This window comes from Rutidosis leptorrhynchoides, chromosome 3 (assembly GCF_046630445.1).
Source record: "Rutidosis leptorrhynchoides isolate AG116_Rl617_1_P2 chromosome 3, CSIRO_AGI_Rlap_v1, whole genome shotgun sequence".
In the NCBI taxonomy this organism is placed as follows: domain Eukaryota; kingdom Viridiplantae; phylum Streptophyta; class Magnoliopsida; order Asterales; family Asteraceae; genus Rutidosis; species Rutidosis leptorrhynchoides.
This window is the reverse complement of record NC_092335.1, coordinates 84,290,203-84,434,381: the sequence shown is the minus strand read 5'-3', so window position 1 is coordinate 84,434,381 and position 144,179 is coordinate 84,290,203. Positions and strand designations below refer to the sequence as shown.

Here is a 144,179-nt window from a genome sequence, read left to right as displayed (position 1 = left end):
TGAGTACCCCGATCACTTATTAAAGCTTTCGGTGTTCCAAACCTTGCAAAAAGACGTTTTAAAAAGTTGACTACAACTCGTGCATCGTTAGTTGGGAGAGCTTGTGCTTCCGCCCATTTAGATACATAATCAATGGCTACGAGTATATATAGATTATTATGAGATTTTGGAAATGGACCCATAAAGTCAATACCCCAAATGTCAAATACTTCACATACTTGGATGACATTTTGTGGCATTTCATCACGTTGACTTATTTTTCTGGCCCTTTGACAAGCATTACAGGATTTGCAAAGAAGGTGTGCATCTTTGTAAATTGTAGGCCAATAGAATCCAGCATCATAAACTTTTCTTGCTGTTAGTTGAGGCCCATAATGCCCTCCTGTTGGTCCTGTGTGACAATGGTTTAATATTTTACTAGCTTCATCTCCAAATACACATCGGCGTATTATTCCATCGGGACAACTTTTAAACAGATGTGGATCTTCCCAAAAATAGTGTTTTATATCACTGAAGAATTTCTTTCGTCTTTGGTACGATAATCCTTTTTCAAGGAATCCACATACTAAATAGTTTGCATAGTCTGCAAACCATGGTATTTCTTTATAATCTATCTTCAATAGATATTCTTCAGGAAAGTTGTCTTGTATGGCCGATTCATTTAGAACTTCTAATTCGGGATTTTCAAGACGAGAAAGATGATCAGCGGCGAGATTTTCTGCTCCTCTTTTATCTCGGATTTCAATATCAAACTCTTGTAAGAGTAAGATCCAACGAATTAATCTTGGTTTAGCATCTTGTTTTGAAAATAGGTATCTAAGAGCAGAATGGTCGGTATAGACCACCGTTTTTGCTAGAACGAGATATGATCGAAATTTGTCAAAAGCAAAGACAATAGCAAGGAGTTCTTTTTCAGTAGTTGTATAGTTCGTTTGTGCTCCTTGTAACGTCTTACTAGCATAATATATAGGTTGAAATCGTTTTTCAATCCTTTGTCCTAAAACGGCTCCCATTGCAAAATCACTTGCATCGCACATTAGTTCAAATGGTAGATTCCAATTTGGTGTTATCATGATCGGCGCATTAGTGAGTTTTTCTTTAAGAATATTAAAAGATTTGATACACTCATCTGAAAAGATGAATGGAGCATCCTTTTCTAGGAGTTTATTCATAGGAGTAGCAATTTTTGAAAAATCTTTTATGAAACGTCGGTAAAAACCGGCATGCCCTAGAAAACTCCTAATTCCTCTAACATTGGTGGGATGTGGAAGTTTAGCAATTACATCTACTTTAGCTCTATCCACTTCAATTCCTTCTTTTGAAATTTTATGTCCAAGAACGATGCCTTCTTTAACCATGAAATGGCATTTCTCCCAATTAAGTACTAGATTTGATTGTTCGCATCTAATTAGCATTCGTTCAAGATTAACTAAACATGATTCAAATGTATCACCGAAGACTGAAAAGTCATCCATGAAAACTTCCATGCATTCTTCTATCATGTCGTGAAAAATCGCCATCATACACCTTTGAAAGGTTGCAGGGGCGTTGCAAAGTCCAAATGGCATGCATTTGTAAGCAAAAGTACCATAAGGGCACGTGAATGTGGTTTTCTCTTGATCTTCGGGTGCTATTGGAATTTAAAAATATCCGGAAAATCCATCTAGAAAACAATAGTAACTATTTCCGGCTAATCTTTCCAACATTTGATCTATGAAAGGTAAGGGAAAGTGATCTTTTCTGGTGGCGTCATTTAATTTTCTATAATCAATACATACACGCCATCCTGTTACGGTCCTAGTAGGAATAAGCTCATTTTTCTCATTTGTAATGACAGTCATGCCACCCTTCTTAGGTACGCATTGAACTGGGCTTACCCATGGACTATCAGAGATTGGATAAATTAGACCTGCATCTAGCAGTTTAATAATCTCTTTCTTAACTACATCTTGCATATTAGGATTTAGTCTTCGTTGGCATTGCACATACGTTTTATGACCTTCTTCCATAAGGATTTTATGTGTGCAATACGAAGGACTTATTCCTTTAATATCATGAATCTTCCATGCAATGGCTGATTTATGGGCTTTCAACACAGAAATGAGTTGTGATTTCTCATTTTTAGTAAGAGAAGACGATATTATTACAGGTAATTCAGATTCACCATGTAAATAAGCGTATTCCAAATGGTTTGGAAGTGGCTTTAATTCTAATTTCGGAGGTTCTTCTATCGATGATTTATATCGATATATGTCTTCTTCTTTTAGCATTTGAATTTCTTCTGTTGTTGGTTCATATCCATTAGCTATTAGTGTAGCTAACATTTCAGCTTCATCAATTGGTTCATTACCTTCTCCTAAAGAGCATTCTCCTGTTCCTTGTAATTCTGGAAATTCTTCTAATAATTCTGCATGTGCATCTATAGTTTGAATATAATAACATGTATCATCTGCAGATTCTGGTTGTTGCATTACTCTATCAACTGAAAAGGTAACACTCTCATCCTCTATACTTAGGGTCAGTTTCTTACCGAACACGTCTATCATTGCTTTAGCCGTGTTTAAGAATGGTCTTCCTAATATGAGAGGAACTTGAGAATCTTCTTCCATGTCCAGAACAACAAAATCTACTGGAAATACTAAATTACCAACTTTAACTAGCATGTTCTCCATTATCCCTCTAGGATATTTTATTGATCTATCGGCTAGTTGTATGCTTATAGTGAATACGGCATGTTCTCCAAGGTCTAATTTAGCGTATAGTGAATACGGCATTAGATTTATACTAGCACCTAAGTCTGCCAATGCTTCTATTGAACTAAGACTACCCAGAAAACATGGAATTGTGAAACTTCCTGGATCAGATAGTTTTTCTGGTATCTTATTCAACAGCACTGCTGAACAATTAGCATTCATAGTAACAGCCGAGAGTTCTTCCATTTTCTTTCTATTTGAGATTAGATCTTTCAAGAATTTAGCATATCTAGGCATTCCTAAAATTACATCAATGAAAGGAAGATTTACATTTATCTGTTTAAACATATCCAAGAATTTGGATTGCTTGGCTTCAAGTTTTTCTTTCTTCATTTTACTCGGGTAAGGAAGTGGTGGTTGGTATGGTTTAACATAAGGTTTATCCTTAACTGTGTTATCTTCATTAACCTTTTCAACTACCGGTTCTTTTTCCTTATCTTGATCAGGTTGTGGTTCTTGTGGAGTAGGAATAGCTTCATCAGAAGTTACAGGTATTTCAGGTGGTTTAAGTGTTGTACCACTTCTTGTGGTAATGGCTTTAGCTGTTTCATTCCGGGGGTTAGCATTTGTATTACTAGGTAGACTTCCCGGTTTTCTTTCACCTATTAACCTTGCTAGGTTACTTACTTCTTGTTCCAGATTTTGAATAGAAGCTTGTTGATTTCTAAATGCTTGAGCATTTTGTTCATTAGTTTGTTTCTGAGATGTGAAAAACTGCGTTTGAGTTTCAACTAGCTTCGTCATCATATCTTCTAAATTCGGCTTTTTATCATCGGTTTGTTGTGGTGGTTTGTTTTGAAAATTAGGTCTTTGCTGATTGTAATTGTTATTAGATACTTGTTGATTGGTAGGACCTTGTTGGTTGTTGTATGGAATATTTCGGTTATAATTCTGGTTTTGATTGTAAATCGGTCTTGGCAGTTGATAATTATTCTGATAATTATTTCCAGGCCTTTAGTTTATGTATGAAATATTCTCTCTTTGTTCCATTGTTAATTCAATACTGAGACAATCTTTTGTCAAATGTGGTCCTCCACACTGCTCACAACTAATTCGTATTGAGTGAATATCTTTAGTCATCTTTTCCATTCGTCTCTCCACAGCATCTATCTTTGCGGAAATGGAATCTAAGTCATGGCTAGAATCGGCTCTAGCTGCTTTAGATGATCTAACGATATCTTTTTCTTGGTGCCACTCATGTGAGTGGGAAGCAGTGTTATCAATAATTTTGTAAGCATCAGTTTCGGTTTTCTTCATAATAGAACCACCAGCTGCTATATCTATGTCTTTCCTTGTAGTGATGTCGCATCCTTGGTAGAATATTTGTACTATTTGACAGGTGTCTAAACCATGTTGCGGACATCCTCTTAACAACTTTCCATATCTTGTCCATGCCTCATATAGAGTTTCATTTGGCTTCTGTGTAAACGTAACAATTTCTGCTTGAAGTCTTACGGCTTTAGATGCAGGAAAGAATTGTTTAAGAAATTTGTCAATTAAAACATCTCATGTATCGATCGCCCCTTCAGGTAACGATTCCAACCAATCTTTGGCTTCTCCCTTTAAAGTCCAGGGAAATAACATGAGATATATCTGTTCATCCTCCACTTCTCGGATTTTAAATATTGTGCAAATCCTATTAAAGGTACGTAGATGTTCATTTGGATCTTCCTTCGGCGCACCACTAAATTGGCATTGATTAGTCACCATGTGTAGAATTTGTCCTTTGATTTCATAATCTGGCGCATTAATGTCTGGATGAGTAATTGCGTGACCTTGGCCAGTGCGTTTAGCTCTCATTCGGTCTTCCATACTTAAAGGTTCCAGATTCTCCATAATTGAATTTGTTGAATCGGAATCACTAGAGGATTCTGATTTAATGGTTCGTTCCTCAACAATCTCTGTTTGAATGATTGGTGGTTCCGGAGGAAAGTTTAGTGGTTCAGGATCTACGAACCGTTCCTGAATATTCTCCGGATTCTCAATTGTGAGGTCGGGTTCAAAAAATGGATTATCGGAAATTTGAACTGAAGTACTTGGTTGACTGGATGACGATTCTGAAGAAAAATCAACGGCGGTTATATTTGCTAAATGTCTTGATCTAGTTACAGGTGGTGAACGTACAAAAGGTGGTGAACGTCTTGCTCGGTGCATTCACTGAATATCCTATTAGTTTTTAAAAGGAAAGAAAAATTATAATAAGTTATCCAATCAATAGACTTTTCTGATTTTGCCCACGTTTCGAATAGCCAAAAGTTGCAGCAGAGGGGCAGGATTCATTTGGTCTCAATATAATTGAGGACTGTTTGGCTCCAATAACCCGGTCCACGTACAAATCCAACTATTACTACGAACCAGAAAATTTTGATGTCTATCAATTTAACCACTTAAAATAAATTTTCGTAATTTTAAGAAAATTTAGATAAGAAGTAGAATAAAAATCTATGTCCTAAAAACTAGAATAGCGAGAAATAAGAAAGAAAAAGAGTTCGTCGAAAAAAGGTTGAAAAAGAAAAATGGTTGAAAAGTAAAAGGTGACGGAAAAATTAAAGAAACTTATAAAACTTAAAAGTACTTGACTAACCTATCCTTATTACTACAACTAACTTAAAATTATAATCGCAAATTGAGATTACTAATTGGAATGATAATTGATACATAGGTAAAAGGTGTCTAAAAATATTAAAGCTTATAGGAAAACTAAATCTCAAATGGAAATAACTTAAAAAAAAACTAAAACTTAAAAAGGCGTCGCAAAATTCTAAAGCACCTAAATCTTAGTCTAAAGAAAAAGCACTTAAGGAATTTTACGGCAAAGCCTAAAAATCTAGAAGTAAAAATAACTATGGCAAAAACTAAGTTTAAAACTAAATATGAGCTAAAAATACAAAAGTTACGCTAAAACGATTAAAAAGGGACAAAATATAAAAATATACAAAAAGTTGTAAAAAGTATAATTTTAATAAAAATATTATTTTTATATTATTTATTTATTAAAACTACTAATTTTACAATTTAATTAAACTAATTAAACTAAATAAAAAAAATTAAATAAAAAGAAATTTTAAAATAAAACTTAATTATAATAATAATAGATAATTAGGGTTTATAATAATAATAATTAATATATACTCCGTAATTAATGCAGAGTTAGGATTCTGTCGGTGGCGTCAGAGAAACTCCGCGAGTCGCGGTATTTAAAACAGTAAACCCCGCGAGTCGCGGGGTTCAGAATTTCAACTCTGAAACAGTTTAAAATTTACGCGTTTTTCTTTATTTATTTTTTTTTTTCTATTTTCTGTTTTTATATAAATAAAAGATATTTAAATAAAACTTATATTTTTATAAACTAAAATAAAAATAAAGAAACTTATAAAACTTAAATATTTAACAAAATCTTAAAAATACTTATATTTTTGTTTTTCTTTTTATATTTTTGAATAATTAAAACGTATTTTTACAAAAACGAATTTTAATAAGAGTTAACTAAAAAAAAAAAAATTTTTTCTATTAGCGTTGCGCTTCCGGCGTTTAAGAAGTTCCCCGGCAGCGGCGCCAAAAATACTTGATGTGCAGCGGGGTAGTATATAAAATAGCTTATATTTTTACAGAAAATACTATTAAATACGATACAATTTTACACAAGATATTTATTTATTTATAGAATGGATATACTTAAACCTTGCTATAACACTTATAGGCAGTGTACCTAATCGTACAGTAGTGTAGTTTTTAGTAAGTCCGGTTCGTTCCACAGGGAATCTTTTTAAACAAAGCTTAACGCTATATTAGTTTACTTTTATAAAAATACAAATATATATATATATAAGTAATATTATTATTATAAAGGGGGTTTTTTACCGTTTAATGACCGGTTTGTCGATTTTAAAACTTTAGTCGCAGTTAAAACCAAATGTAAAATATTAAAAATAAATACAAGACTTAAATTAAAGCATAAAGTAAATAACGATAATGAAATTGCGAATAATAAAAGTGCGATAAAATAAACTTGCGATAATTAAAAAGTACGATAATTAAAAGTGCAATACAATAACAATAAAAATGCGATAATTAGAAGTGCAATTAAATATAAAATAAAGGAAATTAAATATGAAATAAAATAATTATGCTTATTTAAACTTCCGTAATCATGATGTTTGACGTGTTGATTTTAGTTTTATGCCCATGGGTTAATTGTCCTTTGTCCTGGATTATTTAATATGTCCGTCTGGTTTTTGTCCATAACAGTCCATCAGTCATAAATATAAAGAGCGAAAGCCTTCGTCAAATTATTCTTATTCCCGAAGTCAAATATTCCAACTAATTGGGGATTCGAATTGTAACAAGGTTTTAATACTTTGTTTAATGAATACACCAGGTTATCGACTGCGTGTAAACCAAGGTTTTACTACTTTGTTAACAATTACACCAATTACCCTTGAATGTAATTCACCCATGTTTCAACAAGTTTATTAACTATTAATCCATTTCCGTATCCGGTAAAATGAATAATTATCGGTATTTATAGATATCCCGCCCACCGTACCCAGTCAAGCGTATGTGGTTATATATAAATACGTTGAATTATAAGTTTGTATATTAAATTAACAAGGTATTGTTTAGTTAATATAAAACCCATTAATAGCCCATAGTCTAATTTCCACAAGTGTCGTTCTTTTATCCAAACCCCAATTATGGTACAAAGCCTAATTACCCAATTTTAGTAATTAGCCCAACATCATGATTACTTCAGATTAAATAAGCATAATAATAACTTAGCTACGAGACATTAATGTAAAAAGGTTGAACATAACTTACAATGATTAAAAATAGCGTAGCGTTACACGGACAGAATTTCGACTTACACCCTTACAACATTCGCTAACATACCCTTATTATTAGGATTAAAATTAAAATTAAAATTAAAATATAAATTATAAATATAAATATTACGATAGATAGAGAGATGGATGGATATTTTGGTGATTTTTGCGATCAGAATTCGTTTGCTTTTATAGGGATTTTCGACTTTTGGGGCTCCGCGACTCGCGGCATATTTTGCCTTCAAACTCCGCGAGTCGCGGAGTTTGAAATTCCAGCTCACACCAGTTTGGAGTCTTTCTTGCCGACGGTTTTTATTATTTATTATAATATATAAATAATTATAAGAATTATTTAAATATTATATTATATTTATGTGCATAGTTGACTTGTAATTTTTAGTCCGTTGCGTCGAGCGTTGAGAGTTGACTCTGGTCCCGGTTCCAGATTTTCGAACGTCCTTGCGTACAATTTAATATCTTGTACTTTGTGTTTTGAATCTTGTACTCTTGTAATTTCGAGACGTTTCTTATCAATAATTGGAACCTCTTTGATTGTCTTTTGTACTTTTGAGCTTTTTGGTCGTTTGCGTCTTCCATTCGTCGAATCTGTCTTTTGTCTTCACCTTTTATTATTTAAACGAATATCACTTGTAAATAGAACAATTGCAACTAAAAGCTTATATTTCTTGAGGAATAATGCTATGAAATATATGTTCATTTTTAGCATTATCACCCTTGGTCGTAAAGAAAGGTTTACTCTAAGTGAAAAGAATCTCAAAACGATTCCTTGTACCTCAACCTACTAATTCATAGAGATGATTTTTACGAGGATGTTGCGATTAGCCGTGAAATATTGAGAATAGAAACCCACCTAGTGCCCTTCCTACAATGGAGTAACCATTGAGTGTACCTCAGAAAACTGATTTATCGGCCCGCGATTTTGCCATGTTTAACCTTAAAAGGAACATTTTTCAAGTACAAAGACTTCCTAACAAATTTTTTTTTATAAATCTGCCACCCAAAGTGGCTCAAGCGTTTTTAACAAGGATTTTAATAGTAAGCTTCATCCCTAACGGAGGGAGAGAAGAAGTGTGATCCCTACATGGTGTAGTCTAATACGGAAACCTTTAATAAAATCAACCGAGGAAGTTTTGAAAAACCTTTAAACGTTTGATGCGACAACATAAATGGAACGAAGTTCTTGGTAAATTTAGAAGTATGTATAACGAGTACCATTTGCACAAAATTATTTGACTTAAAACAACTCAATAAAGGAGCGATTTTTAATCATCTTGAAGGTATAACTTAGTATGTACTAACCCAAAATAAGTAAGGGTAAATTTATACATATATGATTTTATAAATCGCGTAAGTGATAGAAAAGTTTTTAGTACTTTCATTTGTCCATAAATCTCGTGAGGACCGCACAAATAAGCAACGTGTAAATCAACGTGTAAAATTTTTGATAAACATAGTTTTTCGTATTTCAGAGGTTACGAGTTGAAAAAGGTCGAGTGAAAAATCTTTGAATCATCGGTTGACATGTTACTAGGTAATGAAAACTAATGAATTAAATGTAGTTTTGATGATTATCCGAACTTAAGTCTTTGGCCCAAAAATGTTTACGTCCGAAGCCGTTGCTAAAAAGTGAGGTATGAAGGATAGAGCATGAGGATGAGAAGTTAATCGCTTCTTGACTTTGCAGAATGCCATACAGGTTATGGCTAATATTAAAGTCGGAATACTAATGATGTTAATATCGCTAGATGAGAATTTCCTTGGAATAGGTCAGGACTTTGAGTTATGTAAGATAGAGCATCGCTCCGACAGATGTGAAGAATAAGATCCCTGGGGTAACGCAGTAATTTTGAATGGTTTAAGTGTTTGTGGATGCCCGAAGGCTCTGCATGACGTGGTAGTAAGTGCCTTCATCACATACACACACATGAATCTCTTAGTTTTGACAGTTGTCTGTCTTCATGATGACTTGGATACGAATAAGCAACGAAAAATTTTATATTGACAAGCAACGAAAATTTTATAGAATTCATTTAAGGTGACGATGTAAGAAAAGAAATTAAGTTCTTAGCAAACTAGGGTTATGTACAACACGTACCATTCAAGGTAAAATATCCTTTGAATAAAAGATTTGATTTGTAAAAGTGAAAGTAAAATTTCATATGTATTTGTCAAAAAGAAGTAATTATTTACTTTATTTTATATAACGTATATGATTTCAAAAATTTGCACGAATGGCAAATAAAATAAATTTATTTTTATTAAGTTTTGAGAGGATCGCACAGTAAAATAGTGTAAGTAAAATTTTGGCAAACAAAATTTTCATATTTCGGAGGTTACAAGTTGAAAAAAAGATTGATGAGAATCGAGTAAAAGACTTTTGAAAATCTCGGGTGATATTTGAGCAAAAATGTTACGAGGTAATGAAAACTGTTGAATTTTAATGTGGTTGATGACTATTAGTAGGGCATAAGTCCTTCGACCAAAAATGCTTAAGTATAAAGTTGTTGCTTATAAGTGAGAAACGAAAGGGAGAGTATGAGGACGGGGATTAACTACCCATTGATTTTGGAAATTCCGAACTGGTATGACTAATATCGAAGTAAGAAGGGTGATGGTGTGATTATCATTGATTAAGAATTCTCTCAGAATAAGTTAGGATTCAGTGTCGCATAAGAATGAGTATCAAATACGATTCTTGGGTAGTATAGTACTTGAATTGCTGAAGTGACGGGATACAATTTCCTTTATGTATCGTTGTCCATTGTATCGGTTTCTTTCATGGCTAGAAAGTGAGCAGATTTGGTGAGGTGATCAACGATAACCCCGATAGTGTCATAACTGCCGACTGTTTTCGGTAGTTTCAGAATGAAATCCATCGTCATCCCTTCCCATTTCCATTGTGGGATCTCGGGTTGTTGAAGTAATCCGGATGGCTTTTGGCTCACCATTCTCGCGAGGTATAAGAATAATTTTCTTACTATAAATAACTTTCGCTTTCGTCCTTGAAAGTCAGTCCGTTCCAACTATTTCCTCAAAGCTTTCTAACTCGATGAGTATTAGGTTAATTTTAAGGTCCATTCCAACCAAATATTATTATACTGCCGTGAAAATTTTTATCAACCTTCTCAAATAACATCTGCTTGTGCGCAGGTAACTAATCCTTTCCAACTACTACTATAAAACTTCCAAGTTTTGTTGGCATGAGGTCATCTCCAAATGACCCACCTGTTAATTTTTAAGGTACTATCTTAAATTACTCCTCTATCTCTGCCAACTTACCATTAGCTTGTCCTATAGAATACTTAACTCTCATGATTGTTAATGGCTTATTAGTCATCACACTAGGATTCTTAGATATAAGGTTTCTATCACTCTAGTATTAAACAATTTCGAGACGATAAATCGTTGTGAAGAAACGTACCCTAACTAAAATCAGGATCCATGCGAGTCTCCATAGCTGAGATAACGATTGCTCTATCATATGTGAGTCCAAAGTTTTTTTTTTCCTATTTGAGAACTTTTTCCTTAAGTATCGAGGGTGTCTATATCTATAACAAATTTTCGGGTTATCAATTCTGCAGTCCAGGCCCTTCTCGTATAGTATCTAGACTAAGTGGTTATTCCTGCCTTTATCAGAACATAATGCGTATACTCAAGTGGTTCCTACCAAAATTTCCTTTGAATCGCTTCATATTCCTTATGTAGTAACATTGGGACTTCTGCATAATTCACTTCAATATAATTACGCTGTCCTGGCGTCATTATATTGTACTAAATCGTACGTTCATTCCAATATCACTCCATATGGTCAATGTAACGTGATCACTTTCAGTTCTACTCAATTTCATCCAACGGTGCTTTATCAATGCTATCTCAAAACAAAATCTACATAATTAATCTCACGGTTTCTCGGTGTGGGTGCGTAAGTTCCGTAGGTCATGCACCAATGCCTAAATGTCCTGAAATTTCTTCAAAATGTTCAGGTTCAGGTAACATCGTTAGGTTCCTTTCTAGAAATTCAATCTGGGTCTCGCGTCGAGTTGTATGTGTAGCAAGTAGTAGTACGATATGTCTTGAGGCGACTCCCAAGTCTTTGGGTATGGTTGAGCATCAGTAGAAGGCACTCTGACCTTGTGAAAGGAGATGTCCTCCCGACTTCCCCAATGCCTAAGAGTGTTAGGGTACTAAATCCAGAAATGTCGTCAGATCGTCGAGCAGTGGTGAAGAACGAAAGAGATAAGTAACGGTCATGAAAGCGTACGAGATACGAGCCATCTTGCAGGAACTGAACAACCTTCGAATGTTCACACGTCGTACGTGGCTATTTAGAGTGAGCTCGGGGTGCGGTTACACCGACAAATCCTCCAATATCTCCTCCTCCGAGGATCGACTTTAGTGGGCGTGTAATCCGAGGGGTACTCCTCCTAGATTGCGTGAAGAATCGTTTCGATCCCTGGAACGGTGGAACAGTAGTAACAGGTGGATTACAATACTAATCCTTAGGGTTAAACGTGTGGGAAATGGGTTTAGAAGAACATCTGAACTAGGAAAGGTAAGTTTTTCCAAGTCGGTGCAGCGAATAGCAGGCATGAAGCAAGCACGTAATCAGGCACTACAGCAACCTAGCTCGTTTACAACAGTATATAGCATGGCAATATTAACAGTACTAACTAGAAGTAACATGCAATCGAAAGCAGATAGTAGCATGCAGTAGCTAGAATAAGCAAAAGCATGCAGCGAGTTTACATAGCAGTAAAAGGAAACGGTAGCATGCAGCAAGTTCCGCAGAAACAAGTAAACTAGCAAGTTGTAGATTAGTCCTATTAGTGAATCCTACTTGGGTCGGTCCTAGACTCACTAATGCAACCTAATTCCCTACAACCAATGCTCTGATACCAACTGTGACGCCCCGTACAAAATCATCGTGTACGGTAAATCAACAACAGGATCATTACAAGGTCAAACACTATATGCTATTTGAAAACCAGTTTTGCATTCATGAACAGATAACGTTTTACAAAAGATGAATAGGAAATATTAACATGAGTACATGATACTATGGTCATTACAAAGCTATTGTTTTGAAAATAACATAAGTTGGGAATGCAAAGTAAAAGTTTCATGCTTGAGACATCTCTAAGTAATGCAGCGGAAGTCTAACACAGCAAGTATGTAACAGCAAGTCTATACACCGAGACTAGAACAGCAAGGCTAACAGCAGAAGCAACAACGTCTAAACACCTGAGAAATACATGCTTAAAAAGTCAACACGAATGTTGGTGAGCTATAGTTTGTTTGTATTCAGTAATGTAATGTAGGCCACGAGATTTCAGTGCTTCAAACAAGCGTTTCAAATCAGTAATTCAAATCAGTATGATAAAGTATATGTATAACCGTGGGCACTTGGTAACTAACTTAACGTTTATACCCCCTGAAAGTACACTTGGCAAGTGCGTATGTCTACGAAGTATTAAACACTCGTTAAATGCTAGCGCGACTAGCCCGAGTGGGGATGTCAAACCCTATGGATCCATATCTAAGATTCGCGTTCACCGGTTCAAAAACCAATGACTAAACGTTACCGTGCTAAAGGGAATGTTTATGCTGTTATATAACCCACACACATATAAAGTTTAAGTACTCGTGCCTAACATGTAAAATGTAAAAAAAACGCATGTATTCTCAGTCCCAAAATAGTTAAAGTAAAAAGGGATGCTATAACTCACAGTGATAAAAGCGGTAAAGTCGGTAATGAAAGTACGCAAGTAGTAAGTCGGTCCGAAAGGTCGACAACCTAAATCAAGGGTTACTAGGTCAGTAGGTTGCTTTTATAAATTCTAATAGTGCATAAAATAAGTTTAAGTGTCATCATCATCATTCATCATCATAAAAGCTAGGTAAGTTCGACAAGAATAGAGATCGAAACAATAGGCTGACTTCAGTCAGCTGCTGCGACCTCTACGTAAATCGAAAAGATGCATAGTCAGTGGCTATGGCTCCGTATGTGAGTCCCCTAACCGCTGACCAATATTCAGAACCTAACTCGTCTTCTTTTGACCGTGGCGACTGTTTAAGTGCGAGTAGGTCAGAAATTTCAGCACAACGTTAATAGGGTGTAGTGACTCTCGGAGGGCCATAAATCCTAAACCGTAACTCGGATTAAGAAAAGGCCTAAACGGAAAATCATCTAATCGAACCGAAATAACTGAAAATTAACTTTCCAGTAGCCCAGGTGGTCTGATCAGATATGAAAATCAGTGGACAAGTGCTCCGGTGTGGTTCTTGGTGCTTGATGCTCATCACGGTTCTCATCCTTGATGCTTGTAGCTTCAAGTGTACAACTCGTTGATGGTTTAGCATCACTTTTGACCAAGATTCTACCATAAATACACAATATGTTAAGACCAAGTGGTAACACTGTGACGACCCGGAAATTTCCGACTAAATTTAAACTTTATCTTTATATTATTTTGACACGATAAGCAATGTTTGTTAAGTTAAATCTCAAGGATTTTAAACTATGTTTATACATTCATTTAAACCTCGACCAAATTCCAATGATTCACGAACCATTAAATGAACATATATGAATATGTATGTATATGTGTATATGTTATAAATTGAAAATGTCAACAAAGTATTTAAAAGTATAATGCTTTATATGAATGTATTTGTTTCAATATGATTATCGACGAAATTAAAAAATATATATATATATATATATATATATATTAAATGATTGAATTATCAGAAACATTGAATTATGATTACAAGTCTCTGTTGAGAGGTCCACTATGATTTGAGAAATCTATTCCTCTTAACGATATTCGGAATAATTTGTAAAGCTATTTATAAATAAAAATAAAAAGTGTCATTTACGAAAGTTAGACAAAAGCTATTGGAGAATTGGTTTCCATAATATTCTATTAATCTATTTTCAAACGTACAAAAACGTTTTCAGTTTAAAAAGAACTTTATTATTAAAACGTATATAACTTTTATAAATATCTAGAATCACTTTTGACAACTCATTACTTAACCAGTATAATAAATATAACGATATTTATATTTTATTTCATTGAATATATATATAACGATTTAAATTAATATTATATATATTTATACACGTATTATACATACATAGTTTTTATATTTTTACTATACTTTAACTTTACCTTTACTTTACTTTTACTTTACTTTAACTTTAATAATTCATACTTTAATAATTCACTTTAATAATTTATACTTTAATAATTCACTTTAATAATTCATACTTTAATAATTCACTTTAATAATTCATACTTTAATAATTCACTTTAATAATTTATACTTTAATAATTCACTTTAATAATTCATACTTTAATAATTCACTTTAATAATTCATACTTTAATAATTCACTTTAATAATTCATACTTTAATAATTCACTTTAATAATTCATACTTTAATAATTCACTTTAATAATTCAAAAATCTATTATAAATAGAATTCAATAGGTTTCATTATTTCATAGAAACTTGAAAATATATTTCTCTAAACTCTCTCAATCGATTTACATATATATATATATATATATATATATATATATATATATATATATATATATATATATATATATATATATATATATATATATATATATATATATATATATATATATATATATTTGCTCTATATTATTTCAAGATATTATTAGTATACATAAAATATTACGACGGAGTGATGTCCGAGTGATTTCAAAATAGTTTTTTTTTAGATACATATGCTACTGAGATAGGGTATATGATATGCATGTCATTTGAAAGCTAGCGAAAAATTAAGAACTTTTCATTTAGATATCGAATGGTTTCGATGAACAGATTTGAAGTTAAAGTCAACTGAATTTTAGTATTATTGTTAAAATGATTATTATTACTATCGTCGTTATTATTTTAATAGAAATATCATTGTTATTATAAAATATCATTATTACTATTATGTTAGTATTATCATTTTATCATAATAACATTTTTAGTAAATATAAATATTGTTATTTTTTTTATAGAATAATAATAATTATTATTACAAAATAATACAACTTTTACTTATTATTATTATGATCAATATTATTTTATCAAATAAATAGGGGATACAAAGATATTTTTCACCACGAGTAATATAATTACATTAATAATACTTACCACTATAGTTTTACGATATTAAGTGAACTTTATAAATTTTACTACTTAAGATATATAAAAGTATATTTTATCATATATAAACGTTAATATAAATTTTTATTAATAAATGACTTTTATTATTATAAAATATAATAAATATATTTAAATATATAAAACGACTATAGCTAAGTTATATAATAAACACGTATAAATTTTAGAAGTCATTTTGGGTCAAGTTGACTTTTGTTGACTTTTGCATATTAGTCTCGAGCATCAGGATTGTGGTACACTATGACTTGACCAAAAATTGTTAGACAAATATTGACCAACATATAAATATATATAATTAATATAGGTTCGTGAATCCGAGGCCAACCTTGCACTTGTTAAATGACGTTATATGTATTTTTACTACGAAATACAGTATGGTGAGTTTCATTTGCTCCCTTTTATATATATTTTTGGGACTGAGAATACATGCGCTGTTTTTATAAATGTTTTACGAAATAGGCACAAGTACTAAAACTAATTCTACGTGGGTTTAAACCAGAAATATACCCTTAGCTTGGTAACATTAAACTACGTGTCTATGTACGGTAGGCGCGAATCCTAAAGATAGATCTATTGGGCCTGACAAACCCCATCCTGACTATGGGATGCTTTAGTACTTCGAGGTTATTTTAAACACACCTGATCTGGTGTACTTCAGAGGGTAAAACATGAACGTTAAGGCTTGTTACCGGGTGCCTACAACTTATAGAATACTTTTATACACTTGCGAGTGTACATATATTTATAAACGGAAATCTTGTGGTCTATTAATATATTGAAATGATTATTTTGATAAACCTATGAACTCACCAACCTTTTGGTTGACACTTTAAAGCATGTTTATTCTCAGGTATTAAAGAAATCTTCCGCTGTGCATTAGCTCATTTTAAGGATATTACTTGGAGTCATTCATGGCATATTTTGAAAGACGTTGCATTTTAGTCATTGAGTTCATCAAGATTATTATTATGTCAATTATAGTTGGATGTATTATGAAATGGTGTGCATTCCGTCAACTTTCGTTGTAAAGAAAGTTTGTCTTTTAAAAACGAATGCAATGTTTGTAAAATGTATCATATAGAGGTCAAAATACCTCGCGATGTAATCAACTATTGTGAATCGTTTATAATGTATATGAACGGGTCCTTTCAGTTGGTATCAGAGCGGTGGTCTTAGCGAACCAGGTCTGCATTAGTGTGTCTGACTGATAGTCGTTAGGATGCATTAATGAGCCTGGACTTCGACCGTGTCTGCATGTCAAAAGTTTTGCTTATCATTTTTGTCAGAAATTGCCTGCTTATCATTCTTAGTCTAGACACGTCTTACTGCATTGATTGCATGAATAGTGTATAGACAAAATTCATATCTTAGCGTATCTACTAATCCATATCATAGCGTATCTGTTACTGTAAACTTTGCCTGACATATCCCGTAATTTCCTCCGTAATCTACGAAATCTTTTGCGCTATATATATAGATATTCTATGTAATTAGAATACCACCCGATAGCCGAAAAATCATTTCATATCGAAAAATTCTTTATTCAATCGAACGAAGTGGAATTCGTCATTAGTTCAAGTCCCTCGAATTCCGATATGGAATCCCACTCAAGCTCCGAAAGCAGTGTGACCGGAATGGATCAAACAATTAGCCATCATCTATTATGAATGAATTGGGGATAGGTTCGTAGCCTCCTCAATAATTTGAGACAAGAAGAAGGTGATCCCTTCCATCCACCACATTGCCCTCTTGGCGATGAACCTGAAGCACTTACCGGCGAACCGGTCCGAAACACCATTTTCTCTCTCATTTTCAGAGTATCTCGTCACGATTATATACTACATCAAATTCTAGATTTTATTTATCCGCTCGTCCGAACCGACAATCACCCCGATGTAATAGAAGAAGTCAACGAGCTTCGCGCTCGAGTAGTGGCTTTAGAGAATATGGTGCAAGGGTTACAAACACCAACAAATAACGAAGTATTAATTCATAATTTCAATTTTATTGAATAAATACTCCGTAAAAGTTATGTAATTTCTAAAGTCTTTAGGGATTATTCAGTTCTAGTTTCAACCGTAAATCAAATGAGTTTAATTTAATATTAACTCATTAAATCTATATTACATCTGAAGTAAATATGCACATATATATTTTCATAAAGACTGTAATAAAATTCTGTTGTACAAAATATTAATTGTGAAAATTTTTTTTTAACGGGTAGGTAATACCCGAGAGATATATAAATTCACAATTAATATATTACATTTTTCGAATCTGATTAAGCAAATCATCAACTATACTCCCAAAATCTCACAACAATATACATTCTTGTATAGAAATCAAAACAACCATTCTCACCCAAATTTGATTACGCATTCTGATTTTGACAAATCAAAATCCAAGTCATGATTTAACAGAAGACATCACTCTTAGATTCCTACATCTTTCAAAGCTATACTTTGACTTCAAAACCGTGTTAGAACATCATATGTATATTAACGATTACAAACTGTGTTCAAACTCTCCGAAGTTTTCGAAGACACTTCAAACAATGAACAATCGAGATGATGATCCAACCACATATTACCCACATTTATGTACCTAAAAAGCTCTCGAAGCCAAAGTCATAGTTCGATGCGTATCCGTGTCAGACCCTTTGGCATTTATTAGCTAAAATGACTTTTCAATTCCTTTTCAAAGTAGACAGTTTTGTCACAGCTCCAGCAAGTCAACTTCGACTTTTCAGTCGGACTAGTCTTATTATAATCTCGATAGATACGTTGCCCTTTCATCATCGTTACTGGGGACCTTTCATATCTCGCCACCTTAGTAATAAACTTACCAACAACTTCAATTATCTTTGACTTTTCGAAAAATCATTATATTTATTGAAATCACATCATTTACTCATTCGCATCTTGTAACGAGAATTGTCATACGAATCATCGAAAAACAGTAACCAGTATTTTGAAATCTCGCAGCATGTCTACGCCAACAGTTATATGTGTACGTAAAACGTCTATCTCCTGGACTTACATACTTTGAATGTGAAGTTCTGAAAAATATTCTGAACTGCAAACTAGTTCTTGAAATGCTGACGAAGCATCAAAAACTGTAAACGATCTTAACAGTAAAAAGTTTGATGACAAAGAATAGTAAGGTGGTAAAGCTGAGAAAAAGAGAAGGTTTGGAACTGGAAAACGGATTGAACAGACTATGAAGGAGGCTGTGGACAAATCACAAAGACTAAATCTGCCTTCAAAGAATCCAAATGATTCAGTGCCTGCTAAAGTCATTAACGAATACCTTACTCTTTATTATAAACCTTTACAGACAAATCTTCATCATCATCCATCAATATTAGAAATTCTAAGATATTATCATATCTTTCATTATAAATATCCGCGATATTTCTGAAGATATTTTCACAACTAATCTTATCTGAAGTCATTTATCTCTTTGCGCTATCAGTGTTACATCATATAAGAAACTATTAGTTTCTATATTCTATAAACTTTCGAGTTTAAATTATGATTGTTTTGAAGTAGTGTTGGGAACTGAAGCATGAGTTAGTATAATATAATGACACTTGATCAACGTGATTATATTACAGTAAGTCATGCTGAGTTTCTAATGGGACATGACGATTCACAGACCATGCCGTCATCATGTTCCATGTTACACGACTCTTGTATTCTATTTAATCTCTAAAAATATCAAGAATATATTTTCTTGATGATTCGGTCTTTTCAGGGTATTCTGGTAAATTAACAAATCAAGATCGTGCCATTACCATTTCCTTCTTAGAACATTAACTATGTTCATTCTGAAATTCATATATGCGAATACTGGACCATTACAAACATTGCTTAATCGCAAGAAGAAGAAACGAAAGGACAAACTCCAAAATAGAAATTGGAGTATAAATCGCAGCAAATAGAAGGGAGCATTAACTTGGATGTCAATGATTATAGAAGACAAAAGCAGGGGCTTTGAAATATAAGGGAAGATAAAAAAAAAAAACCAACAACCACCCAAAAATTATAAACCGTATATATCGATGCATATAGCAATATAAAGACACGGAAGAACTAAAAACACTATAAAACCGAGAGTATAGTAGTAATAAATAGATTCTTCCGGAGGCAGATGAAAAAGAAGAACGACAGATATGAAAGTGAGGAGTATATCGAGAATCAGTATTGGATGAAGCATATTGATAAATACTTTAAAATATGAGTTGAGGGAGAAAGAATAGAAGGTGTGAGTTGTAAGGAAACGAAGGAGGTGGATTTATAGTGAAATACCCGACAGAGAAATCAAGATGGATTATCGTATTAATTCGAAGAGAATCATAATCTCCTTAATCACCGAAGCATCAAATCCAACATAGATTACAAAGATTTTCTTTAAATTCGGAGATCAATTGTGATGACGTCAAAAGATATGACGAATCACTATAATCTTATTTCCTTCATTTACGATAACTTCCCTCATACGCTTTGAGTAATCGAATTATTTTATCCATACTTCTTAGACATGATAAAACTTCATAATCGTCATAATAACATTCTCATTGTTAGCCATAACGACCTCTATCAAATTTCGGGGACGAAATTTCTTTAACGGGTAGGTACTGTGACGACCCGGAAATTTCCGACTAAATTTAAACTTTATCTTTATATTATTCTGACACGATAAGCAATGTTTATTAAGTTAAATCTCAAGGATTTTAAACTATGTTTATACATTCATTTAAACCTCAACCAAATTCCAATGATTCACGAACCATTAAATGAACATATATGAATATGTATGTATATGTGTATATGTTATAAATTGAAAATGTCAACAAAGTATTTAAAAGTATAATGCTTTATATGAATGTATTTGTTTCAATATGATTATCGACGAAATTAAAAAAAAAAAATATATATATATATATATATATATATATATATATATATATATATATATATATATATATATATATATATATATATATATATATATTAAATGATTGAATTATCAGAAACATTGAATTATGATTACAAGTCTCTGTTGAGAGGTCCACTATGATTTGAGAAATCTATTCCTCTTAACGATATTCGGAATAATTTGTAAAGCTATTTATAAATAAAAATAAAAAGTGTCATTTACGAAAGTTAGACAAAAGCTATTGGAGAATTGGTTTCCATAATATTCTATTAATCTATTTTCAAACGTACAAAAACGTTTTCAGTTTAAAAAGAACTTTATTATTAAAACGTATATAACTTTTATAAATATCTAGAATCACTTTTGACAACTCATTACTTAACCAGTATAATAAATATAACGATATTTATATTTTATTTCATTAAATATATATATAACGATTTAAATTAATATATATATATATATATATTTATACACGTATTATACATACATAGTTTTTATATTTTTACTATACTTTAACTTTACCTTTACTTTACTTTTACTTTACTTTAACTTTAACAATTCATACTTTAATAATTCACTTTAATAATTCATACTTTAATAATTCACTTTAATAATTCATACTTTAATAATTCACTTTAATAATTCATACTTTAATAATTCACTTTAATAATTCATACTTTAATAATTCACTTTAATAATTCATACTTTAATAATTCACTTTAATAATTCATACTTTAATAATTCACTTTAATAATTCAAAAATCTATTATAAATAGAATTCAATAGGTTTCATTATTTTATAGAAACTTGAAAATATATTTCTCTAAACTCTCTCAATCGATTTACATATATATATATATATATTTGCTCTATATTATTTCAAGATATTATTAGTATACATAAAATATTACGACGGAGTGATGTCCGAGTGATTTCAAAATAATTTTTTTTTAGATACATATGCTACTGAGATAGGGTATATGATATACATGTCATTGGAAAGCTAGCGAAAAATTAAGAACTTTTCATTTAGATATCGAATGGTTTCGATGAACGGATTTGAAGTTAAAGTCAACTGAATTTTAGTATTATTGTTAAAATGATTATTATTACTATTGTCATTATTATTTTAATAGAAATATCATTGTTATTATAAAATATCATTATTACTATTATGTTAATATTATCATTTTATCATAATAACATTTTTAGTAAATATAAATATTGTTATTTTTTTTTATAGAATAATAATAATTATTATTACAAAATAATACAACTTTTACTTATTATTATTATGATCAATATTATTTTATCAAATAAATAGGGGATACAAAGATATTTTTCACCACGAGTAATATAATTACATTAATAATACTTACCACTATAGTTTTACGATATTAAGTGAACTTTATAAATTTTACTACTTAAGATATATAAAAGTATATTTTATCATATATAAACGTTAATATAAATTTTTATTAATAAATGACTTTTATTATTATAAAATATAATAAATATATTTAAATATATAAAACGACTATAGCTAAGTTATATAATAAACACGTATAAATTTTAGAAGTCATTTTGGGTCAAGTTGACTTTTGTTGACTTTTGCATATTAGTCTCGAGCATTAGGATTGTGGTACACTATGACTTGACCAAAAATTGTTAGACAAATATTGACCAACATATAAATATATATAATTAATATAGGTTCGTGAATCCGAGGCCAACCTTGCACTTGTTAAATGACGTTATATGTATTTTTACTACGAAATACAGTATGGTGAGTTTCATTTGCTCACTTTTATATATATTTTTGGGACTGAGAATACATGCGTTGTTTTTATAAATGTTTTACGAAATAGGCACAAGTACTAAAACTAATTCTACGTGGGTTTAAACCAGAAATATACCCTTAGCTTGGTAACATTAAACTACTTGTCTATGTACGGTAGGCGCGAATCCTAAAGATATATCTATTGGGCCTGACAAACCCCATCCTGACTATGGGATGCTTTAGTACTTCGAGGTTATTTTAAACACACCTGATCTGGTGTACTTCAGAGGGTAAAACATGAACGTTAAGGCTTGTTACCGGGTACCTACAACTTATAGAATACTTTTATACACTTGCGAGTGTACATATATTTATAAACGGAAATCTTGTGGTCTATTAATATATTGAAATGATTATTTTGATAAACCTATGAACTCACCAACCTTTTGGTTGACACTTTAAAGCATGTTTATTCTCAGGTATTAAAGAAATCTTCCGCTGTGCATTAGCTCATTTTAAGGATATTACTTGGAGTCATTCATGGCATATTTTGAAAGACGTTGCATTCGAGTCATTGAGTTCATCAAGATTATTATTATGTCAATTATAGTTGGATGTATTATGAAATGGTGTGCATTCCGTCAACTTTCGTTGTAAAGAAAGTTTGTCTTTTAAAAACGAATGCAATGTTTGTAAAATGTATCATATAGAGGTCAAAATACCTCGCGATGTAATCAACTATTGTGAATCGTTTATAATGTATATGAACGGGTCCTTTCAAACACAACTCATTTAAGAGTCTTAGATGGATGATGAACCAAGGTTACATCATATCCTTAGTCTTAACACAATTACAAGTCCTATTTACAAACAAAGTTACAAACTTTACATCAATCAAACAAGTATGAACATGATCCAAGTCAAAAGAGGTGATGGAACCCTAAGCTAGAGAGCTTGGATCCCTTTCATATAATTTATAAGGTCACAAAGCTAGAAAGCTTGAACCTTTAGTGTTCTTGAAGATCTTGAAGCATAAAGCTTGGATCTTTAAGATATATGAAGATAACAAACAAAAGTTTGAATCTTTATAACAAAATAACAAGATTAAAGTAAAAGAAAGATGAATCTACAAAGTTGGTGAAGATTCAAAGCTAGAAAGCTTGAATCTTCCATGTTCTTGAAAGATTCATGCTTGAATCAACAAGATATAAGCAAGATCAAAGCTAAAAGGAACTTTGATCTCTATAATATGATGATGATGGCTACGAAAATGAAAGGAAAAGAAGAAGAAAAAGAAGACTTACAAGCAATACTAGAAAGGGAAGAAAGAAAGAACAAGTGTGTGTGAAAACCAAATGAGCAAGTGATTTGAATGAGAGGTAAGTGGCTAGTATTTATAAGCAAGGAATTTGACAAGGATTGATGACATGGACAAGGGCTAGTATTTATAAGCATGGAATTTGACAAGGATTGATGACATGGACAAGGGCTAATTAATTGGGTCACTAGCTAGAGTAGGGTGGGCTTGAGCCCAACAAGGTAGAAAGTCCAACAAGACTAACTATCGTGCATAATTAAATTACTACGCGTAATTAAGAATCCAAAAACCCAGGTAATTATTATTATAAAATAATAATTAATATTTCGCAGTCATAATATTCCGATTATGAAAAAAGTTAAACGTGCGCGCAAGTTCGCGGTTTATTCGAAACGTCAAATAACACTAACGGTTATAAAGGCTTCCAATGATCAAGTTATGTATCCTACGTACTCTAAGGCACGTTTTAACATATAAATGGAAGTAAACCACGTAAATCAAGTTTCCAGAGTATAAAGTAACACAGTACGCACAAATAAGCAGTTTCGCAAAAACACAAGGCACAAAAGCAAGTCGAAAAAGCCGGGTCGTTACATAACCCCTGGTCCGTAGACCTCACACTTCGCCGCGCTATGACCATTTCTTTTACACTTGTTGCAAAATTTGGTGCAGAACCCCGAGTGATACTTTTCACACCTTTGGCATAGCTGCTTCTGATTGTTGTTGTTGTTGCGGTTATTATTGTTGTTGGGATGATTGTTGTAGTTGTTGTTGTTGTTGTTGTTGTTGTTGTTGTTGTTGGGCCGTTTGTTGTAGTTGCGATTGATGTTGCGATTGTTGGGATAATTGTTGCGATTATTGTTGTAATTGCTGTTGTTGTTGTATTGGTGATTCTTATCACCGTTTTCCTCCCACTTTCTTTTGACTTGCTTCACATTGGCCTCTTCAGCAGTCTGTTCTTTAATTCTTTCTTCAATCTGGTTCACTAGTTTGTGAGCCATTCTACATGCCTGTTGTATGGAGGTGGGCTCGTGTGAACTTATATCTTCTTGGATTCTTTCCGGTAATCCTTTCACAAACGCGTCGATCTTCTCTTCCTCATCTTTGAATGTTCCCGGACACAATAGGCACAATTCTGTGAATCGTCTTTCGTACGTGGTAATATCAAATCCTTGGGTTCGTAACCCTCTAAGTTCTGTCTTGAGCTTATTGACCTAGGTTCTGGGACGGTACTTCTCGTTCATCAAGTGCTTGAATGCTAACCACGGTTGTGCATCGTCTTGTCCCACTTGCTCTAGATAGGTATTCCACCATGTTAATGCAGAACCTGTGAAGGTATGCGTAGCGTACTTCACTTTGTCCTCTTCAGTACACTTACTTATGGCAGACACCGATTCGACCTTCTCGGTCTACCGTTTCAATCCGATCGGTCCTTCAGTTCCATCAAATTTCGAAGGTTTGCAGGCAGTGAATTCTTTGTAGGTGCATCCTACACGATTTCCTGTACTGCTAGATCCAAGGTTATTGTTGGTATGTAGCGCAGCCTGTACTGCGGCTATGTTTGAAGCTAGAAAAGTACGGAATTCCTCTTCATTCATATTCACGGTGTGTCGAGTAGTCGGTGCCATTTCCTTCAAAATAGTCAAATGGAACAAGTTAATCATACAGAATATTAAGAGTAGTTAATAGTATTTCGTAGCATAATATGAACTCATTTATAAATGCTTTTTCTTCATATTAGCGTTTTATAAGTTTAAATTCGGGTAGTACCTACCCGTTAAGTTCATACTTAGTAGCTAATATACAATTCAACTACTACAATTCTATATGAAAAACTGATTATAATAATATTTCGCGTTCAAACTTTTACACAATATTTTACAAACTTACAATACCGCTTATTTTACATATAGCATGAAATATAGCACACAATAAATTTGATACAAGATGGTTGTGAAGATAATTCTAGCTAGTACACAAGTCGTTCGGCAAAGGCGATAAAGACACATACTTCATACGTCCAGAAACAAGTCATGCATTCTGGTTTTACTAGGATTACTTCCCATCCTTGGTCTTGTGGAACATAACCGTTATGGCCGTTGATAAGACAGCGTGTTTTAACGTCGTCAAAGGGACGAGGGTTACGTAATGTCCAACAGTCCCGTAACAATCTAAAAACCTCATTTCTTACCCCAATTACCGACTCCGTCACTTGTGGAAACGTTTTGTTTAATAGTTGTAGCCCGATGTTCTTGTTCTCACTTTGGTGAGAAGCGAACATTACTAATCCATAAGCATAACATGCTTCTTTATGTTGCATGTTAGCCGCTTTTTCTAAATCACGAAGTCCAATATCCGTACTCATGTTAAAATCTTGCGGAAAATCTTCTTCATCAACCATCGAACTTAGAAATTCCAAAATATCATCATCAATATCTTCGATATTTCTGAGGATATTTTCATAAATATTCTCGTCCGAAATTATATACCTCTTCGTGCTTCCTATGTATCATTATATTGGAAACATTCAATAGAAAATTTAGTACCGAAAAGCAGATTATGCGAAACTATGAAGAAAGCCGTGGACAAATCACAAAGAATAAGTTTGACTTCAAAGAATCCAAATGATTCAATGTCTGCTAAAGTCTTTAGTGAATATCTTGCTCCTTACTCTAAACCCTTACGGACAATAGTTTCTATCATCCTCTGATCTTAGATATTCAGAGATATTATCGTATCTTTCATTATAAATATCCTTGATATTTCTGAATATATTTTCATAACTAATCTTATCTGAAATCATTAATCTCTTCGTGCTATCAGTGTTACATCATATAGAAACTGTTAGTTTCTATATTCTGTAAACCTTCAAGTTTAAATTATGAATGATTTTGAAGTAGTGTTGGAAATTGATGCATGAGTTAGTATAATATAATGACACTTGATCAACGTGATTATATTACAGTAAGTCATGCTGAGTTTCTAATGGGACGTGATGATTCACAGACCATAACGTCATCGTGTGCCATGTTACATAACTCTATCATTCTACTTAACTCCTGAACATATCAAGAAAGTATATTCTTGATAGTTCTATTCTCAGTGAATCTGGTAATTTGACAAATCAAATCGTGCTATTACATTCCTTCTTATTTAGAACATTAACAATGTTCATTCTGAAACTTATATCTGCGAATTCTGGACCATTACAAGAGATGCCAAATCGTCAGAAGAAGAAACGAAGGGATAAAGCTCTGAAATAGAAATTGGAGTATAAATCGCAGCAAATAAGAGAGAGCATTAACTGTGAATGACAATGATTATAGGAGACAGAAGCAGGGACACCGAAATATAAGAGAAAATATAAAGCCCAATAATAACACGGAGATTTCAAACTGTGGATATTAATACGAATAGCAATATAAAGACACGGTATAATTAAGAATAGTATCACTCAAGGTAATGGTAGAAGTAAACAGATTTTCTGGTGGAAGATTTAAAAGAAGGATGACAGAAAGGATAGTTTGGAAAATATCAATGATTAGAACGGGATTAAGCATTTTCACGATCTTTTGGATGTATGAACTAAGAAAGAAAATATAGGAAGGGTGAGATTAATGGAACGGAAAAGGTAAAATTTATAGTAAAAATATCAGACAGAGTAATCGAGGCAGATAACCATATTTAATTATAGAGATCTTGATTTCCTTATTTGCCGAAGAAGTAAATCTTTTAGATTTCGAAGATTTTCTTTAATCCCTTGAATTCTGGAATTCAACCCTGACTCTGCCAAAAGTTAAGATGAATATTTACTTTTTCTATTTCAATCTTTTGCGATAGCTTCACTCATACGCTTCAAATAATTGAGTCATTTTGTCTATATTAATCAATAATGATAAAACTTTATTTATCAACTCCTATTCGTCATGAAAACATTTTTATTGTTAGCCATGACCACCACACTCAAATTTCGGGACGAAATTTCTTTAACGGGTAGGTACTGTGACGACCCGGGAATTTCCGACCAAATTTAAACTTAATCTCTATATGAATTCGACACGATAAGCAAAGTATATTTAATTGAATCTCAAAATCTTTGAACTGTGTACATGGTTACATTTGACCTTTGACTAATCCAGATGATTCACGAATAATTGTGTATAACAAATATGTAAATATATATATAAATATAAATATAAGAATATATATAATATTTCAAATTAGTAGAATACCTTTTAATAAATTTAAAATTTACAAATGTAAGATAATGAACAGAATAATTAAGTTACCATTAAAATAAATATATAAAATATATATAGTATTATTATGAACCTATATAAGATAAATATATATAAATGATTGTATTAATAATTATTATGTCGAAACATATATAAAACATATAAATGTTAAACATTCAATTGATGTATTCATATAATATAAGATATAATTATTAGATATTACAAAATTCATAAATTGTAATATTAAATGTAATTACAAGTTTAATTATAGTTATTATGATATTGTTACATACATTATTAATATTAATATCAGTATTATTAATAATATTAAAATTAAAATATTAAAATTTAATACATTCAATTTGTTATATTAATATTATTGTTATCATTGTTAATATCGTTATTATTATCTAGTATTACTATAATTATTAATATATTATTATTATTAATATTATTAGTAATATTAATATAATTAGTATTAATATCTATTAAAAATCAATATTTTAAGTATTGTTAATTATATTAAGATACAACTTATCATTATTATCATTAATATTATTATTATTATTATTATTATTATTATTATTATTATTATTATTATTATTATTAATAAATATTGTTATTTATATTATTATTAATTTTATTTATAATATTAAAAGTATTATTATTATTAATATATTTATTAATTATTAATATTAAATATATATATATATAAATTTTACATATTCCAATTCTGTTGTGCATCGCTATCTTCTCTTGTAGGGTTGTCTGCTAGATTTAACAGGTTGATTCCATAGTCAGTAAAAACAAAATCAGTGTTGAATTTAAATCATAAAATGTACGAAATCTGTTACACATCATTTTCTTCTTTTTATTTTTCTTGACTTCTTGCTTGATCCGTGATAGAAATTATTAAAGGGGAATCCATTGTTTTTTTTCCTTGTCTCCCGTTAACTAATCCATCATTGGTATACATATATTATACACATATATGCAGAAGGATAGATAGTTCAACCAACATCTTGTTTTCCTTACGGGACTCAAGAATCGCCATCCCGCATTCTCTTTCATGTTTCTTCTCGTTGACAAGAACTATCACCTACAAAACCTATTATCACCAAACACCCATTTAATTACCAACTCTCACCCTTGTTATTCGTTTCTTATGTCTCTCAATCGGCCAAGTAACAAACCTTCCTATGACAACCATCGACCACCTTCCGACAACCACCTTTAAACCGTCACCTAGACATCAACAATAACACCATGAAACTATCATCATCATTACCTTCGATCATGTCTTCAACAAACCCAATGTTTCAACCACCATCAAAATATTAAACTACCTGATCATTATCGTTGTTGCAAATTGATCACCACTACCAACCATAGCAAACGACCACCGGTCACCCTCCATTCGTCTCTCTCTTTTGTATATCCATAAATCACCATGAAAACCAAACCCATATAGATGCTCCTGTCACTCCGTTTCCTTCTACTGAGCACACAACGAAAATAAAAATCATGAAATATGTTTACAGTATTATGAAATGTGAACATGATTATGATTATATATTATATTGCATTACATGTGGGACTAAAAGAAGTTTTGTTGGCAGACAAAAATGAGCCACTTATAAAGAAGTGGTCCTATATAATTGATAACAATGACATGATGATTTGGAAATGAAAAAAAAAAAACTGCCACGCATGTTCTTTTAAATCCGATTTTTTTTCCGTCGAGATCCATGGGACAAATCAACAGTTCGTTAATATTTTTGGGCTTATTAAAAATCGAATTATGGGTTTGGATATAGATAGTTGTTGGGCTCGTGAGCAGTTGGGCCGTAATTGTTAACTTGGGCCGTTATGTTTTCTGTTGGGCTGCAAGTTTCTGGTTGGGCCAAAATACGGGTTAAATAAGATAGAAGTCGAATTTAAAACAAGAATGAATGGGAGGTGCAATGGTTGATAGTGTTTGCAGTTTAACGAGAGGTCGCGGGTTCGAGTCCAAGCATGTGCTGTTCTTTTTTAAAAAACTCATTTCAAGTGAGGTAGTTTCCTTTTTTGTTACTATTGTTATTATTAGTATTGTTATTATTAAACTTATTATTACCATTATTATTACTTGTAGTGGAATGATTATTAAGTTTATCTTTTATTAAAATTTACAAAGTTATTTTTATTATTATTATTACTTTATTAATATTATTATTATCACTATCATTACTCCTACAAATAAAGTGACAATCGTTTGTATTAAAAAAAAATTTATTTTCCATATCATTATTAAATCTAATTATTTATTATCATTATTTTCGTATTATCATTAATTTCACACATAAATGATATTTGTATATGAGTATATCTAATACACATAACATAACTATATTTATATATGAAATGAAAATATATGAATAAATAATAAAACTTATAGAATAACAAATATAAAAATTATATCATTAATAATAATATACAAATTTGTTCGATTACAATTATATGTGTTAATATATATATAAAGATGATATAGGTTCGTGAATCCGAAGCCAATCCTGTATCGTTCAATATAGTCATGTGTATTTTTACTACAAAATACATTAGGTGAGTTTCATTACTCCCTTTTTAAATGCTTTTGGAATATATATTTTTGGGACTGAGAATACATGCGCTTTTATAAATGTTTTACGAAATAGACACAAGTAATCGAAACTACATTATATGGTTGAATGATCGAAGCCGAATATGCCTCTTTTACTTGGTAACCTAAGAATTAGTAAACCAGTCTACTAATTGACGCGAATCCTAAAGATAGATCTATCGGGCCCAACAAGCCCCATCCAAAGTACCGGATGCTTTAGTACTTCGAAATTTATATCATGTCCGAAGGAGGATCCCGGAATGATGGGGATATTCTTATATGCATATTGTGAATGTCGGTTACCAGGTGTTCAATCCATATGAATGATATTTTTGTCTCTATGCATGGGATGTATGTTTATGAGAAAGGGAAATATGAAATCTTGTGGTCTATTAAAATGATGAAATGATTATTTATGATAAACTAATGAACTCACCAACCTTTTGGTTGACACTTTAAAGCATGTTTATTCTCAGGTACGAAAGAAATCTTCCGCTGTGTAATTGCTCATTTTAAAGATATTATTTGGAATCATTCATGACATATTTCAAAAGACGATGCATTCGAGTCGTTGAGATCATCAAGATTATTATTAAATCAGTTATAGTTAGATATATTATAAAATGGTATGCATGCCTTCAACTTTCGTTGTAATGAAAGATTGTCTTTTCAAAAACGAATGCAATGTTTGTAAAATGTATCATATAGAGGTCAAATACCTCGCGATGTAATCAACTGTTGTGAATCGTTTATAATCGATATGGACTTCGTCCGTATGGATTAGGACGGGTGATATGATATGTCAAAACATTGTATACGTGTACCGATATTTAAAATGCGTAAATAGCAGAATGACGATAAATAAAGTGCGTAAAATAAATAATAGAAATTAAATGACGATAAATAAAATTGCGAGAATGTAAATTGCGATAATTAAATTGCGATAAATAAAATGTAACCAGTTAGCTAGGAACAGTTAGCTAGGATCTTGTTAGCGTGGTTTCTTAACAAAATTTCATATTGTTAATTAGTCTGTTTCTAATCAATTTTTATTGTGTCCATTATTTCCTCATTATGCCACTTGTTGGATTCTGATAAATCAAAATCCAAATTTGGAATTGGATGAATATGGTTATTCTGTGATGAATGGATAAGTATATCGGTGGTTATAAGTAGGATAGTAAATGACTGTTGAATCAGATTCGAAGAATGTACAGTTTATCTTATTAATGTAAAATCTAAATATTTCTCGGGTATTACCTACCCGTTAAAATATTTTCACCATTAATTGTTTGTACAAAAGAATTTTTAATTACAATCTTTATGAAAATATACTTACATATATATTCTCTTCAGATGTAATCATGGATTTAAATGAGTTAATATGATATTAATCTCATTTGTTTTTCGGTTTGAGCTAGAATAAATAATCTCTAAGGATAACTGCCATGAAGAACGAAGATAATTGATGTAGAACGATACGTAGATTGATGATTATAATCGATGTACAGAATGAGATGTTGAGGCGTGTTTTATTAATGATACGGTTGCTGTTACTGATGGTACTGTTGGTGCCGGTGATGTTGCTGGAGCTGGTATGTTTTGCACCATATTTTTCCAAGGCTACAACTAGTGCGCGAAGTTCGTTGACTTCTTATATTATTCCGGGATGATTGTCGGTCGGAAGGAGCGGATGAATAAAGTTTTGAATCTGAGTTATGATATAGTCGTGGTGAGATACTCTGTGAGAGAAATTGGTGTTTCGAACAGGTTCGTCGGTAAGTGTTTCAGGTTTTTCGCCAAGAGGTGAACTCGGTTGACGGAAAGGATCGCCTTCTTCGCGTCTCCATTGATTAAGTCGACTACGAACACATCAGAAGAATTGATGATGGCCGATTGGCTGATCCATTCCGGTTATACTGCTTTCGGAGCTCAAGTGTGTTTCCATATCGGAATAACTGTCGGAATAACTATCGAAATAGCTATCGAATTCTGAGGGACTCGAACTGGTTGAGGGATTCATCTCGTACGATCAGACGAAGGATTTTTGATAAAACTAGATTATAGGACGTAGATTAGTACCCTGCAATACATAATTTAGATATGCATATATAATACTAAAATTCCATAAGTTACGGAGGAATCTACGGAAGCTGTCAGGCAAAGATAACAATAATAGATACGCTAAGATATGAATTAGCAGAAACGCTAAGATATGAATTTATCTATACACTGTCTATGCAATAGAGGCAGTAAGACGTGTCTAGACTTTAAGGATGATAAGTAAATAATTTTCGACACTAATGATAAGCAAAACTTTTGACATGCAGACACGGTCGAAGTCCAGACTCACTAATGCATTCTAACGACTATCAGTTAGACTCACTAATGCAAGACCTGGTTCGCTAAGACCTCCGCTCTGATACCAACTGAAAGGACCCATCCTAATCCATACGGACGAAGTCCATATCGATTATAAACGATTCACAACAATTGATTACATCGCGAGGTATTTGACCTCTATATGATACATTTTACAAACATTGCATTCGTTTTTGAAAAGACAATCTTTCATTACAACGAAAGTTGAAGGCATGCATACCATTTTATAATATATCTAACTATAACTGATTTAATAATAATCTTGATGATCTCAACGACTTGAATGCATCGTCTTTTGAAATATGTCATGAATGATTCCAAATAATATCTTTAAAATGAGCAATTACACAGCGGAAGATTTCTTTCGTACCTGAGAATAAACATGCTTTAAAGTGTCAACCAAAAGGTTGGTGAGTTCATTAGTTTATCATAAATAATCATTTCATCATTTTAATAGACCACAAGATTTCATATTTCCCTTTCTCATAAACATACATCCCATGCATAGAGACAAAAATATCATTCATATGGATTGAACACCTGGTAACCGACATTCACAATATGCATATAAGAATATCCCCATCATTCCGAGATCCTCCTTCGGACATGATATAAATTTCAAAGTACTAAAGCATCTGGTACTTTGGATGGGGCTTGTTGGGCCCGATAGATCTATCTTTAGGATTCGCGTCAATTAGGGTGTCTGTTCCCTAATTCTTAGATTACCAGACTAAAAGGGGCATATTCGATTTCGATCATTCAACCATATAATGTAGTTTCAATTACTTGTGTCTATTTCATAAAACAGTTATAAAAACAGCGCATGTATTCTCAGTCCCAAAAATATATATTGCAAAAGCATTTAAAAGGGAGTAATGAAACTCACCTAATGTATTTTGTAGTAAAAATACACATGACTATATTGAACGATACAGGATTGGCTTCGAATTCACGAACCTATATCATTTTTATATATATATTAACACATATAATTATAATCGAACAAATTTGTATATTATTATTAATGATATAATTTTTATATTTGTTATTTTATAAGTTTTATTATTTATTCATATATTTTCATTTCATATATAAATATAGTTATGTTATGTGTATTAGATATACTCATATACAAATATCATTTATGTGTGAAATTAATGATAATACGAAAATAATGATAATAAATAATTAGATTTAATAATGATATGGAAAATAATTTTTTTTTAATACAAACGATTGTCACTTTATTTGTAGGAGTAATGATAGTGATAATAATAATATTAATAAAGTAATAATAATAATAAAAATAACTTTGTAAATTTTAATAAAAGATAAACTTAATAATCATTCCACTACAAGTAATAATAATGGTAATAATAAGTTTAATAATAACAATACTAATAATAACAATAGTAACAAAAAAGGAAACTACCTCACTTGAAATGAGTTTTTAAAAAAAGAACAGCACATGCTTGGACTCGAACCCGCGACCTCTCGTTAAACTGCAAACACTATCAACCATTGCACCTCCCATTAATTCTTGTTTTAAATTCGAATTCTATCTTATTTAACCCGTATTTCGGCCCAACCAGAAACTTGCAGCCCAACAGAAAACATAACGGCCCAAGTTAACAATTACGGCCCAACTGCTCACGAGCCCAACAACTATCTATATCCAAACCCATAATTCGATTTTTAATAAGCCCAAAGATATTAACGAACTGTTGATTTGTCCCATGGAACTCGACGGGAAAAAAAATCGGATTTAAAAGAACATGCGTGGCAGTTGTTTTTTTTTTTTCATTTCCAAATCATCATGTCATTGTTATCAATTATATAGGACCACTTCTTTATAAGTGGCTCATTTTTGTCTGCCAACAAAACTTCTTTTAGTCCCACATGTAATGCAATATAATATATAATCATAATCATGTTCACATTTCATAATACTGTAAACATATTTCATGATTTTTATTTTCGTTGTGTGCTCAGTAGAAGGAAACGAAGTGACAGGAGCATCTATATGGGTTTGGTTTTCATGGTGATTTACGGATATACAAAAGAGAGAGATGAATGGAGGGTGACCGGTGGTCGTTTGCTATGGTTGGTAGTGGTGATCAATTTGCAACAACGATAATGATCAGGTAGTTTAATATTTTGATGGTGGTTGAAACATTGGGTTTGTTGAAGACATGATCGAAGGTAATGATGGCGATAGTTTCATGGTGTTATTGTTGATGTCTAGGTGACGGTTTAAAGGTGGTTGTCGGAAGGTGGTCGATGGTTGTCATAGGAAGGTTTGTTACTTGGCCGATTGAGAGACATAAGAAACGAATAACAAGGGTGAGAGTTGGTAATTAAATGGGTGTTTGGTGATAATAGGTTTTGTAGGTGATAGTTCTTGTCAACGAGAAAAAACATGAAAGAGAATGCAGGATGGCGATTCTTGAGTCTCGTAAGGAAAACAAGATGTTGGTTGAACTATCTATCCTTCTGCATATATGTGTATAATATATGTATACCAATGATGGATTAGTTAACGGGAGACAAGGAAAAAAAACAATGGATTCCCCTTTAATAATTTCTATCACGGATCAAGCAAGAAGTCAAGAAAAATAAAAAGAAGAAAATGATGTGTAACAGATTTCGTACATTTTTATGATTTAAATTCAACACTGATTTTGTTTTTACTGACTATGGAATCAACCTGTTAAATCTAGCAGACAACCCTACAAGAGAAGATAGCGATGCACAACAGAATTGGAATCTGTAAAATTTATATATATATATATATATATTTAATATTAATAATTAATAAATATATTAATAATAATAATACTTTTAATATTATAAATAAAATTAATAATAATATAAATAACAATATTTATTATTAATAATAATAATAATAATAATAATAATAATAATAATAATAATATTAATGATAATAATGATAAGTTGTATCTTAATATAATTAACAATACTTAAAATATTGATTTTTAATAGATATTAATACTAATTATATTAATATTACTAATAATATTAATAATAATAATATATTAATAATTATAGTAATACTAGATAATAATAACGATATTAACAATGATAACAATAATATTAATATAACAAATTGAATGTATCAAATTTTAATATTTTAATTTTAATATTATTAATAATACTGATATTAATATTAATAATGTATGTAACAATATCATAATAACTATAATTAAACTTGTAATTACATTTAATATTACAATTTATGAATTTTGTAATATCTAATAATTATATCTTATATTATATGAATACATCAATTGAATGTTTAACATTTATATGTTTTATATATGTTTCGACATAATAATTATTAATACAATCATTTATATATATTTATCTTATATAGGTTCATAATAATACTATATATATTTTATATATTTATTTTAATGGTAACTTAATTATTCTGTTCATTATCTTACATTTGTAAATTTTAAATTTATTAAAAGGTATTCTACTAATTCGAAATATTATATATATTCTTATATTTATATTTATATATATATTTACATATTTGTTATACACAATTGTTCGTGAATCGTCGGGATTAGTCAAAGGTCAAATGTAACCATGTACACAGTTCAAAGATTTTGAGATTCAATTAAATATACTTTGCTTATCGTGTCGAATTCATATAGAGATTAAGTTTAAATTTGGTCGGAAATTCCCGGGTCATCACAGTACCTACCCGTTAAAGAAATTTCGTCCCGAAATTTGAGTGTGGTGGTCATGGCTAACAATAAAAATGTTTTCATGACGAATAGGAGTTGATAAATAGAGTTTTATCATTATTGATTAATATAGACAAAATGACTCGATTATTTGAAGCGTATGAGTGAAGCTATCGCAAAAGATTGAAATAGAAAAAGTAAATATTCATCTTAACTTTTGGCAGAGTCAGGGTTGAATTCCAGAATTCAAGGGATTAAAGAAAATCTTCGAAATCTAAAAGATTTACTTCTTCGGCAAATAAGGAAATCAAGATCTCTATAATTAAATATGGTGATCTGCCTCGATTACTCTGTCTGATATTTTTACTATAAATTTTACCTTTTCTGTTCCATTAATCTCACCCTTCCTATATTTTCTTTCTTAGTTCATACATCCAAAAGATCGAGAAAATGCTTAATCCCGTTCTAATCATTGATATTTTCCAAACTATCCTTTCTGTCATCCTTCTTTTAAATCTTCCACCAGAAAATCTGTTTACTTCTACCATTACCTTGAGTGATACTATTCTTAATTATACCGTGTCTTTATATTGCTATTCGTATTAATATCCACAGTTTGAAATCTCCGTGTTATTATTGGGCTTTATATTTTCTCTTATATTTCGGTGTCCCTGCTTCTGTCTCCTATAATCATTGTCATTCACAGTTAATGCTCTCTCTTATTTGCTGCGATTTATACTCCAATTTCTATTTCAGAGCTTTGTCCCTTCGTTTCTTCTTCTGACGATTTGGCATCTCTTGTAATGGTCCAGAATTCGCAGATATAAGTTTCAGAATGAACATTGTTAATGTTCTAAATAAGAAGGAATGTAATAGCACGATTTGATTTGTCAAATTACCAGATTCACTGAGAATAGAACTATCAAGAATATACTTTCTTGATATGTTCAGGAGTTAAGCAGAATGATAGAGTTATGTAACATGGCACACGATGACGTTATGGTCTGTGAATCATCACGTCCCATTAGAAACTCGGCATGACTTACTGTAATATAATCACGTTGATCAAGTGTCATTATATTATACTAACTCATGCATCAATTTTCAACACTACTTCAAAATCATTCATAATTTAAACTTGAAGGTTTACAGAATATAGAAACTAACAGTTTCTATATGATGTAACACTGATAGCACGAAGAGATTAATGATTTCAGATAAGATTAGTTATGAAAATATATTCAGAAATATCGAGGATATTTATAATGAAAGATACGATAATATCTCTGAATATCTAAGATCAGAGGATGGTAGAAACTATTGTCCGCAAGGGTTTAGAGTAAGGAGCAAGATATTCACTAAAGACTTTAGCAGACATTGAATCATTTGGATTCTTTGAAGTCAAACTTATTCTTTGTGATTTGTCCACGGCTTTCTTCATAGTTTCGCATAATCTGCTTTTCGGTACTAAATTTTCTATTGAATGTTTCCAATATAATGATACATAGGAAGCACGAAGAGGTATATAATTTCGGACGAGAATATTTATGAAAATATCCTCAGAAATATCGAAGATATTGATGATGATATTTTGGAATTTCTAAGTTCGATGGTTGATGAAGAAGATTTTTCGCAAGATTTTAACATGAGTACGGAGCAAGATATTCGTTGAAGGTTTCATCGGATCCAGAATTACCTGGATTCTTTGAATATATGGTATGGTCCTTGTATTTTTCCTTGGTCTCCATCGTGGTTAGCTCAATCCGTTTTCCAGTTCCAACTTTTCTGAGCTTTTCCAACATACTATTCTTTATCATCAAACTTTCGATGATTAAGGTCATTTACGATTTTCTATGGTTTCTGTTGCTTCATTCAACTTTTTCAACATTCAGAGTATTGATTTGTGACTGATTGCTTTTCAGAATTTCAGAATGAGAGATCATAATTCTAAGAGATAAATGTCATACATATAACTGTTGATGTAAATATGCTGTGAGTTTTCAAAGTACTGATTGCTGATTCCTGGTAATTGTTATGGCAGTTCTCGTTATAAGATGTCGATGAGTTCATGATAAGGCTTCATTAGATAAGTATAGTTATTTGTCGGAGAGTTTTTAGTCAAAGCGCAACGAGGTTGCTGGTACGTCTGCTAGTAATGTGGTGGAATATAAGAGGTTCTTCGGTACAATGAGGAAGGGCAAATGTATATATCAAAGTTATAATAGGACTTATTCGAATGAAAAGTTGAAATTGATTTGCTGAAGCTGTGACAAAATTGGCTACTTTGAAAAGGGGATTGCAAAGTGATTTTCGGTAGTAACAACGCCAAAGGAGCTAATACAAATATGTGTTAAACATTTACTCAAGTTCCGAGTATTTTCAAGTGCATAACTATATGCATCAATCTCTTCTTACGTAGATGAAGTGCGGTTGATTCATCCTCCCGATGGAGGTGTTTTCGAGAATTACGAAAGGTTTGAACGCAGATTGTAATCGTCAAGATACAAATGAGGTTTAAGATAAAATCAAGTGGCAAACTTGAAGAATTATTTAGCTTCATATGTTATAATCAGTATTTTAATTCATTTTAATTGTCCAATATCATTTGTCCACAATCGATAGTCCACAGTTAACAGTCCAATCATTCATATATAGTTTAATATATAATATTCGAATTAATTAATACGTATCGTGACCCGAGTACATGTCTCAGACTCGATCACAACTCAAACTATATATATATATATATATATATATATATATATATATATATATATATATATATATAGATGGGTGAGTTATAGTCCCACTTTTAAAATCTAATATTTTTGGGATGAGAATACATGCAGGTTTTATAAATGATTTACAAAATAGACACAAGTACGTGAAACTACATTCTATGGTTGAATTATCGAAATCGAATATGCCCCTTTTTATTAAGTCTGGTAATCTAAGAATTAGGGAACAGACACCCTAATTGACGCGAATCCTAAAGATAGATCTATTGGGCCTAACAAACCCCATCCAAAGTACCGGATGCTTTAGTACTTCGAAATTTATATCATATCCGAAGGGTGTCCCGGAATGATGGGGATATTCTTATATATGCATCTTGTTAATGTCGGTTACCAGGTGTTCACCATATGAATGATTTTTATCTCTATGTATGGGATGTGTATTGAAATATGAAATCTTGTGGTCTATTATTATGATTTGATATATATAGGTTAAACCTATAACTCACCAACATTTTTGTTGACGTTTTAAGCATGTTTATTCTCAGGTGATTATTAAGAGCTTCCGCTGTCGCATACTTAAATAAGGACGAGATTTGGAGTCCATGCTTGTATGATATTGTGTAAAAACTGCATTCAAGAAACTTATTTTGTTGTAACATATTTGTATTGTAAACCATTATGTAATGGTCGTGTGTAAACAGGATATTTTAGATTATCATTATTTGATAATCTACGTAAAGCTTTTTAAATCTTTATTGATGAAATAAAGGTTAAGGTTTGTTTTAAAATAAATGCAGTCTTTGAAAAACGTCTCATATAGAGGTCAAAACCTCGCAACGAAATCAATTAACTGCATTCATTTTAAAACAAACCTTAACCTTTATTTCATCAATAAAGGTTTAAAAAGCTTTACGTAGATTATCAAATAATGATAATCTAAAATATCCTGTTTACACACGACCATTACATAATGGTTTACAATACAAATATGTTACAACAAAATAAGTTTCTTGAATGCAGTTTTTACACAATATCATACAAGCATGGACTCCAAATCTCGTCCTTATTTAAGTATGCGACAGCGGAAGCTCTTAATAATCACCTGAGAATAAACATGCTTAAAACGTCAACAAAAATGTTGGTGAGTTATAGGTTTAACCTATATATATCAAATCATAATAATAGACCACAAGATTTCATATTTCAATACACATCCCATACATAGAGATAAAAATCATTCATATGGTGAACACCTGGTAACCGACATTAACAAGATGCATATATAAGAATATCCCCATCATTCCGGGACACCCTTCGGATATGATATAAATTTCGAAGTACTAAAGCATCCGGTACTTTGGATGGGGTTTGTTAGGCCCAATAGATCTATCTTTAGGATTCGCGTCAATTAGGGTGTCTGTTCCCTAATTCTTAGATTACCAGACTTAATAAAAAGGGGCATATTCGATTTCGATAATTCAACCATAGAATGTAGTTTCACGTACTTGTGTCTATTTTGTAAATCATTTATAAAACCTGCATGTATTCTCATCCTAAAAATATTAGATTTTAAAAGTGGGACTATAACTCACTTTCACAGATTTTTACTTCGTCGGGAAGTAAGACTTGGCCACTGGTTGATTCACGAACCTATAACAATATATACATATATATCAAAGTATGTTCAAAATATATTTACAACACTTTTAATATATTTTGATGTTTTAAGTTTATTAAGTCAGCTGTCCTCGTTAGTAACCTACAACTAGTTGTCCACAGTTAGATGTACAGAAATAAATCGATAAATATTATCTTGAATCAATCCACGACCCAGTGTATACGTATCTCAGTATTGATCACAACTCAAACTATATATATTTTGGAATCAACGTCAACCCTGTATAGCTAACTCCAACATTCACATATAGAGTGTCTATGGTTGTTCCGAAATATATATAGATGTATCGACATGATAGGTCGAAACATTGTATACGTGTCTATGGTATCTCAAGATTACATAATATACAATACAAGTTGATTAAGTTATGGTTGGAATAGATTTGTTACCAATTTTCACGTAGCTAAAATGAGAAAAATTATCCAATCTTGTTTTACCCATAACTTCTTCATTTTAAATCCGTTTTGAGTGAATCAAATTGCTATGGTTTCATACTGAACTCTATTTTATGAATCTAAACAGAAAAAGTATAGGTTTATAGTCGGAAAAATAAGTTACAAGTCGTTTTTGTAAAGGTAGTCATTTCAGTCGAAAGAACGACGTCTAGATGACCATTTTAGAAAACATACTTCCACTTTGAGTTTAACCATAATTTTTGGATATAGTTTCATGTTCAAAATAAAAATCATTTTCTCAGAATAACAACTTTTAAATGAAAGTTTATCATAGTTTTTAATTAACTAACCCAAAACAACCCGCGGTGTTACTACGACGGCGTAAATCCGGTTTTACGGTGTTTTTCGTGTTTCCAAGTTTTAAATCATTAAGTTAGCATATCATATAGATATAGAACATGTGTTTAGTTGATTTTAAAAGTCAAGTTAGAAGGATTAACTTTTGTTTGCGAACAAGTTTAGAATTAACTAAACTATGTTCTAGTGATTACAAGTTTAAACCTTCAAATAAGATAGCTTTATATGTATGAATCGAATGATGTTATGAACATCATTACTACCTTAAGTTCCTTGGATAAACCTACTATTTATAAGTGGAAGTATGTTATTTTTTCTCCTCCTTCTCCACTGTTGTCGTTTTGACCCCATTTTTGGGGTGGGTTTGGCCAAAACGAGAGCAAAGTTTGAACTATTCAAACTCAACCCAATTTTTAGAGTGCCGGATAACTTGGTCTGTTGAAAGTTCATACTACTTTTAAGAAGATTAGCCAATTGGCTAGTTAAATCGTTTATTTGGCTTGTGTTGGTCGATTGGGTTGATGGTGGGGATTGGCTGCCGTCGTGAGACATGGTGGCCAATCAAACAATGGTAAATGATTGAAGCTTATGAAGATGTTTGTATGATCAAACCTTCAGCTCTGATACCATGATTTTAATGAGATAAAATAAGAAAACTGATCTTGTATTGAATATTAGAGATGTTTGATACAATTGAATTGGTTTTCTAGTGATTACAAGTGTGCTTATATACACAAGGTCTATAACAGATACTTCTAATAAGAGTAAGGCTCCAAATTATCTTTTGGAACCACTTTAATATAAAAGGAAATGTAACAGCAACTTGTATCCGTTTTGTTGTCTTGACTTGGCTAGAGCTTTTGACTTTGTGGCATCTTGTGACCATCTTTAAAAAAGGAAATGACGAGAAGCCTTTCTCTGATCCTAAGGTCAACTTACCTAAAATGGGATGCTTCTAGTGCAGGTAATTCTTTTTGATAGTCTTTATCAGAAAGCACCCATGATTTATTAGAGCTTGCCAGACCAGTTTATGTAACAATGTTTGTTTTATTAATCATACTTAAGGCATTAATCACACTTCGATGTGTATTATAGACTATAGATTATAGATGACTCGTTTGAATCCTTTACCATTTAAGTATTTAACAACATGTAAGAATTTTCATTCAAAATTCAGGACACTATCCAGAATCGGTCACAAAGCATAACAGTTTTACAAGGTTCAAAATTTACATTAGTAAATATATCTCTACCTTGAAACTTATACATAATACATTAGAATCTTAGATGATTAGATATATATGACGAAAATGAAGAAAACATGAGCAATCATTATATGAGAAAAGATGTACAGTGATAGTGCTACGAGCATAAATATCAACTACGAGCATAAATATCAACAATGTAAGATTGACTTGAAATTTTTAGGTTAATTTAAAAAATGTAGGAATCGTATCCACTTTACCTTCAAATATAGGGATGGCTTGGGGTCTAGGTAATCCCATACCTGAACCCGATTAGAAAAAACCGGACCCGAACCCGTCGGGTCCCCATTTAGTTAGTAACTAGCGGGTAAACGGGTTTCCCCACGGGTATTCGCGTCCCTATTTACTGACGAACTATTTGGTAAATGGGTTATCCCACGCGTATTCGAGACTTTTATCGGGTATACGGACCGGGTAATCGAGTATACAGGTCGAGTAATCGGATGTACGGACCGAGTAATCGAGTATACGATTCGGGTATATGGACTTTAAATACCAATGCTTCATTTCTATTTCTAATTATTTTTTCGGATAAATCTAGGTATGGATATGGATATTATTATTTTAAAGTTAGGTTTAATTAATTGTAAAGTATGACTTTTTTTTTGAAATTTTTTTAAGGATTGTCGTTAATGTGTTTTACAATGTTCTATTGAGCGATCATGTAATGAGTTGAAAGTGACACTTTTTAAATTGTAAATTCCTTATTTAAATTCAGTACCATAATAATATGATAATAACAATAACAATAATAATAATTTATAAATTATAATTAATAATTAATAATTAATTTATTTTAGATATATCTATAAATATCTTTTGAGTTAATAAGAGATCATACATTTGTAGATCACCTAAATTAATTATTCATAATTTATAGCCTTATTTGAATGTGATTTTATAAGCCACTTAAATTTGTTGTTCATCAATTTATGCCAAAATCATATAAAAACTCATACGAATAATGTGTATAAACACACGACTTCTTAAGTAACACTATAAGTAACATTCTCTACACAAAAATAAATTAAGCTTTGAAATGGAATATATTTTAAGTTTGAACCTTTTTTCTTCAATACTTTTGTAACTAACTTTTATGAATGATTATATTATATTCAATCGGATTGGTCAAAAAGGTTATAGATGAAGTCACTCCGTATAAGAATAAGTATTTTTACAAATAAGAAAATTAGTTGGCATAAGAAATGAGATATATAGAGATTATACATAGTGAGCTTACCGATTTAACTCTTAAAGTGATTTAGGGTGCGTTTGATAAAACTGAATGATTTAGTGCTGAATGGTTCAGAATCTGAATGGTTCAGAGCCTCTGAATAAAGTTTGCTCTGAATGAAAATAAGCTGTTTGATAATTATTTAGAATGAACGATATGAACTGAGTAAAACTACCTTATTAACGTGTTACATTAATAAAAACTTTACTATACTTGTTAGTTAAGTGATCAGGATATGATTTCATAATAAATTTACAGAGAATTTAGGCTCTTAATGGTTAAGAGAGTGTTTCTGCTCTGAATGGTTCAGAGCTTAATTCTGAATCATTCAGCACCATATGTCATGCAGAGGTCAGAAACAAACGCACTGAATGCTGAATGGTTCAGCATTCAGTGCTGAACCATTCCATTAAGAGGTAAACAAACGCACCCTTAGTCGGTGTGCGTTGCGTTTGAAGTGGAAGACACTCAAATTTATTTATTTGTATTTGTAATCAACTATATTTTGAAAAACGATGTTGTAGTTCACTCAAACTTATATTCATATTGATGTAGAATCTTATTTTGTCACCAACGGCCTAACAATGTTGAATGCTTATTTACTGGATGCTGACTTGGGATCCAAAATAATATCACATGAATTTATAAAGAATAATATGGATCATGTTTATGGGTTTGGAAATTTCTTATCCACCAAGAAAAGACACAAGAATATATGTAGAAGAGGTGTTGGATGAATACTAAAATTCTAGTTGTTATCTTTATATTTTTTATGTTTATCTCGTATTTATTTCTTTTCATATTTATTTTATATTATCATCTAGTCATAAATCATAAATAATATATATAGGAACGATGGATTTAGTTTTCTTGGAGTTGATTATTATTTTGAGTGAAATAAATTAAACCTCGAAGGTTTTTTGTTATCTTGAACCGAGAAGGTTCTTTAGGTTAAATCGTGAATGTTTAACAATTTATCTATCTTTATTGTTTTTGCCATCGATCCTTTATTCCGCATTACATATATTGATCAATCTATGTATAATTGGCATAAAAATTCTTTTGTAATTTAAATACATCTATTTTCTTAATTAACACATTTTAGGTTAATTTTTTATCCAGATATGAAAGAATATACATTCTTTTGAATTTTTACAATGATTTTTAGTTACTTTTGGCATGCACGAAACAAAACACAGATTTGAGTCACCTACAAATTTTTTTATTAATACGGATAACCCATGAACACAGAAATGATACACGAAGTATTTGAGTAGGCTTATCTATCTATAATCTATAATCTATAATATATAATAATATAATATATAATATAAATAAATATAATATATTAAAAACACAATTTCATATATCCACCCATGACACCTTTCCCATACCGTTTAGAGGGTAAAGGGGAGAGGGGTTTTACTTGGCCGTGCCCTTAGATCGGTTTCAAGGTTTCCTCCCGGGCAGCGATGGGGGCGGGGTTATTATCGCTGCATCGGCATAGTCGAAACGGGAGATGATCCCAACGGGTGGTAAAGTCCCCATCGGGTGATCCCAATCGCTGTTAAAAAAATAAATAAATCTAATTAAACTTTTTATTTTTTATTTATTTTCTCTCGAGTCTTCGCATAGTTTGCAACTTTGCATACATTTTGAATTTTATTGAAAAAGATTTGGGCCACTCAGTCCAACACCGGAGCGTAGTTTGGTCTTCATGTTAACTTCAGAAGCCGTTGGGCCCATACATTAAACCCCACTTTTTAAATTCCATAAAGCCATAAAATCCCGCTTCAACCCTCATTTCAAACACACAGACCGTTATCACTCTATCTTTCTCTCACTAAAAAGGAGCGTCTCCTCTCTCACTAGAACAATCTGAGATGGCGACTAACATCGGAATGATGGATTCTGCTTACTTCGTTGGCCGATCAGAGATCCTATCCTGGATCAATTCCACTCTCCAACTCAATCTCTCCAAAGTTGAAGAGGTTCAATTTCCCCCAATTTCAAACCCTAGATTCAATTTTGTTCACTTCATGCTATCCTTCTGTATGCTAATTTATGTCAGATTCAATCAATTTATTTTAGATGATTAGTTTACGGTTATGAACTCAGGTTACTGTTTAGATTGCGAAATTATGTGTATAAAAATGACCTAATTTTAGTAATTTATATGGATCTGATTTGATGCAGGCGTGTTCTGGAGCTGTTCACTGTCAACTTATGGATGCTGCACATCCTGGAATGGTACCAATGCATAAGGTCAATTTTGATGCTAAGACAGAGTATGATATGATTCAGAACTACAAGGTTCTTCAGGATGTTTTCACCAAACTCAAAATTACCAAGGTTTGTTGCTTTTCTGATTTAATTTTTCTACGTTTTATATGATTGCTGGATTGTAAGTTTGAGCTTGTTTAATTTGTCAACCTTTCATATGTTTCAATATTGATTGTATATGTGTTTGGTGAAGTGCATTCAAGCTGAATTTTACAGTTTTATTTTAGTTTAAGTTATGTATATGTGATGCAACATGAAGGTACTAAGTGATTTATGTTACACAGAACATTGAGGTGAGCAAGCTAGTGAAAGGAAGGCCGTTAGATAACCTTGAGTTCATGCAATGGATGAAGAGATACTGTGATTCTGTTAGTGGTGGTGCGAATCAAAAGTAAGCACTCTTATGATTTGTCCTCCATATGTGTACTAGGCTGATTAAAATATTTTATCATCTATTTTCGCTACGTGCTTTTAATCAAATGATTCGCTAAACCATTGTTTTGTTAATGAAAACATGCTAGCTATATTAATATATGCAGGCAAGTACTGTTAAGCAGAATTATGTTAGTTATAAGCTATTTCATTTGGAAATTATATTTTACATCTTGAATCTTTTTATTATACAATGGAGATGTGTTTTGCGTGTCCATATTATGAAAATGGGACTATAATTGGTTTTTCGTCTTTTGCTTTGTTTTTCAAGATAGTGATGTATGAGTTTTTATGTGATATGAGTTAGAGTGATATCACAACTTGCATTTTTTTCTGTATCTGCATAATGTAAAGAAGTAGGAAGCTTGTCCACTTCTTTAGTATTATGATTTATCTTGTTCTACTGGCAGACCCTTACATTCTGTTGTTTAACCATCTAAATGGATGTTGTCTATATACAATTTATCTGTGAAATTGCGTCAATTAGGCAACATAGTCACTTGAAGTTTGCTAATTATCTTCTTCGATTTAATTATATAGTTACAATCCTATGGAAAGAAGGGAAGCTTGCAAAGGAGGAAAAGATGTGAGCAAGAAATCTACAGCAACACAATCAACCAGGGGGTCAACAAATGCACCTAAAGCACACCCTTCTCGAAGAGCTGAGGCACCTCCTGCTCACTCAACTGGTCCACCAGTCAAGTCCTCTAAGCCCGCTTCAACTACAAATGTCACTGCATATGATCAGCAGGTATGGGATTATAATAATGGTGATCCAGTAAGTTACACCACAAGAGGCTGAAATTAATAAGTTCCATCTTTGTGCAGATCACTGAGTTGAAGCTGACTATGGACAGTCTTGAGAAAGAAAGAGACTTTTACTTTGCTAAGCTCAGGGATATTGAAATCTTATGCCAGTCCCCTGCTATCTCAAACTTGCCCGTATTGTCTCTCCCTTTAAACGACTTTCACTTCTTTTGTTAATGCAAGTTTTTTTTTAACTTATTTGTTAATCTTTGCAGATGAATGATGCTGTAAAAAGGATCTTGTATGCAACTGAAGATGATGCATCAATATTGGAAGAAGCTCAAGCCATGCTTCTTAACCAAGAGAAACAAGGAGCGCCTATGAATCAAACATCTGAGGACGTGGAGGAATTCAAGAGTCAAAAGAGAAAGAGTTTCATCAATGTTGATGTTGATTTGGCGGCAAGTGCTACATTATCTCCAAGGCAAAGGGTGTCTGATGCTTCTGATGTTCATTGCAGTGGGTCACCCCTTATGACATTCTGATAGTGCCCGTCAAGACATTGTTACATTACTATCTAGTTTTACTGCACGTTTTCCATAATACTGCAATTATCCATTTTTCTTGATTAGTATTATCATATACTCTATGCTCAGAGGCAACTTGTTTTGGTTTGAAACTCGTGCTATCTTAGACATTGAAATGAAGGGGTACCTTTCTACTGTATGATAGTGGTGTATGCTATCTGCACAGCCTTTTGCTGTATAAGAAGTTGCACAACCATGTTTATGAGATTAAACCAGTTTCAATTAACATAATATGTTTTCATAGAAGTTGCTGATGTAATTCTGCTGAAGTGAGTGTTATACTGAATGTTAATAAGCAACAATCAGTGTCACAGGGTGTGTAGCCTGATACCAAAGCATGTCCTCAAAATTAGAATTTGTGTTGCAGATGTGATGTGGACCTTCGTGTGTGCACCAGTATGTTGCAGTAACGTAAATGTAATTAAAAGCATAGCAGTCTTTTCGCAACATTGTTGCAGGAAACCTGGGTGTGCAACAAACAAGATCTTCCACATTCCTTTTAATGGCTTGTAGGCTGCAAACTGGATGTTCCATTTCCATATCATTTTTCTGCAGGACTTCGGCCCAGATCTTCGAAAAGCAGCAAAAACGAGACAATTAAATACAAGTATTGTGACTTTTGTTATTTAAACTTGGTTATATGAATTGGATACCACTTCCTAAAATACGTAGATTATCAAATAATGATAATCTAAAATATCCTGTTTACACACGACCATTACATAATGGTTTACAATACAAATATGTTACAACAAAATAAGTTTCTTGAATGCAGTTTTTACACAATATCATACAAGCATTGACTCCAAATCTCGTCCTTATTTAAGTATGCGACAGCGGAAGCTCTTAATAATCACCTGAGAATAAACATGCTTAAAACGTCAACAAAAATGTTGGTGAGTTATAGGTTTAACCTATATATATCAAATCATAATAATAGACCACAAGATTTCATATTTCAATACACATCCCATACATAGAGATAAAAATCATTCATATGGTGAACACCTGGTAACCGACATTAACAAGATGCATATATAAGAATATCCCCATCATTCCGGGACACCCTTCGGATATGATATAAATTTCGAAGTACTAAAGCATCCGGTACTTTGGATGGGGTTTGTTAGGCCCAATAGATCTATCTTTAGGATTCGCGTCAATTAGGGTGTCTGTTCCCTAATTCTTAGATTACCAGACTTAATAAAAAGGGGCATATTCGATTTTGATAATTCAACCATAGAATGTAGTTTCACGTACTTGTGTCTATTTTGTAAATCATATATAAAACCTGCATGTATTCTCATCCCAAAAATATTAGATTTTAAAAGTGGGACTATAACTCACTTTCACAGATTTTTACTTCGTCGGGAAGTAAGACTTGGCCACTGTTGATTCACGAAACTATAACAATATATACATATATATCAAAGTATGTTCAAAATATATTTACAACACTTTTAATATATTTTGATGTTTTAAGTTTATTAAGTCAGCTGTCCTCGTTAGTAACCTACAACTAGTTGTCCACAGTTAGATGTACAGAAATAAATCGATAAATATTATCTTGAATCAATCCACGACCCAGTGTATACGTATCTCAGTATTGATCACAACTCAAACTATATATATTTTGGAATCAACCTCAGCCCTGTATAGCTAACTCCAACATTCACATATAGAGTGTCTATGGTTGTTCCGAAATATATATAGATGTGTCGACATGATAGGTCGAAACATTGTATACGTGTCTATGGTATCTCAAGATTACATAATATACAATACAAGTTGATTAAGTTATGGTTGGAATAGATTTGTTACCAATTTTCACGTAGCTAAAATGAGAAAAATTATCCAATCTTGTTTTACCCATAACTTCTTCATTTTAAATCCGTTTTGAGTGAATCAAATTGCTATGGTTTCATACTGAACTCTATTTTATGAATATAAACAGAAAATGTATAGGTTTATAGTCGGAAAAATAAGTTACAAGTCGTTTTTGTAAAGGTAGTCATTTCAGTCGAAAGAACGACGTCTAGATGACCATTTTAGAAAACATACTTCCACTTTGAGTTTAACCATAATTTTTGGATATAGTTTCATGTTCAAAATAAAAATCATTTTCTCAGAATAACAACTTTTAAATGAAAGTTTATCATAGTTTTTAATTAACTAACCCAAAACAACCCGCGGTGTTACTACGACGGCGTAAATCCGGTTTTACGGTGTTTTTCGTGTTTCCAAGTTTTAAATCATTAAGTTAGCATATCATATAGATATAGAACATGTGTTTAGTTGATTTTAAAAGTCAAGTTAGAAGGATTAACTTTTATTTGCGAACAAGTTTAGAATTAACTAAACTATGTTCTAGTGATTACAAGTTTAAACCTTCGAATAAGATAGCTTTATATATATGAATCGAATGATGTTATGAATATCATTACTACCTTAAGTTCCTTGGATAAACCTACTGAAAAAGAGAAAAATGGATCTAGCTTCAACGGATCCTTGGATGGCTCGAAGTTCTTGAAGCAGAATCATGACACGAAAACAAGTTCAAGTAAGATCATCACTTGAAATAAGATTGTTATAGTTATAGAAATTGAACCAAAGTTTGAATATGATTATTACCTTGTATTAGAATGATAACCTACTGTAAGAAACAAAGATTTCTTGAGGTTGGATGATCACCTTACAAGATTGGAAGTGAGCTAGCAAACTTGAAAGTATTCTTGATTTTATGTAACTAGAACTCGTAGAATATATGAAGAACACTTAGAACTTGAAGATAGAACTTGAGAGAGATCAATTAGATGAAGAAAATTGAAGAATGAAAGTGTTTGTAGGTGTTTTTGGTCGTTGGTGTATGGATTAGATATAAAGGATATGTAATTTTGTTTTCATGTAAATAAGTCATGAATGATTACTCATATTTTTGTAATTTTATGAGATATTTCATGCTAGTTGCCAAATGATGGTTCCCACATGTGTTAGGTGACTCACATGGGCTGCTAAGAGCTGATCATTGGAGTGTATATATCAATAGTACATACATCTAAAAGCTGTGTATTGTACGAGTACGAATACGGGTGCATACGAGTAGAATTGTTGATGAAACTGAACGAGGATGTAATTGTAAGCATTTTTGTTAAGTAGAAGTATTTTGATAAGTGTATTGAAGTCTTTCAAAAGTGTATAAATACATATTAAAACACTACATGTATATACATTTTAACTGAGTCGTTAAGTCATCGTTAGTCGTTACATGTAAGTGTTGTTTTGAAACCTTTAGGTTAACGATCTTGTTAAATGTTGTTAACCCAATGTTTATAATATCAAATGAGATTTTCAATTATTATATTATCATGATATTATCATGTATGAATATCTCTTAATATGATATATATACATTAAATGTCTTTACAATGATAATCGTTACATATATGTCTCGTTTAAAAATCATTAAGTTAGTAGTCTTGTTTTTACATATGTAGTTCATTGTTAATATACTTAATTGAAATGTCCCGTTCTTATTGATTAAAAACGTTCCATATTAATTGATTTCGTTGCGAGGTTTTGACCTCTATATGAGACGTTTTTCAAAGACTGCATTCATTTTAAAACAAACCATAACCTTTATTTCATCAATAAAGGTTTAAAAAGCTTTACGTAGATTATCAAATAATGATAATCTAAAATATCCTGTTTACACACGACCATTACATAATGGTTTACAATACAAATATGTTACAACAAAATAAGTTTCTTGAATGCAGTTTTTACACAATATCATAAAAGCATGGACTCCAAATCTCGTCCTTATTTAAGTATGCGACAGCGGAAGCTCTTAATAATCACCTGAGAATAAACATACTTAAAATGTCAACAAAAATGTTGGTGAGTTATAGGTTTAACCTATATATATCAAATCATAATAATAGACCACAAGATTTCATATTTCAATACACATCCCATACATAGAGATAAAAATCATTCATATGGCGAACACCTGGTAACCGACATTAACAAGATGCATATATAAGAATATCCCCATCATTCCGGGACACCCTTCGGATATGATATAAATTTCGAAGTACTAAAGCATCCGGTACTTTGGATGGGGCTTGTTGGGCCCGATAGATCTATCTTTAGGATTCGCGTCAATTAGGGTGTCTGTTCCCTAATTCTTAGATTACCAGACTTAATAAAAAAGGGCATATTCAATTTCGATAATTCAACCATAGAATGTAGTTTCACGTACTTGTGTCTATTTTGTAAATCATTTATAAAACCTGCATGTATTCTCATCCCAAAAATATTAGATTTTAAAAGTGGGACTATAACTCACTTTCACAGATTTTTACTTCGTTGGGAAGTAAGACTTGGCCACTGGTTGATTCACGAACCTATAACAATATATACATATATATCAAAGTATGTTCTAAATATATTTACAACACTTTTAATATATTTTGATGTTTTAAGTTTATTAAGTCAGCTGTCCTCGTTAGTAACCTACAACTAGTTGTCCACAGTTAGATGTACAGAAATAAATCGATAAATATTATCTTGAATCAATCCACGACCCATTGTATACGTATCTCAGTATTGATCACAACTCAAACTATATATATTTTGGAATCAACCTCAACCCTGTATAGCTAACTCCAACATTCACATATAGAGTGTCTATGGTTGTTCCGAAATATATATAGATGTGTCGACATGATAGGTCAAAACATTGTATACGTGTCTATGGTATCTCAAGATTACATAATATACAATACAAGTTGATTAAGTTATGGTTGGAATAGATTTGTTACCAATTTTCACGTAGCTAAAATGAGAAAAATTATCCAATATTATTTTACCCATAACTTCTTCATTTTAAATCCGTTTTGAGTGAATCAAATTGCTATGGTTTCATATTGAACTCTATTTTATGAATCTAAACATAAAAAGTATAGGTTTATAGTCGGAAAAATAAGTTACAAGTCGTTTTTGTAAAGGTAGTCATTTCAGTCGAAAGAACGACGTCTAGATGACCATTTTAGAAAACATACTTCCACTTTGAGTTTAACCATAATTTTTGGATATAGTTTCATGTTCATAATAAAAATCATTTTCCCAGAATAACAACTTTTAAATCAAAGTTTATCATAATTTTTAATTAACTAACCCAAAACAGCCCGCGGTGTTACTACGACGGCGTAAATCCGGTTTTACGGTGTTTTTCGTGTTTCCAAGTTTTAAATCATTAAGTTAGCATATAATATAGATATAGAACATGTGTTTAGTTGATTTTAAAAGTCAAGTTAGAAGGATTAACTTTTGTTTGCGAACAAGTTTAGAATTAACTAAACTATGTTCTAGTGATTACAAGTTTAAACCTTCGAATAAGATAGCTTTATATGTATGAATCGAATGATGTTATGAACATCATTACTACCTTAAGTTCCTTGGATAAACCTACTGGAAAAGAGAAAAATGGATCTAGCTTCAACGGATCCTTGGATGGCTCGAAGTTCTTGAAGCAGAATCATGACACGAAAATAAGTTCAAGTAAGATCATCACTTGAAATAAGATTGTTATAGTTATAGAAATTGAACCAAAGTTTGAATATGATTATTACCTTGTATTAGAATGATAACCTACTGTAAGAAACAAAGATTTCTTGAGGTTGGATGATCACCTTACAAGATTGGAAGTGAGCTAGCAAACTTGAAAGTATTCTTGATTTTATGTAACTAGAACTTGTAGAATTTATGAAGAACACTTAGAACTTGAAGATAGAACTTGAGAGAGATCAATTAGATGAAGAAAATTGAAGAATGAAAGTGTTTGTAGGTGTTTTTGGTCGTTGGTGTATGGATTAGATATAAAGGATATGTAATTTTGTTTTCATGTAAATAAGTCATGAATGATTACTCATATTTTTGTAATTTTATGAGATATTTCATGCTAGTTGCCAAATGATGGTTCCCACATGTGTTAGGTGACTCACATGGGCTGCTAAGAGCTGATCATTGGAGTGTATATACCAATAGTACATACATCTAAAAGCTGTGTATTGTACGAGTACGAATACGGGTGCATACGAGTAGAATTGTTGATGAAACTGAACGAGGATGTAATTGTTAGAATTTTTGTTAAGTAGAAGTATTTTGATAAGTGTATTGAAGTCTTTCAAAAGTGTATAAATACATATTAAAACACTACATGTATATACATTTTAACTGAGTCGTTAAGTCATCGTTAGTCGTTACATGTAAGTGTTGTTTTGAAATCTTTAGGTTAACGATCTTGTTAAATGTTGTTAACCCAATGTTTATAATATCAAATGAGATTTTAAATAATTATATTATCATGATATTATCATGTATGAATATCTCTTAATATGATATATATACATTAAATGTCTTTACAACGATAATCGTTACATATATGTCTCGTTTCAAAATCATTAAGTTAGTAGTCTTGTTTTTACATATGTAGTTCATTGTTAATATACTTAATGATATGTTTACTTATCATAGTATCATGTTAACTATATATATATATCCATATATATGTCATCATATAGTTTTTACAAGTTTTAACGTTCGTGAATCACCGGTCAACTTGGGTGGTCAATTGTCTATATGAAACGTATTTCAATTAATCAAGTCTTAACAAGTTTGATTGCTTAACATGTTGGAAACATTTAATCATGTAAATATCAATCTCAATTAATATATATAAACATGGAAAAGTTCGGGTCACTACAGTACCTACCCGTTAAATAAATTTCGTCCCGAAATTTTAAGCTGTTGAAGGTGTTGACGAATCTTCTGGAAATAGATGCGGGTATTTCTTCTTCATCTGATCTTCACGCTCCTAGGTGAACTCGGGTCCTCTACGAGCATTCCATCGAACCTTAACAATTTGTATCTTGTTTTGCTTAAGTCTTTTAACCTCACAATCCATTATTTCGACGGGTTCTTCGATGAATTGAAGTTTTTCGTTGATTTGGATTTCATCTAACGGAATAGTGAGATCTTCTTTAGCAAAACATTTCTTCAAATTCGAGACGTGGAAAGTGTTATGTACAGCCGCGAGTTGTTGAGGTAACTCAAGTCGGTAAGCTACTGGTCCGACACGATCAATAATCTTGAATGGTCCAATATACCTTGGATTTAATTTCCCTCGTTTACCAAATCGAACAACGCCTTTCCAAGGTGCAACTTTAAGCATGACCATCTCTCCAATTTCAAATTCTATATCTTTTCTTTTAATGTCAGCGTAGCTCTTTTGTCGACTTTGGGCGGTTTTCAACCGTTGTTGAATTTGGATGATCTTCTCGGTAGTTTCTTGTATAATCTCCGGACCCGTAATCTGTCTATCCCCCACTTCACTCCAACAAATCGGAGACCTGCACTTTCTACCATAAAGTGCTTCAAACGGCGCCATCTCAATGCTTGAATGGTAGCTGTTGTTGTAGGAAAATTCTGCTAACGGTAGATGTCGATCCCAACTGTTTCCGAAATCAATAACACATGCTCGTAGCATGTCTTCAAGCGTTTGTATCGTCCTTTCGCTCTGCCCATCAGTTTGTGGATGATAGGAAGTACTCATGTCTAGACGAGTTCTTAATGCTTGCTGTAATGTCTGCCAGAATCTTGAAATAAATCTGCCATCCCTATCAGAGATAATAGAGATTGGTATTCCATGTCTGGAGACGACTTCCTTCAAATACAGTCGTGCTAACTTCTCCATCTTGTCATCTTCTCTTATTGGCAGGAAGTGTGCTGATTTGGTGAGACGATCAACTATTACCCAAATAGTATCAAAACCACTTGCAGTCCTTGGCAATTTAGTGATGAAATCCATGGTAATGTTTTCCCATTTCCATTCCGGGATTTCGGGTTGTTGAAGTAGACCTGATGGTTTCTGATGCTCAGCTTTGACCTTAGAACACGTCAAACATTCTCCTACGTATTTAGCAACATCGGCTTTCATACCCGGCCACCAAAAATGTTTCTTGAGATCCTTGTACATCTTCCCCGTTCCAGGATGTATTGAGTATCTGGTTTTATGAGATTCTCTAAGTACCATTTCTCTCATATCTCCAAATTTTGGTACCCAAATCCTTTCAGCCCTATACCGGGTTCCGTCTTCCCGAATATTAAGATTCTTCTCCGATCCTTTGGGTATTTCATCCTTTAAATTTCCCTCTTTTAAAAACTCCTTGTTGCGCCTCCTTTATTTGAGTAGTAAGGTTATTATGAATCATTATATTCATAGATTTTACTCGAATGGGTTCTCTGTCCTTCCTGCTCAAGGCATCGGCTACCACATTTGCCTTCCCCGGGTGGTAACGAATCTCAAAGTCGTAATCATTCAATAATTCAATCCACCTACGCTGCCTCATATTCAGTTGTTTCTGATTAAATATGTGTTGAAGACTTTTGTGGTTGGTATATATAATACTTTTGACCCCATATAAGTAGTGCCTCCAAGTCTTTAATGCAAAAACAACCGCGCCTAATTCCAAATCATGCGTCGTATAATTTTGTTCGTGAATCTTCAATTGTCTAGACGCATAAGCAATCACCTTCGTTCGTTGCATTAATACACAACCGAGACCTTGCTTTGATGCGTCACAATAAATCACAAAATCATCATTCCCTTCAAGCAATGACAATATAGGTGCCGTAGTTAGCTTTTTCTTCAATAACTGAAACGCTTTCTCTTGTTCATCATTCCATTCAAATTTCTTCCCTTTATGCGTTAATGCAGTCAAGGGTTTTGCTATTCTGGAAAAGTCTTGGATGAACCTTCTGTAGTAACCAGCTAGTCCTAAAAACTGGCGTATGTGTTTTGGAGTTTTCGGGTTTTCCCACTTTTCAACAGTTTCTATCTTTGCCGGATCCACCTTAATACCTTCTTTGTTCACTATGTGACCGAGGAATTGAACTTCTTCCAACCAAAATGCACACTTTGAAAACTTAGCGTACAATTCTTCCTTCCTCAATACTTCTAACACCTTTCTCAAATGTTCACCGTGTTCTTGGTCATTCTTTGAGTAAATAAGTATGTCATCAATGAAAACAATGACAAACTTGTCAAGGTATGGTCCACACACTCGGTTCATAAGGTCCATGAACACAGTTGGTGCATTAGTTAAACCAAACGGCATGACCATAAACTCGTAATGACCGTAACGTGTTCTGAAAGCAGTCTTTGGAATATCATCTTCTTTCACCCGCATTTGATGATACCCGGAACGTAAGTCAATCTTTGAATAAACAGACGAGCCTTGTAGTTGATCAAATAAGTCGTCGATTCTCGGTAGTGGGTAGCGGTTCTTGATGGTAAGTTTGTTCAACTCTCGGTAGTCGATACACAACCTGAATGTACCATCTTTCTTCTTGACAAACAAAACAGGAGCTCCCCACGGTGATGTGCTTGGTCGAATGAAACCACGCTCTAAAAGTTCTTGTAATTGGCTTTGTAGTTCTTTCATCTCGCTGGGTGCGAGTCTGTAAGGAGCACGAGCTATTGGTGCAGCTCCTGGTACAAGATCTATTTGAAATTCAACGGATCGATGTGGGGGTAATCCCGGTAATTCTTTCGGAAATACATCGGGAAATTCTTTTGCAATGGGAACATCATTGATGCTCTTTTCTTCAGTTTGTACTTTCTCGACGTGTGCTAGAACAGCATAGCAACCTTTTCTTATTAGTTTTTGTGCCTTCAAATTACTAATAAGATGTAGCTTCGTGTTGCCCTTTTCTCCGTACACCATTAAGGGTTTTCCTTTTTCTCGTATAATGCGAATTGCATTTTTGTAACAAACGATCTCTGCTTTCACTTCTTTCAACCAGTCCATACCGATTATCACATCAAAACTCCCTAACTCTACTGGTATCAAATCAATCTTAAATGTTTCGCTAACCAGTTTAATTTCTCGATTCCGACATATATTATCTGCTGAAATTAATTTACCATTTGCTAATTCGAGTAAAAATTTACTATCCAAAGGCGTCAATGGACAACTTAATTTAGCACAAAAATCTCTACTCATATAGCTTCTATCCGCACCCGAATCAAATAAAACGTAAGCAGATTTATTGTCAATAAGAAACGTACCCGTAACAAGCTCCGGGTCTTCCTGTGCCTCTGCCGCATTAATATTGAAAACTCTTCCGCGGCCTTGTCCATTCGTGTTCTCCTGGTTCGGGCAATTTCTAATAATGTGGCCCGGTTTTCCACATTTATAACAAACTACATTGGCATAACTTGCTCCGCCATTACTCGTTCTGACACCATTTGTTCCTTTCGTTCTGTTAACCCCTGGTCCGTAGACATCACACTTCACCGCGCTATGACCATTTCTTTTACACTTGTTGCAAAATTTGGTGCAGAACCCCGAGTGATACTTTTCACACCTTTGGCATATCTGCTTCTGATTGTTGTTGTTGTTGTTGTTGTTGTTGCGGTTATTATTGTTGTTAAGATGATTGTTGTGGTTGCTGTTGTTGTTGTTGTTGGGCCGTTTGTTGTAGTTGCGATTGATGTTGCGATTGTTAGGATAGTTGTTGCGATTATTGTTATAATTGCTGTTGTTGTTGTATTGGTGATTCTTATCACCGTTTTCCTCCCACTTTCTTTTAACTTGCTTCACATTGGCCTCTTCAGCAGTCTGTTCTTTAATTCTTTCTTCAATCTGGTTCACGAGTTTGTGAGCCATTCTACATGCCTGTTGTATGGAGGCGGGCTCGTGTGAACTTATATCTTCTTGGATTCTTTCCGGTAATCCTTTCACAAACGCGTCGATCTTCTCTTCCTCATCTTCGAATGCTCCCGGACACAATAGGCACAATTCTGTGAATCGTCTTTCGTACGTGGTAATATCAAATCCTTGGGTTCGTAACCCTCTAAGTTCTGTCTTGAGCTTATTGACCTCGGTTCTGGGACGGTACTTCTCGTTCATCAAGTGCTTGAATGCTGACCACGGTAGTGCGTACGCATCGTCTTGTCCCACTTGCTCTAGATAGGTATTCCACCATGTTAACGCAGAACCTGTGAAGGTATGCGTAGCATACTTCACTTTGTCCTCTTCAGTACACTTACTTATGGCAAACACCGATTCAACCTTCTCGGTCCACCGTTTCAATCCGATCGGTCCTTCGGTTCCATCAAATTCCAAAGGTTTGCAGGCAGTGAATTCTTTGTAGGTGCATCCTACACGATTTTCTGTACTGCTAGATCCAAGGTTATTGTTGGTATGTAGCGCAGCCTGTACTGCGGCTATGTTTGAAGCTAGAAAAGTACGGAATTCCTCTTCATTCATATTCACGGTGTGTCGAGTAGTCGGTGCCATTTCCTTCAAAATGGTTAAATGGAACAAGTTAATCATACAGAATATTAAGAGTAGTTAATAGTATCTCGTAGCATAATATGAACTCATTTATAAAAGCTTTTTCTTCATATTAGCGTTTTATAAGTTTAAATTCGGGTAGTACCTACCCGTTAAGTTCATACTTAGTAGCTAATATACAATTCAACTACTACAATTCTATATGAAAAACTGATTATAATAATATTTCGCGTTCAAACTTTTACACAATATTTTACAAACTTACAATACCGCTTATTTTACATATAGCATGAAATATAACACACAATAAATTTGATACAAGATGGTTGTGAAGATAATTCTAGCTAGTACACAAGTCGTTCAGCAAAGGCAATAAAGACACGTAATTCATACGTCCAGAAACAAGTCATGCATTCTGGTTTTACTAGGACTACTTCCCATCCTTGGTCTTGTGGAACATAACCGTTATGGCCGTTGATAAGACAGCGTGTTGTAACATCATCAAAGGGACGAGGGTTACGTAATGTCCAACAGTCCCGTAACAATCTAAAAACCTCATTTCTTACCCCAATTACCGACTCCGTCACTTGTGGGAACGTTTTGTTTAATAGTTGTAGCCCGATGTTCTTGTTCTCACTTTGGTGAGAAGCGAACATTACTAATCCGTAAGCATAACATGCTTCTTTATGTTGCATGTTAGCCGCTTTTTCTAAATTACGAAGTCCAATATTCGGATATATTGAGTCAAAATAATTTCTTAACCCATTGCGTAAAATAGCATTTGGGTTCCCCGCAATATATGCGTCAAAGTAAACACATCGTAACTTATGGATTTCCCAATGTGATATCCCCCATCTTTCGAACGAAAGCCTTTTATAAACCAAGGCATTCTTGGAACGTTCTTCGAATGTCTTACAAACTGATCTCGCCTTAAATAGTTGTGCCGAAGAATTCTGACCGACTCTAGACAAGATTTCATCAATCATGTCTCCGGGTAGGTCTCTTAAAATATTGGGTTGTCTATCCATTTTGTGTTTTTATACTGTAAAATAGACAAGAGTTAGATTCATAAAAAAAAATACTTATTAATACAAGCAATTTTTACATATATCATAAAGCATAAGCACACTATATTACATATATTACACCACACGAATACAACTATCTTATTCCGACTCGCTCGTTTCTTCTTCTTCTTCGGTTTTTGTTCATTTTGCCAAGTTTCTAGAGATATATGATGTTCCCCTAATACGAGCCGTCGTTTTCCACATTGGTTTAGAAAAACCTGGTGGTTTAGAGGTTCCCGGGTCATTGTTACAACTTAAGGACTTCGGGGGTTGACGATACATATAAAGTTCATCGGGATTGGAATTAGATTTCTCTATTTTTATGCCCTTTCCCTTATTATTTTCTTTTGCCTTTTTAAATTCAGTTGGGGTAATTTCTATAACATCATCGGAATTCTTGTCGGAATTCGATTCATCGGAGAATTGGTAATCCTCCCAATATTTTGCTTCCTTGGCGGAAACACCATTGACCATAATTAACCTTGGTCGGTTGGTTGAGGATTTTCTTTTACTTAACCGTTTTATTATTTTCCCCACCGATTCTATTTCTTCATCCGGTTCCGACTCTTCTTCCGGTTCCGATTCTTCTTCCGGTTCCGACTCTTCTTCCGGTTCCTCTTCGAGAACTTGTGAATCAGTCCACGAATCATTCCAATTTACATTTGACTCTTCATTATTATTAGGTGAGTCAATGGAACTTGTTCTAGAGGTAGACATCTATCACATAATATCAAACGCGTTAAGAGATTAATATATCACAGAATATTCACATGTTAAAAATATATAGTTTCCAACAAAATTTGTTAAGCAATCATTTTTCAAGTAAACACGGTCGAAGTCCAGACTCACTAATGCATCCTAACAAACTCGATAAGACACACTAATGCAAAATTCTGGTTCTCTAAGACCAACGCTCTGATACCAACTGAAATGTCCCGTTCTTATTGATTAAAAACGTTCCATATTAATTGATTTCGTTGCGAGGTTTTGACCTCTATATGAGACGTTTTTCAAAGACTGCATTCATTTTAAAACAAACCATAACCTTTATTTCATCAATAAAGGTTTAAAAAGCTTTACGTAGATTATCAAATAATGATAATCTAAAATATTCTGTTTACACACGACCATTACATAATGATTTACAATACAAATATGTTACAACAAAATAAGTTTCTTGAATGCAGTTTTTACACAATATCATAAAAGCATGGACTCCAAATCTCGTCCTTATTTAAGTATGCGACAGCGGAAGCTCTTAATAATCACCTGAGAATAAACATACTTAAAATGTCAACAAAAATGTTGGTGAGTTATAGGTTTAACCTATATATATCAAATCATAATAATAGACCACAAGATTTCATATTTCAATACACATCCCATACATAGAGATAAAAATAATTCATATGGCGAACACCTGGTAACCGACATTAACAAGATGCATATATAAGAATATCCCCATCATTCCGGGACACCCTTCGGATATGATATAAATTTCGAAGTACTAAAGCATCCGGTACTTTGGATGGGGCTTGTTGGGCCCGATAGATCTATCTTTAGGATTCGCGTCAATTAGGGTGTCTGTTCCCTAATTCTTAGATTACCAGACTTAATAAAAAGGGGCATATTCAATTTCGATAATTCAACCATAGAATGTAGTTTCACGTACTTGTGTCTATTTTGTAAATCATTTATAAAACCTGCATGTATTCTCATCCCAAAAATATTAGATTTTAAAAGTGGGACTATAACTCACTTTCACAGATTTTTACTTCGTTGGGAAGTAAGACTTGGCCACTGATTGATTCACGAACCTATAACAATATATACATATATATCAAAGTATGTTCAAAATATATTTACAACACTTTTAATATATTTTGATGTTTTAAGTTTATTAAGTCAGCTGTCCTCGTTAGTAACCTACAACTAGTTGTCCACAGTTAGATGTACAGAAATAAATCGATAAATATTATCTTGAATCAATCCACGACCCATTGTATACGTATCTCAGTATTGATCACAACTCAAACTATATATATTTTGGAATCAACCTCAACCCTGTATAGCTAACTCCAACATTCACATATAGAGTGTCTATGGTTGTTCCGAAATATATATAGATGTGTCGACATGATAGGTCGAAACATTGTATACGTGTCTATGGTATCTCAAGATTACATAATATACAATACAAGTTGATTAAGTTATGGTTGGAATAGATTTGTTACCAATTTTCACGTAGCTAAAATGAGAAAAATTATCCAATATTGTTTTACCCATAACTTCTTCATTTTAAATCCGTTTTGAGTGAATCAAATTGCTATGGTTTCATATTGAACTCTATTTTATGAATCTAAACATAAAAAGTATAGGTTTATAGTCGGAAAAATAAGTTACAAGTCGTTTTTGTAAAGGTAGTCATTTCAGTCGAAAGAACGACGTCTAGATGACCATTTTAGAAAACATACTTCCACTTTGAGTTTAACCATAATTTTTGGATATAGTTTCATGTTCATAATAAAAATAATTTTCCCAGAATAACAACTTTTAAATCAAAGTTTATTATAATTTTTAATTAACTAACCCAAAACAGCCCGCGGTGTTACTACGACGGCGTAAATCCGGTTTTACGGTGTTTTTCGTGTTTCCAGGTTTTAAATCATTAAGTTAGCATATAATATAGATATAGAACATGTGTTTAGTTGATTTTAAAAGTCAAGTTAGAAGGATTAACTTTTGTTTGCGAACAAGTTTAGAATTAACTAAACTATGTTCTAGTGATTACAAGTTTAAACCTTCGAATAAGATAGCTTTATATGTATGAATCGAATGATGTTATGAACATCATTACTACCTTAAGTTCCTTGGATAAACCTACTAGAAAAGAGAAAAATGGATCTAGCTTCAACGGATCCTTGGATGGCTCGACGTTCTTGAAGCAGAATCATGACACGAAAACAAGTTCAAGTAAGATCATCACTTGAAATAAGATTGTTATAGTTATAGAAATTGAACCAAAGTTTGAATATGATTATTACCTTGTATTAGAATGATAACCTACTGTAAGAAACAAAGATTTCTTGAGGTTGGATGATCACCTTACAAGATTGGAAGTGAGCTAGCAAACTTGAAAGTATTCTTGATTTTATGTAACTAGAACTTGTAGAATTTATGAAGAACACTTAGAACTTGAAGATAGAACTTGAGAGAGATCAATTAGATGAAGAAAATTGAAGAATGAAAGTGTTTGTAGGTGTTTTTTGTAGTGACCCGAACTTTTCCATGTTTATATATATTAATTGAGATTGATATTTACATGATTAAATGTTTCCAACATGTTAAGCAATCAAACTTGTTAAGACTTGATTAATTGAAATATGTTTCATATAGACAATTGACCACCCAAGTTGACCGGCGATTCACGAACGTTAAAACTTGTAAAAACGACATGATGATATATATATGGATATACATATGGTTAACATGAGATTATGATAAGTAAGTATCTCCATAAGTATATTAACAATGAGTTATATACATATAAACAAGACTACTAACTTAAGGATTTCGAAACGAGACATATATGTAACGATTATCGTTGTAACGACATTTAAATGTATATATATCATATTAAGATATATTAATATATCATAATATCATGATAATATAATAATTTAACATCTCATTAGATATAATAAACAATGGGTTAACAATATTAATTGAGATCGTTAACTTAAAGGTTTCAAAACAACACTTACATGTAACGACTAACGATGACTTAACGACTCCGTTAAAATGTATATACATGTAGTGTATTTAGATGTATTAAAATACTTTTGGAAGACTTCAAGACATATATCAAAACACTCATACTTAACGAAAATGGTTACAGTTACTTTCCCATTCTTTTCTTTCATCAAGAATTCTAGTCGTATTCTTACCTGTATTATACACAGCTTCAAAACGTACTTACTATGGGTATATACCAATAGGAACTAGCATGGGATTCCACTCTTGATTATGTCATGTATGACTAATCAATTTTAACTTCTACCATGAGCTAGTCAACTAACTAGAACTCCTTTTAACCCCACTCACCACTCACCAATTAACACTCATCATTCACTCCATTTCACTTCCAAATCTCTTTCTAATTCTCTCTCAACACACCCACACTATTATGAACGTATTTTTCCAGTAGTTAATCATCATCTTCATCAAAAATCACTTCAAGAATCAAGCTATAATCATCATAGGAAGAACACTTCAAGAATACTTCAAAAACCCCTTCAAGTTTACTAATTTACTTCCAAGCTTTCTAATCCATTCCAAGTAATCATCTAAGATCAAGAAACCTTTGTTATATACAGTAGGTTATCTTTCTTATTCAAGGTAATATTCATATTCAAACTTTGATTCAATTTCTATAACTATAAACTATCTTAATTCGAGCAAAAATCTTACTTGAACTTGTTTTTGTGTCATGATCCTACTTCAAGAACTTTCAAGCCATCCAAGATCCTTTGAAGCTAGATCATTTCTTGTCACTTCCAGTAGGTTTACCTACTAAATTTGAGGTAGTAATGATGTTCATAACATCATTCGATTCATATATATAAAACTATCTTATTCGAAGGTTTAAACTCGTAATCACTAGAACATAGTTTAGTTAATTCTAAACTTGTTCGCAAACAAAAGTTAATCCTTCTAACTTGACTTTTAAAATTAACTAAACACATGTTCTATATCTATATGATATGCTAACTTAATGATTTAAAACCTGGAAACACGAAAAACACCGTAAAACCGGATTTACGCCGTCGTAGTAACACCGCGGGCTGTTTTGGGTTAGTTAATTAAAAACTATGATAAACTTTGATTTAAAAGTTGTTATTCTGAGAAAATGATTTTTATTATGAACATGAAACTATATCCAAAAATTATGGTTAAACTCAAAGTGGAAGTATGTTTTCTAAAATGGTCATCTAGACGTCGTTCTTTCGACTGAAATGACTACCTTTACAAAAACGACTTGTAACTTATTTTTCCGACTATAAACCTATACTTTTTCTGTTTAGATTCATAAAATACAGTTCAATATGAAACCATAGAAATTTGATTCATTCAAAACGGATTTAAAATGAAGAAGTTATGGGTAAAACAAGATTGGATAATTTTTCTCATTTTAGCTACGTGAAAATTGGTAACAAATCTATTCCAACCATAACTTAATCAACTTGTATTGTATATTATGTAATCTTGAGATACCATAGACACGTATACAATGTTTCGACCTATCATGTCGACACATCTATATATATTTCGGAACAACCATAGACACTCTATATGTGAATGTTGGAGTTAGCTATACAGGGTTGAGGTTGATTCCAAAATATATATAGTTTGAGTTGTGATCAATACTGAGATACGTATACACTGGGTCGTGGATTGATTCAAGATAATATTTATTGATTTATTTCTGTACATCTAACTGTGGACAACTAGTTGTAGGTTACTAACGAGGACAGCTGACTTAATAAACTTAAAACATCAAAATATATTAAAAGTGTTGTAAATATATTTTGAACATACTTTAATATATATGTATATATTGTTATAGGTTCGTGAATCAACAGTGGCCAAGTCTTACTTCTCGACGAAGTAAAAATCTGTGAAAGTGAGTTATAGTCCCACTTTTAAAATCTAATATTTTTGGGATGAGAATACATGCAGGTTTTATAAATGATTTACAAAATAGACACAAGTACGTGAAACTACATTCTATGGTTGAATTATTGAAATCGAATATGCCCCTTTTTATTAAGTCTGGTAATCTAAGAATTAGGGAACAGACACCCTAATTGACGCGAATCCTAAAGATAGATCTATTGGGCCTAACAAACCCCATCCAAAGTACCGGATGCTTTAGTACTTCGAAATTTATATCATATCCGAAGGGTGTCCCGGAATGATGGGGATATTCTTATATATGCATCTTGTTAATGTCGGTTACCAGGTGTTCACCATATGAATGATTTTTATCTCTATGTATGGGATGTGTATTGAAATATGAAATCTTGTGGTCTATTGTTACGATTTGATATATATAGGTTAAACCTATAACTCACCAACATTTTTGTTGACGTTTAAAGCATGTTTATTCTCAGGTGAATATTAAGAGCTTCCGCTGTTGCATACTAAAATAAGGACAAGATTTGGAGTCCATGTTTATACGATATTGTGTAAAAACTGCATTCAAGAAACTGATTTCGATGTAACATATTTGTATTGTAAACCATTATGTAATGGTCGTGTATAAACAGGATATTTTAGATTATCATTATTTGATAATCTACGTAAAACTTTTTAAACCTTTATTTATGAAATAAAGGTTATGGTTTTTTTAAAAATGAATGCAGTATTTGAAAAACGTCTCATATAGAGGTCAAAACCTCGCAACGAAATCAATTAATATGGAACGTTTTTAATCAATAAGAACGGGACATTTCAGTTGGTATCCGAGCGTTGGTCTTAGAGAACCAGAATTTTGCATTAGTGTGTCTTATCTAGTTTGTTAGGATGCATTAGTGAGTCTGGACTTCGACTGTGTTTACTTGAAAAATGATTGCTTAACAAATTTTGTTGGAAACTATATACTTTTAACATGTGAATATTATGTGATATATTAATCTCTTAACGCGTTTGATATTATGTGATAGATGTCTACCTCTAGAACAAGTCCCATTGACTCACCTAATAATAATGAAGAGTCAAATGTAAATTGGAATGATTCGTGGACTGATTCACAAGTTCCCGAAGAGGAACCGGAAGAAGAGTCGGAACCAGAAGAAGAATCGGAACCGGAAGAAGAATCGGAACCGGATGAAGAAATAGAACCGGTGGGGGAAATAATAAAACGGTTAAGTAAAAGAAAATCCTCAACCAACCGACCAAGGTTAATTATGGTCAATGGTGTTTCCGCTAAGGAAGCAAAATATTGGGAGGATTACCAATTCTCCGATGAATCGGATTCCGACGAGAATTCCGATGATGTTATAGAAATTACCCCAACTGAATTTAAAAAGGCAAAAGAAAATAATAAGGGAAAGGGCATAAAAATAGAGAAATCTAATTCCAACCCCGATGAACTTTATATGTATCGTCAACCCCCGAAGTCCTTAAGTTGTAACAATGACCCGGGAACCTCTAAACCACCAGGTTTTTCTAAACCAATGTGGAAAATAACGGCTCGTATTAGGGGAACATCATATATCCCTAGAAACTTGGGAAAACGAACCAAAACCAAAGAAGAAGAAACAAGCGAGTCGGAATAAGATAGTTGTATTCGTGTGGTGTAATATATGTAATATAGTGTGCTTATGCTTTATGATATATGTAAAAATTGCTTGTATTAATAAGTATTTTTTTATGAATCTAACTCTTGTCTATTTTACAGTATAAAAACACAAAATGGATAGACAACCCAATATTTTAAGAGACCTACCCGGAGACATGATTGATGAAATCTTGTCTAGAGTTGGTCAGAATTCTTCGGCACAACTATTTAAGGCGAGATCAGTTTGTAAGACATTCGAAGAACGTTCCAAGAATACCTTGGTTTATAAAAGGCTTTCGTTCGAAAGATGGGGGATATCACATTGGGAAATCCATAAGTTACGATGTGTTTACTTTGACGCATATATTGCGGGGAACCCAAATGCTATTTTACGCAATGGGTTAAGAAATTATTTTGACTCAATATATCCGAATATTGGACTTCGTGATTTAGAAAAAGCGGCTAACATGCAACATAAAGAAGCATGTTATGCTTACGGATTAGTAATGTTCGCTTCTCACCAAAGTGAGAACAAGAACATCGGGCTACAACTATTAAACAAAACGTTTCCACAAGTGACGGAGTCGGTAATTGGGGTAAGAAATGAGGTTTTTAGATTGTTACGGGACTGTTGGACATTACGTAACCCTCGTCCCTTTGACGACGTTACAACACGCTGTCTTATCAACGGCCATAACGGTTATGTTCCACAAGACCAAGGATGGGAAGTAATCCTAGTAAAACCAGAATGCATGACTTGTTTCTGGACGTATGAATTACGTGTCTTTATTGCCTTTGCTGAACGACTTGTGTACTAGCTAGAATTATCTTCACAACCATCTTGTATCAAATTTATTGTGTGCTATATTTCATGCTATATGTAAAATAAGCGGTATTGTAAGTTTGTAAAATATTGTGTAAAAGTTTGAACGCGAAATATTATTATAATCAGTTTTTCATATAGAATTGTAGTAGTTGAATTGTATATTAGCTACTAAGTATGAACTTAACGGGTAGGTACTACCCGAATTTAAACTTATAAAACGCTAATATGAAGAAAAAGCTTTTATAAATGAGTTCATATTATGCTACGAAATACTATTAACTACTCTTAATATTCTGTATGATTAACTTGTTCCATTTAACTATTTTGAAGGAAATGGCACCGACTACTCGACACACCGTGAATATGAATGAAGAGGAATTCCGTACTTTTCTAGCTTCAAACATAGCAGCAGTACAGGCTGCGCTACATACCAACAATAACCTTAGATCTAGCATTACAGGAAATCGTGTAGGATGCACCTACAAAGAATTCACTGCCTGCAAACCTTTGGAATTTGATGGAACCGAAGGACCGATCGGATTGAAACGGTGGACCGAGAAGGTCGAATCGGTGTTTGCCATAAGTAAGTGTACTGAAGAGGACAAAGTAAAGTACGCTACGCATACCTTCACAGGTTCTGCGTTAACATGGTGGAATACCTATCTAGAGCAAGTGGGACAAGACGATGCGTACGCACTACCGTGGTCAGCATTCAAGCACTTGATGAACGAGAAGTACCGTCCCAGAATCGAGGTCAATAAGCTCAAGACAGAACTTAGAGGGTTACGAACCCAAGGATTTGATATTACCACGTATGAAAGACGATTCACAGAATTGTGCCTATTGTGTCCGGGAGCATTCGAAGATGAGGAAGAGAAGATCGACGCGTTTGTGAAAGGATTACCAGAAAGAATCCAAGAAGATATAAGTTCACACGAGCCCGCCTCCATACAACAGGCATGTAGAATGGCTCACAAACTAGTGAACCAGATTGAAGAAAGAATTAAAGAACAGACTGCTGAAGAGGCCAATGTGAAGCAAGTCAAAAGAAAGTGGGAGGAAAACGGTGATAAGAATCACCAATACAATAACAACAGCAATTATAACAATAATCGCAACAACTATCCTAACAATCGCAACATCAATCGCAACTACAACAAACGGCCCAACAACAACAACAACAACAACAGCAACTACAACAATCATCTTAACAACAATAATAACCGCAACAACAACAACAATCAGAAGCAGCTATGCCAAAGGTGTGAAAAGTATCACTCGGGGTTCTGCACCAAATTTTGCAACAAGTGTAAAAGAAATGGTCATAGCGCGGCGAAGTGTGATGTCTACGGACCAGGGGTTAACAGAACGAAAGGAACAAATGGTGTCGAAACAAGTAATGGCGGAGCAAGTAGTGTCGGAGCAAGTTATGCCAATGTAGTTTGTTATAAATGTGGAAAACCGGGCCACATTATTAGAAATTGCCCGAACCAGGAGAACACTAATGGACAAGGTCGCGGAAGAGTTTTCAATATTAATGCGGCAGAGGCACAGGAAGACCCGGAGCTTGTTACAGGTACGTTTCTTATTGACAATAAATCTGCTTACGTTTTATTTGATTCGGGTGCGGATAGAAGCTATATGAGTAGAGATTTTTGTGCTAAATTAAGTTGTCCATTGACGCCTTTGGATAGTAAATTTTTACTCGAATTAGCAAATGGTAAATTAATTTCAGCAGATAATATATGTCGGAATCGAGAAATTAAACTGGTTAGCGAAACATTTAAGATTGATTTGATACCAGTAGAGTTAGGGAGTTTTGATGTGATAATCGGTATGGACTGGTTGAAAGAAGTGAAAGCAGAGATCGTTTGTTACAAAAATGCAATTCGCATTATACGAGAAAAAGGAAAACCCTTAATGGTGTACGGAGAAAAGGGCAACACGAAGCTACATCTTATTAGTAATTTGAAGGCACAAAAACTAATAAGAAAAGGTTGCTATGCTGTTCTAGCACACGTCGAGAAAGTACAAACTGAAGAAAAGAGCATCAATGATGTTCCCGTCGCAAAAGAATTTCCCGATGTATTTCTGAAAGAATTACCGGGATTACCCCCACATCGATCCGTTGAATTTCAAATAGATCTTGTACCAGGAGCTGCACCAATAGCTCGTGCTCCTTACAGACTCGTACCCAGCGAGATGAAAGAATTGCAAAGCCAATTACAAGAACTTTTAGAGCATGGTTTCATTCGACCAAGCACATCACCGTGGGGAGCTCCTGTTTTGTTTGTCAAGAAGAAAGATGGTACATTCAGGTTGTGCATCGACTACCGAGAGTTGAACAAACTTACCATCAAGAACCGCTACCCACTACCGAGAATCGACGACTTATTTGATCAACTACAAGGCTCGTCTGTTTATTCAAAGATTGACTTACGTTCCGGGTATCATCAAATGCGGGTGAAAGAAGATGATATTCCAAAGACTGCTTTCAGAACACGTTACGGTCATTACGAGTTTATGGTCATGCCGTTTGGTTTAACTAATGCACCAGCTGTGTTCATGGACCTTATGAACCGAGTGTGTGGACCATACCTTGACAAGTTTGTCATTGTTTTCATTGATGACATACTTATTTACTCAAAGAATGACCAAGAACACGGTGAACATTTGAGAAATGTGTTAGAAGTATTGAGGAAGGAAGAATTGTACGCTAAGTTTTCAAAGTGTGCATTTTGGTTGGAAGAAGTTCATTTCCTCGGTCACATAGTGAACAAAGAAGGTATTAAGGTGGATCCGGCAAAGATAGAATCTGTTGAAAAGTGGGAAACCCCGAAAACTCCGAAACACATACGCCAATTTTTAGGACTAGCTGGTTACTACAGAAGGTTCATCCAAGACTTTTCCAGAATAGCAAAACCCTTGACTGCATTAACGCATAAAGGGAAGAAATTTGAATGGAATGATGAACAAGAGAAAGCGTTTCAATTATTGAAGAAAAAGCTAACTACGGCACCTATATTGTCATTGCCTGAAGGGAATGATGATTTTGTGATTTATTGTGACGCTTCAAAGCAAGGTCTCGGTTGTGTATTAATGCAACGAACGAAGGTGATTGCTTATGCGTCTAGACAATTGAAGATTCACGAACAAAATCATACGACGCATGATTTGGAATTAGGCGCGGTTGTTTTTGCATTAAAGACTTGGAGGCACTACTTATATGGGGTCAAAAGTATTATATATACTGACCACAAAAGTCTTCAACACATATTTAATCAGAAACAACTGAATATGAGGCAGCGTAGGTGGATTGAATTATTGAATGATTACGACTTTGAGATTCGTTACCACCCGGGAAAGGCAAATGTGGTAGCCGATGCCTTGAGCAGGAAGGACAGAGAACCCATTCGAGTAAAATCTATGAATATAATGATTCATAATAACCTTACTACTCAAATAAAGGAGGCGCAACAAGGAGTTTTAAAAGAAGGAAATTTAAAGGATGAAATACCCAAAGGATCGGAGAAGCATCTTAATATTCGGGAAGACGGAACCCGGTATAGGGCTGAAAGGATTTGGGTACCAAGATTTGGAGATATGAGAGAAATGGTACTTAGAGAAGCTCATAAAACCAGATACTCAATACATCCTGGAACGGGGAAGATGTACAAGGATCTCAAGAAACATTTTTGGTGGCCGGGTATGAAAGCCGATGTTGCTAAATATGTAGGAGAATGTTTGACGTGTTCTAAGGTGTGACGACCCGGAAATTTCTGACCAAATTTAAACTTAACCTTTATATGTTTCCGACACGATAAGCAGAATTTGTAATGTTGAATCTTAAAAGTTTGGAACTACATTCATGTAATCAATTACCCTTTGACCGTGTTCGACGATTCACGAACAATTATGTGTATATAGATATGTATATATAATATATAATATTAACTGAAAACATTAACAAAGTATTAGATATATGATACTTTACATGAACATATTTGTTTCGATATATTTATCGACAGAATTAAGAGATAATATCAAATGATTGAATTATCAGATACATTATGATATGATTACGGGCCTATGTTATAAGGTCCACTGTGATTTAAGAAATATATTCTTTTTGACAACTCATTACTTAACCAGTATGATAAAGATAACGATATTTATATTTTATTTTATTAAATATATATAACGATTTAAATTAATATTATATATTTGTATACGCGTATTATACGTACATAGTTTTATACTTTTACTATACTTTAACTTTACCTTTACTTTACTTTAACTTTAATAATTCATACTTTAATAATTCACTTTAATAATTCACTTTAATAATTCATACTTTAATAATTCACTTTAATAATTCATACTTTAATAATTCACTTTAATAATTCATACTTTAATAATTCACTTTAATAATTCAAAAATCTATTATAAATAGAATTCAATAGGTTTCATTATTTCATAGAAACTTGAAAATATATTTCTCAAAACTCTCTCAATCGAATTACATATATATATATATTTACTTAGTACTATTTCAAGATATTATTAGTATACATAAAATACTACGACGGAGTTATATTCAGACGATTTCAAAATAAGTTTTCAAATGGGATATAGCTAAGGAAATTATGGGTTATAGCTATGAAGGTTATGGGTATTGATCGAGGGTATTGCTCGTGAGGTCAACCTAACGTTTATCATTTTTGTTGCGTCTACGTACTTTCCTGCAATATTGAATCACAATATTGATACGTGAGCATTCATATCTTATCTTTTATATATTAATAGTGTATCCCTGACTAGTGCTCGAGTATATATGATTATGCATGTTTGTATGCTTAGTTTCGTCGTTAAAAAGTTTATGATAAATCACGAATTTGATACATATGCTACTGAGATAAGTTATATGATATGCATGTCGTTGAAAAGCTGAAGAAAAAAATTAATAACTTTTCATTTAGAAATCGTGTGGTTTCGATGAACGGATTAAAAGATATGGTCAACTGAATTATCATTAATTTTAATATTATTATTAAAACGATTATTATAACTGTTATCAGTTGATGTTATTACTAAAATTATCTTTATTACTAAAAATTAATATTTTTATTGAAACTGTCATTTTATTATTTTTATCATTATTATTATTATCAATATTATTTTATCAAATAAATATGCGTACAAAGATATTTTTACCACACGTAATGTAATTACATTAATAATACATACCACTATATTTTTATGATATTAAGTGAATTTTATAAATTTTATTACTTGAGATATATAAAAGTATATTTTTATCATATATGAATTTTAATATAAATTTTTATTTATTAATAAATGACTTGTATTATTTAGTATAATAAGATCTGATAAATATATTTAAATATATAAAACTACTATATATAAGTTATATAATAAACATGTATAGATTTTGAAAGTCATTTTGGGTCAAGTTGACTTTTGTTGACTTTTGCATGTCGGTCTCGAGCATTAGGATTGTGATACACTACGACTTGACCTAAATTGTTAGACAGATATTGATCAACATATAAATATATATACTTAATATAGGTTCGTGAATCCGAGACAAACCCTGCACTTGTTCAGTGTCGTCATATACATAATTGCTACGAAATACAGTATTGTGAGTTTCATTTGCTCCTTTTTTAATTGCTTTTGCAATATATATTTTTGGGCTGAGAATACATGCGCTGTTTTATAAATGTTTTACGAAATAGACACAAGTACTAAAACTAATTCTACGTGGGTTTAAACCAGAAATATACCCTTAGCTTGGTAACATTAAACTACTTGTCTATGTACGGTAGGCGCGAATCCTAAAGATAGATCTATTGGGCCTGACAAACCCCATCCTGACTATGGGATGCTTTAGTACTTCGAGGTTATATTAAACACACCTGATCTGGTGTACTTCAGAGGGTAAAACATGAACGTTAAGGCTTGTTACCGGGTGCCTACAACTTATAGAATACTTTTATACACTTGCGAGTGTACGGATATTTATAGAAACTGAAATCTTGTGGTCTATTACTATTACGGAAATGACGGATTATGATAAACTAATGAACTCACCAACCTTTTGGTTGACACTTTAAAGCATGTTTATTCTCAGGTATTAAAGAAATCTTCCGCTGTGCATTAGCTCATTTTAAGGATATTACCTGGAGTCATTCATGACATACTTTGAAAGACATTGCATTCGAGTCGTTGAGTTCATCAAGATTAATATTAAGTCAATTATAGTTGGATGTAATATGAAATGGTATGCATGCCGTCAATTTTTGATGTAAAGAAAGTTTGTCTTTTAAAAACGAATGCAATGTTTGTAAAACGTATCATATAGAGGTCAAATACCTCGCGATGTAATCAACTATTGTGAATCGTTTATAATGTATATGAACGGGTCCTTTCAGTTGGTATCAGAGCGGTGGTCTTAGCGAACCAGGTCTTGCATTAGTGTGTCTAACTGATAGTTGTTAAGATGCATTAGTGAGTCTGGACTTCGACCGTATCTGCATGTCAAAATTTTTGCTTATCATTTTTAGTCGGAAATCATCTACTTACCATCCTTAGGAAATTACGTGCTTATCATTCTTAAGTCTAGACGCGTTTTCCTACATTTATTACATAATAGTATATAGACGAATTCTTATCTTAGCATATCTGTTACTGTGAACTTTGACTGACATCTTTCAAAGATTCCTCTGTAATTTATGGGATTTTGGTATTATATATACATATGTAAATTATGTATTGAAGAATACCAAATCTAAATTCTACAATCTATTTCATACCAAAAAAATTCTTTCCCTGATTATACAAGATGGATCCCTCAACCAGTTCGAGTTCCTCGGATTCTGACAGCTATGCCGATATGGATTTCCACATGAGCTTCGAAAGCAGCGTGACCGGAATGAATCAACCAATTAGCCATCATCTATTCTGGATGAATTGGGGATGGATTCGTAATCTACTTAACCATTGGAGACAAGAAGAAGGCGATCCCTTTCATCCACCACATTGCCCTCTTGGCAATGAACCTGAAGCACTTACCGGCGAACCTGTCCGAAACACCATTTTCTCTCTCATTTTCAGAGTATCTCGTCATGATTGTATACTACACCAAATTCTAGAACTTATTTATCCCCTCGTCCGAACCGACAATTACCCCGGTGTAATCGAAGAAGTCAACGAGCTTCGCGCTCGGGTAGTGGCTTTGGAGAATATGGTGCAAAGGTTACAAACACCAGCAGCAGCACCAACAGCATAACCAGTACCACCATCAACAACATCAACAGTACCATTACCACCACCAACAACAACCGCATCGCAAACCTCAACTTCACAATCTGTCCCACGAGCATCGACGTCATACGCCATGTAGATACCAAGGAATACCACAACGATGAAGTATTGATTCATAACTTCATTGGGGAAACATTCTACGGCGATTATGTAATTTCTAAAGTTTAGAAATTATCTATCCTCGCCTTAACCATAAATCAAATGAGTTTAATTTAATACTAACTCATTAAATCAATATTACATCTGAAGAAATATACACATATATATTTCCATAAAGACTGTAATAAAATTCTTTTGTACAAAATATTAATTGTGAATTTTTTTTTTAACGGGTAGGTAATACCCGAGAGATATATAAATTCACAATTAATATGTTACATTCTTCGAATCTGATTCAGTAACTCATCCATTATACTCCCTACTTTCACAACAATATACATTCTTTTATAAAAATCAAAACAACCATACTCATTCAAAATCTAATTACATATTCTGATTTTGAAATCTCAGAATTCGATTCAAGATATAACTGAAATCGTCACTCTTAGATTCCTACATCTTTCAAAACTATACTTTGACTTCAAAACTGTCCTAGAACCTCATTTCTATTCATGGAACTCACAAAAATATTTGTATCATTCAAAATCTTAGAACATCATATGTATATTAACAATTACAATATGTGTTCAAACACTTCGAAATTCCTAAAGACATGCGAGATGATGATCCAACCACATATTACCCACTGTCATGCATCTGAAAAGCTCTCGAAACCAAAGTTATAGTTTAACACGTATCCATGTCAGATCCTTTGATATTTATTACCAAATATAATTTTTCAATCTCTTTCCAAAATAGACAGTTTTGTTACAGCTGCAGCAAATCACCTTCATTTGTTTATACGAATAAACCTTATTATAACAATTACCCCTTCATCATTGTTACCGGGGAACCTTTCATATCTCGCCACATTAGCAGTAAACTTATCAACAACTTCATTAACCTTCGACTTAAGCCTCTCCGAAAAGCCACTATACTTATTCATTAAAACCCCATCATGTACTCACCTACATCCTGTAACAATAATTGTCACACCAACTACTGGGAATTAGCAATCAGTATTTTGAATTTCGCGACAGTTTTACTTCAAAAGTTATACATATAACGTCTATCTCCTAGACTTACATACTTCGAATGTGAATTTTCTGAAAAACATCCCAAACCATGAACTAGTTCTTCGAAATTGGAAAAATGCTGATGAAGCAGCAAAAACTGTAAACGACTTTAACAGTCAAAAGTTTGATGATAAAGAATAGTATGGTGGTAAAGCTGAGAAAAAGAGAAGGTTTGAAACTGGAAAACGGATTGAGCAGACCATGAAGGAGGCTGTGGACAAATCACAAAGACTAAACCTGCCTTCAAAGGATTCAAATGATTCAGTGTCTACTGAAATCGTTAGCAAACAACTTACTTCTTATTCTAAACCTTCACAGACAAATCTTCTTCATCATCCATATTATCGTATCTTTTATTATAATATCTTCGATATTCCTGAAGATATTTTCACAACTATTCTTATCTGAAATCTTTTATCTCTTCGCAATATCTGCGTTACAACATAAAAAGAAACTGTGTTAGTTTCTAAATTCTAAAAAAAAAAAAAATTGAATTTAAAATAGGAATGTTTTTGAAGTAGTATTGGGAACTGAAGCATGAGTTTGTATAATATAATGACACTTGATCAACGTGATTATATTACAGTAAGTCATGCTGAGTTTCTAATGGAACGTGATGATTCACAGAACATACCGTCATCATGTACTGTTTACACGACTCTTACATTCTACCCAATTTCCAAACATATTAAGAACATATCATTTTGATAGCTCTATATTTTCGGATATTCTGGTAATTTTCCAAATCAAGATCGTGCCATTACGATTTTCTTCTTGGAACATTAACTATGTTCATCCAAAAATTCATATCTACGAATTCTGGACCATTATCCGCTTGACTTAAGGTCGGAAAGAGAAAACGAAAGCATGAAGCTCCGAAATATAATGGAGAATATAAAGCCCGATAACAACCCCGAAATTACAAACCGTGTATATCAATGCGTATAGCAATATAAAGACACGGGAGAATGAAAAACACAATAACCCCAAGGTAATGGTAGAAGAAAATAACTTCCTCCGGTGGTAGATGAAAAAGAAGAATGACATATATGAAAGTTAAGAGTATATCAAGAATCAATACTGGATGAAGCATATTAACGAATGCTTTAAAGTATGAATTGGGGAGAAAGACTAGAAGGTGTGAGATGTGGAAATAAAGAAACCAAGGGGGTGGAATTATAGTAAAATATCAGACAGAGAAATCGAGACAGATTATCGCATTTAATCAAAGAAGATCCTGATTTCCTTAATCGCCGAAGAACCAAATCTTATTGCAAAGATTTTATTTAAATCCCATGAATTCCGAAAATCAATCATAACTACGTCATCGGTTAAAACGAATATACGTTTACTCATTTCACTCTCTTGCGATAGCTTCACTTATACTCTTCGCGTAATCAAATTATTTTATCTATATTACTCAATGATGATAAAACTCTATTTATCAACTCATATTCATCATGAAAACATTTTTATAGTTAGCCATGACGACCTCGATCAAATTTCGGGACGAAATTTCTTTAACGGGTAGGTACTGTGACGACCCGGAAATTTCTGACCAAATTTAAACTTAACCTTTATATGTTTCCGACACGATAAGCAGAATTTGTAATGTTGAATCTTAAAAGTTTGGAACTACATTCATGTAATCAATTACCCTTTGACCGTGTTCGACGATTCACGAACAATTATGTGTATATAGATATGTATATATAATATATAATATTAACTGAAAACATTAACAAAGTATTAGATATATGATACTTTACATGAACATATTTGTTTCGATATATTTATCGACAGAATTAAGAGATAATATCAAATGATTGAATTATCAGATACATTATGATATGATTACGGGCCTATGTTATAAGGTCCACTGTGATTTAAGAAATATATTCTTTTTGACAACTCATTACTTAACCAGTATGATAAAGATAACGATATTTATATTTTATTTTATTAAATATATATAACGATTTAAATTAATATTATATATTTGTATACGCGTATTATACGTACATAGTTTTATACTTTTACTATACTTTAACTTTACCTTTACTTTACTTTTACTTTACTTTAACTTTAATAATTCATACTTTAATAATTCACTTTAATAATTCACTTTAATAATTCATACTTTAATAATTCACTTTAATAATTCATACTTTAATAATTCACTTTAATAATTCATACTTTAATAATTCACTTTAATAATTCAAAAATCTATTATAAATAGAATTCAATAGGTTTCATTATTTCATAGAAACTTGAAAATATATTTCTCAAAACTCTCTCAATCGAATTACATATATATATATATTTACTTAGTACTATTTCAAGATATTATTAGTATACATAAAATACTACGACGGAGTTATATTCAGACGATTTCAAAATAAGTTTTCAAATGGGATATAGCTAAGGAAATTATGGGTTATAGCTATGAAGGTTATGGGTATTGATCGAGGGTATTGCTCGTGAGGTCAACCTAACGTTTATCATTTTTGTTGCGTCTACGTACTTTCCTGCAATATTGAATCACAATATTGATACGTGAGCATTCATATCTTATCTTTTATATATTAATAGTGTATCCCTGACTAGTGCTCGAGTATATATGATTATGCATGTTTGTATGCTTAGTTTCGTCGTTAAAAAGTTTATGATAAATCACGAATTTGATACATATGCTACTGAGATAAGTTATATGATATGCATGTCGTTGAAAAGCTGAAGAAAAAAATTAATAACTTTTCATTTAGAAATCGTGTGGTTTCGATGAACGGATTAAAAGATATGGTCAACTGAATTATCATTAATTTTAATATTATTATTAAAACGATTATTATAACTGTTATCAGTTGATGTTATTACTAAAATTATCTTTATTACTAAAAATTAATATTTTTATTGAAACTGTCATTTTATTATTTTTATCATTATTATTATTATCAATATTATTTTATCAAATAAATATGCGTACAAAGATATTTTTACCACACGTAATGTAATTACATTAATAATACATACCACTATATTTTTATGATATTAAGTGAATTTTATAAATTTTATTACTTGAGATATATAAAAGTATATTTTTATCATATATGAATTTTAATATAAATTTTTATTTATTAATAAATGACTTGTATTATTTAGTATAATAAGATCTGATAAATATATTTAAATATATAAAACTACTATATATAAGTTATATAATAAACATGTATAGATTTTGAAAGTCATTTTGGGTCAAGTTGACTTTTGTTGACTTTTGCATGTCGGTCTCGAGCATTAGGATTGTGATACACTACGACTTGACCTAAATTGTTAGACAGATATTGATCAACATATAAATATATATACTTAATATAGGTTCGTGAATCCGAGACAAACCCTGCACTTGTTCAGTGCCGTCATATACATAATTGCTACGAAATACAGTATTGTGAGTTTCATTTGCTCCTTTTTTAATTGCTTTTGCAATATATATTTTTGGGCTGAGAATACATGCGCTGTTTTATAAATGTTTTACGAAATAGACACAAGTACTAAAACTAATTCTACGTGGGTTTAAACCAGAAATATACCCTTAGCTTGGTAACATTAAACTACTTGTCTATGTACGGTAGGCGCGAATCCTAAAGATAGATCTATTGGGCCTGACAAACCCCATCCTGACTATGGGATGCTTTAGTACTTCGAGGTTATATTAAACACACCTGATCTGGTGTACTTCAGAGGGTAAAACATGAACGTTAAGGCTTGTTACCGGGTGCCTACAACTTATAGAATACTTTTATACACTTGCGAGTGTACGGATATTTATAGAAACTGAAATCTTGTGGTCTATTACTATTACGGAAATGACGGATTATGATAAACTAATGAACTCACCAACCTTTTGGTTGACACTTTAAAGCATGTTTATTCTCAGGTATTAAAGAAATCTTCCGCTGTGCATTAGCTCATTTTAAGGATATTACCTGGAGTCATTCATGACATACTTTGAAAGACATTGCATTCGAGTCGTTGAGTTCATCAAGATTAATATTAAGTCAATTATAGTTGGATGTAATATGAAATGGTATGCATGCCGTCAATTTTTGATGTAAAGAAAGTTTGTCTTTTAAAAACGAATGCAATGTTTGTAAAACGTATCATATAGAGGTCAAATACCTCGCGATGTAATCAACTATTGTGAATCGTTTATAATGTATATGAACGGGTCCTTTCATAAGGTCAAAGCTGAGCATCAGAAACCATCAGGTCTACTTCAACAACCTGAAATCCCAGAATGGAAATGGGAAAACATTACCATGGATTTCATCACTAAATTGCCAAGGACTGCAAGTGGTTTTGATACTATTTGGGTAATAGTTGATCGTCTCACCAAATCAGCACACTTTCTGCCAATAAGAGAAGATGACAAGATGGAGAAGTTAGCACGACTGTATTTGAAGGAAGTCGTCTCCAGACATGGAATACCAATCTCTATTATCTCTGATAGGGATGGCAGATTTATTTCAAGATTCTGGCAGACATTACAGCAAGCATTAGGAACTCGTCTAGACATGAGTACTGCCTATCATCCACAAACTGATGGGCAGAGCAAAAGGACGATACAAACGCTTGAAGACATGCTACGAGTATGTGTTATTGATTTCGGAAACAGTTGGGATCGACATCTACTGTAGTAACCCGAACTAATCCTCCCGGACGGAGTCTTCAACAGTTGGTTCCATTGCGCTGATCGACTCCAAGTAAGGTCCTTAGTATGAGCTATTGCACAGCGGAAGACTTAATTTGTACCTGAGAATAACATATTTTTAAAGGTCAACATAAAGTTGGTGAGATATATAGGTTTGATGCTAACAGCGTTATAACTATGGACCACAAGATTTCATATTCATAAACATAATACACTCGCAAGTGTATGGAAAGCATTCCAAGCAGTGGGCACCCGGTAACTAGCCTTAACAAGAGTGTGTACCCCTGAGTTATAATAATATGTGCACCGAATCAAGTGCGTTCCGTTAACCTCGAAGTACTAAACACCCGTTCTTCTAGTTTAGTAGTGACTAGAACAACATCTGGGTGGGGGTGTAAAACCCGATAGATCTATCTTTAGGATTCGCGCCTACCAGTTCATAAACCAATAGTTAAAGTTACCAAGCTAGGGGATTTTTGATTCAAACCCATGTAGAACGTAATTTTAGTCACTTGTGTCCATAACGTAAATCATTTATAAAAATAGCACATGTATTCTCAGCCCAAAAATATTTAGAGTTTAAAAGGGACTATATACTCACCTAATGTATTTTGTAGCAAAAATACATATAACATCATTGAATAAGTGTAGGGTTGGCCTCGGATTCACGAACCTATATCAAGTATATATATTAACACATAATCGTAATTGAACAAGATTATTTATTATGCTATGTACTAAGATTAATATTCTTATATATATTTAATTAATACTTATAATATGTTATAATACTGATTCGATATATAATTCAATTAACGTTATAATATTGTATCAATTAAAACACAATTTTATATAATATTATTATACCTATGTGATAAATATATTTAATGTACAAAATATTTATTTGTTAAAATGATAGTTTAAAAATGTTGATTTACTACTAATATTAATAATTTTATTAATAATGTTAATACCAATAACAAAATGAAAATAATCATTTTTAATAATAATGATACTTATAATAATAATAATAATGATAATAATAATAATAATAATAATAATAATAATAATAATAATAATAATAATAATAATAATAATAATAATAATAATAATATTAATACTAATAATATTAATACTAATAATCATCATCTTACAACTAATGATAATATCATATGTATTTATAATCTTAATCTAATCTTAATCATACATATATTATTCATAATCATTAAATGTAATCTTGCTTAAATTTTATCTTAATATTTTATCATTTATATATCTTTTATATTATGGTTATGATTATAATAATAACAACAATAATAATATAATTACTAATAATAATATAATATTAATAATAATAATAATAATAAAAATGAAATAAGAAGTTATACCCTCTTTAAACCTTTTTATAAAAAGATTGCCCAAGACCGGGCTCGAACCCGAGACCTTTCGCTCACAAACCAACATCCTCGACCATGGCACCAATTATGTTTATCTGATTTATTCTCGTATTTATATCTTATATATATCTGCTTCGATTTCATCTTCTCCAACTCATTAATTCGTCCCAGGAACCAAATCAACTTCTTCACAATCTTAGTTTTAGGTTTTAATATAGAACAGCAACAACGAATTTAGAAATTTATTTTAGGATTTAATCTTTATACGGAAAATGACTAATAATTGAAGAGTATTAATAAAAAAAATAAAAATAAAAAGCTGTAAATGAATCTGTCGACTCTGATAGAAACTAAAAATCGTGTTCGAAATTTTATGAGGTTTCAGGCTGTAATCATAACATGAAAAAGTTCCTAATTTGATCCTAAAAACGTTATCAAGCATCAATTTGATCTGAAATTTCAAAACAAAAACGAATTTCTCCATGAACGGATTGGGTAACTAAAGTTTGACTCACCAATTGAGATTCGATATTACGAATTGAGGGACAAAACTTTGCATATACAATCGCTATCGGATTCCTCATAAGACTGCATTATTACTTTTTCAAATTTCGCTCAAAGTCGAAGTATTGCATAAAAGTGTTCATGACAGGGGTCGATGGTTCCTTCTGTTTTCAAATTAATTCGACCCAGTTAAAGTGTTGAAGTGCAACGAAAAAGTTCTGATTAATTACAGGGGATCGTGTGAGTTCACTCATACTAGAATTGATCGATTGATGTATACATATATCGAATAAGTTACACAGGTACCGACCCAAAATCACGGGCTAAACAGAAATGTTGAAAAAAAAACATCTGATAAAGACAGGCTATAATCCCTTATGCGTAAGATATTTATAATTATATTTATATAATTATTTTTTAATATTTATTTATATTTGTATTTATCTGCATATATAAATTATATAAATTTATATAATTATGTTTCCTTTTATATAATTATAATTATAATTATTATTAATAATGGCTAAATCTACATATATAGTTATTAATAATACAATTAATGATACTAATGCAAATACTAGTAATATAAATAATAATAATAATGATATTATCAAAGTAATACAGTTAATAATAATAATAATAATAATAACTTTTAAAATCATAATTATAACAGTAATAGTATCAGTAATAATAATATAAATGATAATTCCTTTTAATATCACTTTTAAAAATAATGATACTAAAAAATATAGTATTAATAACGAAAATAATGATAATCGTTAATAATGAAACTTGGTAATAATAACTAATAACTTTTAAATTATAACTAAGTTATACTTTTAATTATTCCTACAACAATATTTATACTTATAAATTATATGTTATCTTATTAATAAATGTAAATACAATAATAGTAATACTCTTTAATATTGTAATTATTAATAATTAAAATATAATAGTAATAGTAATAATATCATTACTAATGATAATAATTATATTAACACTAATAGTAATATAACAATTTACATTTACCAAATTTTATATATATTTATATTTTTATTCAAACACAAATGTTCGTGAATCATCGGGCATGGTCAAAAGGTAATTGATTATCCGAATATAGATTTTAAACTTTCCAGACTCAACATTATAGATTTTGCTTATCGTGTCGAAAATATATAAAGATTACAGTTTAAATTTGGTCGAAAATTTCCGGGTCGTTACAGTACCCACCCGTTAAAGAAATTTCGTCCCCGAAATTTGATAGAGGTCGTCATGGATAACAATAGGAATGTTTTTATGACGAATATGAAGTAATGATAGAGTTTTATCATTATTGGAAGATATGGATAAAACGATTTGATCATGTGAAGCGCACGAGTTAAGCTATCACAAAAGAATGAAATGAGTGAATATGGAATTGTTTTAACCGATGACGTGAATATGTTTGAATTTCCGGGGTTTAAGGGATTTAAAGAAAATCTTACATAATAAGATTTGGTTATTCGGCGATCAGGATCTTCTTTTGATTTAATGCGACAATCTTTTTGATCTCTCTGTCGGATATTTCACTATAAATCCACCTCCTTTACTTCTTTATTTCCATAGCCTACATCTTCCACTATTTCTCCTTAATTCCTATTTTAAAACATTCATCGACATGCTCCATCAAATTCTGATTCTTGATATACCCCAAATTTTCACATCCGTCATTCTTCTCTTTCATCTACCACTGGAAAAATTTATTTACTTCCACTATTATCTTGGGGTTATAGTGTTCTTTAATCTTCCCATGCCTTTACATGGCAATACGTATTGATATGCACGGTTTGAGGTTGTTATTGGGTTTTATATTTTTCCTTATATCTCGATGTCCCTATTTCTGTCTTTTATGATTATCGTTATCTATAGTTAATTCTCTCTTCGATTTGCTGTGATTTATACTCAAATTTCTAGTTTGGAGTCTTCATCCTTTCGTTTCCTCTTCCCGTCCTTGAGTCAAGTGAACAATGGTCCGAAATTTGAGTGTGTGAAATTTAGAATAAACATAGCTATTGCTCTCAGAAAGGAATGGTAATGGCACGATTTTGATTTGTCAAATTACCAGAATATCCAGGAAAATAGAACTATCAAGATGATTCGTTCTTAATATGTTTCGGAATTGGATAGAATGTAAGAGCCGTGTAACATGGCACATGATGACGATACTGTGAATCGTCACATTCCATTAGAAACTTAACATGACTTACTGTAATATAATGAAGTTGATCAAGTTTCATTATATTATACTAATTCATGCATCAGTTCCCAACACTACTTCAAAACATTCATATTTTAAATTTGAAGGTTTCAAAATTTAGAAACTAACACAGTTTCTTTTATGTTGTAACGCAGATGTTACGAAGAGATAAACGATCCCAGATAGGAATAGTTGTGAAATTATCTCTAGAAATATGGAGAATATGTATAACGGAAGATATGATGATATCTTATATATCTTAAGATAAGATGATGATGAAAAATATCATCTGGAAAGGTTTAGAATAAGAAGTAGGGTTCTTACTAACGGTTTCAGCAGGCACTGAATTGTTTGAATTCTTTGAAGTCAAACTTATTCTTTATAATTTGTCAACAGCCTCTTTCCTACTTTGCTTAATTCGTTTTCCAGTTTCAACCCTTTTCTTTTTCTGAGCTTTTTCAACATACTGTACTTCATTGTTAAGCTTTTGACTGTTAAAGTCGTTTACAGTTTTTTTTTTTTTTTTTTGCTTCATTAGCATTTCAAGAACTACTTCACAGTTCAGGGTGTTTTTCAGAAACTTCACATTTGAAGTATAAGATTCTTAGAGATAAACGTTGTAGGTATAACTGAAGAAGTTCTGCGAGATTTTCAAAATACTGATTGCGGATTTCGCCAAAGAGATAACGAGCTACTGGTACATCTGCTGATGATGTCGTGGAATATAAAAGGTTCTCTGGTAATAACGGCGAAGGGACAAGGTATAAATATCGTGGTTATAATAAGAGTAGTCTTTCTGAGGAGTCGAAGTGGAGCTGTGACAAAATTGACTACTTTGAAAAGGAATCGTATGGTTACTTTTGCTAATGAATGATAAGGAATTCGACGCGGATACGGTTTAACTACAACTTCGGTTTCGAAAGTTTTTTTTTTTTCAGGTGCATAACGGTATGCATAAATCTTTCTTCCGTAGACGAGGTGCGGCGGGTTCAACTTCTCGATCGAGGTGTTTTCAAGAATCATGAAAAGATTTGAACGCGGATTGTAACTGTCGAGGTACAAATGAGGTTTAGGATGAAATCAAGTGGCAAACTTGATGAATTATTTAGTTTCATATGTTATAATCAACATTTTAATTTATTTTAATCGTCCAAAGTTAGCAGTCTAATAGTCCGATTGTCCAATGGTCCAATAAATTCATATATATAAATTAAACATATAATATTCGAACTAATTAATACGTATCGTGACCCGTGTACCGGTCTCAGTGTCGATCACAACTCAAACCATATATATATTTTGGAATCCACCTCAACCCTGTATAGCCAACTATAGAGTGTCTATGGTTGTTCCGAAATATATATATAGATGGGTCGATATGATAGGTCAAAACCTTGTATACGTGTCCCGTTATTTAAAGTGCGCAAACGTAAATAACAGAAATTAAATGACGATAAATAAAATTGCGAGAATGTAAATTGCGATAATGTAAATGTTAATCAGTTAGCTGGGAACAGTTAGCCGGAACAGTTAGCGTGAAATCCTATCACAATTTTAATTAATTAATTCGTTTGTTTCTAACACTTTTCATTTTTGTCTAATGTTTTCTTCGTTATGCCACTTGTTGGATTCGGATAGGTAAAAATCCGAATATGAAATTTGGATGGAAACGGTTATTTGGTGATGAACGGATACGTATATCGGTAATTGTAATTAGAATAGCAAACGACCGTTGAATCAGATTCGGAGAATGTACAGTGTAACTTATTAATGTGAATTCTAAATATTCCTCGGGTACTACCTACCCGTTAAAATATTTTCATCATTAACAGTTTGTACAAAAAAAAATTTAATTACAATCTTTATGAAAATATACTTGCATATATATTTTCATCGGATGAAATCATGAATTTAATGAGTCAATAAGATATTAAACTCATTTGATTTATTGTTAGCACTTGATTACATGATCTCTAAAACATTAGAGATTACATAATTGCCATGCCGAACGAAGGTAAATGAGATAGAACAATACGTAGAATGAAATTAATCGATGTAGAACGATATGTAGAATGAAGATCATACTCGAAATACAGATGATAATATTGAGGCGTGTGATGTTGTTATCCGAGGTACAAGGTGTGATGAGATTTATGACACGGTTGTGGTTTATGGGTGATAAGGATACCGTTGACGTTAATGGTGGTGATGCTGCTGGTACTGAAGCTTGCGATGTTGATGTTGTTGTCGGTACTGGTTATGCTGCCGGTGCTGCTGCTGGTGTTTGTAATCTTCGCACCGTGTCCTCCAAAGCCGGCACGCGAGCGCGAAGTTCGTTAACTTCTGCTAGTACACCGGGATGATTAGCGGTTGGAGTGAGTGAATGAACAAGATCTGAAACGTGGGATAGGATATAATCGTGATGAGATACTCGAAAAATGAGAGAGAAAATGGTTTCTCAAACAGGCTCGCCGGCAAGTGCTTCAGGTTCATCGTCAAGAGAGAAATTTGATGGATGGAAGGGATCTTCGATGTGAAATGATTTTCGGATAACAGATGATATTCTAACTATATAGAATATCTGTATGTAATACTAAAGATTTCGTAGGCTACAAAGGATGTTACGGCATATATCAGGCAAATCTACAGATACGCTAAGATAGGAATTATCAGATACACTAAGATATGAATTTCGTCTATACACTATCAATGCACTAAATGCAGTAGAGCGTGTCTAGACTTAAGAATGATAAGCAAGCAATTTCCTAAGGATGATAAGCAGATGGTTTCCGACTCGAGATGATAAGCAAAACTTTTTGACATGTAGACACGGTCAAAGTCCAGACTCACTAATGTATCCTAACAATTACTAGTCAGACACACTAATACAAGACCTGGTTCACTAAGACCAACGCTCTGATACCAACTGTAGTAACCCGAACTAATCCTCCCGGACGGAGTCTTCAACAGTTGGTTCCATTGCGCTGATCGACTCCAAGTAAGGTCCTTAGTATGAGCTATTGCACAGCGGAAGACTTAATTTGTACCTGAGAATAACATATTTTTAAAGGTCAACATAAAGTTGGTGAGATATATAGGTTTGATGCTAACAGCGTTATAACTATGGACCACAAGATTTCATATTCATAAACATAATACACTCGCAAGTGTATGGAAAGCATTCCAAGCAGTGGGCACCCGGTAACTAGCCTTAACAAGAGTGTGTACCCCTGAGTTATAATAATATGTGCACCGAATCAAGTGCGTTCCGTTAACCTCGAAGTACTAAACACCCGTTCTTCTAGTTTAGTAGTGACTAGAACAACATCTGGGTGGGGGTGTAAAACCCGATAGATCTATCTTTAGGATTCGCGCCTACCAGTTCATAAACCAATAGTTAAAGTTACCAAGCTAGGGGATTTTTGATTCAAACCCATGTAGAACGTAATTTTAGTCACTTGTGTCCATAACGTAAATCATTTATAAAAATAGCACATGTATTCTCAGCCCAAAAATATTTAGAGTTTAAAAGGGACTATATACTCACCTAATGTATTTTGTAGCAAAAATACATATAACATCATTGAATAAGTGTAGGGTTGGCCTCGGATTCACGAACCTATATCAAGTATATATATTAACACATAATCGTAATTGAACAAGATTATTTATTATGCTATGTACTAAGATTAATATTCTTATATATATTTAATTAATACTTATAATATGTTATAATACTGATTCGATATATAATTCAATTAACGTTATAATATTGTATCAATTAAAACACAATTTTATATAATGTTATTATACCTATGTGATAAATATATTTAATGTACAAAATATTTATTTGTTAAAATGATAGTTTAAAAATGTTGATTTACTACTAATATTAATAATTTTATTAATAATGTTAATACCAATAACAAAATGAAAATAATCATTTTTAATAATAATGATACTTATAATAATAATAATAATGATAATAATAATAATAATAATAATAATAATAATAATAATAATAATAATAATAATAATAATAATAATAATAATAATAATAATATTAATACTAATAATATTAATACTAATAATCATCATCTTACAACTAATGATAATATCATATGTATTTATAATCTTAATCTAATCTTAATCATACATATATTATTCATAATCATTAAATGTAATCTTGCTTAAATTTTATCTTAATATTTTATCATTTATATATCTTTTATATTATGGTTATGATTATAATAATAACAACAATAATAATATAATTACTAATAATAATATAATATTAATAATAATAATAATAATAAAAATGAAATAAGAAGTTATACCCTCTTTAAACCTTTTTATAAAAAGATTGCCCAAGACCGGGCTCGAACCCGAGACCTTTCGCTCACAAACCAACATCCTCGACCATGGCACCAATTATGTTTATCTGATTTATTCTCGTATTTATATCTTATATATATCTGCTTCGATTTCATCTTCTCCAACTCATTAATTCGTCCCAGGAACCAAATCAACTTCTTCACAATCTTAGTTTTAGGTTTTAATATAGAACAGCAACAACGAATTTAGAAATTTATTTTAGGATTTAATCTTTATACGGAAAATGACTAATAATTGAAGAGTATTAATAAAAAAAATAAAAATAAAAAGCTGTAAATGAATCTGTCGACTCTGATAGAAACTAAAAATCGTGTTCGAAATTTTATGAGGTTTCAGGCTGTAATCATAACATGAAAAAGTTCCTAATTTGATCCTAAAAACGTTATCAAGCATCAATTTGATCTGAAATTTCAAAACAAAAACGAATTTCTCCATGAACGGATTGGGTAACTAAAGTTTGACTCACCAATTGAGATTCGATATTACGAATTGAGGGACAAAACTTTGCATATACAATCGCTATCGGATTCCTCATAAGACTGCATTATTACTTTTTCAAATTTCGCTCAAAGTCGAAGTATTGCATAAAAGTGTTCATGACAGGGGTCGATGGTTCCTTCTGTTTTCAAATTAATTCGACCCAGTTAAAGTGTTGAAGTGCAACGAAAAAGTTCTGATTAATTACAGGGGATCGTGTGAGTTCACTCATACTAGAATTGATCGATTGATGTATACATATATCGAATAAGTTACACAGGTACCGACCCAAAATCACGGGCTAAACAGAAATGTTGAAAAAAAAACATCTGATAAAGACAGGCTATAATCCCTTATGCGTAAGATATTTATAATTATATTTATATAATTATTTTTTAATATTTATTTATATTTGTATTTATCTGCATATATAAATTATATAAATTTATATAATTATGTTTCCTTTTATATAATTATAATTATAATTATTATTAATAATGGCTAAATCTACATATATAGTTATTAATAATACAGTTAATGATACTAATGCAAATACTAGTAATATAAATAATAATAATAATGATATTATCAAAGTAATACAGTTAATAATAATAATAATAATAATAATAATAACTTTTAAAATCATAATTATAACAGTAATAGTATCAGTAATAATAATATAAATGATAATTCCTTTTAATATCACTTTTAAAAATAATGATACTAAAAAATATAGTATTAATAACGAAAATAATGATAATCGTTAATAATGAAACTTGGTAATAATAACTAATAACTTTTAAATTATAACTAAGTTATACTTTTAATTATTCCTACAACAATATTTATACTTATAAATTATATGTTATCTTATTAATAAATGTAAATACAATAATAGTAATACTCTTTAATATTGTAATTATTAATAATTAAAATATAATAGTAATAGTAATAATATCATTACTAATGATAATAATTATATTAACACTAATAGTAATATAACAATTTACATTTACCAAATTTTATATATATTTATATTTTTATTCAAACACAAATGTTCGTGAATCATCGGGCATGGTCAAAAGGTAATTGATTATCCGAATATAGATTTTAAACTTTCCAGACTCAACATTATAGATTTTGCTTATCGTGTCGAAAATATATAAAGATTACAGTTTAAATTTGGTCGAAAATTTCCGGGTCGTTACATCTACCGTTAGCAGAATATTCCTACAACAACAGCTACCATTCAAGCATTGAGATGGCGCCGTTTGAAGCACTTTATGGTAGAAAGTGTAGGTCTCCGATTTGTTGGAGTGAAGTGGGGGATAGACAGATTACGGGTCCAGAGATTATACAAGAAACTACCGAGAAGATCATCCAAATTCAACAACGGTTGAAAACCGCCCAAAGTCGACAAAAGAGCTACGCTGACATTAAAAGAAAAGATATAGAATTTGAAATTGGAGAGATGGTCATGCTTAAAGTTGCACCTTGGAAAGGCGTTGTTCGATTTGGTAAACGAGGGAAATTAAATCCAAGGTATATTGGACCATTCAAGATTATTGATCGTGTCGGACCAGTAGCTTACCGACTTGAGTTACCTCAACAACTCGCAGCTGTACATAACACTTTCCACGTCTCGAATTTGAAGAAATGTTTTGCTAAAGAATATCTCACTATTCCATTAGATGAAATCCAAATCAATGAAAAACTCCAATTCATCGAAGAACCCGTCGAAATAATGGATCGTGAGGTTAAAAGACTTAAGCAAAACAAGATACCAATTGTTAAGGTTCGATGGAATGCTCGTAGAGGACCCGAGTTCACCTGGGAGCGTGAAGATCAGATGAAGAAGAAATACCCGCATCTATTTCCAGAAGATTCGTCAACACCTTCAACAGCTTAAAATTTCGGGACGAAATTTATTTAACGGGTAGGTACTGTAGTGACCCGAACTTTTCCATGTTTATATATATTAATTGAGATTGATATTTACATGATTAAATGTTTCCAACATGTTAAGCAATCAAACTTGTTAAGACTTGATTAATTGAAATATGTTTCATATAGACAATTGACCACCCAAGTTGACCGGCGATTCACGAACGTTAAAACTTGTAAAAACGACATGATGATATATATATGGATATACATATGGTTAACATGAGATTATGATAAGTAAGTATCTCCATAAGTATATTAACAATGAGTTATATACATATAAACAAGACTACTAACTTAAGGATTTCGAAACGAGACATATATGTAACGATTATCGTTGTAACGACATTTAAATATATATATATCATATTAAGATATATTAATATATCATAATATCATGATAATATAATAATTTAACATCTCATTAGATATAATAAACAATGGGTTAACAATATTAATTGAGATCGTTAACTTAAAGGTTTCAAAACAACACTTACATGTAACGACTAACGATGACTTAACGACTCCGTTAAAATGTATATACATGTAGTGTATTTAGATGTATTAAAATACTTTTGGAAGACTTCAAGACATATATCAAAACACTCATACTTAACGAAAATGGTTACAGTTACTTTTCCATTCTTTTCTTTCATCAAGAATTCTAGTCGTATTCTTACCCGTATTATACACAGCTTCAAAACGTACTTACTATGGGTATATACCAATAGGAACTAGCATGGGATTCCACTCTTGATTATGTCATGTATGACTAATCAATTTTAACTTCTACCATGAGCTAGTCAACTAACTAGAACTCCTTTTAACCCCACTCACCACTCACCAATTAACACTCATCATTCACTCCATTTCACTTCCAAATCTCTTTCTAATTCTCTCTCAACACACCCACACTATTATGAACGTATTTTTCCAGTAGTTAATCATCATCTTCATCAAAAATCACTTCAAGAATCAAGCTATAATCATCATAGGAAGAACACTTCAAGAATACTTCAAAAACCCCTTCAAGTTTACTAATTTACTTCCAAGCTTTCTAATCCATTCCAAGTAATCATCTAAGATCAAGAAACCTTTGTTATATACAGTAGGTTATCTTTCTTATTCAAGGTAATATTCATATTCAAACTTTGATTCAATTTCTATAACTATAAACTATCTTAATTCGAGCAAAAATCTTACTTGAACTTGTTTTTGTGTCATGATCCTACTTCAAGAACTTTCAAGCCATCCAAGATCCTTTGAAGCTAGATCATTTCTTGTCACTTCCAGTAGGTTTACCTACTAAATTTGAGGTAGTAATGATGTTCATAACATCATTCGATTCATATATATAAAACTATCTTATTCGAAGGTTTAAACTCGTAATCACTAGAACATAGTTTAGTTAATTCTAAACTTGTTCGCAAACAAAAGTTAATCCTTCTAACTTGACTTTTAAAATTAACTAAACACATGTTCTATATCTATATGATATGCTAACTTAATGATTTAAAACCTGGAAACACGAAAAACACCGTAAAACCGGATTTACGCCGTCGTAGTAACACCGCGGGCTGTTTTGGGTTAGTTAATTAAAAACTATGATAAACTTTGATTTAAAAGTTGTTATTCTGAGAAAATGATTTTTATTATGAACATGAAACTATATCCAAAAATTATGGTTAAACTCAAAGTGGAAGTATGTTTTCTAAAATGGTCATCTAGACGTCGTTCTTTCGACTGAAATGACTACCTTTACAAAAACGACTTGTAACTTATTTTTCCGACTATAAACCTATACTTTTTCTGTTTAGATTCATAAAATACAGTTCAATATGAAACCATAGAAATTTGATTCATTCAAAACGGATTTAAAATGAAGAAGTTATGGGTAAAACAAGATTGGATAATTTTTCTCATTTTAGCTACGTGAAAATTGGTAACAAATCTATTCCAACCATAACTTAATCAACTTGTATTGTATATTATGTAATCTTGAGATACCATAGACACGTATACAATGTTTCGACCTATCATGTCGACACATCTATATATATTTCGGAACAACCATAGACACTCTATATGTGAATGTTGGAGTTAGCTATACAGGGTTGAGGTTGATTCCAAAATATATATAGTTTGAGTTGTGATCAATACTGAGATACGTATACACTGGGTCGTGGATTGATTCAAGATAATATTTATTGATTTATTTCTGTACATCTAACTGTGGACAACTAGTTGTAGGTTACTAACGAGGACAGCTGACTTAATAAACTTAAAACATCAAAATATATTAAAAGTGTTGTAAATATATTTTGAACATACTTTAATATATATGTATATATTGTTATAGGTTCGTGAATCAACAGTGGCCAAGTCTTACTTCTCGACGAAGTAAAAATCTGTGAAAGTGAGTTATAGTCCCACTTTTAAAATCTAATATTTTTGGGATGAGAATACATGCAGGTTTTATAAATGATTTACAAAATAGACACAAGTACGTGAAACTACATTCTATGGTTGAATTATCGAAATCGAATATGCCCCTTTTTATTAAGTCTGGTAATCTAAGAATTAGGGAACAGACACCCTAATTGACGCGAATCCTAAAGATAGATCTATTGGGCCTAACAAACCCCATCCAAAGTACCGGATGCTTTAGTACTTCGAAATTTATATCATATCCGAAGGGTGTCCCGGAATGATGGGGATATTCTTATATATGCATCTTGTTAATGTCGGTTACCAGGTGTTCACCATATGAATGATTTTTATCTCTATGTATGGGAAGTGTATTGAAATATGAAATCTTGTGGTCTATTGTTACGATTTGATATATATAGGTTAAACCTATAACTCACCAACATTTTTGTTGACGTTTAAAGCATGTTTATTCTCAGGTGAATATTAAGAGCTTCCGCTGTTGCATACTAAAATAAGGACAAGATTTGGAGTCCATGTTTATACGATATTGTGTAAAAACTGCATTCAAGAAAATGATTTCGATGTAACATATTTGTATTGTAAACCATTATGTAATGGTCGTGTATAAACAGGATATTTTAGATTATCATTATTTGATAATCTACGTAAAACTTTTTAAACCTTTATTTATGAAATAAAGGTTATGGTTTTTTTAAAAATGAATGCAGTATTTGAAAAACGTCTCATATAGAGGTCAAAACCTCGCAACGAAATCAATTAATATGGAACGTTTTTAATCAATAAGAACGGGACATTTCATTTTTGGTCGTTGGTGTATGGATTAGATATAAAGGATATGTAATTTTGTTTTCATGTAAATAAGTCATGAATGATTACTCATATTTTTGTAATTTTATGAGATATTTCATGCTAGTTGCCAAATGATGGTTCCCACATGTGTTAGGTGACTCACATGGGCTGCTAAGAGCTGATCATTGGAGTGTATATACCAATAGTACATACATCTAAAAGCTGTGTATTGTACGAGTAAGAATACGGGTGCATACGAGTAGAATTGTTGATGAAACTGAACGAGGATGTAATTGTTAGAATTTTTGTTAAGTAGAAGTATTTTGATAAGTGTATTGAAGTCTTTCAAAAGTGTATAAATACATATTAAAACACTACATGTATATACATTTTAACTGAGTCGTTAAGTCATCGTTAGTCGTTACATGTAAGTGTTGTTTTGAAATCTTTAGGTTAACGATCTTGTTAAATGTTGTTAACCCAATGTTTATAATATCAAATGAGATTTTAAATAATTATATTATCATGATATTATCATGTATGAATATCTCTTAATATGATATATATACATTAAATGTCTTTACAACGATAATCGTTACATATATGTCTCGTTTCAAAATCATTAAGTTAGTAGTCTTGTTTTTACATATGTAGTTCATTGTTAATATACTTAATGATATGTTTACTTATCATAGTATCATGTTAACTATATATATATCCATATATATGTCATCATATAGTTTTTACAAGTTTTAACGTTCGTGAATCACCGGTCAACTTGGGTGGTCAATTGTCTATATGAAACGTATTTCAATTAATCAAGTCTTAACAAGTTTGATTGCTTAACATGTTGGAAACATTTAATTATGTAAATATCAATCTCAATTAATATATATAAACATGGAAAAGTTCGGGTCACTACATTAATGATATGTTTACTTATCATAGTATCATGTTAACTATATATATATATCCATATATATGTCATCATATAGTTTTTTACAAGTTTTAACGTTCGTGAATCACCGGTCAACTTGGGTGGTCAATTGTCTATATGAAACATATTTCAATTAATCAAGTCTTAACAAGTTTGATTGCTTAACATGTTGGAAACATTTAATCATGTAAATATCAATCTCAATTAATATATATAAACATGGAAAAGTTCGGGTCACTACAAAATGGCTAGACAAAAAGCATTTCAAGATTGGCAGTATCATCAAAGCCAAATCATAAGTCATTGTACACACGTAGGTAGAGACTACATTCCTACCGTTATGCCCGAATTTGCTCCTTGGACTTTAGAGAGCCGACCACCATATCCTACATATGACCCGGCCCAAGCATTTTACAGCATCTATGGATACGCTTGGGACCCATACTGGAACCATCCTCCTCATCCGTAATTTTCTTATTTTATATTTTTGTTTATTTTATTGTAATGTTACTAATTCTTAACTTTCTTATTTCTTATTTCTTATTTTATTATTATAATAGCTTTTATAATTTTCTAACTTTATTAGATTTTAATAATTTTTGAATGTGGTGTGAAAACCCAACTTCAAAAATATGTATATATGTGTTTGTAGTTTATCTCATGTACAAAACAGGGTAAAACAGCGCATTTTCAAAGACTGGCATTAAGTTCAGCAAAAGCTATTAATTTTGACGACAAAACGAAAAACAAATGTGATGTACCAACAGACGGAATGAACAAATGATGTGCACCATTTATCATTCAGCAAACAAACGCCAATATGTTTGGAAACTTTGGTAAAATTTAATCATTTTTCTACGCTAATCACCCTCAATAATTTAAATTGTTACTGATTTCTTGCAAATGAGGGCATTGCAAGATCTTAAGTGTGGGAAGGGGTTAAATTCTTTCGGATTTTTAAAATTTTTAACTTAAACACTTGGTTACCATTAAAAATACTAGTAACGTAGTAGTTGTATTAGAATCTAGTGCTCTCTGATAACAAAGAACATCCCTAGTCTTATATACTCACTACCCACTTCTAGTAAAAATTTTCAAAATTTTCAATTAAATGAACTCAAAATCATGTTTATACATATTTATGAACGATAAAACTAGGTGTTAACACCGAAATTATTGTTACCTCGGAAATGACATAAATTGAGAAACAAACCAAAATATTAGAATTCATTTAAAATGGAATAGAGGACAATAAAAAGGCAAATAAAAGAAAATAAAAGCCAAGTGTGAAAAAAATTTACCAAGTTATCTTAAACATATGTCACATATTTCTGTAACAAATAATTGAAGATACTTTTGCTTTGGACTAAACTAAACAGTTTTACCCGATTTACTGTAAGAAAGATGGATCTACACGATGAATCAATTCCATCACTTAAAGGAAGTAAAGTCTTCCGAAAAAGAAACGCGCTTCTTGATTTAGGTCATGAAGTTGTCGTCCAGACCAGCTGTAGGTTGACGAAAAATCTAGAAAAGTCATCACTAAAATCAGCAGGAAATCCACGGACCTCAGCATCAAACAGGGTCGCCAAGTGGTCAGACTTATCCTAACCATGAGAGGATCTGTCTTATAAAATAGGGAGGACGCCGTGCAAATTAGCTTGATAAGACTAATGAATCAGACCCTCAGAAAGGATAATCTCCTTAAAAGATCAAAAATCAGCTTTTAAGCCTGATATTACTCAATCCTAGAGATTGACCTTAAAGATTGAGAATTACAAACTCATGGAATTCGATGATATCTAAACTCGAGCTTGAACGAGAAAATATTTTGATCAAAATTACAAACCGATTTGTTTTCTAAAAACTCATTTTCAATGCGTTCATTACCATTGAACGTAAAATCCTAGGAATTCACCTAGAATTCATTAGGTCACCTGAACCAAATCGGGTGTCAACCGTAAGAACAGTGGTTGCATAGCATGGTCAAAGAGAGGACCTTGTGCCAGACCGAAAAATTATAAGGGTGAGCTTTACTATTGCTCCTACAAAGGATAGTAATTGCGTCCGACACGTTATAGACCATAATTAAAAGCATGTCAGGGGACATTGCCTTAACAGTTGCTTGTTCAACGCTTTCCTTTACAACCGGACGGTAGTTTACCGAAAGGTAATATTCGGAGCAAGTATACTGGACGTGTTGCTTTCCCAATACAAGGTTAGCAAGTGGGTGACACAAAACCACAAGTTTTGAGCTAAAATTTTCAAATCTGAAACCCACCAAACCCACAAAAATATTTTGCAAACATCGGTGAAGGGTTTTTCCGGAAAACTTATCTAGGGTAAAAGCTAGATTTAATTTTCAAAAGATCAAATGTTTTCATAAAGATCCAATTTCCTTAAAGGATCTAAATTTTCATAGTCATGTGGGACTGTAAACCACATCGTTACTATCATTGTTCATACCGCCGTATAGAAATCACTGATGTACAAAGTGTGAAGAATAAAGAAGTGATTCTAGTATATTTCAAGACTATATTGCTTGAGGACAAGCAACGCTCAAGTGTGGGAATATTTGATAATGCTAAAAACGAACATATATTTCATAGCATTATCCCTCAAGAAAGACAAGCTTTTAGTTGCAATTGTTCTATTTACAAGTGATATTCGTTTAAATAATAAAAGGTGAAGACAAAAGACAGATTCGACGAATTGAAGACGCAAACGACCAAAAAGCTCAAAAGTACAAAATACAATCAAAGTGGTTCCAATTATTGATGAGAAACGTCTCAAAATTACAAGAGTACAAGACGCGAAACGCAAAGTACAAGATATTAAATTATACGCAAGGACATTCGAAAATCCGGAATCGGGACCAGAGTCAACTCTCAACGCTCGACGCAACGGACTAAAAATTACAAGTCAACTATGCACATGAATATAATATAATATATAATTAATTCTTAAAATTAATATATATATATATATATATATATATATATATATATATATATATATATATATATATATATATATATATATTATATTATAAAACCGTCGGCAAGCTAGGAGCCAAGCTTGTGTGAGCTGGAATCCACAGCTCCGCACTCGCGGAGCTTATAAAGGCAAAAACCTCCGCACTCGCGGAGGTCAAATAGTATTACGTGGGCCTATAAAAGGCCGAGCATTCGGCCGAAATTTACACATCTTTTTCTCATTCATCATACGTAAAATATATATATATATATATATATATATATATATATATATATATATATATATATATATATATATATATATATTTATATTTTAATTTTAATTTTAATTTTAAATCCTAATAATAAGGGTATGTTAGCGAATGTTGTAAGGGTGTAAGTCGAAATTCTGTCCGTGTAACGCTACGCTATTTTTAATCATTGTAAGTTATGTTCAACCTTTTTAATTTAATGTCTCGTAGCTAAGTTATTATTATGCTTATTTAAAACGAAGTAATCATGATGTTGGGTTAATTACTAAAATTGGGTAATTGAGCTTTGTACCATAATTGAGGTTTGGACAAAAGAACGACACTTGTGGAAATTAGACTATGGGCTATTAATGGGCTTTATATTTGTTTAACTAAATGATAGTTTGTTAATTTTAATATAAAGATTACAATTGGACATACCTATAAATAACCATATACACTAAATCGGACACGATGAGCGGGATATTTATATGTACGAATAATCGTTCATTTAACCGGACACGGGAATGGATTAATAGTTAATAGATTTATTAAAACAGAGGTGAAATTATGTACAATGACACTTGGCATAATTGATAACAAAGTATTAAAACCTTGGGTTACACGCAGTTGATATCCTGGTGTAATTATTAAACAAAGTATTAAAACCTTGTTACATTTAAGTCCCCAATTAGCTGGAATATTTGACTTCGGGTATAAGGATAATTTGACGAGGATAACTGCACTTTATATTTATGACTGATGGATTGTTATGGACAAAAATCAGACGGACAAATTAAATAATCCAGGACAAAGGACAATTAATCCATAGGCATAAAACTAAAATCAACGCGTCAAACATCATGATTACGGAAGTTTAAATAAGCATAATTTCTTTATTTTCATATTTAATTGCACTTCTAATTATTACATTTTTATTTATTGTCATTGTATTTAATTGCACTTTTTAATTATCGCAATTTTGTTTCATCGCACTTTTATTTATTGCAATTTCATTATCGTTATTTATTTTACGCTTTAAGTTAAGTCTTTTATTTATTTATTTATTATTTTACATTAGGTTTTAACTGCGACTAAAGTTTTAAAATCGACAAACCGGTCATTAAACGGTAAAAACCCCCTTTTATAATAATAATATTACTCATATATATTTGTATTTTTATAAATTAAAACTAATATAGCGTTAAGCTTTGTTTAAAAGATTCTCTGTGGAACGAACCGGACTTACTAAAAACTACACTACTGTACGATTAGGTACACTGCATATAAGTGTTGTAGCAAGGTTTAGGTATATCCATTCTATAAATAAATAAATATCTTGTGTAAAATTGTATCGTATTTAATAGTTTTTCCTAGTAAAAATAAAGCTATTTCATATACACCTCGCATAACATCAGAACTCACTTATATGTTGTATGTTGCTTGAGTGGAATACGAGAGGACAAACTAACAAACTAAAACTTGTTTATGTCCATTTGTTGGAACTACGTAGCATTTTTATGGTCAAATGACATTTTTAGTAGTTTTTAATTAGCAAAAAAAGATAACCAAAATTTAAAACTTGGTGCCTTTTAACTCTAAATTGACATGATGTATATTTAACTCAAAAGCGACATGCGATACAAAGTAAAACGATCAAAAATTTGGCAACTAATAGTATGTATAACAATAACAATAACAATAACAATCTCTTTATATTATAACTAGAAAGAGGTCCGTCGCGCTTCGCTGCGTCCGATTCGAATGGTTATAAGCATTTAGTGTATGTTACTGCATCTTATTTAAAGGCTGATAGCAGTTTTTTAATAAGTAATTATAACAGGAGTTGCTCCAGTTGCAGCGCTGTGCTAATATGCTTCTATTTCAAAACATTATTTTTCTCTCCGAGGGGTCTGGTCTGGTGTTTTAATAAAACATGATACTCGATGAGAAATAAACTTATATCAGGGTGCAAATTAGCGGATGCTAACATCAGTCACATGAATACATGATACAAATGTGCATACACTAATTGTTTCATTTCTAGCTGAAGAACATAAGATACCTATAGCTTAAAAAACAATAAGAAATGTATGTAAGATTGTAACCAACCTATTTCTGAAATTCAAGAGCGAATAAAGAATAAGAAATGAAGCTATATTAAGGTAATAATTAGCCGCTACTAAAACAAATCAAAGTATATAAGTGTGCAAACCACAGTAGTCAACAAACTTGTGTGTAACACAATCATAACTGATGTGATCACTGAAAGAAACGTAAAAAAAAAAAATTAAGTATTCACACATAGATAAGCACCTGCTTTTACATGGAAACGATGACAGTGCGGACACACATTAGAAGCAGCAGCATGAGCATAAGCAGCAGTATGAGCATAAGCAGCAACACCCACCAAGACGTACGGAGAGCAAAGGTGTCCAACACTGTTAGCAGATCGTAGAGAACACTTCTGAGCAGGTAGCAATGACTACACACAACTCAACACATAAACATCACCATCAACCCAACAATCATGAAGTATTTTCAAATGAACAACCAACATAACCAACCTTTTTTTTTTTTTTACCTTTTTTTAGTAATACGTCTATACAACTTCAAAATTTTGATAATTTTCATTTTTCACAGTGAATTGTCTTAGAGTAAATATGCTAGAAGATGACTTTCGTGATTAAAATGGCTAAATTGTAAACCTGAATCCGATTTAAAGTGCTTGAAAGTTTGAAATTATTTTAATAACCCGTTTTGCACTAAACTGTTTTATATACATAGAAAGATGTAGGTATTAAATTTTAATATCAAAACTTCGATTTTGAACATGGAGATTTGTTAGAATGACTTAAGAAGTCAAATATACAGGAAAACACAGAGTTGCACCTTATTAGCATTAGCCAGTAGCTTCTGCAGAGCTTTCATCTTTTCGTCGATCTTTTCTCTTCGTCGCTAAAACAATATCATAATCATAATCACATAAAAAATTTGAAATTCAAAAATTTCAATACTTGTTGCTATAAAATAAGAAATATTCGAGCAAAATACACGATCGGACTGGTTATGATAGTAGCAGCTCTCGTTCATTGATTGGAATGAGATATAACCTTTCAGTCCTGCATTCTTCTTGTAGATTTTTTTGCTAACAAAGTAAATAAATAGAAACTTTCATATTACTATAAAAAATGTAACTTCCCTTCCCCGTACCCCACACATGTGGGATTGGGTTATGTTGTTGTAATAACAATTCCAAATCTTTATACCGATCCATATTGACAAGAAGAAATCATCAATTTGTTTTTTTGCTCTTGAAGGTCTAATTAGGTAAGTCAAAAGGTCATCTCATCATTGTTGTGTCATTATTTTTAGATTTGAAATTTTGACTATGATGAACTTATATGCATCGATTAAGTATGCAAACCTCGAGGATTTGCTAGAAGCATTTCGACGATCCATTTTGTTGGAGCAAGTTGAAACTGGTTAAATTTGCTCTACCAAAAAACAATAACATATACCGACACTTATAAGAGTGTAACATCTACAAAAAATTTCATCAATCTATAAGAAGAAACAAATAAAATCAATAAAATTAACAATAAACAAAAAATATTTGAACATAAAGTCTAAAATAATCAAACCAGATTCAGTGTTGGTTCTAGCTCATGTTAATGATAAGGTTTTGTAACCCCATGTTACTTTGGTGAAAGTAAAACCTCTAACCTCACCACAATCACCATAATTTAAAACGTTGTGCCCTTAAAGAGATAATTGCCGATCCAAAAACCCACAACCAAAACCTGATTATCATCGACATCGGTTCCGAAAAAAAAGAAGCAAAACCCTAGATTCAAAGCGAAAATTAATTTCACGCAAGTTATTAAATGAAGTACAAAAAACCGGTCGCATACCTAAGCTGGCGGTCATTGCCGAGGAAAACCTATGCAAGACGTCATCTTCTTCGCCGTTGCAGTCGCCGGAGATGTTTCTGGTGAAGTCGATGAATCTGACGATAAAACATAAAATTTGTACGGAATTGTTCAGGAGATCGTCACGAACTTATTGGTGGTGATGGCATCGCCTAATAAGGAGACATGAACACATAGTCGATGGTGAAAAGGATTTGGGGGTGTTTCCACTTTGAAGAGGGAGAGAGGGGTTGTTGGTTTGGAGGTTAGTTTTTGGTGGATGTTTGATGTAGGCCCGTGTGCTCTGCTGGCACTGTGTAGGAATAGTATGAAACGACGTTTTTTCTTGGAAGTTTTTCCAGTTTGTGCCAAATAAAACGACAACCGGGGTGTGGGCTGATATACTTTATTGTATAGAATAACAAAGTTAAAAATCGATCATAGGTGTCTAGAACATAATCATAGTCCACCTAAGAGGGTCGACAGCTACGCAGAGTACTACCGCTCAAACCCTAATCCACGCAGCAAAGGGGAATTCACACAGAAGAAAAATACGTCGACATCTAAGAGGGTCGCAGAAGAACTTTCAAGACTTTCATCTCCTACACCGCAAACCTTAATACCATAATCCAAATTAAGGTTCCATCCCAAATTTCGATCCAGTTGAATGTTTAACATGAAGATTAATCGGTTCATGATATAGATCAAATAATCGTCAAATCTGCTAAGCTGTTGATTTTCAATGTTAGCGTGTAAGCATCGGAGATGAAGCTGTAAATAAATTGCCTAAGAGTATCATCGGAGATCAACCTGTAAATCAATACCTAATAATTATGTTATCATTGTAAGTTATCATTAAACCTAGAATTTGTTTTCATGGGTTATTATATTGATCAATTATATCTATATGCATTACAACAACTTATATATTATCATTTTAAGAATTCACTTGAAATCATGATTTTTTTTCATGTGAACAAAGCATATTTTTTTCCATGGGTTCCAAAAAATTAGTTTATATATCTAAAGTGATGCTTAAGGTGATATGTCTGTAGTTTCAAAAATTACAAAGTTTGTTTTGCACACAAGGTGTTTGTGGTTATGTCTCATTGAATTTGATATAAATTATATTGCAATAGGGTATTGCATCAATTGAATATTTGTTCTTATTAATGTGGTTTTTTTGCTAGGATATAAGCAATTACTTATGTTTTTTATACATGATATATATAACCGTCTTGATCTAATTCGAAATTAAACCTATGCATATTCATAAAAGAAGTGACTTTTAGCAGCTTCTTTATTATGATACAATTAAATTTCATTATAGTAATTAGTATCAAAAAATTTGACTTATGACTTTTATAGCAGATTAAGTTTGCTATAATTACTGGCCAATGTTTTAACATTACATCATTGTTGAGTACATCTTCTACTACCAAATTAATGCTTTCAATCCATTATGTTTATCTCTTTATGTAGTTCCTCATTGGAGATGACAATTTGCCATAATTTTGAAGGACCTCTAGTGAGATGATCGACAAGCACTATGTCATGAATTGAATGGTTTTCATATAGTTGTTTACTGAACATATATAATTGGTTACAAGTGTGCATTTTTTTCTATTTGAACTTTAATAGCATCACGTACTTTCAGATCGTGATTAAAGTCATATGTGACCAGATTGTATTTAGTGGTAATGTTTTTTGATATTTTGGACCGTACTAATGTTTATTTTTGCTGGAATTATTGTTTTTAATGAGAACCCACCATACAACATCGTTGGTTAATTATATGTTTAGATTATTGAAAAAGATATCGTTAGTGAAGAGTGGCAATTCAGTTTCATCTCTTATTAGCAGTTGTTTGATCATGCCAAGATTAGCAATTGACTAACCCGAAATACCAATTGTTTGGTAGGTAAATGTTGAATCATTATTTAATAAATTTAAAAGAATCATTTGTATGCTAATGCGTGCCGTTTTATTATGTTCTAGGAATAATGCGGGAATATTGGTAACACGCAAGTTTTCTCCCAGATGACAAGTTTCAGCTGCAAATTCACAGTATCTATGGTGCTAACTATTATAAAGTAGGTCAAAATGCATCACTGAAACAGATTCCGTCCAGAGCTGAAAATACTAAATGCAAGAAAATGTCCAAATGCATCATTTACTGTATTGGACTGCAGGTAGTCGCTTGGGTGGGTCAGGCACGATTGGTACAAATTCACTAAGGTAAAAAAAAAAAAAACAATCTTTTATTATATATTAGCTTTTCTTATTCATTTGTAAAACAACCACAATTCGGTCTACTCATAAATATATGTTTCAAAAATGGATTTAAACAGACAAGTGCGTTTGAAGGCTATGTTTACACTCACTGACCTAGAATGGTGGTAAAATCTAAAGTTGTTATTGTTGATAACTTTGGTGGGATTGTGCAATAATTAACCAATGGTGTGAAGCCACTATGGCCTCTTCGTCATATATCAGATCTTGAAATTTTAAAACCGAGAAAAAAGTTTCAGGTAATGTGTTTTTATTTTTTTATTTTTTATAGATATTATTATATTATGTGATGGGAAAATTAAGACTTCTAAATGGAATGAGAGCTAAATGGAATGAGAACTCCAAGAGGCATAGAGATCGCAAATAGGTTAGTATGCTTATGGTAAAGTCATATTTGGTCAGTTGCAGTTGTTACCGGCTTTTACATCGATTGAGTGTATTACATAAACTCGGTAAACAGCTATTAATAAATCTCAGTTTCGTAGCTCCAATTCCTAAAGCTTATTTACAGTAATGAACTGCAGTATGCTTATTTACATTTGGGGTCTGAGTCAAAATTAGTAAATTTGGTTGGAATTAAAAGTAGAACCTATCTCACTTAAATATTGAAAACAGATGTATATGTTTGTCTCATCTAGATATATATGTTTATCTCATCTTGCCTGATGATATATTCACAACCTTTTTAACAACGTTGGTCAAGATATGTAATTTCAGACCTTAGCCTTGAAGTCATGTGGTTATGTGTTATCCTTCATTCTTATGTCAAAGTGGATTCATCTATTATTGGTACTTGACCATACATTTGTAATTGTATTGGTAATGCAAAGCTATTGTGTCAAATTTTTAAACATGGTTTCGACTTTAGGCGTATGTCATGGACTTGGAAGGAGAGATCAAACATCAAAGCGAACATATTGAATTTTTAATTAAGGTATGTTGAAACTATTGTTTTCAAAATAATGTTAGCACGACACTATTTAATTAGTACGCTATTCATTTACAATACTGTATATGTTAGAATATTATTAACTTACACACTATAAAATTGCAGGAAAACACTAATTTGACTGCAAAATCAGGTATTTTAAGCAACTCATAATAATAGTTTTATATAATAAAATACAACAACAACAATACCCAATCCCACGAGTGTAGGGTATGGGGGAGGTGGAGTGTAGACAATCATTCCTCGAACCCTAGATTAGAGGGAAGTCACTACTCCACCCGCGGGTATAGAACCCACGACTAGATAAGATCGTCCCACCCTCTACTCGAGAGCCAAGAGATTGCTTCCTGAGGGACCTCCGGCCAGGAAAGCTCAATAAAACGAGAAAGTGCGGGCATACGTACCTGTAAGCGTTACATGCGTCTAGGAAGATGAAACCATACGAAGAAGCCAAATAAGAAAACACAAATAGCAGTAATGCACAACAGTTTGACAGATAGCATGAAAAAAAATAATGCGCAGTAAAAAGTAAATTCCAGAAAAAAAAAAAAAAAAAAGGTCACACAACCCCCCCCCACACACACACATATATATATATATATATATATATATATATATATATATATATATATATATATATATATATATGCTCCCACACACACAAAAGCATGTAAAAATACGTATAACTAAACATGTATACATATAGATACAGACATACATATACACTTAGATACATACATACATAAACAGAAACACCTAGATACCGAGATGCAATATACGGCTATACAGGTAAAACAGATACCATGTAAAGGGATATATATATATATATATATATATATATATATATATATATATATATATAATATGTAGTGTAGCTATATATTATATAGTTATAGTTTAAAAAAAAAAAAAAAAAAAAAAAAAAAAAAAAACTCTAGCGCCTATATTAGTTCTAATATGCCTGAAAAAGAGTCCTACTCAATTACACTAATTCTACTCCTCCACAGGCTCCTATCAGAAGTCATGTCCTCCGTCAGTAGAAGCTCTTTCAAGTCAAGCTTCAATCTATCCTCCAACCTACGTCTGGGTCTACCCCTTCTCCTTACGCCCCCAACAACGAGGGTCTCGACTCTCCTAACCGGGGCTAAAAGTGGGCGCCTCATAACATGCCCAAACCATCTAAGTCTTCCTTCCCTCAGCTTGTTGGTTATGTTCCCAACTTCCAAGTTCTCCCTAAAAACTCCATTTGGTATCATATCAAGCATGGTCTTGCCACACGTCCACCTAAGCATCCTCATTTCTGCCACCTCCATCCTCCTCTCTTGGGCTTTCGTCATTGGCTAACACTCTGATCCGTACAGCATGGCTGGTCTGATTGCCACCTTGTAGAATTTCCCTTTCAATTTGAGAGGTATCTTCTTGTCGCACAACACCCCTTTCGCTGCCCTCCACTTCAACCATCCTGCCCGTATACGATGCGCCACGTCCTCATCTATCCTTCCCGATTTGTGAAGCATCGAGCCTAAATATCTAAAGGACTCTCGTGGAGGTAAAGTCTGATCCCCAATTCGGACATCCACTATATCCTCCTGTTCCTCTTCGCTCGTCTTGAAATCGCATCTAAGGTACTCCGATTTAAGTCTGCTAATCCTTAGGCCATTTGATTCTAGAGCGATCCTCCATTGCTCTAGCCTTCTGTTAAGCTCATCCTGGAAATCCGAAACTAATACAATATCGTCGGCGAATATTAGGCACCATGGGATGTCATCTTGTATCCTTTGAGTTAGTTCATCTAGGATCAAAGCGAAAAGATATGGGCTAAGGGCCGATCTCTGATGTAAGCCTACCTCTACCGGGAAAAACTCTGTGTTTCCTACCGTCGTACGTACACGAGTCTTCGCCCCCTCGTACATATCTCTAATCGTTCTTATATATCTACTTGGGACACCCCTAACATTAAGAGTCTTCCAAATCAGCTCGCGCGAGACACAGTCATAAGCCTTTTCCAAGTCTAAGAACGCCATGTGTAGGTTCTTTTGTTTTTCCCTATATTTCTCCATAAGGCTTCTAACGATGTGAATCGCCTCCATGGACGAGCGTCCTGGCATGAAGCCGAATTGGTTCTCTGAAACCTTTGTCTCGCGTCGAAGCCTCGTCTCAATAAATATAATTATTGAAGGATTTGTTTTGATGCAGACGTTACAAACTTTGGTACATGTTATGATGAGTGGTCTGCAAAAATGAAGCTGCAAAAATATGTGTGATGTCAATTATTAACGTCATGTGGATGTAACCTGCTCAACAAAGCGTTATGTGGATTGGTGGGCTGCGCAATATTCTAAATGTAAGTTTAATTAATGATCGTTATTCTTTTATATAAAAAAATGTTGCACACATCATCTTTTATTCTATCATGATTCATGAATTTATATTTGAATGGCCATTTTAAATGTTTTTTTTTACTGTTTTATACTTCGCAGTTACCAATGAACCACTTTGAATTGTCACAAATACAAACCGATAAAATTGAATCATTTAAGTTATCCACTTTGCAAAAAGAGGCCCAAATTACAAATGTTATGAATAAGTTCAAACAACATATAGCAACCACATTTTCTGAGAAGTCTTTTGTCAACAAGGAGAGAGATTATGCTGCTATGTCAAATTATAGAGACAACATAATTATCTGTTATGCAACACTATAGTATTTAGATCATGTGATTCTAATATATTTGGCTTCATCATATCAACATTAGTTGATAGTTTACACATCAGAATTATTAATTCCATGTAATGTTGTAATGTAGTTATAATTTTTATGTGTTGCATGCAGGTACATTACGCTCTTATCTACTATAATGCTACAATTCAATTGTTTTCCGTCCCTTCAAAAACCCGAGAATTTCATGATGTTGAAGAACCATCACAATTTTGATAATGCCCATACAAAAGTGTCCACGAAATCGCTGGCCTTAAGCTAGTAATAACATTATTTAATAATAATAATAACATTTTTTTTTTCAAAATAAAACATCAAATTAAATATAATGATTCGAAGATCTAATTGAAATACAAATTGATATAAACACTAATTGTCTGTTTGAAATATAGATGCACAAACCGGATAAAAAACCGGATTCGGACAAAAAAAAACCGGATTTTTTTTGTCCGGATTTTTCGGAACCGGTTCCGGATCCGGTTCCGGTTCTCAGCGTCGGATTTTTTTCGGATTTTTTTCCGGAACCGGTTCTTTTTCGGATCTCGATCGGTTTTTTCGGATTTTTCTTGGACTAGGATTCGATTTTGCGAATTATATTTTTACCGGTTCTATTTTTTTTAACGTTTGACAACAATAATATAATCGGTATAAAGAAAAGTTATAATGCTCAAGTGCTCAACACAATAGATAATATAAATAACAATATTCGAACAATACAATTATATAAATAATACTTTTATTCGAACGATACAATAATAAAAATAAAAACACTTTTATTCGAACAATACAATTATAATTAATACATTTCGAGCTTCGGCATGGCCATCACTCAATAATGTATTAAGACTAAAGTATATCGAGCTTCGGCATGGCCATCACCCGTTATACTTTAGTCGTCAAATGACCCAAATGTGTTATCTTGTTGAGCGCGTTGAGGATGGTGCCTTCGATCGTAGTCTTCAAAAGCGGGGTCATCAACTAGAGAAAGATAAGCTTGTTGGTAACCCGATACATTCATTTCGGTTTGGTCCATATCAAACGGTTCATAGTCACCTTCATCCACTTCGTTTAGTTCATTGTCGGAATTCTCTTCGGTTGTTGTAGGTGATAATCCCGCTAAATTTTCTTCAAACTCTATACATTCTTTAATGTCGTTATATAACGGACCTTCTAATGAAGTTTGATCTTGTATCCTATCTACCCCATCCAAATAATCTTTCAAACATACACATACTTTCACAGCTTGGGGGGTAAGTCTTGACCTTCTTTCCGATATAATTCGACCACTCAAAGAAAAGGCCGATTCGGAAGCTACGGTTGAAGCTTGAACGGTAAATAAGTCACGAGCCATAATGCTTAATATTGGATATGTGTCTTGTTTTGTTTCCCACCATTTTAAAATGTCAAGGTTGTTAAATTGTTCTTCACTCATGTTTAGTGCAAAATTTGCCATCTTATAATTTCTCAACTCGCTTGTGGGTGCCGATGTTCGTGCGCGTTTGGAAGCGTCTTCACGTACCAAGTTAAAAAGACTTATTTTGAGATCTCGGCTCCTTCGAGAAGATGATCCGGGTTGGTCAACAATTGGGTTTGATTGTCGACCATATTTTGTTGCATAAATACCAAACATATTCTCAAAAACATCATTAAAAGCGTGTACTTGGTTCAAAAGATAGTTGGGTTCGTCATCAAAAACACCATGCACACAATCAAAGTTGGTATATATTGTTGTCATCAATCGTTCAACCCCATTAAAATTTAATCGTGGGTCAAGTGCGGCCGCACATAAAAATACCTTCGGTATCTCTCCAAAATATTTTTTTAGTTTTTTTCTTATATGAAAAATCGCTTGTCTAAAAATAACATTATTTGAGTTCGCAAATTCGCATATTTTTTCCGTCATTATATAAAATTGTTCTAAAACTAGTACGCTAGTTGGGTAATAAACACCCGATAACATTGTTGATACCTCTTTAAAAACTTGTAAAAAAACTTGTAAAAAACTTGTTAATGATTCCAAGTCATCCCATTCGTCGTCACTAATTGGTTCGAAAAATCCCTTTCTAAGTAGTTTTCTATTAAAAGCGATTAACGTTTCTTTTTGACGTAAAATATTTTCGAACATTAAACAAGTAGAATTCCATCTTGTATTATTATCAAAATAAGGAACTAACCAAGTGCCATGACAATCTTTAACAAAAGCCTTATAGTTATGATGTCGTGCGTTGCTCGTACGATAAATCGTTACTAATAATCTTCTAAATTTTTCTTTTAATGAAGAACAAAAAGTTAAACAATCTTGAACTCCCAAGTTTATAATATGAGCAACACAACGTGTATGAATAAATGCACCATTTAAAATCGGTCTAAGTGCAATTTTTAACTCACTCATGGCCGCATCATTATTAGATGCATTATCTAGCGAAATTGTAAAAACTTTATCGATTAAATTATATTCTTCTAAAGTGTCTTGTAACGCTTTTTTTATATTATTACCGTTATGTGGATAACCAAATATTTTAAAATCGATAACACGTTTCATTAAAAGCCACGAATCGGGATTAAACCAATGAGCGGTAACGGCTAAATAAGAATTTGCCGTTCCATGTGGTGCGCTCCAAACATCACAAGTTATAGAAACCCTATGTTTATATGTTCGAAAACCTTCAATTATTTCAGTTTTAGCTTTTTTCCATAATTTAAAGGCGTCACGTCTTAAGGTAGAACGACTTACATTGCTATATCGCGGTTGTAGTCGATTCCGAATTAGCTCCGTAAGCCTTGGATTGCCGAAGTGGTTGAAAGGAAGCGCTTGTTGAATGACAAACCTTGACAAATCTTGCCGAAGAGCTTCGGCATCGTATTCAAAAATCGAACCATCGGCCCGCATTGTTTGTTGTCTCGGGTCTTGCCTTGCACTACAACTTTTGTCAAGATGTTTTCTTAACGTTGTATTACCCGAAACACCCATGAACTTCATACATTGTGTACAACGAGCTTTTTCCGCACCATCCTTCATTACACACAACTCGAATTTGGACCAAACGTCCCCTTTTCGCTTTGTTTCTTTTTTGTAATCAATATCGGCCGTAGTGTAGCCTTGTGAAGATGTTCCAACGGAAGCGGAACCGGAAACGGAAGCTTGTGAATTATCCATTATGGGATAAGTAGACTAGAGATTAGAGAATATTTAGTGATTTAGAAATAAATATGAGAATGTTTGTTGGTGCATTTTCAACCAAAGCATTACCATGTATTTATAATGGACTTTGTGGGGTTAAAATAGTAAAAAAAACTGCAAAAAAAAAAAAAAAAAAGCCTAGTTTTTTGAAAAACCGGATCGGATCCGGATCCAAACCGGATCGGATAAAATCCGATTTATATCCGGAAAAAATCCGGTTTTCTTGAAAATCTGAATCCGGGTCGAACCGGATCGGATCTCGGATCCGGATCCGGTTTTTGCTGTGTCCGGTTTTGCTTCTGTCCGGTTCCGGATCGGGTCACCGGATCGGATCTGGATCCGGTTTTTTTGCCCATCTATAGTTTGAAATGATCCACCCATCTAATCGAAACACCACATTGAACAAACCGTTAATTCAAGCCATATCAGCAATTGAACGTACAAAAAACAAACTACTACAATCCTTGAACCATCAAAACATATGTGCCTACGCACAGTTTGGGGCACAAGTTTCACCAGAATATTAAACGTCCTTGATGACGCTTCACATGACATTTGATAGAAACTAATCAGTGGCGATTCTAGAATAGAAACTGAATGGGGTCCTGATTTTTTTTCCAGTTATAATTATATTTGAATAATATTTTATTAGTTATTTACTTCTAAAAACTACAAATTCGAAAAATATATAAGGTCTTAGTAGTTAAATTTAGAGGTGTCATACATAGCTTAAAAGATAAACTATAAATTCGAAAAATATATGGGTTCATATAGTTAAATCTAGTGGTGTCCAAAATTAAATATATTTTTTATAAAAAAAAAAAAATTAAGCTAATGATTTTCCGTGACCCCACGGGTCATAGCATAAACTCGCCATTGAAACTAATGTCAACCTCAACAAATCCAAGAATCCAAGAAAAGCTTCAGTCGCGTTCCCCACCAAACACATACACACATAAAATAAGGGGCGAACACCTGGTCACAAAGACACGAAATATGTTGTCTACATGTCATAAAATACCTGATCGATTAGAGCCAACAATAAAGGATCCAACTCCGCCCGAGACCTTAGGAGGATAACTCCACACTAGCAAAACATATCACATAGTGTATGGATCCACTGCAAATGTCACGAACTCATTGAGTAAAAATCACATGCGATAGTGAATTAAGTCGAAGACACAATTATAACTTATAAGTAACCTCGACACATCCTAGCTGGATGGTTTTTCAGTGACATATAGGAAAGGACACTGGAGCAGGAAACCCAAAGTATGGGAAGAATTGCTAGGGAAACAAACCAAAACACAGTCCGATGTATGAAACCTTGAAATCGACATTGAGCCAAATTGAACACCGATAAGCACCTACCCATTTACCCTCAAACGACGTCGACCAAACAACACCAAATCTCCTTAAAATTATTAAAAACCAACGGAACCCAGTAAATATGCAAAGTCACAACAAATAAAAACCCAAAAGAATCACTCAAAACGCAAACGAAATACACAAACTAAAACTGCATGAATTCACAAATTTGCATAAACATGAAAACCCAACCATCACAATCACCACACCCGAAGATTACTTCAAGCTGCGGAATAAACCGACGGGTGACCAGTCACCAGAAAGATCACGTAAACCATTCGCTAGAGCAAAATGAAACGACCTAGGGAAAAACAAAGTGAGGGCGGAGTTAAGTTGAAGTAGATTCAAGAGACATGATGCAAAACGGAGAAGGAAAGCGCGAGGAAAGGGTGTACAAAGTGAAGTTCGCTGAACCCTGGCGAACCACCGGAATAATAATAATCATATCATAATACTAATTAATTAAGTAATGAATTAATTAAGTAAATAATCAAATTTGCCGTTCAAAAAAAAAAAAAGGAAAAAAAAAGTAAATAATCAAATTTTAATAATTGCGAAAAAAAGAATGGGTAAAAAAAGTTACAAATTGCTAGTTAATCACACGCACATATTCCTTCTGTATCTATGTGTTCCCAAATCGGTTTCTAATTTCTTCACCAAATTGATTCAAAGTTAAGATGATGGATCCAGGAACCAACCCTACCACCACTACTCCGCCCAACACCAACGTTCCACCGTCATCCGGCGCATTACATTCAACCGACACACCAGCAGCAGCCGTACAACGCTGGGCTTTTGTGGTGTCACAACGCTACCAACATCTGCTTGACAAGTCAACGCCGTTTTTACTTTACCGATGGATCATCTTCTGTATCATCGCCTTCGTTTACACTATTCGCGTGTTGTTCGTGCAAGGGTTTTACGTTGTCTCGTATGCGTTAGGGATATATATCCTTAATCTATTGATAGGGTTTCTATCTCCTCAGGTTGATCCAGAATTTCAGGACCTTTCCGATGGTCCGACGTTACCGTCCCGCAGCTCCGATGAGTTCCGGCCGTTTGTTCGTCGTCTTCCTGAGTTTAAGTTTTGGTAATTGCAGGCTTTTTTATTTAAATTATTACAATTTAGGATCGTCTCTGTGTAAATTTTTTTAGAAATGGATTGTATACTCTGTGATTCACTGATTTTGATAGATTAGGGTTAGGTTTTAGGTCTGATTGGATCGAGCGAACGAGTGTTGAAATTAGTGATAGAATTAAGGGAGTTTATGCTGTATTTTCAGATGATGATTATTCTGAATCAAATTGATCAAAATTTCGTCTAGACTCAAATCTGTTTCAGGCACTCTAAATTTTGAAATTGTGCAATATATGCCCTTTTTTCGAACGGAACAATATATGCACATAATGTAGAAGATACAAGTAAATGTTTGGATATACTGAATAGTAAAATTAGTATATTGAAAGCTTGCAAGGACACATCAATTAGTATTGATGCTGCAGTTAAATTAAGTGTTTCATTTAGGACACGTTTCTTGTTCTTTATAACTTAGAAAATGCATCATTACATGTCAATTTTTCTTGCAGTCACAGACTTCTCTTCAGTTTTTAAAGATCACGAAGATTAGATTCTCGTTTATTGTAATGTTCTTGTTTATTGCAATGTTTTTGTTCGTTTTCTGTATGAGCTTTGTGAAATGCATGATATCTATTATTTTTATATGGTTTTAGTTTTTGGGAAGTTTGAATGAGTTATGCTCAACTGAGATAAACCTTCATGAGTCAAGAGATCTATAGCATAAATATCAAATGATTAATGCATGGCTTGAATTAACGTTACCCTGATGCCATAGGCTGCTTATTTTTTATCCATTCAGTTTGATGATCCAAATAATTTGTTTCCTTGATGATAGGTACTCAATAACGAAGGCCTTTTGCATTGCTTTCGTGTTGACATTCTTCAGTGCGTTTGACGTGCCTGTTTTTTGGCCTATACTCCTTTTTTATTGGGTCATATTGTTCACTCTCACCATGAAGAAGCAGATACTACATATGGTTAAATACAAATATGTCCCATTTTCTTTTGGAAAACAGGTATCCTTTATTCCCATGTTACCTCACATTATTAGTTACTTTATTATACAATCATTCATATAAGTAATATTTTCGTTTACAGAGGTATGATGGAAAGAGGGCAACTTCAACTGAAACTGCAGGTCTTGTTCCCAGAGATTGAAATTTCAAACTTATTAGTACTTTTCGTTTCTTGTATTACTCACTGACACACATCTTAGTAGGGATTGAAGGTCACTTGAACTTTTCAATGGGTTGTTCCTTTTAGAAGATTTTTTCCGTATAGGTTTTGCATTAGTCGTAACATTCTAGATAAATGAAGCTTGACTTTCTATATATACGGGTTGTTCGTTCTATCTGTGTATATGCTTACATATTCATGCAGTATATATCCAATTCGGTATAAGCATATCTTTATTAGTTGTATGTATGAGATTTTTCAAATATTACAATTATTCAATTAGGAACAATATAATAGCTGTTTGTCTATGTGCGAGAACATCATAAAGGTGGTCTGTAATACCCATATGCTCCGTAAAACGTTTGTGCAGAGGCAGCAGAATCACAGCTGCTAAAAACGAGATAATAGCCCAGGGATTGCTAACATAATTATTCATTAAGCTTGCACGCCACGAATTCCACTGGTGATTATTAGCCCGGTTAACCACTTAAACCTTTTTTGAAAGCTCTGAATGATAACACTTGTTGATGTCAAAAACAATCTCACGGAACAGTTTTTTTTTTTTTTTTTTTTTTTTTTTTTTTATACAGCAGTACGAGATCACTTAGGAGAGACTTAACCACTCACGCGTTCATCTCTAACAGTTGTGTAATCCGCCCACAACTACTGTCCAAGAGGAAACCCGGCCCAATCTGAAGGCATGGGCGGTAGACACCCCCCCCCCCCCCCCCCCCCCAAGGCATCCTTGAGTGGAATTAAACAAGGTTATGGCACAGTTGATCAAACAGATTCGCGCTATCATCATCACTTCATAACCAACGTTCAATAATCCCACAATAGTGGAGGTGCACGACATCTTCGAGTTTATCAAATCGTCCATAAAGATCACGTATGATGTCATTATAGTTTCACAATTCTGAATGTGATTGCTCGAATGCTATTAGATTGAGACAGAGAGATATTTGGTTCCATCCTTGATTAATAGTCGGGGTGTCTCTAAAATCCCATTTTCTAATTTGACATCCCAAACTCGATCGGATTTCCTTTTCTTGAACTTGATTCCTGCTTCTTTAAGCTTGACCAAATCAAACACTACAATAAGCTCAACAAAAAACAACACCCAATAAACCTAAAATCCACCAACGAAGCTTTGCTTCAACGGTATCCCCAACAACTTGTGTGTTGGGGCGAGGGTTACGTCATGAGTTCGAGCCTCGCTCGGCCCATCATATTAATCTATCCGCCTGAAATATGGAGCTCCAGATTGACCTCAAGGGGGTTTTCTCTCGGATCCATTCAGGATTCAAACCCGGTCCGCCTGCTCCTCGGGATAGTTTAAGGATCGGGTTCCTGCAACGTGATTCGGGTTTCCTCCCGAAAGTGCGTGCGTGCGTGACAAATGAAAGTATTCGATGCCGACTGTTGCCTTTCAGAAAAAAAAATAAACCTAAAATCCTGACATGCATTGTTGTGGGTTTTGTTTTGGGTATGTTTTGAGGATGCTCGGTTATAGATAATTTTTATTTGTTTGTAGCTTTCTAGGTACGAGTCTCTCCTAATAGAATGTTGTACCTTCGTGGTTGAATGTGTTTTCTAAAAGGAAACACATTTATTTCAATATGAGTTATCGTTTTTTCTTTTTTTTAGCAAAAAACCCCCTAAAATCCCGACAAGAGTACCCAAAAAAAATAAAACTAAACAAAATAGAGAACGAAACACACTAGCGAGACTAACCTCGAAACTCAAAACGTTAAATCTTGGATCGCATATCTTACGGAATCAATACTACCGAGCAAACAATAGTCTTCTATTATTCAGAATGCGAGGAAGATAAACCGTCATCTTTGTCATCGTCATCATGTTCATTCTCTATTAGATCATTGTGAACAATTCTTTCCTACTGAATATGTTCCTCACGATACTTTTTACGTTGTAATTGTTTTTTTCTTGAGCATGTTAAATTTGATTTTCATACAAATTGTTAGAACTTGTCTTATTTATTGGTTATCACTGGCTCATCATAGGCATGATTGTGTACGTGAAAGGGCATTGGTTATCACTCGTTTATCATGGCCATGATACGTGGAAGACTAGTTATTTACAGACAGTTATTTGATGATTGAACAGACATACTTGTTTATATACAATTATGTTGGATCATCAAGAGACACGATGGTTAGGACATAACTGCCATATATTTTAGCTATAAATATGTCTCTAATTTCTATCAGATTACATAACAATTCATGGAACAATTACTCACACTTACACAAATGATTTTCAATGATGTTAATGTGAACTTTATGTATGTTGCATAATGTTTTTCAATTGACGTTGAATTCTTGGAAGAAGTTAGTCGATAACCTACCAACGTTTCTTAGTGGGAGCAAATATTTTTTTTTAAAAACAATGATCAATACGTCCTCAATTCTTGTTTAATCTGATAGTATTCGGCTGATGTTTCAACACAAATTCAGGATTTACATCACTTTTACTTATTTAGTTATTTATGTCAAACTTTAAACTTGATGTTGAATATAACATTTTAGTATTTAGAAAGACAATAATGTAAAGGTAAGCTATCTAATTTAATTAAGTTCTAGACTTGTTAAAAGTTGTACGTAGTACTATTTTATATTTATAAACTAGGTTTTGAGCCCGTGCTTTGCACGACTACTCAAAATTCGTTTTAAATAAGTCACTTATTTTAATTTTATGACGCTTGATCTACATTTTCAAGCAATATTTTGGTTCGTTTAAGGAGACATGTCGACCCAATAGCTTAAATGTGGTTAATTTGAGCCCGTACTCTATTTTCAATAAGTCATAGTTGTTAAAAATGACGTATTTGAGCCTGTACTATAAAATACATATATGTTTCATATTGCGTGTAGTTGCAACAACAAAAAATTGTTCGAGTTCTATCAGATTTAAGAAATCGGTTGAATCTAATTATGTAATGACAGAATTTTACTAATAAGAGTAATACGTTACTATTCCCTCAAAATTAGTATCTTATGATTTTATATGAACAAATGTGTGTATGAATATACTATAATAATAGGACATTTGTGTATGAACAAATGTGTGTAGTTTTTCTGATGATCGTAGTAGTATATAGGAGTAGAAATGAAATATGAATTAAATTGTGTAAAATTGGATTTAGTGAATTTTTTAAACTAAATGAATACATATGGTAGTTTTAGTATTTAAATTGGATATATATATGATATTATGTTATTTACTTGGGTAAATATGTGATTTTAAAGGTTGATAAGGGGGTATATGAATAATTATGACATGTGAAAATTACACTTGGCTTAATATGCAATATTTAAGTAGCTAATGACATGTAAGCTAATTAAATCTCTTTTTTATAAATAGTACTAGTTTTATGAGCCCGTGCGTTGCACGGTGTAGTGACCCGAACTTTTCCATGATTATATATTATATGAGATTAATATTTACATGAATAAATGTTTCTAACATGTTAAGCAATCAAAATTGTTAAGACTTGATTAATTGAAACGGATTTTGTGTTAGCATTTGACCACCCAGTTTGTCCGATGATTCACGAACGTTATAACTTGTATATGACATGATATTATATATATGAACATATATATATGTTTAACATGATGAAATGTTAAGTAAGTATCTTATTATGTATATTAACAATGAACCTTATACATAAAACAAGACTACTAACCTAAGAAATTCAAAACGATATCTATACGTAACGATTATCGTTTTATTAACGTCTTAATATTTATATATCATATTAAGATATATTAGTACATCATGTTATCATAATAATGTAATAATTTAACATCTCATTAGATATAATAACAATGGGATTAATTACATTTAACGAAATCGTTAACTTAAAGGTTCCGAAACAACATGTACATGTAACGACTAACGATGACTTAACGACTCAGTTAAAATGCATATACATATAGTGTATTAAGATGTACTAGTACACTTTTGAAAGACTTCATGTCACATATCAAAGTACTTCTACTTAACAAAAATGCTTACAATTACATTCTCATTCATTTTCATCGACAATTCTACTCGTATGCAACCGTATTCGTACTCGTACAATACCTAGCTCCTAAATGTACATACTATTGGTATATACACTTCAATGATTAGCTCTTAGCAGCCCTTAGTGAGTCATAAAACATGTGGGAACTATCATTTAACATCTAGCATGAAATATCTCACAAAATTACAAACTAATGGAGACTATATGGTACCCCCATTTTCACGTGAACCTACACACTCACAAACACTTTCATTTTTCAATTTTCTTGATTCAAACTCATCTCTATCAAGTTCTCTCATATTGTTCTAAGTGTTCTTCATCATCTTCATCAAAATTTGCATCAAAATCTGCATCAATATAGCTCATAAATCCAAACATAAAACAACTTACAAAACAACTACTTAAGAAAACTTCAAGAACACTTTCAAGTTTGCAAGTCTACTTCCAAGCTTTCAAATCCATTCCAAGTAATCATCTAAGATCAAGAAACCTTTGTTATTTATAGTAGGTTATCTTTCTTATTCAAGGTAATACTCATATTCAAACTTTGATCAATTTCTATAACTATAATTATCTTAATTCAAATGGTAATCTTACTTGAACTTGTTTTCGTGTTATGATTCTACTTCAAGAACTTCCAAGCTATCAAAGATCCATTGAAGCTCAAGTTATTTCTTCATCATTTCCAGTAGGTTTACCTACTAATGATGTTCATAATATCATTCGATTCATATATATAAAACTATCTTATTCGAAGATTATAACTTGTAATCACTAGAACATAGTTTAGTTGATTCTAAACTTGTTCGCAAAAAAAGTTAATCCTTCTAACTTAACTTTTAAAATCAACTAAACACATGATTTATATCTATATTATATGCTAACTTAATGATCTACAACCTGGAAACACGAAGAACACCGTAAAATCGGACATACGCCGTTGTAGTAAAACCGGGGGCTGTTTTGGGTTGGATAATTAAAAACTATGATAACCTTTGATTTAAAAGTTGTTCTTCTGGGAAAATGATATTTCATATGAACATGAAACTATGTCCAAAAATCATGGTTAAACTCAAAGTGGAAGTATGTTTTCCAAAATGGTCATCAAGATGTCGTTCTTTCGACGGAAATGACTACCTCTTACAAAAAAGACTTGTAACCTGTATTTCCGACTATAAACTTATAATTTTTCTGTTTAGTTTCATAAATTTCAGTTCATTATGAAACCATAACAACTTGATTCACTCAAAACGGATTTAAAACAAAGAAGTTATGGGTAAAATAAAATTGGATATTTTTGCTTGTTTTAGCTACGTGAAACTTTGTAACAAATCTATACTAACCATATCTTAACTAACTTATATTGTATTATACATGTATTCTAACATATATTATGTAATCTTGATAGACCATAGACACGTATACAATGTTTTGACATATCATATCGACGTCATCTATATATATTATTTGGAACAACCATAGACACTCTATATGCGGTAATGCTCGAGTTAGCTATACATGGTTGAGGTTGATTCCAAAATAATATATATACATTGAGTTGTGATCGAGTCTGAGACTTGTATATACTGGGTCGTGGATTGATTCGAGAGAATATGTATTGATTTATTTCTGTACTACTAACTGTGGACAACTAATTGTGGACTACTAACGTTGGACTGTTAACTTAACAAATTTAAATCGTTAAAATGTAATAAAATATGTTGTGAATATATTTCGATCATACTTTGATATGTATGTATATATTTGTTATAGGTTCGTGAATCGACCCGTGGCCAAGTCTTATTTTCCGACGAGGTGAAAATACGTGAAAGTAAGTTATAGTCCCACTTTTAAAATCTAATATTTTTGGGATGAGAATACATGCAGTTTTTTTTAAATGTTTTACAAAATAGACACAAGTACGTGAAACTACATTCTATGGTTGAATGATCGAAATCGAATATGCCTCTTTTTGCTTGGTAGCCTAAGAATTAGGGAACTGGCCCCTAATTGACGCGAATCCTAAAGATAGATCTATTAGGCCCAACAAGCCCCATCCATTGTTGCGGATACTTTAGTACTTCGAAATTATCATGTCCTAAGGATGTCCCGGAATGATGGGGATATTTTATATGCATCTTGTTAATGTCGGTTACCAGGTGTTCACCATATGAATAATTTTTATGCAGATTCCATGTTATTGAAAGATGAAATCTTGTGGTCTATTATTACAATTTGATAAATATATAGGTTAAACCTATAACTCACCAACATTTTTGTTGACGTTTAAAGCATGTTTATTCTCAGGTGATTATTAAGAGCTTCCGCTGTTGCATTCTAAATAAAGACAGGATTGGAGTCTGCATGCTTGTATAATATTGTTTAAAAACTGCATTCGAAGACTTAAGTTGTTGTGTAATATTATTGTAAACCATTATGTAATGGTCGTGTGAAAATGCTATATTTTAGATTATCATTATTTGATAATCTTTGGAATATTTTTAAACCTTTAACGATAAAATAAAGGTTATGGTTTGTTTTAAAAATCGAATGCAGTCTTTGAAAAACGTCTCATATAGAGGTCAAAACCTAACAACGAAATCAATTAATATGAAACGTTTATAATCGATATGAACGGGACATTTCAGTTGGTATCCGAGCGTTGGACTTAGAGAACCAGAAATTTGCATTAGTGTGTCTAACCGAGTTTGTTAGGATGCATTAGTGAGTCTGGACTTCGACCGTGTTTACTTTAAAAACGATTGCTTTACACTTTTGTTGGAAACTATATATTTTTATATGTAAATATTATGTGATATATTAATCTCTTAACGTGTTTGATATTGTGTGATAGATGTCTACCTCTAGTACAAATCCCATCGACTCACCTAATAATAATGAAGAGTCAAATGTATTTTGGGAAGATTCACTAATTCCGGAAGAAGAAGAAGAACCGGAAGAAGAGGAACCGGAAGAAGAGGAACCGGAAGAAGAGGTTCCGGAGGAGAAAATATTAAGAACCAAAGAAAAACGGTTAAATAAAAGAAAATCTTCAACCAATGGACCAAAGTTAAAAATGGTCAATGGTGTTTCTGCCGAGGAAGAAAAATATTGGGAAAATTACCAATTTTCAGATGAATCGGATCCCGACGAGGATTCCGATGATGTTATAGAAATTACCCCGGCTCAATTTAATATAGCAAAAGAAAAAAATATGGGAAAAGCTATCAAAATAGAGAAAACCGAGTCCAAAACCGATGAACTTTATGTTAACATGAAATATCCCGATGAGATATATCGTAAACACCCGTATTTCTTAAACTTTAACTATAACCCGGGAACATCTAAACCACCAGGTTTTTCTAAACCATTTGTGAAAATGACGGCTCATATTAGAGGAGCACCATGTATCCCTAGGAAATTAGCAAAACGAACCAAGTCCGGGGAGGATGAAACAAGTGAGTCGGAATAAAGAATTGTAATCATGCTGTGTAATATATGTACTGTAGTGTGCTTGTACTTTTATGCTGTATGTAAAAATTGCTTGTAATGTTTGTATTCTATCATCCTTTACAAGATCTAATTTTTCATCTCTTTTACAGTATAAAAATACAAAATGAACGTTAAGGATAGACAACCGAATATTTTAGAAGACCTACCAGGGGATATGATTGATGAAATCTTGTCTAGAGTTGGTCAGAATTCATCGGCTCAATTATTTATGGCGAAATTAGTGTGTCGAACATTTGAAAGACGTTCCAGGCATGCCTTAGTTTATAAAAGGCTTTCCTTTAAGAGATGGGGTATATCACATTGGGGAGACCTTAAGTTACGCCGTGTTTTCTTTAAGGCATTAAGTGAGGGGAACCCAAATGCAATTTTACGCAACGGGTTGAGAGCCTATTTTGACTCCACATATTCCAACATAGGACTTTGTTCTTTAGAAAGAGCTTCCAACATGAAACTTAAAGAAGCATGTTATGCTTACGGGTTAGTGTTGTTTGCTTCTCACCAAATTGAGAAAAAGAACATCGGATTGCAACTGTTAAATAAAATATTCCCACAAGTGACGGATTCAGTAGTTGGAGTGAGAGACAAGGTTTTTAGATTGTTACGGGGCTGTTGGGCATTACTTAACCCTCGTCCTTTTGACGACGTTACAACATGCTGTCTTGCCAACGACCACAACGGTTATTTTCCACAAGATCAAGGATGAGAAATAATACTAGTAAAACCCGAATGCATGACTTGTTTCTGGACCTACGAATTACGTGTCTTTATTGTCTTTGCTGAACGACTTGCGCTTAACTAGAATTTGAAATGTCCCATTCTTATTGATTAAAAACGTTCCATATTAATTGATTTCGTTGCGAGGTTTTGACCTCTATATGAGACGTTTTTTAAAGACTGCATTCATTTTTAAAACAAACCATAACCTTTATTTCATAGATAAAGGTTTTAAAAAGCTTTACGTAGATTATCAAATAATGATAATCTAAAATATCCTGTTTACACACGACCATTACATAATGGTTTACAATACAAATATGTTACAACAAAATAAGTTTCTTGAATGCAGTTTTTACACAATATCATACAAGCATGGACTCCAAATCTCGTCCTTATTTAAGTATGCGACAGCGGAAGCTCTTAATAATCACCTGAGAATAAACATGCTTAAAACGTCAACAAAAATGTTGGTGAGTTATAGGTTTAACCTATATATATCAAATCATAATAATAGACCACAAGATTTCATATTTCAATACACATCCCATACATAGAGATAAAAATCATTCATATGGTGAACACCTGGTAACCGACATTAACAAGATGCATATTTAAGAATATCCCCATCATTCCGGGACACCCTTCGGATATGATATAAATTTCGAAGTACTAAAGCATCCGGTACTTTGGATGGGGTTTGTTAGGCCCAATAGATCTATCTTTAGGATTCGCGTCAATTTGGGTGTCTGTTCCCTAATTCTTAGATTACCAGACTTAATAAAAAGGGGTATATTCAATTTCGATAATTCAACCATAGAATGTAGTTTCACGTACTTGTGTCTATTTTGTAAATCATTTATAAAACCTGCATGTATTCTCATCCCAAAAATATTAGATTTTAAAAGTGGGACTATAACTCACTTTCACAGATTTTTACTTCGTCGGGAAGTAAGACTTGGCCACTGGTCGATTCACGAACCTATAACAAATATGTACATATATATCAAAGTATGTTCAAAATATATTTACAACACTTTTAATACATTTTGATGTTTTAAGTTTATTAAGTCAGCTGTCCTCGTTAGTAACCTACAACTAGTTGTCCACAGTTAGATGTACAGAAATAAATCGATAAATATTATCTTGAATCAATCCATGACCCAGTGTATACGTATCTCAGTATTGATCACAACTCAAACTATATATATTTTGGAATCAACCTCAACCCTGTATAGCTAACTCCAACATTCACATATAGAGTGTCTATGGTTGTTCCGAAATATATATAGATGTGTCGATATGATAGGTCGAAACATTGTATACGTGTCTATGGTATCTCAAGATTACATAATATACAATACAAGTTGATTAAGTTATGGTTGGAATAGATTTGTTACCAATTTTCACGTAGCTAAAATGAGAAAAATTATCCAATCTTGTTTTACCCATAACTTCTTCATTTTAAATCCGTTTTGAGTGAATCAAATTGCTATGGTTTCATATTGAACACTATTTTATGAATCTAAACAGAAAAAGTATAGGTTTATAGTCAGAAAAATAAGTTACAAGTCATTTTTGTAAAGGTAGTCATTTCAGTCGAAAGAACGACGTCTAGATGACCATTTTAGAAAACATACTTCCACTTTGAGTTTAACCATAATTTTTGGATATAGTTTCATGTTAATAATAAAAATCATTTTCCCAGAATAACAACTTTTAAATCAAAGTTTATCATAGTTTTTAATTAACTAACCCAAAACAGCCCGCGGTGTTACTACGACGGCGTAAATCCGGTTTTACGGTGTTTTTCGTGTTTCCAGGTTTTAAATCATTAAGTTAGCATATCATATAGATATAGAACATGTGTTTAGTTGATTTTAAAAGTCAAGTTAGAAGGATTAACTTTTGTTTGCGAACAAGTTTAGAATTAACTAAACTATGTTCTAGTGATTACAAGTTTAAACCTTCGAATAAGATAGCTTTATATGTATGAATCGAATGATGTTATGAACATCATTACTACCTTAAGTTCCTTGGATAAACCTACTGGAAAAGAGAAAAATGGATCTAGCTTCAACGGATCCTTGGATGGCTCGAAGTTCTTGAAGCAGAATCATGACACGAAAACAAGTTCAAGTAAGATCATCACTTGAAATAAGATTGTTATAGTTATAGAAATTGAACCAAAGTTTGAATATGATTATTACCTTGTATTAGAATGATAACCTACTGTAAGAAACAAAGATTTCTTGAGGTTGGATGATCACCTTACAAGATTGGAAGTGAGCTAGCAAACTTGAAAGTATTCTTGATTTTATGTAACTAGAACTTGTAGAATATATGAAGAACACTTAGAACTTGAAGATAGAACTTGAGAGAGATCAATTAGATGAAGAAAATTGAAGAATGAAAGTGTTTGTAGGTGTTTTTGGTCGTTGGTGTATGGATTAGATATAAAGGATATGTAATTTTGTTTTCATGTAAATAAGTCATTAATGATTACTCATATTTTTGTAATTTTATGAGATATTTCATGCTAGTTGCCAAATGATGGTTCCCACATGTGTTAGGTGACTCACATGGGCTGCTAAGAGTTGATAATTGGAGTGTATATACCAATAGTACATACATCTAAAAGCTGTGTATTGTACGAGTACGAATACGGGTGCATACGAGTAGAATTGTTGATGAAACTGAACGAGGATGTAATTGTAAGCATTTTTGTTAAGTAGAAGTATTTTGATAAGTGTCTTGAAGTCTTTCAAAAGTGTATGAATACATATTAAAACACTACATGTATATACATTTTAACTGAGTCGTTAAGTCATCGTTAGTCGTTACATGTAAATGTTGTTTTGAAACCTTTAGGTTAACGATCTTGTTGAATATTGTTAACCCATTGTTTATTATAACAAATGAGATGTTAAATTGTTATATTATCATGATATTATGATATATAATATATCTTAGTATGATGTATATACAGTTAAATGTCATTACAACGATAATCGTTACATATATGTCTCGTTTCGAAATCATTAAGTTAGTAGTCTTATTTTTACATATGTATTTCATTGTTAATACACTTAATAATATATTTACTTATCATTTAACATAATTAACCAAGTGTATCAATATCTTAATATGATTCATATGTACCTAGTAAGACGTTGTTATAACGATAATCGTTATATATATCGTTTTCGAGTTTCTTAAATTAATAGTCTCATTTTTATGTATATAACTCATTGTTAAAATACCTAATGAGATACATACTTATAATAAAAACATGTTAACTATATATATAACCATATATATGTCATCGTATAGTTTTTACAAGTTTTAACGTTCGTGAATCACCGGTCAACTTGGGTGGTCAATTGTCTATATGAAACATATTTCAATTAATCAAGTCTTAACAAGTTTGATTGCTTAACATGTTGGAAACATTTAATCATGTAAATATCAATCTCAATTAATATATATAAACATGGAAAAGTTCGGGTCACTACAGTACCTACCCGTTAAATAAATTTCGTCCCGAAATTTTAAGCTGTTGAAGGTGTTGACGAATCTTCTGGAAATAGATGCGGGTATTTCTTCTTCATATGATCTTCACGCTCCCATGTGAACTCGGGTCCTCTACGAGCATTCCATCGAACCTTAACAATTGGTATCTTGTTTTGCTTAAGTCTTTTAACCTCACGATCCATTATTTCGACGGGTTCTTCGATGAATTGAAGTTTTTCGTTCATTTGGATTTCATCTAACGGAATAGTGAGATCTTCTTTAGCAAAACATTTCTTCAAATTCGAGAAGTGGAAAGTGTTATGTACAGCCGCGAGTTGTTGAGGTAACTCAAGTCGGTAAGCTACTGGTCCGACACGATCAATAATCTTGAATGGTCCAATATACCTTGGATTTAATTTCTCTCGTTTACCAAATCGAACAACGCCTTTCCAAGGTGCAACTTTAAGCATGACCATCTCTCCAATTTCAAATTCTATATCTTTTCTTTTAATGTTAGCGTAGCTCTTTTGTCGACTTTGGGCGGTTTTCAACCGTTGTTGAATTTGGATGATCTTCTCGGTAGTTTCTTGTATAATCTCCGGACCCGTAATCTGTCTATCCCCCACTTCACTCCAACAAATCGGAGACCTGCACTTTCTACCATAAAGTGCTTCAAACGGCGCCATCTCAATGCTTGAATGGTAGCTGTTGTTGTAGGAAAATTCTGCTAACGGTAGATGTCGATCCCAACTGTTTTTGAAATTAATAACACATGCTCGTAGCATGTCTTCAAGCGTTTGTATCGTCCTTTCGCTCTGCCCATCAGTTTGTGGATGATAGGCAGTACTCATGTCTAGACGAGTTCCTAATGCTTGCTGTAATGTCTGCCAAAATCTTGAAATAAATCTGCCATCCCTATCAGAGATAATAGAGATTGGTATTCCATGTCTGGAGACGACTTCCTTCAAATACAGTCGTGCTAACTTCTCCATCTTGTCATCTTCTCTTATTGGCAGGAAGTGTGCTGATTTGGTGAGACGATCAACTATTACCCAAATAGTATCAAAACCACTTGCAGTCCTTGGCAATTTAGTGATGAAATCCATGGTAATGTTTACCCATTTCCATTTCGGGATTTCGGGTTGTTGAAGTAGACCTGATGGTTTCTGATGCTCAGCTTTGACCTTAGAACAAGTCAAACATTCTCCTACGTATTTAGCAACATCGGCTTTCATACCCGGCCACCAAAAATGTTTCTTGAGATCCTTGTACATCTTCCCCGTTCCAGGATGTATTGAGTATCTGGTTTTATGAGCTTCTCTAAGTACCATTTCTCTCATATCTCCAAATTTTGGTACCCAAATCCTTTCAGCCCTATACCGGGTTCCGTCTTCCCGAATATTAAGATGCTTCTCCGATCCTTTGGGTATTTCATCCTTTAAATTTCCCTCTTTTAAAACTCCTTGTTGCGCCTCCTTTATTTGAGTAGTAAGGTTAGTGTGAATCATTATATTCATAGATTTTACTCGAATGAGTTCTCTGTCCTTTCTGCTCAAGGCGTCGGCTACCACATTTGCCTTCCCCGGGTGGTAACGAATCTCAAAGTCGTAATCATTCAACAATTCAATCCACCTACGCTGCCTCATATTCAGTTGTTTCTGATTAAATATGTGTTGAAGACTTTTGTGGTCGGTATATATAATACTTTTGACCCCATATAAGTAGTGCCTCCAAGTCTTTAATGCAAAAACAACCGCGCCTAATTCCAAATCATGCGTCGTATAATTTTGCTCGTGAATCTTCAATTGTCTAGACGCATAAGCAATCACCTTCGTCTGTTGCATTAATACACAACCGAGACCTTGCTTTGATGCGTCACAATAAATCACAAAATCATCATTACCTTCAGGCAATGACAATATAGGTGCCGTAGTTAGCTTTTTCTTCAATAACTGAAACGCTTTCTCTTGTTCATCATTCCATTCAAATTTCTTCCCTTTATGCGTTAATGCAGTCAAGGGTTTTGCTATTCTGGAAAAGTCTTGGATGAACCTTCTGTAGTAACCAGCTAGTTCTAAAAACTGGCGTATGTGTTTCGGAGTTTTTGGGGTTTCCCACTTTTCAACAGTTTCTATCTTTACTGGATCCACCTTAATACCTTCTTTGTTCACTATGTGACCGAGGAATTGAACTTCTTCCAACCAAAATGCATACTTTGAAAACTTAGCGTACAATTCTTCCTTCCTCAATACTTCTAACACCTTTCTCAAATGTTCACCGTGTTCTTGGTCATTCTTTGAGTAAATAAGTATGTCATCAATGAAAACAATGACAAACTTGTCAAGGTATGGTCCACACACTCGGTTCATAAGGTCCATGAACACAGCTGGTGCATTAGTTAAACCAAACGGCATGACCATAAACTCGTAATGACCGTAATGTGTTCTGAAAGCAGTCTTTGGAATATCATCTTCTTTCACCCGCATTTGATGATACCCGGAACGTAAGTCAATCTTTGAATAAACAGACGAGCCTTGTAGTTGATCAAATAAGTCGTCAATTCTCGGTAGTGGGTAGCGGTTCTTGATGGTAAGTTTGTTCAACTCTCGGTAGTCGATACACAACCTGAAGGTACCATCTTTCTTCTTGACAAACAAAACAGGAGCTCCCCACGGTGATGTGCTTGGTCGAATGAAACCACGCTCTAAAAGTTCTTGTAATTGGCTTTGCAGTTCTTTCATCTCGCTGGGTGCGAGTCTGTAAGGAGCACGAGCTATTGGTGCAGCTCCTGGTACAAGATCTATTTGAAATTCTACGGATCGATGTGGGGGTAATCCCGGTAATTCTTTCAGAAATACATCGGGAAATTCTTTTGCAACGGGAACATCATTGATGCTCTTTTCTTCAGTTTGTACTTTCTCGACATGTGCTAGAACAGCATAGCAACCTTTTCTTATTAGTTTTTGTGCCTTCAAATTACTAATAAGATGTAGCTTCGTGTTGCCCTTTTCTCCGTACACCATTAAGGGTTTTCCTTTTTCTCGTATAATGCGAATTGCATTTTTGTAACAAACGATCTCTGCTTTCACTTCTTTCAACCAGTCCATACCGATTATCACATCAAAACTCCCTAACTCTACTGGTATCAAATCAATCTTAAATGTTTCGCTAACCAGTTTAATTTCTCGATTCCGACATATATTATCTGCTGAAATTAATTTACCATTTGCTAATTCGAGTAAAAATTTACTATCCAAAGGCGTCAATGGACAACTTAATTTAGCACAAAAATCTCTACTCATATAGCTTCTATCCGCACCCGAATCAAATAAAACGTAAGCAGATTTATTGTCAATAAGAAACGTACCCGTAACAAGCTCCGGGTCTTCCTGTGCCTCTGTCGTATTAATATTGAAAACTCTTCCGCGGCCTTGTCCATTCGTGTTCTCCTGGTTCGGGCAATTTCTAATAATGTGGCCCGGTTTTCCACATTTATAACAAACTACATTGGCATAACTTGCTCCGACACTACTTGCTCCGCCATTACTCATTCCGACACTATTTGTTCCTTTCGTTCTGTTAACCCCTAGTCCGTAGACCTCACACTTCACCGCACTATGACCATTTCTTTTACACTTATTGCAAAATTTGGTGCAGAACCCCGAGTGATACTTTTCACACCTTTGGCATAGCTGCTTCTGATTGTTGTTGTTGTTGTTGTTGTTGTTGTTGTTGTTGCGATTGTTATTGTTGTTGGGACGATTGTTGTAGTTGTTGTTGTTGTTGTTGTTGTTGGGCCATTTGTTGTAGTTGCGATTGATGTTGCGATTGTTGGGATAATTGTTGCGATTATTGTTGTAATTGCTGTTGTTGTTGTATTGGTGATTCTTATCACCGTTTTCCTCCCACTTTCTTTTGACTTGCTTCACATTGGCCTCTTCAGCAGTCTGTTCTTTAATTCTTTCTTCAATCTGGTTCACTAGTTTGTGAGCCATTCTACATGCCTGTTGTATGGAGGCGGGCTCGTGTGAACTTATATCTTCTTGGATTCTTTCCGGTAATCCTTTCACAAACGCGTCGATCTTCTCTTCCTCATCTTCGAATGCTCCCGGACACAATAGGCACAATTCTGTGAATCGTCTTTCGTACGTGGTAATATCAAATCCTTGGGTTCGTAACCCTCTAAGTTCTGTCTTGAGCTTATTGACCTCGATTCTGGGACGGTACTTCTCGTTCATCAAGTGCTTGAATGCTGACCACGGTAGTGCGTACGCATCGTCTTGTCCCACTTGCTCTAGATAGGTATTCCACCATGTTAACGCAGAACCTGTGAAGGTATGCGTAGCGTACTTCACTTTGTCCTCTTCAGCACACTTACTTATGGCAAACACCGATTCGACCTTCTCGGTCCACCGTTTCAATCCGATCGGTCCTTCGGTTCCATCAAATTCCAAAGGTTTGCAGGCAGTGAATTCTTTGTAGGTGCATCCTACACGATTTCCTGTACTACTAGATCCAAGGTTATTGTTGGTATGTAGCGTAGCCTGTACTGCGGCTATGTTTGAAGCTAGAAAAGTACGGAATTCCTCTTCATTCATATTCACGGTGTGTCGAGTAGTCGGTGCCATTTCCTTCAAAATAGTCAAATGGAACAAGTTAATCATACAGAATATTAAGAGTAGTTAATAGTATTTCGTAGCATAATATGAACTCATTTATAAAAGCTTTTTCTTCATATTAGCATTTTATAAGTTTAAATTCGGGTAGTACCTACCCGTTAAGTTCATACTTAGTAGCTAATATACAATTCAACTACTACAATTCTATATGAAAAACTGATTATAATAATATTTCGCGTTCAAACTTTTATACAATATTTTACAAACTTACAATACCGCTTATTTTACATAAAGCATGAAATATAGCACACAATAACTTTGATACAAGATAGTTGTGAAGATAATTCTAGCTAGTACACAAGTCGTTCAGCAAAGGCAATAAAGACACGAAATTCATACGTCCAGAAACAAGTCATGCATTCTGGTTTTACTAGGACTACTTCCCATCCTTGGTCTTGTGGAACATAACCGTTATGGCCGTTGATAAAACAGCGTGTTGTAACGTCGTCAAAGGGACGAGGGTTACGTAATGTCAAACAGTCCCGTAACAATCTAAAAACCTCATTATTTACCCCAATTACCGACTCCGTCACTTGTGGAAACGTTTTGTTTAATAGTTGTAGCCCGATGTTCTTGTTCTCACTTTGGTGAGAAGCGAACATTACTAATCCGTAAGCATAACATGCTTCTTTATGTTGCATGTTAGCCGCTTTTTCTAAATCACGAAGTCCAATATTCAGATATATTGAGTCAAAATAATTTCTTAACCCGTTGCGTAAAATAGCATTTGGGTTCCCCGCAATATATGCGTCAAAGTAAACACATCGTAACTTATGGGTTTCCCAATGTGATATCCCCCATCTTTCAAACGAAAGTCTCTTATAAACCAAGCCATTCTTGGAACATTCTTCGAATGTCTTACAAACTGATCTCGCCTTAAATAGTTGTGCCGAGGAATTCTGACCGACTCTAGACAAGATTTCATCAATCATGTCTCCGTGTAGGTCTCTTAAAATATTGGGTTGTCTATCCATTTTGTGTTTTTAAACTGTAAAATAGACAAGAGTTAGATTCATAAAAAAATACTTATTAATACAAGCAATTTTTACATATATCATAAAGTATAAGCACACTATATTACATATATTACACCACACGAATACAACTATCTTATTCCGACTCGCTCGTTTCTTCTTCTTCGGTTTTGGTTCGTTTTGCCAAGTTTCTAGGGATATATGATGTTCCCCTAATACTAACTGTCGTTTTCCACAACGGTTTAGAAAAACCTGGTGTTTTAGAGGTTCCCGGGTCATTGTTACAACTTAAGGACTTCGGGGGTTGACGATACATATAAAGTTCATCGGGGTTGGAATTAGATTTCTCTATTTTTATGCCCTTTCCCTTATTATTTTCTTTTGCCCTTTTAAATTCAGTTGGGGTAATTTCTATAACATCATCGGAATTCTCGTCGGAATCCGATTCATCGGAGAATTGGTAATCCTCCCAATATTTTGCTTCCTTGGCGGAAACACCATTGACCATAATTAATCTTGGTCAGTTGGTTGAGGATTTTCTTTTACTTAACCGTTTTATTATTTCTCCCACCGGTTCTATTTCTTCATCCGGTTCCGATTCTTCTTCCGGTTCCGATTCTTCTTCCGGTTCCGACTCTTCTTCCGGTTCCTCTTCGGGAACTTGTGAATCAGTCCACGAATCATTCCAATTTACATTTGACTCTTCATTATTATTAGGTGAGTCAATGGGACTTGTTCTAGAGGTAGACATCTATCACATAATATCAAACGCATTAAGAGATTAATATATCACATAATATTCACATGTTAAAAATATATAGTTTCCAACAAAATGTTAAGCAATCATTTTTAAAGAAAACACGGTCGAAGTCCAGACTCACTAATGCATCCTAACAAACTCGATAAGACACACTAATGCAAAATTCTGGTTCTCTAAGACCAACGCTCTGATACCAACTGAAATGTCCCGTTCTTATTGATTAAAAACGTTCCATATTAATTAATTTCGTTGCGAGGTTTTGACCTCTATATGAGACGTTTTTCAAAGACTGCATTCATTTTTAAAACAAACCATAACCTTTATTTCATAGATAAAGGTTTTAAAAAGCTTTACGTAGATTATCAAATAATGATAATCTAAAATATCCTGTTTACACACGACCATTACATAATGGTTTACAATACAAATATGTTACAACAAAATAAGTTTCTTGAATGCAGTTTTTACACAATATCATACAAGCATGGACTCCAAATCTCGTCCTTATTTAAGTATGCGACCGTGTTTACTTTAAAAACGATTGCTTTACACTTTTGTTGGAAACTATATATTTTTATATGTAAATATTATGTGATATATTAATCTCTTAACGTGTTTGATATTGTGTGATAGATGTCTACCTCTAGTACAAATCCCATCGACTCACCTAATAATAATGAAGAGTCAAATGTATTTTGGAAAGATTCGCTAATTCCGGAAGAAGAAGAAGAACCGAAAGAAGAGGAACCGGAAGAAGAGGAACCGGAAGAAGAGGTTCCGGAGGAGAAAATATTAAGAACCAAAGAAAAAGGGTTAAATAATAGAAAATCTTCAACCAATGGACCAAAGTTAAAAATGGTCAATGGTGTTTCCGCCGAGGAAGAAAAATATTGGGAAAATTACCAATTTTCAGATGAATCGGATCCCGACGAGGATTCCGATGATGTTATAGAGATTACCCCGGCTCAATTTAATATAGCAAAAGAAAATAATACGGGAAAAGCTATCAAAATAGAGAAAACCGAGTCCAAAACCGATGAACTTTATGTTAACATGAAATATCCTGATGAGATATATCGTAAACACCCGTATTTCTTAAACTTTAACTATAACCCGGGAACATCTAAACCACCAGGTTTTTCTAAACCATTTGTGAAAATGACGGCTCATATTAGAGGAGCACCATGTATCCCTAGGAAATTAGCAAAACGAACCAAGTCCGGGGAGGATGAAACAAGGAGTCGGAATAAAGAATTGTAATCATGTTGTGTAATATATGTACTGTAGTGTGCTTGTACTTTTATGCTGTATGTAAAAATTGCTTGTAATGTTTGTATTCTATCATCCTTTACAAGATCTAATTTTTCATCTCTTTTACAGTATAAAAATACAAAATGGACGTTAAGGATAGACAACCGAATATTTTAGAAGACCTACCAGGGGATATGATTGATGAAATCTTGTCTAGAGTTGGTCAGAATTCATCGGCTCAATTATTTATGGTGAAATTAGTGTGTCGAACATTTGAAAGACGTTCCAGGCATGCCTTAGTTTATAAAAGGATTTCCTTTGAGAGATGGGGTATATCACATTGGGGAGACCTTAAGTTACGTCGTGTTTTCTTTAAGGCATTAAGTGCGGGGAACCCAAATGCAATTTTACGCAACGGGTTGAGAGCCTATTTTGACTCCACATATTCCAACATAGGACTTTGTTCTTTAGAAAGAGCTTCCAACATGAAACTTAAAGAAGCATGTTATCCTTACGGGTTAGTGTTGTTCGCTTCTCACCAAATTGAGAAAAAGAACATCGGATTGCAACTGTTAAATAAAATATTCCCACAAGTGACGGATTCAGTAGTTGGAGTGAGAGACAAGGTTTTTAGATTGTTACGGGGCTGTTGGGCATTACTTAACCCTCGTCCTTTTGACGACGTTACAACATGCTGTCTTGCCAACGACCACAACGGTTATTTTCCACAAGATCAAGGATGAGAAATAATACTAGTAAAACCCGAATGCATGACTTGTTTCTGGACCTACGAATTACGTGTCTTTATTGCCTTTGCTGAACGACTTGCGCTTAACTAGAATTTGAAATGTCCCGTTCTTATTGATTAAAAACGTTCCATATTAATTGATTTCGTTGCGAGGTTTTGACCTCTATATGAGACGTTTTTCAAAGACTGCATTCATTTTTAAAACAAACCATAACCTTTATTTCATAGATAAAGGTTTTAAAAAGCTTTACGTAGATTATCAAATAATGATAATTTAAAATATCCTGTTTACACACGACCATTACATAATGGTTTACAATACAAATATGTTACAACAAAATAAGTTTCTTGAATGCAGTTTTTACACAATATCATACAAGCATGGACTCCAAATCTCGTCCTTATTTAAGTATGCGATAGCGGAAGCTCTTAATAATCACCTGAGAATAAACATGCTTAAAACGTCAACAAAAATGTTGGTGAGTTATAGGTTTAACCTATATATATCAAATCATAATAATAGACCACAAGATTTCGTATTTCAATACACATCCCATACATAGAGATAAAAATCATTCATATGGTGAACACCTGGTAACCGACATTAACAAGATGCATATTTAAGAATATCCCCATCATTCCGGGACACCCTTCGGATATGATATAAATTTCGAAGTACTAAAGCATCCGGTACTTTGGATGGGGTTTGTTAGGCCCAATAGATCTATCTTTAGGATTCGCGTCAATTAGGGTGTCTGTTCCCTAATTCTTAGATTACCAGACTTAATAAAAAGGGGCATATTCGATTTCGATAATTCAACCATAGAATGTAGTTTCACGTACTTGTGTCTATTTTGTAAATCATTTATAAAACCTGCATGTATTCTCATTCCAAAAATATTAGATTTTAAAAGTGGGACTATAACTCACTTTCACAGATTTTTACTTCGTCGGGAAGTAAGACTTGGCCACTGGTCGATTCACGAACCTATAACAAATATGTACATATATATCAAAGTATGTTCAAAATATATTTACAACACTTTTAATACATTTTGATGTTTTAAGTTTATTAAGTCAGCTGTCCTCGTTAGTAACCTACAACTAGTTGTCCACAGTTAGATGTACATAAATAAATCGATAAATATTATCTTGAATCAATCCACGACCCAGTGTATACGTATCTCAGTATTGATCACAACTCAAACTATATATATTTTGGAATCAACCTCAACCCTGTATAGCTAACTCCAACATTCACATATAGAGTGTCTATGGTTGTTCCGAAATATATATAGATGTGTCGACATGATAGGTCGAAACATTGTATACGTGTCTATGGTATCTCAAGATTACATAATATACAATACAAGTTGATTAAGTTATGGTTGGAATAGATTTGTTACCAATTTTCACGTAGCTAAAATGAGAAAAATTATCCAATCTTGTTTTACCCATAACTTCTTCATTTTAAATCCGTTTTGAGTGAATCAAATTGCTATGGTTTCATATTGAACTCTATTTTATGAATCTAAACAGAAAAAGTATAGGTTTATAGTCAGAAAAATAAGTTACAAGTCATTTTTGTAAAGGTAGTCATTTCAGTCGAAAGAACGACGTCTAGATGACCATTTTAGAAAACATACTTCCACTTTGAGTTTAACCATAATTTTTGGATATAGTTTCATGTTCATAACAAAAATAATTTTCCTAGAATAACAACTTTTAAATCAAAGTTTATCATAGTTTTTAATTAACTAACCCAAAATAGCCCGCGGTGTTACTACTACGGCGTAAATTCGGTTTTACGGTGTTTTTCGTGTTTCCAGGTTTTAAATCATTAAGTTAGCATATCATATAGATATAGAACATGTGTTTAGTTGATTTTAACAGTCAAGTTAGAAGGATTAACTTTTGTTTGCGAACAAGTTTAGAATTAACTAAACTATGTTCTAGTGATTACAAGTTTAAACCTTCGAATAAGATAGCTTTATATGTATGAATCGAATGATGTTATGAACATCATTACTACCTTAATTTCCTTGGATAAACCTACTGGAAAAGATAAAAATGGATCTAGCTTCAACGGATCCTTGGATGGCTCGAAGTTCTTGAAGCAGAATCATGACACGAAAACAAGTTCAAGTAAGATCATCACTTGAAATAAGATTGTTATAGTTATAGAAATTGAACCAAAGTTTGAATATGATTATTACCTTGTATTATAATGATAACCTACTGTAATAAACAAAGATTTCTTGAGGTTGGATGATCACCTTACAAGATTGGAAGTGAGCTAGCAAACTTGAAAGTATTCTTGATTTTATGTATCTAGAACTTGTAGAATATATGAAGAACACTTAGAACTTGAAGATAGAACTTGAGAGAGATCAATTAGATGAAGAAAATTGAAGAATGAAAGTGTTTGTAGGTGTTTTTGGTCGTTGGTGTATGGATTAGATATAAAGGATATGTAATTTTGTTTTCATGTAAATAAGTCATGAATGATTACTCATATTTTTGTAATTTTATGAGATATTTCATGCTAGTTGCCAAATGATGGTTCCCACATGTGTTAGGCGACTCACATGGGCTGCTAAGAGCTGATCATTGGAGTGTATATACCAATAGTACATACATCTAAAAGCTGTGTATTGTACGAGTACGAATACGGGTGCATACGAGTAGAATTGTTGATGAAACTGAACGAGGATGTAATTGTAAGCATTTTTGTTAAGTAGAAGTATTTTGATAAGTGTCTTGAAGTCTTTCAAAAGTGTATGAATACATATTAAAACACTACATGTATATACATTTTAACTGAGTCGTTAAGTCATCGTTAGTCGTTACATGTAAATGTTGTTTTGAAACCTTTAGGTTAACGATCTTGTTGAATGTTGTTAACCCATTGTTTATTATAACAAATGAGATGTTAAATTGTTATATTATCATAATATTATGATATATAATATATCTTAGTATGATGTATATATATGTCTCGTTTCGAAATCATTAAGTTAGTAGTCTTATTTTTACATATGTATATCATTGTTAATACACTTAATAATATATTTACTTATCATTTAACATAATTAACCAAGTGTATCAATATCTTAATATGATTCATATGTACCTAGTAAGACGTTGTTATAACGATAATCGTTATATATATCGTTTTCGAGTTTCTTAAATTAATAGTCTCATTTTTATGTATATAACTCATTGTTAAAATACCTAATGAGATACATACTTATAATAAAAATATGTTAACTATATATATAACCATATATATGTCATCGTATAGTTTTTACAATTTTTAACGTTCGTGAATCACCGGTCAACTTGGGTGGTCAATTGTCTATATGAAACATATTTCAATTAATCAAGTCTTAACAAGTTTGATTGCTTAACATGTTGGAAACATTTAATCATGTAAATATCAATCTCAATTAATATATATAAACATGGAAAAGTTCGGGTCACTACAGAATTGACTTCACAACTGCCTTGTATCAAAGTTATTGTGTGCTATATTTCTTGCTTTATGTAAAATAACGGTATTGTAAGTTTGTAAAATATTGTATAAAAGTTTGAACGCGAAATATTATTGTAATCAGTTTTTCATATAGAATTGTAGTAGTTGAATTGTATATTAGCTACTAAGTATGAACTTAACGGGTAGGTACTACCCGAATGAAAAATTATAAAACGCTAATATAAAGAAAAAGCTTTTATAAATAAGTTCATATTATGCTACGAAATACTATTGACTACTCTTAATATTCTATATGATTAACTTAATTCTTTTGGCTATTTTTGAAGAAAATGGCACCGACTACTCGTCAGAACTTGAACATGAGCGATGAAGACTTCCGTGTTTTTCTTGCAGCAAACATAGCCACAGTACAGGCTGCAATGCAAAACAACAATAACTCTGAATCCAGCAATGGAACTAATGCTACAAGAACTCGTGTAGGATGCTCCTCCAAAGAATTCACTGCCTGTAAACCTCTGGAATTCGATGGAACTGAGGGTCCAATCGAATTAAAACGGTGAACCGAAAAGGTTGAATCGGTGTTTGCCATAAGTAAATGTACGAAAGAAGATAGGGTAAAGTACGCCACGCATACCTTCACAGGTACTGCGTTAACATGGTGAATGAACAGTATCGCCCCAGAAACGAGGTCAATAAGCTCAAGGTAGAGCTTAGAGAATTACGAACGCAAGGATTCGATATTACCACATACGAACGACGATTTACGAAATTGTGCCTATTGTGTCCAAGAGTGTTCGAAGATGAAGAAGAGAAGATCAACGCATTTGTAAAAGGGTTACCAGAAAGGATTCAAGAAGATGTGAGTTCACACGAGCCCGCCTCTATATAAAAGGCAAGTTGAATGACTCACAAACTCATAAAAGAGATTGAGGGGAGAATTAAAGAACAGGCAGCCGAAGAGGCCAACATTAAACAAGTCAAGAGAAAGTGGGAGAAAAACAGTGACAAGAGTCACCAATACAACAACAACAACAATCACAACATCAATCGCAACAACTATCCCAACAACCGCAACATCAATTGCAATTCCAACAACAACTACAACAAACTTCCCAATAACAACAACTACAACAATCGTCCCAATAACAATAACAACCACAACAACAACAATTCCTATAACAACAAGAATCAGAAACAGCCATGCCATAGGTGTGAAGAGTACCACCAGAATGGGTTCTGCACGATATTTTGCACCAAGTGTAAAAGAAAGGGCCATGGTACGACGAAGTTTGAGGTCTACGGACCGATGAATAACAGAATTAATAGAACAAATAATGTCAAAACAAATAATGCCGCCGTAGTTTGTTTTGGATGTGGAAAACCGGGCCACATTAATAGAAATTGCCCGAATCAGGAGAATTCTAATGGGCAGAGCCGCGGAAGAGTTTTCAATATTAATACGGCAGAAGTGCGGGAAGACCTGGAGCTTGTTACGGGTACGTTTCTTATTGACAATAAATCTGCTTATGTTTTATTTGATTCGGGTGCGGATAGAAGCTATATGAGTAGAGATTTTTGTGCTAAATTAAGTTGTCCATTGACGCCTTTGGATAATAAATTTTTACTCGAATTAGCAAACGGTAAATTAATTACAACAGATAATATATGTCGGAATCAAGAAATTAAACCGGTTAGTGAAACGTTTAAGATTGATTTGATACCAGTAGAGTTAGGGAGTTTTGATGTGATAATTGGCATGGACTGGTTAAAAGAGGTGAAAGCAGAGATCGTTTGTTACAAAAATGCGATTCGCATTATGCGCGAAAAGAGAAAACCTTTAATGGTGTACGGAGAAAAGAACAACGCGAAGTTAAATCTTATTAATAACCTGAAGGCGCAAAAGCTAATAAGAAAAGGTTGCTATGCCGTTCTAGCACATGTCGAGAAAGTCAATTCCGAAGAAAAGAACATCAATGATGTTCCCATCGCAAAAGAATTTCTCGACGTATTTTCGAAAGAATTACCGGGATTACCTCCACACCGATCTGTTGAATTTCAAATAGATCTTGTACCGGGAGCTACACCAATAGCTCGTGCTCCTTACAAACTCGCACCCAGCAAAATGAAGGAATTACAGAGTCAATTACAAGAACTTTTGGAGCGTGGTTTCATTCGACCAAGCACATCACCATGGGGAGCTCCTGTTTTGTTTGTCAAAAAGAAGGATGGTACATTCAGGTTGTGTATCGACTACCGAGAGTTGAACAAACTTACCATCAAGAACCGTTACCCACTATCGAGAATCGAAGACTTATTTGATCAATTACAAGGCTCGTCAGTTTATTTGAAGATCGATTTACGTTCTGGGTATCATCAAATGAGGGTGAAGGAGGATGATATTCCAAAGACTGCCTTCAGAACGCGTTACGGTCATTACGAGTTTATGTTATGCCATTTAGTTTGACTAACACACCAGCTGTGTTCATGGATCTCATGAACCGAGTGTGTGGACCATATCTCGAAAAGTTTGTCATTGTTTTCATCGATGACATACTTATTTTCTCAAAGAATGATCAAGAGCACGAAGAACATTTGAGAAAAGTGCTAGAATTATTGAGGAAGGAAAAACTGTACGCTAAGTTTTCAAAGTGTGCATTTTGGTTGAAAGAAGTTCAATTCCTCGGTCATGTAGTGAACAAAGAAGGTATTCAGGTTGATCCGACAAAGATTGAAACCGTTGAAAACTGGGAAATCCCAAAAATTCCGAAGCATATACGTCAATTCTTAGGATTGGCTGGTTACTACAGAAGATTCATCCAAGATTTTTCCAAAATAGTAAAACCCTTGACTGCATTAACGCATAAAGGGAAGAAATTTGAATGGGAGAATGAACAAGAGAAAGTGTTTCGGTTATTGAAGAAGAAGCTAACTACGGCACCTATATTGTCATTGCCAGAAGGGATTGATGATTTTGTGATTTATTGTGACTCCTCAAAGCAAGGTCTCGGTTGTGTATTAATGCAACGAACAAAGGTAATTGCTTATGCGTCCAGAGAATTGAAGATTCACGAGCAA

At 32.8% G+C, this 144,179-nt stretch overlaps 3 protein-coding genes and 1 long non-coding RNA gene across 9 annotated transcripts; 3 read left to right on the top strand and 1 right to left on the bottom strand.

Moving 5' to 3' along the window:
• The first annotated feature begins 46,322 nt into the window (after positions 1 to 46,322).
• Positions 46,323 to 48,712, top strand: LOC139896432 (microtubule-associated protein RP/EB family member 1C). Its single transcript, XM_071879076.1, has 6 exons — positions 46,323 to 46,480; positions 46,686 to 46,841; positions 47,057 to 47,163; positions 47,745 to 47,955; positions 48,033 to 48,146; positions 48,227 to 48,712. The coding sequence occupies exons 1-6, from the start codon at positions 46,373 to 46,375 to the stop codon at positions 48,494 to 48,496; spliced, it is 966 nt and encodes a 321-aa protein (XP_071735177.1). The 5' UTR covers positions 46,323 to 46,372; the 3' UTR covers positions 48,497 to 48,712.
• A 114-nt stretch (positions 48,713 to 48,826) lies between these two features.
• LOC139896429 (uncharacterized) lies at positions 48,827 to 105,017 on the bottom strand. 2 transcript variants are annotated; one of them, XM_071879075.1, is made up of 7 exons: positions 104,646 to 105,017; positions 104,376 to 104,534; positions 104,159 to 104,228; positions 103,786 to 103,879; positions 103,624 to 103,689; positions 103,048 to 103,216; positions 48,827 to 49,108 (listed from the first exon to the last, which is right to left on the bottom strand). In XM_071879075.1, the coding sequence occupies exons 3-7, from the start codon at positions 104,191 to 104,193 to the stop codon at positions 49,080 to 49,082; spliced, it is 393 nt and encodes a 130-aa protein (XP_071735176.1). In that variant the 5' UTR covers positions 104,194 to 104,228; positions 104,376 to 104,534; positions 104,646 to 105,017; the 3' UTR covers positions 48,827 to 49,079. The 2 variants fall into 2 exon arrangements, with proteins under 2 accessions (XP_071735176.1, XP_071735175.1); XM_071879074.1 differs by having other exon boundaries at positions 104,376 to 105,017.
• Positions 105,018 to 105,023: 6 nt separating this feature from the next.
• Positions 105,024 to 110,886, top strand: LOC139896430 (uncharacterized). 5 transcript variants are annotated; one of them, XR_011776226.1, is made up of 8 exons: positions 105,024 to 105,486; positions 106,125 to 106,559; positions 106,641 to 106,880; positions 106,994 to 107,173; positions 107,803 to 107,868; positions 107,989 to 108,016; positions 110,080 to 110,227; positions 110,717 to 110,886. It is a non-coding gene; the product is annotated as an uncharacterized lncRNA (long non-coding RNA). The 5 variants fall into 5 exon arrangements; XR_011776228.1 differs by having other exon boundaries at positions 106,994 to 107,301; XR_011776224.1 differs by having other exon boundaries at positions 106,994 to 107,868.
• A 4,892-nt stretch (positions 110,887 to 115,778) lies between these two features.
• LOC139896427 (protein RER1A-like) lies at positions 115,779 to 117,627 on the top strand. Its single transcript, XM_071879072.1, has 3 exons — positions 115,779 to 116,241; positions 117,065 to 117,245; positions 117,328 to 117,627. Exons 1-3 carry the CDS (start codon positions 115,829 to 115,831, stop codon positions 117,385 to 117,387), a joined length of 654 nt encoding a protein of 217 aa, XP_071735173.1. The 5' UTR covers positions 115,779 to 115,828; the 3' UTR covers positions 117,388 to 117,627.
• The last annotated feature ends 26,552 nt before the right edge of the window (positions 117,628 to 144,179 follow it).

What these genes read in the sequence shown, in the direction of transcription:
- LOC139896432 (XM_071879076.1), top strand. Translation starts at nt 46,373, where the DNA reads ATGGCGACTAACATCGGAATGATGGATTCTGCTTACTTCGTTGGCCGA. An exon ending in CCAAACTCAAAATTACCAAG is followed by an intron (nt 46,842 to 47,056) that starts GTTTGTTGCTTT and finishes TATGTTACACAG; the next exon opens with AACATTGAGGTGAGCAAGCT. An exon ending in CTGCTATCTCAAACTTGCCC is followed by an intron (nt 48,147 to 48,226) that starts GTATTGTCTCTC and finishes TAATCTTTGCAG; the next exon opens with ATGAATGATGCTGTAAAAAG.
- LOC139896427 (XM_071879072.1), top strand. Translation starts at nt 115,829, where the DNA reads ATGATGGATCCAGGAACCAACCCTACCACCACTACTCCGCCCAACACC. An exon ending in CTTCCTGAGTTTAAGTTTTG is followed by an intron (nt 116,242 to 117,064) that starts GTAATTGCAGGC and finishes CCTTGATGATAG; the next exon opens with GTACTCAATAACGAAGGCCT. An exon ending in CATTTTCTTTTGGAAAACAG is followed by an intron (nt 117,246 to 117,327) that starts GTATCCTTTATT and finishes TTTCGTTTACAG; the next exon opens with AGGTATGATGGAAAGAGGGC.
- LOC139896429 (XM_071879074.1), bottom strand. Translation starts at nt 104,193, where the DNA reads ATGGATCGTCGAAATGCTTCTAGCAAATCCTCGAG. An exon ending in GCTTCTAGCAAATCCTCGAG is followed by an intron (nt 103,880 to 104,158) that starts GTTTGCATACTT and finishes TTACTTTGTTAG; the next exon opens with CAAAAAAATCTACAAGAAGA. An exon ending in TCGTTTCCATGTAAAAGCAG is followed by an intron (nt 49,109 to 103,047) that starts GTGCTTATCTAT and finishes TGCTTTTCGAAG; the next exon opens with ATCTGGGCCGAAGTCCTGCA.